At 49.4% G+C, this 121896-nt stretch overlaps 2 protein-coding genes across 3 annotated transcripts; both read left to right on the plus strand.

The window, feature by feature from the left end:
- The first annotated feature begins 1967 nt into the window (after positions 1-1967).
- On the plus strand, positions 1968-31268 carry SLCO4A1 (solute carrier organic anion transporter family member 4A1). Of its 2 annotated transcripts, none has more exons than XM_063350286.1 (12): positions 1968-1998; positions 16170-17149; positions 18217-18307; positions 19204-19325; positions 19644-19755; positions 24309-24463; positions 25148-25343; positions 25934-26099; positions 26735-26907; positions 27285-27349; positions 27880-28028; positions 28802-31268. In XM_063350286.1, the coding sequence occupies exons 2-12, from the start codon at positions 16324-16326 to the stop codon at positions 28949-28951; spliced, it is 2205 nt and encodes a 734-aa protein (XP_063206356.1). In that variant the 5' UTR covers positions 1968-1998; positions 16170-16323; the 3' UTR covers positions 28952-31268. The 2 variants fall into 2 exon arrangements, with proteins under 2 accessions (XP_063206356.1, XP_063206355.1); XM_063350285.1 differs by lacking the exon at positions 1968-1998 and adding an exon at positions 15805-15943.
- A 29304-nt stretch (positions 31269-60572) lies between these two features.
- Positions 60573-121672, plus strand: NTSR1 (neurotensin receptor 1). Its single transcript, XM_063350247.1, has 4 exons — positions 60573-61533; positions 101986-102187; positions 113847-113937; positions 116961-121672. The coding sequence occupies exons 1-4, from the start codon at positions 60883-60885 to the stop codon at positions 117208-117210; spliced, it is 1194 nt and encodes a 397-aa protein (XP_063206317.1). The 5' UTR covers positions 60573-60882; the 3' UTR covers positions 117211-121672.
- The last annotated feature ends 224 nt before the right edge of the window (positions 121673-121896 follow it).

Raw genomic sequence — 121896 nt, forward strand, 5'->3', positions numbered from 1 at the left:
GGGGTTTCCCCGGCTCGGATGCTTTTGATGCACCACTTCGCCTTTGCACATCTGCTGTCCTTTCCACCCTGTTTATTTAAAATATAAACAGTTTGAAACAGAGCCTTACTCACCAGTGCAGCACCGGCCAAAACGGTGTCCTAACTTCAATGCGCAGGAAACGATTCATACGTAATAAACCCACATCAGTGTGTGCCCGTGGAGCAAAAGCTTCCTGGTTTTCCTGACCACAGCATGTCGCAAACAGCAGGCTCCCCCACATGTAATTTTGCTTTAAAAGCTTATTCGACAGCTCCCAATTTAGCCCAGTAGGTGAAAGCAAAACCTGCAAGAAGCCCATCCACCTCCAACGCTGTGGGGCACGGCAAGGATGGGACAAAAAGGCAGCAACTTTCCAGCTCCATCCTGGAGCCGCTGCTTCAGAGGATGAGGAGGAGGAGTGATGTGAGTGGCACATTGCCGCAGCCTGGGATGAGCCTCAGCGAGCTGCAGGGTCTGCTTCTGCCTCGGCTCCTGCCCTGGCTCTCCGTTACCTATGGGTCCCCGTGCTCCGGGAGCAGCCGTGGGAAAGGTGCACCGAGCAGAGACGGGGACCACAGGGCTCGGCGTGGCTGGATGCCACCCCTCTGGCGGTGTCTTTGCCCTCATCACCACCTTGCGCAGCGTTAGCTGGGGTTTTCCATCGCCCAGGTTATCCCGCGCACTCCGGAGCTGATTGCACTTTAAAGAGCTAAACATGGCAGCGCCTGAATTATTTATCCTTGAACATGCAGAAACAGGCCAAATTCCCAAGTGATGTGAAACAGCCCTTGCAAGAACGGCAAAGGGGGCTGCAGAAGCTGCAGGGGGAGGCACAGGAGAGCTGCGTGCTCAGACCCTCGCACGTGTCACATCTGCAGAGGTTCTTCTGCCCCGGTGATCTACACCCCGGAGGACGCGGAGGGCTCGGGGGGGGGTGCTGGTCCAGAGGCTCCCCCATCTAACCACTCAGGGGCCCATACTGTGCCTATAAACCAACCACCGTGACAGCAAGTCCCCAAACAGCAGAGAAAAAGGCCCAAACAAAGGTGTTAATGCAAATCTAAGGGGTTTGGTGTGTCTCCTCCAGCTCCGGAGGCGAGCTGGCCTCCGCGACCGTGAGCCCAGCCGTGCCCAGCCCCATCGCCCCTGGCGCTATATTGCACCAATAAACATAGCGCCGCGATAGCTGTGTTTATGCCCCCGATAAAATAATATTCATGCATTCACTCTCGTACTTTTCCTTCCTCTTACGCGAGGTCAGGTCATTGCAATCGCTGGAGGTAAAGATTAAACTCCCGCCATTGCTCTCTGCCACCACAGCCACGGATGTGGCTCCTTCCAGCGCAGTTTCCCCCTCGCTCCGGTCCGTGGATGTATCCCAGAATTTCTCCCTGAGCATCCCGGGATGCAGGGAGACTGGGATACCCCATGGCCGGGGATGGGATGGTGGTGGGGGGGGGTAGCCCGAGCCCTGCCCGGGGGCTGCGAGGGCCGAGGAGCGCAGTGTGACACGAAATCGGGCATTTTTCATAAAATGCACCTGCCCCTACCCCTGCCCTCTCCTTACCCCGTTTCTTCTCGCTCCCCCATCCTTCTCCCCACCCTCCCCTTGCTGCCCCTCTCCCCCTTTTATTTCCCCCCCCACCTCAACGTGGGACCCTCTCCTTGCCCTTCCCCTCCCCTGCTGCCATCTATCCCTGTCTCCCTGCCCCTCTCCCCCCCCCCGGCCGTCCTCTCCTCCCCGCTCCTGCCCATCCCTCTCCCCCCGCTCCCCATCTCCCTCTCCCCCCGCACCGCCCGCCTTACCCCGCTTTCTCTTTAGCCTCCCTTTCCCCGCCATTGGCCCAGCCGCCGCCGGCAGCCGCCGCCGATTGGCGGAAGCGGCCATCCGTCAGGGCGGGGTGCCCGCCCCCCCCCAGGCGGCGGGGCCCGGGGACGGCGGGGGCGGCGGCGAGAGGGCAGCGGCGGCGGCGGCAGGTACCGGGCCGGGCGGGGGATGCGGGAGGGATGGAGGGGGGATGCCGGAGGGATGCCGGAGGGATGGAGGGGCGCGGGGCGGGCACCGAGGGGCGGGGGCTGCCCGACCGACCGACCTCCCCCCCGCGACACGGCGGGACCCACCGGGCGGTGCCGCACGTGTCTGCGGGAGCGGCGTGCGGGAGCCCCGCGGAGGCGCGGATGGGCGCGGATCCTCCGCCGGGGCTGGAAAGCCCAGAGATGGGGCTGGCGGCGGAGCCTGGCGGGGGTGCGGGTGGGGGGTCGGGGTGAGGGGTTCGGTGCCCGGCGGGAGGCGGCGGTGCAGCCCCCGGTGTGCGGGCTGTTGCGCGGGGCGGGTGGTTTGGCGGCAGCAGCTGCCGGTGCGCCTCGGGGAAAGCCCGTCTGATGGCGGGGGCGGGGGGGGGAAGTCACCGAAATAGCCAAACTCATTGAGATTTTCCGTTTGCAAGCGGCCGCCGGTGATGCTTCAAAGCCGGTGCTGCTACCTTGTAACTGAAATTCGTTAGAACTGACTCACCCTGCTTTGGGTTGGGGGTGTGTGTGTGTGTGGGGGGGGGGGGGTGTGTGTCCCCGCTCTTTCTATGGCGGAAAATAAGAAAAGCTAGTAAGGTGGCATGTCACAATGGTCCTTACAACAAGTAAAAAGTATGTTAATGATAAAATGATCCTTGTTTCAAGCGGGCAGTAACTGAAGTGAGAGGAGGAAGTCCCGGGCACCATGCTGAGCCGAAATCAGAGCACTTTCATCGCCTGACCTATATTACTTTTACTAACCTATTTGTTCAGATGATACGATGATTTAGATGATACAGTCAAAAGCATTATTATAATAAAAACGTATTTTTCAGCTCTGAGAGCTCAAGAGGCTCCAGTGGGCATTAATCCCATGAGTTTGTTGCATTAACGTTTTATTACCATTTTTTAGGCTGTTTGGTTTTACCAGGCAACACGCTACAGACATTAAGTTATCCCAGTCTCGCACCTCCTTTTTTTTTTTTTTTTTCTTTTTTTTTAAATTTCTGGGCTCCTACTTTCTATATTGCCGCTTGGTTGTAAAATCACACGTTAAAACAGCATTTGAGAGGGAAGGAACACGAAGGAGACCTTTAGAGACGCAGGCTTTGAGCTGTTGGAAATGTGAGAAAAAGGATGAAGCGGTGGGTTAGTCAAATAATGAAAAGAAAGAAAAAAAAGTAGCTATTTTTATGCAGAGAGGTCTAGCCTGCAGGCGACAAAAATGATCGGAAAGTGAAGCAGCCAGCCCTCTGCGCTGGGAGGGACAGACCACAGCCACCTGCCCCACCACCGCTCTCACCAGAAGCCCTGTGAGATCCCCACCCCACTGATATTACTTTAATTGGCCCCACACGTGTGGATCCGACCCACCAAGGGACAGTGGCCAAAACATGAAGCGCAACCCCAGGATGACGGATGAGACGGGAAACAGCAATTCCTGCGAGGGTTAGAGATTCCTGGCCAGCGAAACCAGGAACTACCTGAGCAAGTACTTACTAGAAATCTTGATGGAGATCAGAGATTTGCAGGCACGGGGGGGAGATGGGATCAGCCACTAACAAAAGAAATATCCAGCGGCTTAGGGAGATCAGCATCCAGCTGCTCGGTGCCTCACGATTTCCGATTGCAAACTCCTTGAGGCAGCTTTAATCTTTTTTTGGGTCTGTCTTTACAGCGTGGAGCTCGCTGGGGAGGATCCTGCCCTCCGAGTTGGGCCTTTACACCCTGCAGTAGCACAAAAAGTGAATCATGGCTCTGCTTTACACCGCTTGTTTGGCTCAGTCCACCCCCAAAATCATCACTGAGCATTTGTTTTGCTTTCCTTTATTTTAATTGAGTGTACTAAGGCCAGAAACCTGCCTTCGCCCAGGGGCTTGGGCACAACCCACAGGTAAAGGTGCTCATATGCTGGATTGAAGTTGCGGCGCGGGAGGTTTAGGTTAGATATTGGGAAGAATTACTTTACTGAAAGAGTGGTCAGGCACTGAACAGCCTGCCCAGGGAGGGGGTTGAGTCACCATCCCTAGAGGTGTTTAAGAAACGTCTAGATGTGGCACTTCAGGCCATGCTCTAGTGGCAGATTGTAGGGGTTTGGGTTTTTTGTGTGTGTGTATGGTTGGACTCGATGATCTCAAAGGTCCTTTCCAACCGTGAAGATTCTATGATTGCCAAATATTCTGCTTTACCGTTTGGGTTTCTTGTCTTCCTCACCTGGCTCCTTGAGCTGCTGCCTGTAAGTTAATTATTCAGAGCCTGGGACATTCGCGTCTTGCAGAATCCCGTTAATGCAATGGTGAAGGGTGGAAGAGCTTTGCAAGACTCTGCGACCACCTAGCAGAGCTGGCGGCTTGTTGCTGGTGGGTTAGTGGGATGCTGAGTGCGAGTTCAGGGGAAACCTTCCCCCTTGGGGTTTTGTGCTTAATAAACCGAGGTGGCTGCGTTAAACTGGTGCGTGGGAGCTGATAACCGCACTGGGTGTTTCGGATCTGGGCTGCCCTGAAATGCGTTGGTGTTCTGCTCTTCATTTCAATAGCCACCCTGAAGTGCATTGTGCTTCCCTACTACATTTAAAAAACACATTATCTTGGTCTTAGGAGCAGAATTTGGGAGGCAGGACCAGGGGCTTTGCCGGGTTGGTAGCATCACACCTCTCCCGGCACCTGCATTTCGGCAGGTTCCCCGGCGATTCCAGTCCTCTCTGGCTCTGGCATCTCTGGATGCGAGAGCTCCTCCTCTCCTGGAGCCGCTCTCCTTTCCCTTTTCAAAACTGATTTATTGCTAGACCTCCCCGCGATATAATTAGTTTTGTTCCATCTTGGCCCCGAGCGACCTCCCGGCGTACGCGTGGTGATGCTGAACTGGGGGATTTGAGAACAAAGAGTTTCTGCAAACGCTTTCTGGGGAAAAAAAATGCTCAGAGGGAAGTCAAGGACTTCATCTGGTTTATGAATCCCAGACAAGAGCATCCATCCTACTTCGGTAGCTGTGATGAGTGACTGCAGACGAGGACTGAGAGAGGGCCACTAACTTTAATAGATTTTGTGTCAGGCCTCTCGTTAGTACAGTGGAGAGCATGAGATGAGGCAGTGAAGTGTTTAATATTAACAGAGTAATGTTATTCTAACCTCAAATCTCTCTTCAGGCAGAAGTACCCCTAAATCTGGGCTACTGCTATGTTGCTGGCGTAAAAAATATTGTCACGGCACTTCTAGATTGTAAATGGGTTTATGAGCAATGGGAATATGTTAGCGGTGGGAAATACTCTGTTTATTCTTGTTCGCCTCATTCAGCAAAATGCTGAGCCTTTGCAGCAAGTTTTTTTAAATTTCTGGAGCAGCGAAGACACAAGCCCTGTCTCTTCTCCTGTGCTATCCCACTGACATCCGTATAGTTGCACTAAAACTGAATTCGATTGCTATTGTTCATGGATAAAGTATGTTGCTGTATGGCATCAATAACCTTCAGTCCTTTGAATTCTCAGAGCTTGGCTTGGTCGCTTCAAGAAAGAAAATGAAATGCTGACAAGCTTTGTTTAACCGCCGTCCAGTGGTTTGAAGGAGTCAGGGAGTCGTTTTCATGTTGAGAAAGCAAGGCCAAACACTTTTTCCCCCCCCAAAAAAAAATACTTTGACTTTGCAATGTTCTGGCTGAAAAAAAATCCAAGAAAAAGTACTTTTTGGCATTTTTATAGCTATGGTTTCATAACTGTGAATTCAAGTGCTTTGGGTATGCTCTGAGATAGGAGTTTATTTTTCTAGATGGCATTAAGAGATTAAAAAAATACATTTAGATTCTACAGTTCTGATAAATGATACCAACCCATGACACAGAAATAAAAAGTCCCCAAAAGGTCTGCAGGACGCGAGCTCTTTTATTTTTCCTCTTCCTTCATAACCTCTCCTTGGAAAACTGCATCAATTTTTTAGCTTACCCTACTCCAAATAAAACAGAGTCGAAAATTTAATTCAAGATTTCTTTTGCTTTAAAAACCCTTTAGAAACCAGAAGAAACCGGCCCTTGTCCCGGCCAGAGCTGGGAGGGCTTGCGGACACCTTCCCTCCGGGACTGATCCGATCCTGCCCCGCTGCAGCGTGAGCGAGGACGGGGCAGATGCCACGGAGCTTTATGTTAGCATATGAATTCCCCAAAAAAAGGGATTTCCTCACAGTGCTTTCAAAGCAACCTTACGGTCTTCTTTGTATTGCTGGAGCAGAGTCAGGCTCACGGAGGATTTAGGTCCTTCCAGCCAGATGTGGGTCTTGGTTACAACAGAAACAGCCTTTTCTGGAGTCCCCAATAGCCCCCATCAGTCTGTGATCCCTGTGTCGTGTATTTTCCTCTTATTTGGCAGAAAACTTTGAAAAGAGTGTTTTAGGATGCTGAAGAAACTGAATTAAAAGGAGTGGAAAGTAGGTATCCAGCCTGTGGTACGCTGATTATCTGCCTCCAATATTCTTGCTTTAAAATAATTTAAAATTTAAAATATTGCCTTTTTTCAAGGGGCAATGAAAAGTATTCCTTGCCTACCACCACAAACCGGCCAGTTTTTATTCCCTTGAATTACCTTTTACTTTCTGTGAGCAATCTCGGGAACCCCCCTTGGATGCCTGGTGTGGGCGAACACTGCTGACGGGTGAGGAGACAGGGCAGGACCAGCCCCGTCATTTCTTGGGGGGCACTGATCAAAAATCAGTCCTCCATGACCTCGTTCAACCAAGAACCAGATTAACCCGCGGTGCCCGTCTCTCGTAGCCCCTTGGTGGGGGCCGTAGGATGCCGCAGGCCCTTACCAAGGAAAATGATAAAGTTTCCTGAGCCAGAAATGAAAAGCCGGCCGCGCTGCTGCGGGGAAGCAGGGATCCCTTGAAGGCAGATTTCAGATTTCTCGGGAAATCTGTCCTCCAACTGCTGCTGTCTGAGGCTGCCATTCCTCGTGCGAGAGAACAGGGAGGGTACAAAGTGGAAGCCGTATCATCGGCGGCGTGCGTGGATAGCAAACACCCCCCTCCCCGGGTTCCAGCAGATGTTTTGGGTTGACAATGGGAACATTATATGCCTGTTTATTCCTTTATCTCAGGAAGAAACACCATTTGGCAGCAATGTGCTCCCTGGCAGTAAGAACGGGTTACTGACCTGATTGAGGCTCGTCAGACGAAAGAGGTGCCAGCCCGCGAGAGGGGCAGCTTGCGAACCGCGTGGAGAGCGCGCGTGCAGCTCTGCGCCCACCTTTTTATGTACGTTAGGATGTATATACATGTGTATGGGATGGCTGGTTCAGACCAAGATAGGTTTCTTAGAGAGGCCTCTTAATGCAGAATGATATTGCTCAGCATTTTTCCTCCAGCACCTCTCAGAGGAATCAGTGGAGGCTTCCCTCTTCCGACCAGCAGTGATTTTGATCGATTTCGATGCAGCCAGCCATGGGAGAAGCAGGCGGCCAAGGCCAGCGCAGCCAGGGTAGACCTGCCCGCTTGCCACCTGTTCCGCTTTGTGGCCACCCTTGAGATTTTCAGTGCTTTCTACACGAGATGTTTGCTGTAGCCACTGTAGGAACTTGCAGCATGAGGGCTTACTGTTGAAACGTATCTAAGGAAGTGGTTATTTCAGGTTGGCTGCTTCTTCCCGTCCTTGGTGGCCGTGGCCAGCAGCCCTGCATGCTGCCAGCCTGCTGATCTCGGGCTCTGTCCCGCTCCCTATGGGTCGGGGTTCCTACCCTTCATCTCGTAGTTGCTGTTGCTATAGTTTGTGGTTACAGCACTGCTTTGGGACTTCTGAGTCAGAGAATGAAGAGAAGTCACCCCTTTGAAAGTGGTCATCATTTCTTCTCCATTACGCAGCAGGGATATGCCCTCTTCAAAGAAAGCACAAAAATATACTGCAGTGTGTCAAGATCTAGGGTGTTGCATGATCAAATGCAAATTAACTGCGAGCTGACGTTGTGTTTATTCTAAGCGGATGAAATACGATGAAGTATGATGCTTTTGTTTAGCTTTGGAGGGTGGACGGGGAGCACTTGGTGTCAAGTCTGAAGTCCTACAGCTACATGAGCCTGTGCACCGATCTTGTCCAAACCTCCTGGTGCCACATCAGGTTTGTGCTGAAAGGGTTAATTTTGTGCCATCTGGCTTTGTGCTTGATCAAATATTGTTTGTGTTGTGGTAGCCAACATGAAGCCAGAATAAGCTCGGGGTAATATGCTTGGCTAATCCAACAGAAATATGATTAGGTGCCCGTTCCTGCCCCAGATCGTATCTGCAGTAACGGGTGATTTAGTAACACGCAAAACAGTGACTGTGGAGACATGGCTTGAGGGCTGTAGATAACCTGCGAGGATCTCCTTGCGGTGGGCAACAGGGAGACAATAGGAACGTCTAACTCAAATTGGGCACTTAACTTTAAACAAGTAATTAAGAGAGAGAAATCCAGTCTTAATGCAGAACGGCTTCCTAGGGAGTCACCTGAGACGCAGAAATCGGGGTTATTTAAGTTTGCATTTTGCATGCCATAGTGACTTCCTAGGTGCTAATCTGAGGTTAACCAACAGCTGAACAGCTGGAGCTCTGCCGTATTTTGCAAAATGGCCCATTCCAAGCAGCGAGTTCATTTAAGTGCTGTCTGGGAGGCTGCGCCGTTCCCCTGCTTGGCAGGAATCTCAAGACTAATACCTAAGAGGATTAGAGAGCATCGCTGAATGTTAAACAAGATCCAGGCTAAGCGGTGTGCACCAGTGAGCTTGTGCTGCGGGGGCTGTTTGGGGAAGCTATTATTTGCTGATCTGGAAAAAAAGTGGGCTTGTGTGGGAAATACTCTTCCCTCGGCTGAATCCTTCCTGTGCTTTCTGACTCTCTCGTGCTCCCACTTGACGCGGTGTTTCCACCCTCTGCCCACCTCATGGACTCGTGGCTCTTGTGCTCACCGAGGATGACAACTGTTGCAGGGGATGCTGATGATCAGCCAGTTTCCTTTTCTGTGATGCATTTAGCTGTTTGGATGTGCTGCCTTCAGCTCTGTGTCGTCTGCTTTGAGAGAGGAATGGGTGGGCGTCCAGCCCACCGACACCGGGTTGAGCTGGAGAACTTGCCACAGAAAACTCAAGCTAAAGACTGTCATAGAATCATAGAATCACAGAAAGGTTTGGGTGGGAAGGGACCTTGAAGACCACCCAGTGCCACCCCCTGCCCTGGGCAGGGACACCTCCCACCAGCCCAGGTTGCTCCAAGCCCCGTCCAACCTGGCCTTGAACCCCTCCAGGGACGGGGCAGCCACAGCTGCTCTGGGCAACCTGGGCCAGGGGCTCACCACCCTCACAGCAAACAATTTCTTCCTAATATCTAATCTAAATCTGTCTTCTTTCAGTTTAAAACCATTACCCTTCATCCTATGGCTCCCCTCCCTGATCCAGAGTCCCTCCCCATCCTCCTGTAGGCCCCCTTTAGGGTCTGGAAGGGGCTGGAAGGTCTCCCCGAAGCCTTCTCTTCTCCAGGCTGGTAGAGCAATACGACCTCGTGGTATGTGATTTTTCCCAGAAAGTCCATTTACTATGGAGAAGAGGGGTTGGAAGGCAATCTTGTCTCAGGAAAAAGTACTAGATAACTTGGATGTTGACCTCCAACCTGCTTTGTCCACAACATGGAGGCCATGCCCCATGCCAGATCTTCTCTCCCTTTACAGTACTGCGTAACGCTCCAGGATGTCACATAGATTTCTTCCCATGCCGTAGCAGAAATCAGGGATTTAAGATTTGTGTTTCATCTCCAAATTTTGATCTATTTGGTGCATTTGAAAGGAATAAGGCGTTAAGACCCCATGAAGGAATGGTTCTTCAACAGCAAGGGTTCGTGTGAAACCAGCTTCTGACGGCTCCTCGCTCGTGGTCTGCCGTAGCACAGGCATGGAAAAGTAGCACAGTTGTGGAAATGTGCAAATTTCTCTAAATTTTCTGAATGGGTGACAACAGAAAAGGGGGTAGTGGTCCAAGTTAGGGTATAAATAGTTCTGGCTCTAAGCCCGGTTGTGTTTATGCTTTTTCTCTCTTACGATGAAGCCAAAAATAGACTCCCGATACTCTGCAAGAGAAGCGCAGCCTGGTGTAATCCATGGATTGATCGTTCAGTGGGAAAAAAAAAAAAAGCCAGATGAAGGAGATCTCTCGATGAAAAGCCTGTTATCCAGCAGCGCCGTGGGAGAAAAGCCCGTGTAAAGGCTTTGCTGCTCCAGCAATGAGCGTTGCCCTCTGTTTGAGGAGGATGCAGTAATTCTGTACAGTAGCAATACACCACCTACAGCAGAAGGGCCTCGTATTATTTGTGCCAAATCCATCTTTGTGCGGCATGGCTTCCACAAAGTTTCATGGTATCGTTTCCTCTGGTTTGCCCTTGTTGTTTTTACCTTCATACTGATCAAACCAGGAGGATGAGAAAGAATAAGTTCCTGTAAGCCATGGTAGATGTCAGCATATTATATTTATCCTGTACTCAACGTCCTTGCATTGTGTAACACGGGATGTTGCATTTTTGGCATTTTTATTGCTTCTATCTTTAGAAGTAGCAAAGAATCGTGTCTTGCGTTCTTCATTTGGGTTTTGCTCATTTTGTTTCATTTCTTGTATCATACAAGATTTGCCTGAATTTGCATCTTCTGCGTGGAAACAAAGAAGGGGTACCTATAGGAACTTACTGGGAGTCATTGGGAAAAGCTGACTAATGGCTCATGCAGAAACATTATCCTGAATATTAAACGTCCTTAAATGGGTTGTAAGAATCCAAATGCTGGAAAATAATTGCGTGCTGTGGGCAGGGATAGATATTGGGGAAAATGCTGGTGTTGTATCTGCGTTGGATGAGCCATGGAGACACCCAGCTCCGCGGGCAGCAGCGGTGGCTGGAGAGCCCGGGACAGTGGCGGCATGAAAACCTTCTCCTCACTGATCAAAATTACGGGTAGGAAAAAGATATTAAAGCAAGAGTGACCTTAGGGAGAGAGAGTGAGGTATTATAGCATAAAAGAACCTTTTGTCTGGCTAATCTTTGCTATGTCGGAATATAGTGGCCCGGTTAAATCTCCTTTGTGCACTGCAAGTTTTTAAAGATGGTCTAAGGCAGCTGCAGCCGATTGGGTTTGCACAGATAAGCTGGAACAAATAAGTAAGCTCGGAAAATCTGGCTAGCTTTATCTTCAAAGCATTTTCAAGCAGCTAATTGAAAATTATCCAAGCCACCTTCTTGATTTCTTGCATATTATTGCATTAATTTGCCAGCGAATGGAAAAGTGCTTGGAAAACACACAAAGGATTTGTGAGCGCTGAGCTTGACTATTTGGAGTTTATTTAATTATAAATATGTCCTTGCTCCTGTGATAATTTAAAGCCAGTTTCTACCGTTCTCCTCCGTGCTTCAGACTCCGGTGGGACTAATCGTGTGAAAACACGCCTCCCACGTGAGGGTGGGCCAGGGAATTCCTACCGCTTCTCGCTGCCTCCCGCCCTGCGCGTCGGCTTCCTGCAGCTCTGACGGTGAGCACGGGTTTTTGGTCAGCGGCTGCCCTTTAGCCGTGTTTCTCATTCCTGAAACATTTCCATGTGTGCAGGACGATGCTGTTCCCGTAGGAATCGCTTACGAAAGGCTCCAGGCCGGTCCCCGCGCTGCTGCCGGCAATAGCAGCCTCCTCTGTACTGCTGAGCCAAAGAGATGCTTTTTAAAAGGATGCTAAAAAATGCGAGGTTCACACTTGGTGTGAGCTGGGTAAAGTTCCTCAGCTGGCAGGAAAGCAATCCAGTGCTGCGCGGGAACAACCCCATCGTCCCGTGCTTCCTTTTATCTCCCTTTAACCGAAGCAGCGCCCTGAGGACAAGCCCCGCGCGCAGGACCTGGACGTGGAGTTGTCTCACTTCTGGGAGGCTTCCCCGTGCCTAAACCAGCCAGTGGATTACACTTGATCCATATGGTGTTTATCAGCTACGACAGGAGTAATACTCATAATCCTCTGAAGCCCAGCTCTCCGAGGAAAATTCAGTACGTGTTACCAAGAGAAATCAAATGTACAAACCCAGATGGATTTGTCCCTTTCTGGAGTAGCACGAGCTTGGTACTTGGCTGTGGACTTTCCCCAGAGTCCAAGTATCTCTTTAGCAAGGTCCACTCGCATGTGGAGGAGAATAACCGAGACAGCCCGGCACAGCCACCGAGCGTCGCCCGCGGCTGCTCCTCCCAGCTTTACAGCACGTTTTCTGATCATTTTTAATCCCCCGCTCCTGTTCCTCAGCAAATATCTCCGTCTATGCCATAGAACTGAAAAAAAAGATTAAGCCTGCTCATAAACCGTAAACTGTGCTCAGCTATGGAAAGCAGAAGTTATGAATAGATGTTACTTGCCACAATAATACCCTATGAAAGTCAAAAACCATAGCGTGAAAGGGAAGATTAACTATTCCTGGGCGTGCTTCGGCAAATGGCATTATTTTGCATGTCAGTTTTGAGTTAATTTGTAACAATCTAATCGCAGTCCTCGGCAGAGACACAAAATGTTTTTAATTGGTCCTGTGACTTTTTAAGTGATCGCCAAATGAAAAGCTTGCAAGTTTTACTATTGACTTAATGGTAAATATTAGCGGGAGGAGGGAGGTCTTCACAGATTTCATCACGAAGTGCAAATCGTATTCTTTTCATTGCCTTGCTACTGTTGTCGTGTTGACTTGGGGACGTTGGCAGTCTGGAACCAGCTGTACAGCTGAAAAAAATTGAGTTAAAATCTTGCAGCAAAATGAGTAAATCTATAGCTGCAAGATAATAGCATCGGGACTGGTTCAATGTAAGCAAGAAATCACCAGCTGAGTCATTAGAAACAGAGATGAATGGGAAGCCATAAACGGATGGCTCAGATGAATAAGAATGATTAGGAAATGCGTGAAGTTGGTTGGGTTTTTTCCCTAAAGATTATATTTTGTCCTGTAAAGTGGCATATGGCTGCTAGGAAAGCTAATATTCCCAGTGAATGTGTCACTGCCAGTTTATAAATACTCCAAGAGATGAAAAGCAGCTCGGTGGGCAGCACCGGGCGGGAACAGGCTTCTTGCCCGGAGCACCTGGGTACCAGTCGTTAGCCCAGGTCCGTCGGGAGATGGCCAGGACGTGGGCTTTGGGGGCAGAGGCGGCTTCTGGCTGTGGGGAAACATCTGCCGCTTGGAAGAAAGGCCGGTTGCTTTCTTGGAAATGTTTCACCCCGTGTTTACGGTTAAGTAGGACTCAGGGTAACCAAAGTTGAAGGGGAGGATGATGTGGTCACCCGGGTCCAGTGGCCCAGACTCCCGCTGCTTCAAGGAAAAGAGTAGTTTAATGAAAAGCCGTCATCTATTTCCTGACTCATGAAATATCAGAATATCAATATATATTCATGAAGTATGAGAGGACTGCATTCAGTTTTGGGCCCCTCGCTACAAGAGGGACATTGAGGTGTTGGAGCGTGTCCAGAGAAGGGCTACAAAGCTGGTGAGGGGTCTGGAGGACAAACCTTATGAGGAACGACTGAGGGAGCTGGGGTTGTTTAGCCTGGAGAAGAGGAGGCTGAGGGGAGACCTTATCACCCTCTACAACTACCTGCAAGGAGGTTGTAGAGAGATGGGGGCTGACCTCTTCTCCCTGGTGACAAGTGATAGGACGAGGGGAAACGGGTTCAAGTTACGTCAGGGGAGGTTTAGATTAGATATTAGGAAACATTTTTTCACTGAAAGGGTTATTAAACATTGGAATAGGCTGCCCAGGGAGGTGGTGGATTCACCATCCCTGGAGGTGTTTAAAAAAAGGGTAGATGGGGCACTTAGGGACATGGTTTAGAAGTGGCTCTTGTCAGGGTAGGCTAAAGGTTGGACTTGATGATCTTAAAGGTCCCTTCCAACCTCAGCGATTCTATGATTCTATGATTCTATGAGATATCCCAAGTGCTGGTAAAGAGGCAGGAGGAGCGTTTCCTCCGGGGTGAAGGTGTGCCCGTTTGGGAGCGCTTGGATGACGAACAGAGATGGGCTTTTTCTATCTGCTGAAATCAGGGGTTGCAAAACCAGTCCCCAGCCAAGCAACCTCCACCAGCGCAGTCAAATGGAACGGCAGACCTCTGTTTGTTATGGGAGGCGTGCAGCTGAAGTCAGCCGGCTGCCGTGCTCGGGGCACCTGTGGCTTACACTGGGGTAACGTGGCCAGTTCCACCCCTTGGAGCCTGATCCGGTACCTAATAATCGCTTCTGACTTTAATAAAGTTTGAGTGCTAAAGCCCTCTTATTTATTGTTTCCAATATTGCATCCAAAGATAAGAAAACATATTTAGAGCTGTAAGAGGCATCAGAACATTGGAGGGATGAAAAAGTGAAAAAATACAGCCTTGCATCCAAGGCGCTATCTTTTTGTGCCAACACATTACAAGTCTGTCACTGCAGCAAAATCTCAACGCCTGCAGTTCGGTTTTGCATTTACACGTTACACATCAGAGTTACCCTGTGCTGTACTCAGCTGGCTGAAGCAGAAGTCACCCGAGGAGTCTGGCGTGGACCCAGAAAGCAGTGCCCTTCCGGCTGCCAAGCTCAGCCTGCCCTGCGCTATCATCGCATCCCTACTAAAATCCGGACCCGGAAACATTCCGTGCACTCTGCTCCCCCAGACGGGGTAATTAAGATAGAATTATTTGCAAACAAAAGGGGTGGATGTCATTGGTTTAACTTGCCTTAAGGACCAGACCTGTTGCAGCACTACTGGCCTGGATGTTTAAAGTTTGCTTGGGTTTGTGGTCTGTCCTCTGCGCTTCTGCGGGGGGAGCAGGACCTGGATGCTGCTCTGAGCATCCCCGTCTGCCACGTCCTGCTGCCCCAGTGCCTGCGAGAACTGCCGCTACAGGGAACCGCACTGGTGCTCAAGCACACCATTATCTACTAAGCAAATGTCAATAAATTTTTTCCAGCATCACACAGGTGAGCATTAATTTCTTCACCAAAGGCTGCAATATTCCCCGGTTACGACGATCTGAACATGGTTTATTTTATTTGGGAAAAGAAATGCCCATTTTTCCTGTTCCCTGCTGAGGAGGCTGATTGCCATCTCAAGCGGAACTTTTGTATAGGAACCTCTTGAAGCCTTGTCAGTGTTTAAGAGGCGTTTGGACAATGCCCTGAATAACAGGCTTTAACAAAAGCTAAAACCTTTTGGTCCCAAATTGGTCAAGCCAGTTGGACTAGATGGTTTTTGTAGGTCCCTTCCAGCTGAAATTATTCTATTCTATTCTATTCTATTCTATTCTATTCTATTCTATTCTATTCTATTCTATTCTATTCTATTCTATTCTATTCTATTCTATTCTACCCTACCCTACCCTACCCTACCCTACCCTCTACCCTACCCTACCCTCTACCCTACCCTTGTCTAGCATTTTTTGCATATTTAAGACCAGAGTTCAAGGGAGAACCTTACTGTTTTCATCATTTATAGTTCAGCCAAGGCATTTAAGGAAAAATACTCTTGGCTGCTGGCGTGATCAGGTGCTGCGATGCACAGGAACCGGTTGAGAGAAGGCAGTCTGCATGGGTAATCAGGTTAGAGTCAGCTGCCTCTGCCCTCCAGCTCGCTCTGAAATGGCATGTAGTCTAATTAGTTATAGAAAGGATTTTACTGAATAGTTGTAAACAGATCTGAGGGCTTGGAATAAAATCAATTCTGACGGTGGAAACTTTTCCGGATAATTATAAACTGTTATTGGCAGAGTGTGAAAGAGAGACCAAAGGACTCCTAGCAGTGGGAAACCTGTGGCTGTGCGCGCCCTTCTCTGCAGGGGGAAGGAGAAGGACGGAGGTTGTGTGGGTCCGGCGGCTAACCAGGGCCTCTTCGAGAGGAGGGATAAGGGGCTGCAGCTGGTAGGCAGTCTGCCTTTAAAGGTGCTTTTTTTTTAACCCTCTTGAATGTTTTGTTCTTTTTTGTAATGTTTAGTGGTGCCCTGATACCTGAGGCACCCACACACCCTACGGTGGGGGCACACATCCAGTGGAACTGCACAGCAAAATGTTAATAGTTATTTAAAGAAAAAAAAAAGGAATAAACAATATTTGAAGGTTTGGGGCATGGTTTGATATAAAGGCATGTTTAAAAATTCTCTCTTTGCAGATCGCAATGGTCCTGGCTCAGACCTTCGCCATCTCCCTGCTGATGTAAGCGCTTAAAATTGCATCTCCCAGGTAGGCAGGTCCTCGCTGCCCCGCGAAGCCGCCCCGGCCACCAGCCCCACCGCAACCTGCTGCTCGACTCTGCGTTCCCGTTCATGGCAATGCCCCAGAATTCGACCGGAGAAAATGGCTTTTGTTTTGCTCAGACACTTGACTTATCCTGCCCGTCTCTTCCTCCCGGTGAAGCTGGCCGGACCTTCACTGCCCCGAGTGGGCGAGAGCCATCCGGGACCCCGCTGAGCAACGGCACGGCGTCCTCCGGCGTCCCCAGCCCCTCTGACTCCTGCGCCGAGCCCCTCTGCTCCGCCACCCCGCCAGAGGAGGGGACCCAGTTTGGCCAAGGGATTAAATACGTGTCGGCCGAAGGGGAGGAACTGGCGTGCGGCTGGGGGGGGTTCACCCCCGGGTGCTTGCAGCTCTTCAACACGTCCAAGGGCGTCCTGTTCTTCCTCTGCGTGGCCTCCTTCCTGCAAGGCATGACGGTGAACGGCTTCATCAACACGGTCATCACCTCCATCGAGCGGCGCTTCGACCTCCGCAGCTACCAGAGCGGGCTGATCGCCAGCTCCTACGACATCGCGGCCTGCGTCTGCTTGACCTTCGTCAGCTATTTCGGGGGGAACGGCCACAAACCCCGATGGCTGGGTTGGGGCGTGCTGGTCATGGGCTTGGGCTCCCTGCTCTTCGCCTTGCCCCACTTCACCACGGGGCGGTACGAGGCGCGTTCGGCGGCCGAGGTGGGGGTCTGCGGGGGGAACCAGAGCCTGCCCTGCGCCCAGGCTGCCTCCAGCCTCTCCAGCTACAGGTTCGTCTTCATGCTGGGGCAGTTCCTGCACGGGATGGGAGCCACGCCGCTCTACACCCTCGGCGTCACCTATTTAGACGAAAACGTCAAGACTAACTACTCCCCTGTGTACATTGGTGAGTGGAGCCGGAGGGGCAGGTCGGACCCCCGGGCTGGGAGGTGGGAGGGGGAGCCGGTCCGTCTGCCGTGGCACCGAACAGACCGCATCGAGTGGTTTTTCAGGAGAGGTGCCCCCAGTCTTTTGTTCCCAATAACGGGCGAGGTGGTAACCGGAGGGAAGCGGCAGCTGTTGGGGAGGGTTTGATTATTTATAGGCAGGAGCTGGAAGCGCAGCTGGGTATTTCCCCTCTGGCGGCGCTCGCCCTGCAGATCAGGAGGTGCCTCCTGCTCCCGGCACGGGACCAGCTGGGGAGAGCCCTCCAGCTTGCCCCCCACGTGCATGGCATTAGTGTCTCCGGCAAGCGACCACGAAGCCATACCCCATCCGTGCCAGGGGACATCACCCTTTAGTGCCATAGCGTGGGAGGGACGGTCACCGGGCTGCTTGGATACTGCTGGTGCAAAGCACAGCCAAGAGAAGAGGCTGGGCGCGCTCCTCTGCTCAGCAATTGCCAGATCCTTACAGTCCTATCTGGGGAAAACGGGGCTGACCTTTTAGTGGTTTCAAAACGTAGCAGGCTGCCCGTAGCGTTGGATCAGAAGGCTGTGCAGGGAGAGGAGGAGATCACCAGGAGATCACCAGTAAGTTGATGATCTTTCCACGGCAGCAAACCAAAATCAGTGCCGGTGGTGCCGCATTTAGCGCAGGCGTTGCGTGTTGTCAGTGGGGAGACAACGCCGCTGCTCGCCACGCCGGCAGTCGGGATGTGGCACTTACATCCCTGCTAAATAATAAAACAGTAGCTACGTCAATGTGTTTTCCCAGCGGACCAATTTTGTCTGCCCCATGCTACAAAAATTCCCAGGTTGGATGCAGAAGTTTCCCTGGGACACAAGCGGGGGATGAAAACTTGTGGAAACTCCGGCTTTGTTTGTCGGTGGCTGGAGGAGCGGGGTGCGAGGCGGCAGGAGGCTGAGCATCCCTGGTCCGGGAGGGACCTGAGCCGCCACGGTGGGGAGGGGGATGCAGCATCCCTGCCTGAAACGCTGATGTTTCTCTAACGCAGCTCGTTTTCCCTTTCAGCTGTTTTCTACACTGCTGCAATCCTTGGGCCTGCAGCGGGTTATCTGGTAGGAGGAATGTTTCTAAATATTTATACTGAAATTGGCAGAGAGTAAGTCGCTAAAAAATAATCTTGTTCCTTTTCCTTTATGCTATATGTTTCCTTTGGGGTAAAAAAAAACCAACCAAACAAACAAAAAAAACAACGGAGCGATGACCCGGTAGCTGGGTGGAAACGTGCCGGTGGTGTTCAGCGGTGGTTCTGCGGGGGGGGATGAGGCTGGAAGGGCGGTTTGCATTCGTGCTGTTGCTGGAAGAAAATTGCTGACGAACCTGTCAGCTTAAATCCTTCCTCACGCTGCAGCGCCCGCGCTAATGAGGCTACAAGCAGCAGGTGAATTTTTTCAAGGAGTTCCCTGATGAGACAACGCTACCAGCAGCGCTGCTCCTCCTCCCGCTCATCCCGCCAGGATGCTTAGTCCCTCCTCGCTTCTTAGTAGTTGTAATTTATTTTGATCTCTTTACAGGCTCTTTGGCAGATGAATGGGTTAAAAAGGGGGAGCAGGTTTCCAGGGGATGGAATGGGTTATTTCTACCGGTTTTCTTGCAAAGGGTGGCTCTGGGGTGGAATGAAGCGTTGCAGCAACCGCCAAAGGGCAAATGAGATGGGGAGAGGTGAATCACAGAATCATGGAACCTTCCTGGTTGGAAAGGACCTTTGAGATCATCGAGTCCAAGGCAGAGGTTAAAGGAGAATTAAATGCTGTAGTTTCCCAGGCTCGTTAAGTGACGTGCTCTCTGTTAAGGCAGGCAGCGCCGTGGTGTGGCAGGAGGGGTGGGGGATGTGGCATCCCCAGCAGACCGCCAGAGCTCTGTTTCCTTTCCTGATGTCCCCCTTGTGTCCCCCCACACCCTGCCAGCTTCAGCGAGAGGCACGCCGAGCTCTCCCGCTCCGTTTCGAACCGCCGCCTCCCTCCCTTGTGTCCTTTTCGGCTTCGTTTCTTACAGGGTCGACATCGCCCCGGAGAACACGCTGTGGGTGGGGGCATGGTGGATCGGCTTCCTCGGGGCCGGAGCAGCCTCCCTCCTCATCTCCATCCCCATCCTGGGGTACCCCCAGCGCCTCCCAGGTATGCGGCCCCGTGCGAATCCAGGGAATCGGGGCTGGGGCTGCACGGTGCTCGCGCTCGCCTTGGGGCTGGTGTCCCTGTGCACGCGTGTAGCTGGGGACACGGGGGCGGAGGAAGAGCTTCCAGCGTTTAAATTGTAATTCCTTCATGGATTTCACCCCCACGGCTTTCCAGCTGACCGTTTCCCTGCTCCTGCCTTGCACCGTTGGCAGAGGGAGGATGTAGCGTGGCATTTTGCCCCAGCAAATCCACCCCTTCGGTGGCATCCGCATCCCATGTCTCACCTGCTCCTTCTTCCCATTTGCCTCTCGTTTTCAGGGTCCCAGCGGTATATCGTTATGAGGGTGTCAGAGGCTCATCAGCTAAAGGATGGGAGCCACAAAAAAGCGTCGGATCCGGACTTTGGGAAAACAGTTAAAGATCTGCCTCGGTAAGAAAACGGCCCCACGCCTGAGGTTCAGGGAATGAGAGCAATGGGCCCAAAGTGAGCTTGCTCTCTGCGGTGCTTGCCCTCTGTGCCGCTGGCTAAAAGGTTTTGTCCCTCTCCAAACGTGGGGCTGACACTTTCTCGCGGAGGAGGTTGCAAAGCGCCTGGTCCCATCTCGGCAAACGGGCTGAACTAGAACCGGCGCCGGGGACGGCGAGGGAGGGCCAGGGACGAGGCGCTGGTCCTGTCTGCGGTTTTCGGAAGCTCACGTCCGCACGTGAAAAGCCACCTGCAGTCCTGTGCGACACGCGGAGTTTCACCGGGGGTGGCTTGGTGGCAACCCTGAGGTGACAGGAGATGCCCGGGCGTTGCCATCCCATTCCGGCGCCCCGGCGGCGTTATCTCCTGTCTGCTTGTGCCTGGCCTCACCCGGCCCGACTGAGTGTTGTCCGACACCATCTCCCCCCCGTCCCCTCGGGGCTTTTCTTCCTGGCCTCTATTTTTGCTCGTGTCAGATCCCTGTTTTGTGCTTTTCATGAGAAAAGTGAGGAAACAAAACCTCTAAGTCTTACAGCTCCATTCCAAACCTAGGGAACGAGATATCCTGCACTGTAGCTTGCTGTTCCCGTTCTCTTTTATTCTTTTTTCTTTTGCCTTCACATCTTCCAGCCACCTTTTCTGTGTTACTACTTCTTATCTCCCCAGCGAAGCAGTGACGCAGCAGCGCCTTTAGTCCCGGGGCCGCCGCTTGGCTCCGTGCTGCGGGCGAGCAGCTTGCACCGGGGGGGGGTTCGGTAGGAAACGGTTTGAGGGGATGGGAACGAGTGAGCGGCCAAAATTACATACACTTTCTTTAACCTGGAAACATTTGCTCATGGATCTTTGAGATCTCTCACGATTCTTTTGTGTGTGTGTTGAGTCGTGCTTAACTGGAGGGCAGGGGGAGAGGGGCTGCTTTATTTACGGCTTGGGTTGAGCCGGTGTGCGAGCTGTGGACGTTGCAGAGAGATCTGGGTATCGATTCCTTTCGGAGCTTGCAGTCAACAGAAGGATTTTTTTCTTTTTTGTATTTCTCCCCGGGCCGTTCTTAGGGAGGCGTTTGCATCCGTGCGTGACGGGCTGCCCCATGCGGAGGCAAACATTGGGCGTTGCCGAAGCCCGCGGTGCTGCCAGCAATTCCTGCTGGACGCCAGTTGTGGGATTTGCCGGCAGAGGGGGATTGAAGCAGGTGCTCGCCCGGGGGGGGGGGGTTCAGCAGCAGCCGCTCTGTGTTGTGTCAATGCAACCGCTCACATCGGTCTGAAATTCTCGGAGACTTCTCAGGAAGTTTACCAGGGTTTAAGGCAGTTTTATGAAGAATATTACATTGAACAGATTTCAATACTGTTATTAAATGGCATTCTTGACCGGGTGCCATTTTCCGAGGTCAGGGCTTATTCTCCGCACGGAAATTAAATTCAAAACCTGCATTTAAATAACAGTAAGGTTCTGACTAAAACCAACACAAAGAGGGTAGCAGAGAGGGGTGAAGTTCGGTGGTTGATGCTTTTCTTTCTTACCTGGAACAAAGCCCCCACTGTTTCTCGGTGAAGGCTGTCTGACAGCAGGTACGGGGCCAGTCCCCCTCCGGGAGCATCTTCTTTCACCCCTCGTTCCTGAAGAACAAATACCCAAAGGTGGGGCAACTCCTATCAAATAATTCAGGTCAGTCCAGACCTTAGCGTGGTTTCCGTTTGAAAGCAAAAACCCAACAGGCTTTTTGCGTTCCCTGGTTTTGATTAATCAAAGGAAAGTGCCTTCAAGGGTTGCTATTCTGGAGACTTTGCATTAAGGAGGAGATCCCATCTGTGCGTGCAGCTCCTGGGGACACGTGGCCCCGCTGGAGAGCGAGGCCGAAGGATGCTGTGGCTTTTGTTCTAGTGAGGGATCGGGTGCTACACATTTTCTCACAGTACAGACAGCAAGAGTCTCACAAAGACAAGCAGAATTACGGGTGGAATAGAATGCTATTCCACGCTATCAGGTCCTTTCGGAGTCAGCTTAACGAATTACTGTGTTCACGGTGCTGCCTGATAGCAGGAGCTTACAGGAATGCGGCCCATTCGGCTTAATCCTCTGCCCTGAAGAGACTTCTGTCTTAATTCGTGGGTTGAAAAGGCCTGATAAAATAGCATTTTCCTTTCTCTGGTTCCATATGATTGTTCTCAAGAAATAACCCCTGCTGTCAGTGCAGAGGGATTCAAGGGGAAGACACCTAGGGCTGTGCCAGGAGAGGAGGCTTTGTCCTAGCTAGCCGTGGGCCAGAATTTGCGAGGATCACTCGCCGTTCCATCAAGCCCTCATCTTCAACACGAGACGCTATGGTTGATACTTCACTCAGCCCCCTCGGATCAGTTGGCAGAGCGGGGCTTCGGCTTGTCCCACGGCTTTGCTAGAGTGTGTTGCAAGGGGAGGTTGGTTTACGCTCCTGCGGGACGTTCCTGCGGGACGTACCTGCTGCCCTCCGCTCCTTTGGTGATGGCGACGGTAGGTGTCATTTCTGCATGCTGGAAAAGTCCCTGTTCACATGCCCTAAGGTTGCATAAATATCATTATTGACTCATTAGCTTGTGGCCGTACTCTGTTACCCTCTGGGGTGTCCTGGGCATGCGGGTGTTCCTCAGAGGAGCAGGCTCTGACGGCACAGGTGGTCCCAACCTACTCAGCAGGACCATTCCGTGAGGAAAGAGTACCCATATGTGCCCATATCAGTAAAGACGTGCAGGGTCAAGCTTTTAGAGATGGTGGGATTCTTCTCTCGACGGTCCCGAAATCCCTTTGGCTGCAAGAACTGAGGACAGTCAAAACTATTCAAGAGTTAGGTGGTTTCTGGGTGTGATTAAAGTCCTCCTGATAGCAGCGAAAAGCTCTGAGTTGACTTTGGTAAGGTTTTATATGCCGTAGCTCCTCACAACTATATTTTCTGTCTAAAAATAGATTAAATTACCGGAGTAACTCCTTACTCAGCAGCGAAAGGAGTTTCCCACCTGCAAGTCTAACTTGTAACCTTTGGCCAGCAGGCATGAGGTCACACCAGTGCCAGGGAACAACTCCTCTCTTTTCTCTTGAACTGTAAGAAGGTGAAGGCATTGTACAATTTCTACGTCAGCCACGAGGTCCCCGAGAAGTGTTTTCTCACTAAGAGATAAGCTTTGTGCTTCCAAATAAAGCTCAGTCGAAAAGATAATTCCTGGAAAATAATTTACTAAGTTGAACTAATCCCAACAGCTCTACAATGGTTAGTAAAAAGCCCCCTGTAATCGAGGTAGTAAGAATGTGTGGTATTTCTGCCTTTCAGCGTCTTTGTTCTTTTGGGATAATGAGATTCTCCACTTTATGCGGGTAAAGTTGCATAAACGTGCTGCTGAGCCTCAGCACGTCTCTCGCTCGGTTGTACCACAGTAGGTTTTCTCTGATTTCACGTTTCCTCCAAAGCAGCAGGTGGTACGTGACTGCGCCTTTCAATTCGGCGAGCGTCCCGTGGCATCCCTGCCGCTGCCGTCGCTGCGGGAGGTCGGGGTTGTGCCTGTCTCAGAAACGGGGTGATCTCCGGTACTGGTCCGGGCTGGGCCTGGGGAAAGTCACGTTGCAGAATTTCAAGCTCGTTATGAAACACTCCCTGCAAAGCAGTGTCAACCCTCTTAGTCCAATATCCGAGATAGCGAGAGATAATTGAGACCATCCCATGTGCTCCAGGGCATTTCCCTGTCTCCGACATGGAATCGTTGCGGGATCATCTTTCCACATATAAATGACACATGGCAATTTTTCAGGCGTATCTTTGTCTCTCTACTAAATCCCAGTGGGTCAAAAAGAAAATGTATTTGCTCAACTTATTCATTAAGCTTAAAGTAAAACTGTGCTTAGATTGTGGGAGAAAGATTGGTTTGTGTTTTCCAGTGGGATATAAGGTGTCTTGGAGGTGCTTCCTCCATATAGAAAAGCTTGCTTGGTATTTCCCCCGAGCTGCAAAACACCCGTGGTTATCAGCGGTTGTTATTCTCATGAGGCCGTGGGTGCGCGTGAGTAGCATGTGTGCACATGAGGACGTGAGGGTGTAACGCAACTTTGTTCCCTGCTCTTGGCTGTTTGAGTCAGGAGTCCCAAGATAACCGCCATCGGGGACTAAACAAACCTTGCGATGGTTGAGATTTGCTGAGGAGTAGGGTCCTTTCAGTATTGCCCCGTTTAGGAGTGGAAGTTACTCAGCCTGGCCCTGAACGTTGGAAAATTACCACTGAAATCACCCACATCCAAGTCATGGGCACTCTGAGAGTGAATTACATCACGCACGTGCTGATGGTGCCCAGTGCGCGTTTTGAACATGCACATGAGATAAATAGACCCATCTGGTGCCCTCATGAGGCCCACAGAGAAGAGTCCCAGATTATTCCCTCCTGTTTGAGGTGTTTGGTTGATGTCCCTTAGATTCTCTTGGTGGTTGGCTGTAGCCATGGGGCTATGAAAGACGGCCAGGGTAAGCGCTGATTCAATTCCAGTATATTTGTCCCTCCCAGATCAGTACTGCTGCTCCTGAAGAACCCCACCTTCATCTTCCTCTGCTTAGCGGGAGCGACCGAAGCCACCCTCATTGCTGGGATGTCCACGTTTGGACCCAAGTTCCTGGAGTCCCAGTTTAGTTTAAGTGCCTCGGAAGCTGCTACCTTTTTTGGTAAGGAAACCGGGTTTTTGCAATGTTTTCCCATTTGCCTACAAACGCAAGAGCACTGCAGCCCATTTAGAACGGAGACAAACACACTTTGCTGTTCGTTTACAGAGCGGTTATTGTCTTCAGCTGTTAGATAGGATTGTTTCCCATCAGCACATCTGTACCCAGTGCATTTTCAGAGCTGTATCTACTGACATCAGGAAGAAACGTGTCGCTTCTGTAGCCATCTGTTACCCTCTAGAGGAAGGCAAAATAATCGTGGTCTGTTCCTTCTAGCGCATTACTGGGAACATTAATTAAATGTTTCCTCTAACAAGGGATGTCTGAACTGGGGGACATATTTTGTCAGCATCCCACAACTGGGAAGATCCTCGCTTAGACTGAGGAATTGTAGAGCGAGGAAGTGGTGTCCAGCAAGCATCAATACTCATGACGTGCTCCTCAGAGCGTCTGTTGTAAGGTATCTGGGTAGGAAAAGCTGCCTTACCAGGTTCACGCCGTGTCACCCGAGCTGCTATGGAGGCCCACCTACTGCAGCAAAGTCCACTGAACTCCCACCACGAAGCCACGCAGCAACCAAGGGGTTATTCTCATGCAGACACACTGCAGTTCATGTATTCAGCCGGGAAAACTCCTTGCTGACATTTCTAAACTTGCTTGTGGGGTTTTTTTCCCCTCTTTTTTCAGGTTATCTGGTTGTGCCAGCCGGAGGGGGAGGCACATTCCTGGGAGGATTCCTTGTGAATAAATTTAAACTCCGCTGTTCAGGAATCATCAAATTGTGTTTACTTTGCACGGTGTCGAGTCTGCTGGCTATATTCATTTTTTTTATCCACTGCCCTAACATGCCGATGGCAGGAGTAACCCAGATGTACGAGGGAAGGTAATAACAATCATCCCATCTGTCTTGTGCTGCCTGGCCCTGGTCAGAACGGAAGGATAACTCCAAATACACGGTGCTGGGGGTAGTCATGTGTGAATGTGTTGGTGGTGGAAGATGGCGTCCGGTCAGTCTTATGGGCAGATAGTGAGAGTGTGACCCAGAATACAGAAGTCCTAATTTTTGCATCTAATTGGAGTTTATGGAAGAGGCTCCCTCTTTCGTGAGGGAGGGGAGATCAGCAGTGCCAGAGTGTGAGAGACTCCACTCTTCAGTTGCCTTCGCAGAGTCCCGCATCTCTGTGAGATAAACTGGACTAAAAGTGGGAATGTCCTCTCCAAATGGAGGTGTCTCCCTATGAACTGGTCACTTCAACTCCCTTGGTGGCGGTGGGAAAGAGGCAGCTCCAGGGCATGATTCCTGTTCATGGTTAAAATTGGGTGGGATGAAACCCTTCCAGTCCTGGCTTTATGCTACTTCGGGTTCCACCGCACCTCTTAGCGTCCCCCCTTCTCCTTCTCTTGCTCTACCCGTTTCTTCCTGGAAAATGCTGTTCGGTGTCTCCCCGCTGACTGTTCCTGTGTTTCCCTTAGTGCTTTGCCTGGTGGCCACCTAAACCTGACAGCAGCCTGCAACGCCGAGTGCGGCTGCCTGCAGGAGACCTACAGCCCTGTCTGCGGGAGCGATGACGTTATGTATTACTCTCCCTGCCACGCCGGCTGCCAAGGAGTGTCTGAAAACCTCAGGAATGGCAAGAAGGTATGTCTGAAAGCACAGTGTGTTAACAAGGTGGTGGCACATGTTCTTGGGAGCGTTTCGGCTGGTTCTGCAAAAGTCTCCACAGCTTTGAGCTTTGCTGCAAATAAGTGCAAAAGGCAGAGACAGCCCCGAGCAGGTAGAGGATGCTCTCGGACACCATGGGATGAAGGCAGAAGGTACCCTGAGGTCACCCTGCATCGCTTCCCTCAGTGTTCCCAACTTTGGTTTTGCCTCGCTCTGCATCAAACTGCACCAAAATCCTTGGGAAATCACCCAGGCAGGCGAGGAGCTCGGTGGGCACCTAATTCCTGTCCCAATGTTCATTTTGAGTCTTCAGTGCACATGATGCTCCTCCTCATCCTTCCAGCATGTCGCTCATTGGGACGGGCAAAGGCTCGAGAAGGGTAATGGTGACATTCAGCGTTCAAGGGCTGCCTGGCAAAGTTAATTTCTCTTATTTAACAGCCGGTTTTGAGACAGAGGTGTGTCAAGAATGCAGCTTGATTTCTGCTTCGCTCTGCTCCGGGACCGAAACCAGCTGGTTTCTGCCCTCCCTGAATTTCTTTGTCTTTAAAGCCCTGCTTTGACTATCACCATTCTCCCAAGCAAAGCACCCACCAGCCTTTCTTTCCCAGGTCTACCAGGAGTGTAGCTGCATTGAGAAACCCCTCCTGCCCGGCCCTGGCGACGCAGAGGCAGGGAAATGCACCTCCTCTTGTGCGAAAAAGCCCCTTCTCCTGTTCTTCATGTTCGTGGTGATCCTCTTCACCTTCCTGAGCAGTATTCCTGCCCTGACCGCCACTCTGCGGTAAGCACGGGATCGCCTCGTCCTCCGCCAGCGCTGCAAGAAGCCCCAGTATCCACCTCTCTGCTTTATCCTGCTGGGTCAAACCAAGGGGAAGGTGTGATGGAAACCACCTCATGAGGGCAGCCCAGCGATATCAGGACTAATTCCCTTCCCTGTCTGGCTGGGAAAGCAAATTTTGGCATTGGCAGCTCTACCCTCTGACATGGGACGCCCACATGTGTGTCCCAGTTTGCAGCAGCGGTGGGGGGACGTTGCCCTGGGGTGAACCTCCATCTCCAGAGGGGATGGAGGCCCTGGGCATGCTGGACCCAGGCACGTGGTGGGGAGGTGCCGAGCAGCCTGGCAGCGTTTTTCAACAATTCCCTTTTGTTCCCCAGGTGCGTCTCCGACAGGCAAAGGTCATTCGCACTTGGGATCCAGTGGATTGTAGTACGAACACTAGGTACGGTACGGAGTGAGTTTGGGCATGGGTATGGTCCGTTGGCTTTGTGGAGTGTGTGCCAAGCCGTTACCTAAGAATAAAACAGGTTGGGTTGGAAAAGAAAGGGGGTAGGACGCACCGTGATGAAAGGAGGATGTTTTCTCTTGTTTGCTGTCATTTGGAAAAACGTAATTTCCTTTGCATATGGTTTGCAAACTGCACAAAGGGTTCTGTAACGCATCACAGGTGGGGTGGAGGAGCAATGTCCCGGCAATGTGTCCTTATTTTACGAAAAAAAGAAGCAGAGGCGTTGAAGCTTCTGCGTTTGCTTCTTGGCTCTTGTGCAACATGTAGGTCAGGGTGGTCAAAAGACTCGCTGGGCTCTCAAGCCTTGAAACTCAGCGTATTTTGGGTACCTTGTGGCTGTAGATGTTGCAGGCTGAGTTTGCTTAATTACCGTAGCAGCAGAGCCTGATGCTTTTCTGCAAGCACCTTGCAAGGCTGGGGCGTAGGTGCTGCCCAGACTGAAGGTCCACTCTTCCTTCCCGCAGGAGGCATCCCTGGCCCCATCGCCTTCGGGTCCATGATCGATAAATCCTGCCTGCTCTGGCAGGACCAGTGCGGCGAGCAAGGCTCTTGCTACATTTACCAGAACTCGGCCATGAGCCGATACACCCTCGTCGCTGGACTGGTCTACAAGGTGATGCTACGCATTAACTTCACTCTCTGATAAACCCGGCAGGTCTTTAGGAAGACAGCGTTTTGCTCTGGCAGAGAATTTTACAACACGGGCTTGTCCTGATCTGCCACCCCTCCTGCCCGCCCCCCCCCCAGATACGATTTTCACACAAAAAATTGTTCTCAGGGAAGGCAAAATCTCCATTTGCTTCCCGCCAGGTAATGGTGCTCCAGGCACCATCATTCTCTTAAATTCCATTTACATTCTAGACTTACAGCTTCTGTTGCACCATGTGAAATATCTCCTCTTCTCCCAACAGCTACCAAAGCGATTTTTGCTCGAAATGGAGTAAAATATATAACTACAGTGTGCTAGCGAGAGTGAGGGACGGCACTGGGGGCAGGCTGTAAACAACCATTCCCCGATCACTGCTAGAAAATAAGAGAGCTTAGCTCTGTGTTTCTTATTTATTAGCTGAAAACCATCATTTTTACTGCTCCCAAACAAGCACTTGCCCTAGAAAGTGGTGTTCAGCAGTTGCTGTGCTAAAGAGGCTTTCAGAAGCCTTCCAGAAAAAGGCTCTGGTGGTGACAGTCCGTGTGGGGCCGAAGAGCCTTCCGAATTCTCTCTGTCCCATTGCGATGGGGCTGGCTGGATTCGTGTTTTTGCCCACGCTGGTCTGCTGCCCAGGCTGGCCTTCACCTTCATCTGGTCAGCAAATCTCATCCCAAATGAGGACCGGGCGCCTGGTTTTAGTGGGAGCGGAGAGTAACGGGATGTCTTCATGGCTGCAGGTGCTTGGGACAACCTTCTTCATAGTCGCCTGTTTACTCTACAAACCCCCACCGGAAGAGTCGGCTCCGGGCAGCTCGGATGCATCCGAAAATGGCAACTGTGACGCCCAGGAACACAAGCCCTCACTGCCGGCTGAGGAGGATATATAGTGCCGTACGCGTGGAAGTGACTTTCTCAGTGTCAAAAACACGATGAGAAGACGTTCTGCAGTCCCTAGGGGCTTTTAAATTAATAGTAATATTATCACTTTTTTTTTTTTTTTAGTTCAAGAGAAATAATTTAATTAACCACTGGTGTGCTTGCTGTTTTCTTAACAGCAGAAGCACATTTTAAATTGTGCGCTGGTGCCGTATGCAGTTATTTAATTTTATTTAAAGAAAGGGCTACCGTAGCTTTATTCTCTGTCTGTGACAAGCAAGGACCACATTCTCCACTCGTGGAAATAAGCACCGGTAACTCCAATGGAGTGCGTGGGGTTTTAGCCGCCAGAGGATCTGGTCCCTACTATCTCAATTGTAAAGCCAACTGTAGCAAAACTTCTGTCGGACGTGGGAAGCCTGCGGAGAGCCCTGCTGCCCTCCAGCCCGCGTGGCAAAGGGGACAACCAGCCCTTAAACTACTGTATGCAAAGCAGACGGCCCCGCTGTGTCCTCCTCCTTCCCGTGCCACGCAGCATCGCTCCTTTTGTTCAGGAGCGGGTTATCTAATTATGCAAACTCGCATCACCGCGCCACGGGAGATAGGTTTGAGATGAGATTTCGCGAGCAAATTCACCAGTACACTACAGGCAGCCATCCCCGCGAGCTGCCGAGCACTGCGCCTTCACGGCCTCCTTTCGCTGCAGGGTTTACACCGCCGGGACACTTCCTTTTATTTTTTTCTTACGTTGTTTAAAGGTGATGCCTTTTGTGATGTACTGTGCAAAACTTGAACTTATTTCTTGCTGTTTGGTGGATGAGGGGAAGACGCGAGGTACAGATCTATGCAACGCTTCTCTTCAGTGGCTCTGTAAAGGCGGGGGGTTTGGGTGGACAGGAAAAGTCAGAATTAATTTGATTTGTCTCCGGACTGCTAGCTGAAGGGAGAGCTCGCCATAGCGACAGTCTGCCTTGTGGAAAGGGGATGCTGACTTGTAGCTGGCCTGCTTGCAAGGAGAGAGGGCAGCGTTCCCAAAACGACCGATGAATGTGCACTTGTAACATTGACCAGGACCTTCCTGAAGGTGGGGGGGAGTGGATTTTGGGTGGGTGTATGTCTGGCTTCCCTCTCAGCCCAGCCCAGGCGAGGGTAGTGCTCAGTCTGTGTTTGCACAGCCGCCGATCCGGGTACAGCTCCGGGGCAGGGCTTGGCCGGCCCCTGGAGTCCTACACTGTAGAAACCGCGCTCACGGGGACGGGACCTACATTGCTGAGCTGCAAAACTGGTGCTTCTTTTGTGCCAGACGCTACTTAGGATTACTTTGTAGATGTTTTTTGTATATTTGGTGTATTTATGCTTCCATAAGCGGACGCGGGATGGGCATTGTTTCCTTCGTTAGCAAAGGACCAACTCCCAGAGCAGAGGCAAAGCCGTTCGGCGGTGCTGGGAGCGTGGTCGATCTTCAGGTCAATCTTCAGGTTGATGGTGGTCAAGAAAGCAGCTTCTTCCACTCGCAGATCCCCTTCCACCAAAGCCAGGTAGTGACGTTCCCACTTCCAAAGCCCTTGTTTTCCCAGCCACTGTTGAGTGCTGGGAGAGACTCAAGCATCTCCAGTAACTGCTGGAAAAACTAGAAGTGCTGAGGGTGAGATGGAGGATGGCTTTTGGCTGCTTGAACATGGGCAGCTGGTGCAGCTTCGCTTGGGCACAGCACGCAGGGGAGCCCTGTTTTCCCAAGGAGGCAGGATTAGACCCACGGATGCAGGAGTTAACCCCGTCACCACCCAAACCAAAGGTTTCTGCACAACCTCCACCTGGGTTTGGAGCCACCTGCAGACATGAGCCTGTCTCCAAGCCTTGCCCAGCGCTTGCCCTTCCCACCTTACAGACACTTGGGGTGCAAGCAGGGATCTTAGAAGGGGGGAAAATGCATGAATGTATTTTGGGAACATATTTTATGTATGATGTATTTATGAAAGGTAGAAGTTTTTCTTAATATATATATATATATGGATATTGCGATGCAATTCTAGCGTTTATAAAATGAGCTTTATCTGAGTGAGCAAAAGAAAAGTTCATGGATTCTGGGCATTTTTTGTGTTGGTGTGGGGCTCGTAAGTCACGGATTGAAGTAAGCAGCAGCAAGGCATTCCTGTTCCATAAACAGGTTATGTAGGTGTACCGGCAACTTAAAAGATTTGAAAGTATGTTTCTCAGTCCCATATGAAGTATTATATTGCTATAAAAGCTTAGAAATATAATCAGTATTTCACAGGTACTTGTGTGCGTGTTTTTCATCAGTCGTCCCCCTTTCCCAGTGGCTGTCCCTGGCAGCGGTGGGCTGGATCCGTGCCGTGCGTCCTGCAGAGCCTCCTGCTGACAGGGTCAGGGCCACCCTGTGGGGGTCCAGGCTTCGCTGCAGGTCATCGTGGTGTCCTCAAGGGTCTGCGAATCCACCCAAGGTGAGAGTTTGGATTTAGGCTTGTGCTTAAATCATCGTGTTGATAAAGTCCCTCATGGGTACCCGAGCTGCAGGCAGCATTGTCTGACTGGTGGGACAGCAGGTGACATGGAGACCCTGTGGGTTGCTGTCTCCTACTGACTGACCCTCTCCTCCTGAGATAGGGGATAATTGCTTTTGAAGGCAAAATGAGGTTTTTATTTGCTGAGGAAGATGAATGAGGAAGGCAAGGTAGTACCTTCGCTGCCCTCCTTCATCCGCAGACCAACCCCGTTAAAGCCATAGAGCTGCTCCAGGCCTACACTACGTAAATGAGGTCAAAGTCCCGTGTCATCTGTGGTTTGCTTAAGGCGTGATTCCCGCTGTTAAAGAACACAAACAAACAGTGGCTGGTAGTGAGGAAAAGCCACAGGGAAGTGAAACAAATGAGCACCCAGAAGGGAGTCCAAGCAGGAAGAACTGAACGTTATTTACGGTAGACAAAAAACCCAGGCAGTCAATGAGCCGTTTTCAGTGAAGAGTTTGTTTGGAAGCTTCCTGGAGATTTTAAAATTACAGCAAATATAAGCTTTGAATGTGATACGCAGATGATTTTGTAGATAGATCTCTGCTCCACCCAGGCGTGCAGAAGAGCCCCAACGCCTCCCCGTCCCGGCTCCCGGGCTCCCTCCCCTGCAGCCCGGGAGTAAATACTGGTAACCCACTTTTTATACTTGGAATAATATAATTCAGGAAGAAAAAAAAAAGAAAAAAAAAACCCAAACCAAAACAACAACAACAAACCCAACTGTTTGGTGTGTTTTGATTGCATCAAAAGAAGGAAAAAAAAAAATCGTCTTTTTTTCAGGGCAGACCTTTTTCCTGAGCGCAGCCATCGCTGTGGGGCGCGGGTGGGGACGGTGGCCCCGGTGCCACTAGATGGCAATGGAGACGGCGGCGTTGGCGAGCGGGGCCGGGCCCAGCGTCTCCCTGCGCCGGGTGGGAGCGGGGGCTCCGCGCTTTATGGAACGGACGAAAGCGGACCCGTGCGCTGGTTCCCGATTTGCACCAGCAAAATTGCAAATATAATTTTATAATATCCGAATAAGGCCCAAGGGAATCTTTCAGCATCTAGAAACAGAGCTTTCCAGGGAAATCAGATACCATTTGTAATCGGAAAGTGATGCAGCGGGTGAGGGTCCAAGCAGACCAGCTGCACTGTTTTTACAAAAGTTGATAAACTCTTATTTGAAGCCTTCCCTTCCCAAGCAGGGATGGAGAGCTCTGAGCTGTCACTCAAAAGACAGATTCTCTCTATATATTTGCCCTTCTTGATTTTCTTCTTCCCCTAAATGTGATAGTTGCGATCGCTATTAGCCTGAGCCTGTCGCGAGCCTTTCGCTCCGAGCGACGTGAAGATCCAGGGACCAGGGATGGCACCATCCCTGCTCTGCGCTGCCGGCCGGACTCGCCTTTGCATTTAACCCTAGAAGATTATCTACCCGTGTTTGGAGGGTAACCCACACTCAGCCCCCTTTACCTTCCCACGCCGCTGTTGCTGTGTTGTCACTAAGCTGGGGAGGGACGCTGGGTCAGGGAGGGGAGCCATGGGACGAGGGGGAATGGCTTCAAACCGGAAGAGGGGAGATTTAGATGAGAAATCAGGAGGAAATTTTTCACTCTGAGGGTGGTGAGCCCCTGGCCCAGGTTGCCCAGAGAAGCTGGGGCTGCCCCATCCCTGGAGGGGTTCAAGGCCAGGTTGGACGGGGCTTGGAGCAACCTGGGCTGGTGGGAGGTGTCCCTGCCCAGGGCAGGGGGTGGGACTAGAAGGCCTTTAAGGTCCCTTCCAACCCCAACCATTCTATGATTCTATGAAACGTGAGGAGGGTTTGTGGGGTGCAGAGCTGGCTAAGGGGGTACCAGCCCCCCTGGCTCTCGGCCATGCCCTGGGTGTGGGGCTGGAGCTGTGCAGCTCCTTCTCCATCACTGGTAAAGCTTTGGGCGCTGGAGCTGCTGGGTTTTTTGGAGAACATGACTTGCGAAGAGGTGATAGCTGAGCGTGAGGGGGAGCGGGGGCCGTGAGAGGGGAGCAGTGACGCTGCCTCTGCCTTGGCACAGCCTGGCAGGGGGTGTGTGGCAGCACCAGCCCAGTCTGAGCGATGCAAAGGGGGATTCGCGGGGGATTCCCTGGCTGCTTCTCCCCGTAGCAGAATTTCCCCTTGGCTAGCCAAGACCAAGTGACGTTATTCTGTCCACACAGTATTAAACTTCTCGGGTCTGACTCTCCTTTTGCTTAGGACAGAAGTTGAATCGACTGAAGTCGACTAAGCGACACAGGGTGAGGAACAGAAGTGAAAAAATAATTCCACTACAGGACGACGAAATCTTTACATCCCCACGGGAAATCCTTGTTTGTTTTTGTTGCGCAGAAAAGCCTACCTGCCGTTTCCTGCGGATGCAAAGAACACTTTATTGGAGCACAGCAATAACCCCAGGGTGCTCTGGTCCAGCTGAACCCACTGGAACACCCTTTACTGAGCCCAGAGGGCTCTGGATCGGGTTCATGATGAATAACTTCTCTGGCTTGCTTTAAAACCAGAGTGTGATAAAGAAGGGTGGCAGGTTTGAGGAAATGTGTGTGTTTTACCAGCCTGGGCAGACTCAACCCAGCAAAGGCGGTGATGGCCAGGAGGTGTGGGGGTTGGCTGCGGCTCGGCTGGGGAACGCCACGGGATTTCTATCGGACGGTTCGAGGGGATTCGAGGAAGCAGAATGTGCTGGCCTTTTCTGTGGCCAAAATTATTTCCTCTGGAACAGAATAAATGCCAATTTTTTCTTATGTTCCCCGCAAGTTTTCATACTGACCTGCACAAAGCAATTTTAGGAGATGAACATGAGACCATTCTGCTCCTTCGAATGAGGCGCTGCATTTCTTCTCCAGCTGGAGACCCTCCGTCCAATTTCCTCGAGGCGCATAGAAGACTAAATCTCACATTAAATTAGAATTTTCAGTTGTGTTGCATCTTGCCTACTTCATTACCAAGTAACACTGTCACTTAATAGAGGGTCCTGAGAAACCTCCTAAAAAGTATATCCAATGGGATGGGTCCACCAAAAACTCTATTACAGACCTACCTTTCTAGTAGGGGGGAAGCAAAGCTACTATAAAATTAATATGGCAGTAGTTCAGTGAAACACTAATGCACTAGTGACTATAGAAACTGTAGCTCTAGACATGAATGTTCAACATGCTAATGTCCCCTGGCTCAAACGAATAAGACATACGTGATCTCTTACTATTTTAGCTGTCTGGTTTAAAGATACAAAATATGTTCCAAGTGGAGCAACGCTTTGAAAGTTGATGAAATCACAGATAAAACCTTCCACTCAGCAGGGGTAAGAATTAAAAATCATGAGCTATCCGAGCCTTTATGGCGTTACAGATAAAATCTGGCTGGTAGTTGTCACCTAAGCGATATCTATGAAAAATGCTTTTAACAGGAAAAGTAAGCTACCCAACATCCTTGCATGCCTTCATTCCCAAGGATGGATTGGCCGTGGATTTACCCGGGGAGACACAGACATTAATTTTTGTTTTACTCCGGGGTAAAAAAAAGCAATAGGGTTGAGTTCCGTGCACCAAAAAAGGATGGATTTGTGCTGTTACCTTTGATACAGAGCCCCTGGCCCTCTGTTAATAGCAATTAAGTTCCTTCCTTGAGCAGCGAGCCCGCAGCCGCCTCCCCGCCTGCACCGCGGGCTGAGGGCAGCAGCCAACGAGTCCGGCAAACTCTGCCCTTGCATGGAAACGCGGCGAATTATGCTGAAACACTTCGACTCGGAGCAGAAGGTTGTTGGCAGCGCTAATTTTATGCTTTTTCTCCATCAGTCAGGATCATTAGGGGCTGCCCGTCTAACTCTCTTCTTAAAGACTCACTGCACCCCGTGCAGAAATGTGGCTTCTCCTAAAAACAGCCCAAGTTGCTGAAGAAACCCAATCTGGGGCTTTCTGATGTGTGGTTAATCTTTCTTTAATGATACGTTAAAACTTTATTTTCTTCCTTTTTTTTTTTTTTTTAAATTTACACGATAATCTGCAATTCCCAACCAGCAAGCTGGGAAGGCTCTTTGGTTTCGTGCAATCCTTGTAACACTTCGTTTGGATCTGCTCTAAGAATATTCTCTCGCTAAACCCTTGCGGTGGATTTCTTTCGTTTTCTCTCCGTGCTGAGGCGCCGGGCGCTGAGCAGCATGTTACCTGCACCTGCGTATATCAGAGAACCAGGAAGAAAACTGATGAAGAATTGGGAGGGTTTATCGGTGGTTTTCAGGGATGCCACACTTTGTAGGTCAGTATTATTCCGGACTTGTGAGTGTTTCTGGCACCTTATCTGCTTCTTGTCTCGCTCTGAGTCAAATGATGCTCTTCTCTTAGAGATAAGCTTCGTCTAGTTTTTTCATTGCCCTGTTGTTATCGTTATCGCGGAGATCCGGGTAGCTCTGCATGGATGGCTCACGGGAATGCCCCATTGGGTTTGACATTCCGTGTGACTCCTGCGGATGCTGGAGAGGCCGGAGAGCATCTGGTCCTCCCCGAGATCCACCTACACAACGTGCTCCAGCTCTGTGGGTGCTGGGGCTCGGGGGGGTCCCTTCGGCAACCCAGAACAGCCCGGTGAGATGCTAAACCTCTGCTTTCAGCCTCAAAAATTTAAAAGCTGTAGGGAGAATGAGAAATCTTCCCACATCAGTCCCACAGTGCCATCCTGCCCGTCCCCAGGGTGGGCGCGGGGAGGGGTGTGGGTACAGGCACGACCCAGCTGCTCTCAGCCCTGGGGGTGCCTGGGGAAATACCTCCCTCCGGAGCATCCCGGAGCATCCAGATGGGGTAGCTCCTTGGGAGACACAAGCTGGAGAGCTGAAAGGATAAAAAAAAAAAAAAAAAAAACAACCAAAAAAAAAGTGGCTGTACTCATGTTTTGCTAATCTAATTAGGCAAAAGAAACATCATTAATGCTCTGCGTGTCTAATTGATTAACATTCCCACTAAGCACAAGGTTGCTCTCATTAGCGGAGCTTCGGAGCTGCGAATGCCTCTTTGCCTGAAGTCGCAAATACGTTGTGTGTCTAGAAGGCGCATCTCATTTCTGTCTTTGTAAAATGCTTAGCATTTTTATATGATTATTAGCGATGAGGGCAATGGGAGGAGAGAAGAGAAAAACCCGAAGTGCAGAATAAACAGAGAGTCTTGGAAAGTGAGGGTTTGTTATTTTTCCTGCCTCGTTAGCAATAAAAGGGAACAAGATTTAATTTTTTTTCCTATCCTGTAACACTTGCAAATATTTTCCATTCTGCATGGGAAAAAAGTACTAATCTTTGGGGCTTCAGTGAGCCAAAAACCTGTAAACACACAACTCATTTTCATCAAAATGAGGTTTCTAAATTTGCATTTTGCTTTCTCTTTTTTCCAGTTTCATAAATTTCTAAAAGAAAATTTGTTTAGTGCCTAGACCAGGAATTTGCAGCTCCTAGAGGGGTAAGTGTGAGGAGGTTTAAATCTCTTGCTGAAGCCCAAGACACGGGCTCCTGCCCTCCTCCCTGCTGGCAGAGCAGTGGCTATTCCCAGGACACGACTCGGCCAAAGCTCTGAGTCAAAGTGAATTTCTGCCGTAGGATGAGATGACCAGAATTCTAGGAATGCCCTTTTTTTTTTTTTTTTTTTTTGCTGACTATGGAGATGATGATAGGACAGAGATAGAGATGAGATAGGACGAGAGGAAACGGCTTCAAGTTATGTCAGGGGAGTTTTAGATTGGATATTAGGAAATATTTTTTCACTGAAAGGGTTATTAAACGTTGGAATAGGCTGCCCAGGGAGGTGGTGGATTCACCATCCCTGGAGGTGTTTAAAAAAAGGGTAGATGGGGCACTTAGGGACATGGTTTAGAAGTGGCTCTTGTCAGGGTAGGCTAAAGGTTGGACTCGATGATCTTAAAGGTCTTAAAGGCCAGAGCGGTTTCCCAGGCTTCAGCAGCTCCTCTTGGTGTCGGAATATAAATGTCATCAAATTATTCCTTTTACAAGTGACAAAATGCAAATTCTGGTCGCATGTTCCCTTTTTCTCATCCTACCAGCTGGATGAGAGAGGTTATTATAAAAATATTAAGAGCTGCAGACTTTCTTAGGGAACTTGCGTATAAATAAGTTTAATATTAGAAGGGTCTAAACTTGCAGGCAAGCAGCTTGAGAGGGTGTTGTTTTTTCTGCTTGCGTTGCCCTGTTCCCCAGAGCACTGTAGCTGCATCTGCCTGGTCCAGTTTGCCCCAGTAGCAGAAAACAGCCCACAAGCCACACATGGCCCATCTGAGCCCAGGCAGGGCTAACGAAAGCCCAGAGCAGGGCTGGCAACACAAAGCCCTCCGTAACCGTGGCCCGGGCATTGCCTTCCCTGCCCACCCCTGGTCCCGTCCCCGGGAACGGTGACAGATCCCGTGTGACTCTGGGTCACGCAGGGACGGTGACAAACGAGCGGCACAGACTGGGTGAGCTTCAGCTTTCGCTCGCAGCCAGCCCCTCGCCCGGTTGTGGAAAATGGTTTTATTCTTTATTTGCCCATCAAAAAACAATAACTTGCAAAGCAGAGTAATGCAACCGATTCAGTTTTATGCTCACTTCCTACAGGATCGTTGTTGCATTTCGTTTCTGTTTCTTTGACGGGGGGAAAAATAAAGTTACTTCTAAGAAGACTTTTCGAATAGTTGTATTTACAGAATTAGTGTTGCGTTCACGGGCTCTCAGGGGAAGCGGTGGGAAAGGCACCAGGGCTGGGTACGCTGTGATCTGACTCACAGATAAGCTGCTCAATGGATCCACTTCCCGGGCTGCTGCTATTCTAGTTTGCCATTTGTTTATTTTTTTTTTTCCTCCTTTCATTTTGCACATTTCCGCTTCAACGCCCTCCTCCCCAGCATCGCCCCATTTTTCATTTCCACGGGACAGAGAAACCAAAGGCTCAAGGGGTTAAAGAAAGATCCCGCTGCAAACGCTGCCCCGTGCCGGGAGGCAGCTGCGTGATATTGAAGTTTATTCTTTCTTTTCTCTGGCTCCTCGTTCCCAAAGTGATGGAACTCACCGCAGTGAAACCCAGAGCTGGGAAAACAGTTTTCCTACCCGGATGAGGAGTGTAGGCAGTGCATTAGGAGACGGGGACAGACGGGTTTCAAGCAGCAGCTTTGGGAGGTGCTTTATTAACCCTCCTCTTCCGAGCCGCTATTCCTGGGGGTCTCTCCCATCCCTGTCCCCTCCTGTCACCTCTCCACGGCCGCGAGGCTCAGCCTGCGACGGAGCAAACCCCGACGCTGTATTCAAACGGATAAATTCCCTTTATGTCTTTGCAACTCAGCAAAAAGCACCCATCCCAGATCTGGAATCCCAGGGTTTTTTAAAACACATCTTTTTGGGTAGTTTCAGCCTAAAAGAGAACTTCTGTGGATTTGGGGGTTCCCGCCTGCATCTATGCCAGCTTTGGGTTTTAAAGAAACACCATCTTAGCTTATCCCGCCCAGGATCACAGCAAATCCTCTACCTCTTGAGAGCTTTAGTTACCAGCTTTCATGGAATTCTTATACAAATCCCGTCGGTAGATTAAATCTGGGTCTGAGCTGCTTATAACCCCCCCAACACAGGGCCAGCGCCCCTGGTCCCCGCGTGCAGAGCATCCCCCGTGCAGCCCGACGCAGGGACGACCCTCCCTGGTCATCTGCCCATCTGACACCCCAAAGGAGACCACTAGCTCTCACCTTCCCCTTCCCCAAATCCCTGAAAGAAAGAAGACAGACGGGAGGGTTTCGTCGTCCCCTGGATTTGCTCAACACGAGGAGTAATTGCCACGACAACGTGATTTTCCGTGTGCTCTATTAAGCCAGCCTTGGGGGCCACGGTTCCCACGAGGACTTGGGTGTCCCAAAGGGTTTCTGTCACGTCTTCCAGCCCTTCTGGGGATGCCTCACATACCCCTGGGGGGGTGAAAGCAGCACACGGTGTATGTTCAGGCACCTGAATCCTTCCTCAAATGTCAGCCTCCGCCAGAAATTCCACTGTGCAAAAATCCACCTCGCTTTCCCTCTGGCATTAGGTTTTTGCCTTATATTGTGTATTGCGAGAGCCGCGAGCAGGAATAAACATACGTACGACGTACAGAGGAAGAAAGGAACTCTTTAAATGAAAGATCAAGTTATGAATTAAAGATAAAGGAAATGTAATTACTGTAGAAACCAACTGAGAGCATGCAAATGCTGAAGTGGATTAAGGAGGAAGCGCTCCCCTGGCATTGCCACATTTGCTTCCGTAATATCCTGTTGATGGAGATAAATCTAAACACAATACGTAGTTTCAAGGGAGCGACATTTAACCTCCCCCACGCCAGGCGTTTTGATTTAGGCTTCTCTGAATGTGCCAGGTGTAATTAAAACTCCTAAACAGCTGTTAGAAGTGGTGAAAATGAATCCTTCCCTACCTGCAGCCCATCGAAGGGTATAATTAAAAGCAGGCAATTAGGAAGACAGTGGAGGGGGATCACTCATGTTAACCTTTTCTCTCTGCGCTGCTCTGACAACACTAGTTACGGGCTTTCCTCACCTTCCTCTGCTCTGCAGTGTTCCCCGTCTCGCTGCCTGAAGCTGTTTTCCTTTAACACCCACAATGGCACAAAATTCCGTCAGCGCCGGCGGGTGGCTCTGGGTGACGCCTCTGGGGCAGCCCCGTCGAAGCAGAGCCATTGGCAAGAGGAAGAGCCTGAAACTGCATCCTCCTGCTATCCCGCCGGCTAATTAGATGTCAAAAGCCTGGACCACGACATTAAATGGACCCAGACTGGAAGTCACCTTGGAAAAGATGGAAGTGAGATCAAGGCTGAGGTTTGTCGCGGTATAACATGAAGACCGGGTGGATTAAGTTAAAACTGTATCAGACCCAAACGCTGCCAAACCTTGACAGGTCCAGTTCTGAATTCAGATTAGATAATGCAAACATGCGTGCGTTTGCCTAATTTTAGGAGCGTTAGGTCTGACATAAAACACGAGGAGGGGTGGGTCTTACATCTCCGCGGGGTGTGGGTCTCAGTGCTCAGGCCACTTCTGACCACCCCCGATTTACAGCGTCTGCACAAATCTCCTGGGAAATGAAACATTTGCCTTGTCTTTTTAAAAGTTCGCCTGAGAGAGACAGAGTTAACACAAGTCATTCTCCCCCAGGCCAATTGCATGTATTTGGAAAATGGGCTTCATTTCACTGCCTTGGGTTTTTTAAGCACTCCTCCTGCTGAGGAAGATGCCAGAAACCAGAAAACGCACGGTGAAACCAGTAGCTGAGAGAGAAATGCTCTTGTCTCATTCTTACTCATTCATACCCTTAAGTTCCTATTGATTCAGTGCTCATCAGCTGCTTTTCGCCTAATTAATCCCCTTTGGTGAGTAAACCTTCCTCCCGCTGCCTTCCCTACGCGGTCCTCAGAGGTGCTCTGAATTCTAAGTTGTGTTTAGATAACGGTCCACAAAGAGTAAAGAAACAAAGAATAAAATACTTCGGGGATCCCGTAGCTGCAGGGAACGGAGGAGATTCCCCAAAATCCCACCTGTTTCATCCTTCTGGCTGTGACAGCACTTTACCAGTTCTTGGTGGCACTTGTCTCGCTGCCATCGCACCTGATCCTGCAAAGGTTTTCCCGTGTGTTTGCCTGCGGTGTTGTGAGCTTTCGCAGCGGCTAATTTGGGTGATATCATCACTGTAATTAGACAGGGGGAAAAAAAAACAAAACACAGAGAGAAAAGCAAGCCTGGGGTGTGCAGGGAAAATGATGAGGCTTGTTTGTGATTTCTCATTGTTTTCTTGATCCGATCGGTGGTTGCACTAAATAAACACACACGTACATAAACTCGCATAGTCTAGCTTTTCCCGAAGCACACTCTCCACAGACAGGATATAAAAGCCATCATCATTTGATACTATAAGTGGCATAAAACTACTTGACATTTTTCATTGTGAATATCAAGATTGTTTTCTTGCCACTGCAAATCCCCGAGGACACATCGTGCCTGGTTATCTCCATTCAACACATTTTACGGGGGGGCTTGTTATAAGAGAGGCAAGATTGACAAAATCAAAAATTCACTTGAATGTGGAAGGCAAATCTATTTCTTGTTTGGCAGGCGCTGGCGACTAGTACCTAAGCAGCTCTTCATGCGATTCAGAGACACACGCGGCGCTCGGGCTGAGGAAATCACCTCCTTCCAGGCTGGAGGGGAACCAGGCGCTTTGCGTTACCTGGCTGATGGTGGATCATCAGAGCTGAAGTTGCGCAAGAGCTGCTGGAGTGCATTTCAGTCCGGGGAACTCAGAGCTGCCGTTGTGAACCGGCTACACAGTTCGTATCGAAGCGAGTTGACTTAAATACCCCACCCTTGGTGGGCTCAAATACCCCGCTGCCCGGGGTGTAGGGGGAGTGAGATGTGGTGGAGCTCCCACTAGTTCAGCCAGGAAAAGCCAATGTATATTTTTGCACCATTTCTGGGCAGAATCACTGTCTTCTTCCACCACACATGGGAGCTGGGAGAGCTGAAACCTGCTGTAGGACTTAAAATATTTCAAATTATCTCACCCAGTGCTTCATTCTGGTGGAGTCGTGCCTTAAGCATAGAATCATAGAATCATAGAATTGTCAGGGTTGGAAGGGACCTTAAAGATCATCCAGTTCCAACCCCCCTGCCATGGGCAGGGACACCTCCCACTAGATCAGGTTGCTCAGAGCCCCGTCCAGCCTGGCCTTAAAAACTTCCAGGGATGGGGCTTCCACCACCTCTCTGGGCAACCTGTGCCAGTGTCTCACCACCCTCATGGTGAAGAACTTCCTCCTAACATCCAGTAGGAATTGATCCATCTCTAGTTTTAATCCACGCCCTCTAGTCCTACCATTACCCGACAACCTAAAAGCAGAAAAGGCAAAACTAATAAAAGCTGGGTAAGAGGAAATAGGCTGGATGCTTCCAGGGGGGCTGGTGGGCTTTCATCTTCGTATTCTGCCTGGGGACTTCATCGGTCACCTCACCGCCTGAGCTGGCTGCGATGCTCGGCGCTGCGGGAGCCGGGGCGATGGTTGGGGTCCCCTCACCCATCAGCTCAAAGGCAGCGGGACGTCCCCGGCGGGGACAGCTACAGACACTCACCAAGCCACATCCAAACTGATGGAAAATGGGCAGCAGACCTGGCTGACTCCCCTGGGTCCCAGCGCTTTGCACCGAGTGAATCACAGGAACGGAGCGCCCTTCATTAGAAGACCTCATAAGTTATTAATTATTATTTAGACTTAATACCAGACAGCAAAATTTAATCAGCCGGCATTGTGAAATAGCAGTGAGGGAAAACTCCAGCGAGCAGCTACAAATTACCAGAGGCACTATGAAACTGTCCCTGTGGCTTTGACTACTCGCCTTGCCATGTTCGTTAGCAGTCCTGCTCTGCCTGTTTTGTTTCGGCCAAGGGGAGGCTGTAAACACCGCTCCTCCCCACCACCCCCCGTGGCAGCGGGAAGGGCTCCTCGCCGACCTGCTGTGCCTCCGGCCAGGACTTCGTGGCTGAGACCTCCTGGTTGGTGGCACGTAGGGAGGAGAAGAGAAACCGAGACTTTTTGGTGGAGGATGTATGGACCACATTGTGTTCACCCACAAAGCCAGCTTACCTGGTTCTTGGACGTTTAAAAAGAGAGTAACTTTCAACGTCACCTGCCCCAAAACACCATTACATGGATTGTAACGCAAGAAGAATATTCCCAGTGCTTCCTCCTTTTGATCATCCCAGTTCAAACTGGCAGCAGAACGTGACCGCCATGAAGAAGGTGTAGTTTTCCCCTCTTTCCATTTTTATTCTGTTTGTGTTTCTAGTCTGTTAACCTGTTCTCAAGGCTTCGTTGACTTGACAATAACGTTGTTGGATTAAGACCGTCATTCACAGTTCCTCAGTTTTTTTCCTTTTCCTCGTGGCTGCTGTCATGGGTGAATGAGACAGTCCTTTAAAGTGAAATGGGGATTAATTATCACCGGTGCTGAGAGATGCTCAATTTCCCAGCCGTAACTTCACGGCTAATTCGTTTTGTGAGAACAGCAGAAAGGACCACCGCGCTCCTCTCACTTGCGTTTGGAAGGTGACCTTTTAATTAAAGTTAAAGGCACTAAAAGAGGATTACCCCCCCGGAGACACCAGCTCTGAGGAGGGCGCGCAGCAGATGTACAGGCAGGGGGATAAAGAGAAGATCGCCGCTAAGCTGGCGGCAGAGAGCAGGGAGAACCGAGGGCTCTGCAGGGAGGGAGCACCCAACCTGCTCGGCCAGGGGAAGATCTCCAGCCAGACATTGCTTGCTGCAAACCTTACTCGAGCAAAACTAGGAGAAATCATGGGATAAACTCAGCTTCTGGATCTCCCATGGAGCTGATGGGGGCTGCAATAGCTTGGGAAAAGCTTGTCCTCTCCGACGCGTTCAGCCAAAGTGGAGCTCTGAGAGCTGTGCTCGAACTTCCCGTGCTATTCATGCAAATGGAACTCGTCACTGGTGCTGCCCGGACTCATCTGAATCCCCACTGAGAAGGAAAAGGAAAATGTTCTAGTAATTGCTTTTACTGCCTTGTGGCTATTCAGAGCACTCTCTGAGGCAGCACAGGGTGTCTGGCAGCTTTGTGATCCTTTATCTGAGTCCTCTCCGGTTAAAATTGGAGATATTCCTTTCTCATTTGTCTGATCTCCTGGGCAGACTCAAACCCATATACTTTTTAATACCTGTTGGTAATCCTGATAACAAAAGTCACAAGCCCCCCAAAAGTCTGTTATTTTCATTTGTCTTTTTAAAATGGAGGGACACATTAATTACTCCCAGGACTCGGGAGAAGCTTCTTGCACACAGTCGCAATATCCATGTCAAACCACGTTGGATCTCTGCGATATAAGGAAAAGGAGGGTAGTAAATCCCCCAGCGCCTGAAATGCTAATGCATTAGGCTTATTGCCTCCCCCACCCTCACTAACACCATAATCTGGTGGAATTAGGAGAGATGGCCCCAAAACCAGGAGAGTGGAATTTTTCCCTCCAAAGCCATAGGTACCTGTGAACCGCTACTGCACATCTCCACCTTTGCTGAGGATCTTGCGTGAGAACCGCTGCTACCATATCCGAGCAGATGTATAGGAGCAGAGCCATATGTTTTAATGGGTTATGCGTCCCAGGGGGGGCCACTGCAATCCCTGTCCTACAGACAGCAGCCCTTGCGAGGAACAATAACATGGAGGCAAAGCACGTGTCTCGACAGGCGATGATTTCACAGTTGTCAGAACGGAGTGTTTAAGGTCTCTGTGACTGCCTGGAAGAGGTGCCAGGGTTTTCTCACCGGCTTGGCCCCCCTTCCTTTTTCCTTTCAGCACTTGGAGGGGCTCCATCCCGCAGCTTCATCTGCTTGGCTTCATTCAGCGAGAGCTCGGCGCTCGTTCGCAGCCAGCCTTCTGCTCTGCTCGCTGCTAAGTCACACAGCTTCTCTGCCAGCCACCTGCTGCCTTTGATAAAAGAGGAGTAAACTTCGAACTCTTCTCGTTTCGTTTCTAAGGATAAAAATTGGCAACTTTTCTCATGTGTAGAGTCGTGAATACGTAGGAAATTCAGAGACCCCATCAAATGCCTGATCCTAACTTAAACCTGACCCTCAAAGAAAGACATACCTGCTCAGAAATTATTTCTCCTGGGTCTTAACTATTGTGCAGTCCGCGCCCCCTCCTGTGATCTTTACCAAGTCCTTAAGTTCTCACTAAAAGGATTAAATCATACGTGTTAATGCAAGTTGGGTAGGGCACCCTGTACAAAATGGGTGAGAGATTTTGTGACTTTTGAGAATTTGGCCAAGGCCAAGCGGCGGAATAATGAAAAGTCACAAAGTCCATACTGTTTCAAGCAGGAGGTGATGGAAAGCAGGCGTGAGAGGCTCTGCTGGTCGCTGGGCTTGTGTTGCAGCGAGGGAGTGCTGGAGCTCTGCATACCTCGAGGGGCCATCTGCGATGGGACGGTCCTGGGGGGAAAGAAGTGATGGAGAATGGAGCTGAATCACCCCATCCACCAGGACGCAGAGGCAGTCTGTGTGTACCATGGGTTCCTGCATGTTCATGTTTAAATCCCATGCGTCTTGTATTATTCATGGCTTGAAGCTACAGCCATTTGGCTGAAGAAAAGATTGTGGGTGGATCCTGATTTGCTTCACACCCTGCTGATAGTGATGATGCTCCGTTGTCTTCACCTAAGTAAGAGAGATCTGAAAGCGGCCGATGTGTTTTGCACTGGAGCGACAATACGCATATGCTTATGGAGACTGTCAAAGGACACAGAGTGATGGAATTGGGAAATTATAAAGGCACTGGAGAAACATTAGATGATATTATGTCTCCAGGGCCATGGCGCTCTTACAGCACTATCCCAAGCCATGATAGTACTGATTGTGCTTTGTTATTCATTGGCTTTTAGGGAAAATATTATGCTTAAAAACCTGCAGGGCATCTTGAACCACAAGGGCTTGCATTAACATATGGAGGACTTCCAATATTGTCATAGCCTTTCTTCTTCCCCGTTTCAGGAGCTTCTTCAGAGTCTAAGATGGTATTTGTAAGTCTAGTTGGAACCCAGAAACTAATGAACAAAGAAGAAGAAACCAAAAGGAAATTAGCTGTGAACCTCATTACATGCACACACGTACCCAGGCCAGCCCTTTCAGCAAGCTGCGTGGAGAAAGCCGATGTGCACAGATTAATTAGACTTGATCTTCTGGTTGCCAAAGAAATATAAATTTGCCATGCCATAAATTTGCCACTCTTTCTTTCTTTTTTTTCTCTTGTTTTGTATTTCCATTTGCATTTAACAGAGTTTTAAATACTGATTCCAATGTAATGTGCTTCTTAAGTAGCATTAGTGCTGGGTCTAAACCAGACATTATCTGATTAAATCTTGACCCAAATGAGTTTGTCTACTTTCTGTGCTTCTAAATACATATTTACCATATGTTGCCTCATATGCTGCTTTTCTTTTTCACCGATACTTTGGTCCAAATGTTGTAGTAATCATATGTTGCTTTTAGTCATGAGTCAAAGTTTCAAGTTTGTAACCGCTTTTACAAGCCTGAAAATTAAATAGCATCAACATCGCCATCAATCCAGATGTTGTCGCCTCTTCCCATCTCCAGAAAATGTGGACAAAGCTTTGGTGGACACGTGTCTTTCCCTGTGCCGAGTCTTCCAAAGAGCACAGCACCGCGCAGCCGCCCCAGGACCCCTTTCATGCTGCAATGCCACGGATGCCTTAAATTCATCTAATTCTCAAATAAAAACCAGTCTGTGGCTCCAAACAGTGCTTGCTGCCCTGCACCGGGTCTAGCTGAGCCGTTCATCCTTCGCAGAAGGTGAGTGTTCAGGTGGACCAGGTCCCTGAGCTGAGTGATGGAGCCGCCACCACGGCCACCAGACACCCGGCACCACCAGCCGGAGTCACTGAAATCAGGGGACAAACACACCTTTGCTTCCTTGGAGTTATCGCACACACCTGCCCCAGGCTGGGCATGGCGCCTGCTCCTGCCCCGGCTCTCTCCTCCCGCGGTTTCATCTCCTTTCAGCCATGGGGAGGGCAGGGGGAAAGCCCAGCAGCTCCTGGGGGCTGCAGCCCACAGGTCAGGAGGCCCCCACGGGCTCCCAGCACCCTCCAGCTCGGCAGCCGCAGCAGCACAAGCCTTTTAGCAGCTGCCGTGCCTCCAGCCCTCGGTCACACTTGAATTCTCAAATGAATCAGCAGAGAAACATGACGGATTGGAGCAAGGGCTTCGGTTAAACACGAACAGCCTGGCCAGTCCTGGGCTTATCTTCTCCAGCCTCCTGCAAGGAAAACGTGGCTCATCCGCTGGGGAAGGCTGTGTTCTCCCACCGCTGCTTCATCACGGGTTATGCACCCTGCACCTCCCCATGCAGCTTCTCTTCACCGGGCACCAAACTCAGCCTCTGCCTCAGAACCTGGCCGTTGTCCTCCTGCCCGTGTGCAGGAGGCGATGCCCGACAGCAAGGGGCAGCCGAGGTGGCAGTGGGGAGCCGGGAAAGCCTGGCCAGGTGCTGGAACGGGGCTGGAGAGGTCCCAAATGTGAAGCTGCGGTAGCTGCATTTCCACCAGTGCCCACCGATCCCAGCCATCCAGGCTACCGGGCAGATGGGCTGAAGCATCCCAGAGGCTCCATCAGCCCCCCGGAGCTGCAGAAGCAAGAAGACAACCCAGTGCCATTCTCCTGGGTGCTGGGACCGGCCCTGGCTGCGCGTCGGGCCCGGAGCGGGGCAGGAACGGGCACGGGGAGGTGTTTTGCAGGCAGTCGTCGAGCCGCTCCCCTCACTTGCTCAGCCATTCCCTCTGTTCTCCTCTTCAAGGCTGGTTATAAAATCTTCACGTTAGCTTCGAATAAGTGTCAGTCGGCAGACACAGCAGCAAAGCAAGAGATTTTTTGAGCCTGGGGGTATTTTTATTCATTTACGAATGGCAAGCGGAGGGACACCATCTGTTATGCAGATTTATTTTTTTTCCCCTTCCTACCAATTGTTTCTGTGTTTGCAGCACAGACAGTCCCATGAGTCTGTCTTACTATTGTTCATCAATTTTATAAAAAAGCCTTAATAACATCAGAAGGATGGAAGCAGGGGCCTTCACTGCGTTACCTGCGTCTTCCTGAGCAATAAGTCTCGGTGATCTGCGGGTCTGGATGTGGCACGTTTCTTCCCAACTTTGTCGTTATGTACCTGAGATGCACAGAAGGAGAGTTTATTTCGTAGAATCACAGAATGGTTTGGGTTGGAAGGGACCTTAAAGACCACCTAGTTCCAACCCCCCCGCCATTTCAATGGTTCAGATGTTATTGGTGGTGTAATGAGAGTAAATCGACACACAGAGAAGTGGTGATGTTAGAGGTCAAGTTTCCAGGTTAAAGAAAAATACTTTGGGTTTCCAGCTCTGTTTTAATTTACACCAGATCTGCACGTCTGTGGCTGAGGCTGTATCTCCTCATTTTAAGCCGTCTGTGCTCCTACATAAAGATTTTCAGGTTTTTTTTAATTCCCAAAGCAAAGTTTCTGTCCCACAGCCAAATTCTTGTCACAGCCCGCGCATCGGTCAGCTCAAGTCCTTCCTGAGGGTCTGGGGAACCTCTGCTTTGTTCAAATTTCCAGAGCAAACATGAGAAGGTCGTGTGGATCCTTTTTGCAGTCTGCTGCTTAAAAATGTCTTGCTTTTTAGGTTGGGCACAAGGCTTACTAAGATGCACGTGCATACATAACACGCAAACCTGTTCATCCCCTTCAATCAAATTTGGCAGTGCCTACAAAACCTTTGAGCATCTAGAAAATCTAAATCTTTCTTAATGTGCTTAAGTATTCGCCCTGCCGAAGTGAAAGTGAACGTAAATGCAAATTTAATATTTATCCTGGTTTGTTCATGGATTTTGTCTTCAGGATTCTCTGTTCTGTGAGGGTAACATAAATGTAAGTTGATGGTGATAAATATTCACACTTAATTCCTCTCTCCCGGCCCCCTTTATGCTCACACTAGTTGCTTTTGCTTGAGCTTTTCCTTTTTTTCCCCTATTTCCCAGCAAATTGTAGTTACAGGTGAAGTATTTTCTAGTTCAAGCCTATTTCTAGAATTATTCAAGCATTTCATTTAACAGGAAGCCTGTAATTAGAGCAAAGCACTTTGGAAAATTGTAATCCCTGTACCATGAAGCTGCCTTGGAGTTTCTGGGAATGGATGCACGTCCCCTCACCGCAGGCTGAGCTGGGACCCCGGCACGAGACCAGGGGGCTCACAGGCTTCGGCTTCAGCTCCGCGGTTGTGTCGTAGCGGACTCAGCATCGCTTTTGGCTCCTACGAGGATGATCCCAATACACACACCTACGAAAGAGCATCCCCAGGGAGCGGGTTCCTGTCCGAACAGCAGAAGTTGCTGCGTTTAGCTTCAACGTTTAACGTTTAACATCCACTCACCCCACGCTCAGAGCTTATTATAAATGTAGGGATTTATATCTTCTTTCTGCAGAAGAAAATCTTCAGCGGGCAGAGATGGGGAGGGAAAATAAAGGCTACAGCTCCTCTCATGGACCCAAATTCACATGTGCTGGCCAAACCATGTTATGCATAGTATTTACATATAATTTGCATATAATCTAGAATTATATGCCTTATTGCACTGCTGGTGCTGAGCCTGCCTCCGGTAACAGCGGCTCTGAGCAGTGATAGCAGGTTACCTGTGGTTTTACTGCAAGCTGAGCTGCCAGCTCGCTCCTTCCTTTATTCCAAGGCAAGGGCATTTCTTTGCATACGGTCACACAAAATTGACTTCACGTGTGTGCCAGGGTAGAAATTGCACTCCGGAATTGGGGTTGCTCTTGGAGCCACAGGAAAGCCAGGATAAATCACTTCACGCCATTTAAATCATATAGGACCCAAGACGATGACAGCAAACCCAAGGGCTGCAGGAACCCGACCATTTCACGGGAGGTTGTGTTTGAGGTGGTTGCTCAAAGCCAAAACCAAGCGTGAGGATCCGCTGCTATTTTCTAGGTTGGCAAAAAACACATAAACACAAGCTGTAATCATTAGCTGGAGACGGTAAGATACATGTACATTGAGTTAGAGGAAGGGGATGGCTTTCGGCCCTGCTATTTCTCCGCTCATGTTGATTTAGGTGGTAGCATGGGAAGGTTGAAACGCATTGGTGGTGACGTGCGAACACAGCCTGTTAGTTAGCTCCCGGAGTCAGCTGGGAGGTGGCAAAAATCAGAAATTCCTCATTTCTGGAGGAGGTCTGGGCAGTCAGAGGCAGCATGGGGCTCACCTGTGGAGCCCACCCACCGACCCTGGGTACATCAGAGACAAATCACTCAATGAGGCTGTCTCCATCCCCTCTCCACGAACTGGCAATATTTGAACCTAATTTGCCTTGTGATGAGTTTCATGCAATCTCTTTCAGGAACAACAGCAAAACTTGCGATTTCCCGAAGAGAAAATCAAAGATGCTCACAGGGGGTTCCTGTCACTGCTGCGTTTGGGGGCTCTGTCTGCATTATAAGGAGAATGATGATGATTATTGTCGTCATTAGCAGTTCCTCTCCAGCACAATCTAATGAGGATCAATAGCAGTGTTTCTGGACACCTGGTGAGCCCAGTCCAGCCCATCCACTGGGCTGGAAGGACAAGTCGTTGCAGCAGGTCTGGATCTGCTCCTCCCTTCTCCTCCCGGTGAGACGCAGCAGGGGCGAAACACTGCACATGGCTGTGCATTGATTTTGCATTGTTGTGCATTGATTTTGGCAGAGAGAGGAGGACAGGAGTGCTGTATACACCAGATGCTGGAAGGAAGTCCTCATTTTGGGCGAATGCCCTCCTGATCCAGCTGGAGCTGGCTAAGGCAAGGGGGGACACTTCTGCTCAAGTGGAAAACTTCATCTCCATAACCCAGAACCACCAGTTCACATCACCCTGCATGTCCTAGACAGTGGATCTCCAGGAATTTAGGGGCGCATTTCTTTGTTTCCAGCTTTATGAGCTCCGCGGAGCCAGCAGGAACATTCCCCAGGACTCTCTGGTGTGGAAGCAGGTGAAGCCCCATCCGTGAGGATACCCTGGAAGCACCAAGGGCCGGAGGGGACATCTCCATCAGCAACCGCTGCTTGCTATGGAGCTGAGCAGACCATCTCCCTACTAGGCAGGAGAAGAAAAAAAAGACTGTCTCTGTGAAATAGGTGGTCCCCAGAGGAGTTATAATTATAGGCTATCACACGGTGAGGCTGGTGGGAAGGTGGGCAGAGGCTTGTCAGTGAAGAGTGATTCACTGGATAACTGTTTTACAGGAGAACTCGCAGCATTAATCACAACTTCTCAGTTGCTAATGGCTTAAAAAAGTTAAATGAAGAGTGAAAATAGCTTCTTGCCTTCCGAGTCCTCCATGAGCATCACAGTTGCGAGGAAGTTGGCAATTAGGCAAATTAAGAATCTATAGAGGAATCTTCCTTCAACCTCCCCAGTTGACTTTCAGTGCTAGCAGAAACTCAACCTGCCAGTGACTGAACATGAGACTACAGCCCCTCTCCTGGATTAGGAACATCACTGTCTCCTAAATCCTTTCTGATTAAATTCAGAAGCCACAGAACAGGATTAGGATTCATGCCTCAAGTGAAAGTGGCCACTTGGACTCCCCATCTTTGGCTCTTCTTCTTGTACCATTCTTCGCGGTGTGACAAAGCCAAGATAAAGCTGCAGGAGCTAAAGCAGAGTTATGTGCTAAACGTCCTGGATGAGTTCTCATCCTGGGCAGCAGGAGGGAAGGGACCAGCTGTGACAGGACCCCTGCAGCTGTGTTTGTGGAGGGATGATTGGTTGGTGAGGGTGGGATTTGCACACCTGCTCTCTCTATCTGCCGTCCAAAATCTGTTCTGAATCTGAAATATGCAAAATTGTCTCTTAACATAATCCCTTTTAAATCTTGAAGTAAGCATGCATTTGATCAAAATGTTTCTTTTCATACCACTTAGAGCTCAGCCCGAGACATGTCACGCGGCTAACTCAATACCTACAAATGCCCTTTTATTCCAATAAAAGATGAATGGATAAAGAGGTTGCTCATATTGCGACAGGATGTGTATTTTATTTCTCATAAGTCTGCCCTTTTTCAAGCGTATTCTCAAATCTCTTTATATGGCGAACTATCAATTTCTTATTCTACCTGGTCTATTAGGCTCGTAAGCAAATGGGTTCGCATTCTTATCAAGGAAAGCAGACAGCCTGGCAGAGGGCAGGGGCTTATTTCTAAGCTCTTTGGAGGGGCTTCTGGAAAGTGAAGGTCTCCATTAAGGTGTAGATATGAGCAAGTGGGAAGCACTGAGCTTCCTAATGCTTCGGAATGTAAGTCCTCACAAAGATGCCTTTAGGACTCGCTGCTTGCTCAGCTCATTTGCCAGTTGTTCCAGAGGCTCACGAAATGCTGATAGTTCAAGTTGTTTTCTCAGTTGTGATCCACCATTGAAACACCTCAGGGGCCTCTCTTTCTCCAGCGAGACACCCAAATGAGACAAGCTGTTTGGAGACAGCAAATGAAGAACTCCTAAAAATCTTTATTAGTAGCTCCTGACATTTATGGTTAGGTGCCGCACATTATTATACGCCCCAAACACTGGAGAAGCATTTCCAAGCATTTCCAAATTAAACTGTAGAGGTGAAAGAAGGTGTTGTATGGGTACTTCTGCCCTCCAAAATTATAACTTGCGCAAACAAAATGGGCACGGATTCTGCCACTGTGACTTCAGAATGGGTTTTGGATTTTAATTCTTGAATTTCATAGGTTCTGTTTCTCCTCGTTCCTCACCGGCAGAGGAACATTGATCCTTGCACTGAGGTCAAGCCAGTCGTCTTGTCGGCGTAGCTCCAGGAGAGGCAAAGACTGTAAGAGTTTCTCCGCACCATCTCCTTACACAACGTCTGTGCCAAGCTGACCGGCGGCTGCAAAATTTGCTGAAGGATTGGCTGAAGAACCTGAGCAAATTCTGGAGAATCAAATCATTTAGGGAAATCTTTTTGCTAATTGAACTCTGTTCAGCTCTCTGCCAGTTCGTCTCGCAGCTGCTTGTGTGGCAGCTATCATCGTGGTTCCTTCTGCATTTGCCACGTGGTGAAATATGACCTTCTTTGGTGAAATGATCATTACTGAGCAAGAAGGACTCCACCTAATTTTTCTAACCTATTTTGCTTCCCTGTCATCAGTGTGGCCTTGCTGCTGTTTAGCAATTTCTTGTATGAATGCACGCTTCCGCCCAAATCATTTTCTAGACTTTCTCCTCCAGCATTCAGCCCTGGTTCAAGGCTGGGTGGGCAGCTTTTTCTGTTTTGCTGCGAAGTCGTGTACTGCCCTAAAAGAGAAGTGATTTTGGTTTCAATACCCATATACAGGCTTTTCAGTGGTACTAGGCTACGTGAAACCACGGGTTGGATAAGGCTCCTCATGAAGACTCCTTAAATGCTGTAAAATCTAAGCTAGAAGCAAATTATTATTTTAAATGTCCTTTGGTCCAGTAAAGGACTCCTTATTTCAAGCCAAGAGGTGGATTGTCTTCTTCAGAAAGTATTCTAGAAGAGCCTGAGATGAAGCTTGTACCATGGTTTCTTCGCACCATTTGCTACAGGCTTCCACCAGAGAAGCTTCTCCTCATCTCACAGCTACAGCCACGTCCCCTGAGGAGCAAGTGATCAGTTGTAGCAAAGACACTGTGGGACCATCCCTTTGCTTTGCCGTTGGGTTTTGAAAAGATAATTGCAGTTTAGATAGGACAAGCAAAAGGGGGAACTCTCCAGAAGCAAAAAGGAGCACACGCCGCAAGAGCAGACATTGTTTTCTGTAAGAGGCAAAATTCATTTCTCTTTTAACAATGAAACAGTTGGAAATACTTGTCCTTGGAGTGAGAACAGTTTGTGATTTATGAGAAAGTTTAGAAAGATAGTTATTGTCCAGAGAGTTCCCCTTCTCGGTAAACATTTTTCCACAAAATCAACCAAAGATTTATTTCACGCAAGCTGGGCTTTTCTTTCCCCAAAATTTCTTTAGTATCTGCAGTTCCCCAAACAGCTCTGATCAGGCTTACAAAAAAATCTCAGCCGCTGAATGCAACTACAATGCAGCCCCAGTATCACGCCGAAAAGCAGGGAATGAGCTCCCTCTCTAATGCAGGCTGAACTGAATTATCCTCCCTGACCATTTCTTACAGATTTTTTTTTCTTTTTTCATCTCCTGCCTCCTCCGGCTGTTTTCTTACGACTTAATTTAGAGTAGCCCCAGGGCATTGCAGCCTGGGACAGGGGCTGTTCCCCGGGCGTGGGAGCCCTTTCCCTTGGGGTGGCTGCAACAACCACTGAGCCACAACACAAGAAGGAAGAGAAAATCCCCCTCCGGGGACCCTCTGCCCACTCTAAGAGGGTTAAAACTATTTTTGTCATCTCTGGGCCAAGATGCTCCAACTGAGAAAGCATCTGGGTAAGTCTGGCCAAGACGGAGGAAGAAAATTGGCAGCGTTTGAGGTGTGAGGTTGTGTTTTGGGGATGTTAGGCTGGGCCGGCGTGCATGGGGCTGGGAGCCGTGCTGGGGTCTGTGGGACAACCCGGGGAGTGACTTAGGAAAGGAATGGCCCCAGGAGAGTCCATGGAGAAGCATTCCCGCCAGTTCCCTGGCCACAGGGGTGTGAATAAACCCTTCCTCGCAAGCTCACGTTCTCCATCGGAGCAGCAGGTCCTGCAGAAACATTGCAGAGGGAGCAGCAGGACAGAAACGGGACTTTTTCTGTCTGTGCCCAGGCGTCTGCGCAGTGCCTTTGCCTGTACGGGCAGGGATGGAGCTCAGGAGCCTCTGCAGCCTCTCGTTCCTCCTCCTGGTGATGGTCTGGAGGAACCTTCTCACCACTCGCCGAGGCTGCAGACCAGTGTTAGCACCCTCTCCTCGCACAGCCAGAGGGGTGCCAGCGTGGGGTCAGGAGGAGGCAAATCCAGGGTGCTGGGGCTGCGAAAAATGGGAGGATGTGGGCTCTTAAAGGGAAGAATAGCAGGAACGAGCCAGATCGCAGAGTACAAATAATATGTGTTTACAGCAGGTCACAGTGTGCTTTGGAAGACACAAAGTGCCAAGTTTTTAAGTTTGCTGAAGCGGCCCAGAGTGACTGTAAGCCAGTCTAGGGCATCCCAGGAAAATTTCCACTGGGAACCTCTCTGGGGCTGACCCTGCTGCCTCCTGCAGCTCCGCTCTCCCCAGAGTAAGGAAAGGGCTTTCCTGGGTGTAAGGGACCAAGGCAGAGAGGGGTGTCTGGACAAATGTCATGTTGTTGGGTGACATATGCCCAAAGACAAAGCCCTACCAGCCCGTGGTATTTCCAGCATCTGATAAAAAGTCTCACCCTAGGAAAGAGCCAGAAGCACATCCTGTGCTCCACGTGTTTCCTGAAATCCAAGGCATTTAATAAGGACTTGGGAGCATTTCAAAAGTATGGGAAGGCCACTGAGAAAAAAGACAGTAAAGCGTGTTTGGCTGCGGGGCTTTTTACTGTGCTGCGTTTTCATTTGCATTTTAAAATTGCCGGGCACGCTGAAACCTCGAAAAACAACAGGAATTATTTGGGGGCGGGGGGGAAGGGGGGGAGAGGGAGAGAAAAGGGGATTAATCCGTGCCTCCTGAGATTTCCTGAAGAATGTCGGTGGGGCGCAGGGGAGAAGGGCCGGTGCCGAGCCGGGAGCCGGGGCCGGGGCGGGAGGGTGCCCCGGCAGCGCGGGGTGTGCTCCGAGCCGGCACCGCTGCGCGGAGCTCTTGGAAGCGCCGCTGGCAAAAGCCGCTGAGGCTCTGGAGAGCCAGGGCTGCAAAAGCAGATTAAATCCTTCGGGAATCGAGGAAGGGCCCGTCTGCGGGGGCGCTCGGGGGGGTGCGGCAGCGTGGGGCTGCGGGGGAGGCTCCCGGCTGCAGCAAATGCAAGATCTCCCCTTGGACACCCCTGTCCCTTTTCTTTGTGTTTGTTCCTGGAATAAAACGGAGGGTTTCCAAAGGGAAACCCTGTGCACAGTGTGTGAGCACGACAGCCTATGTGTTGAACGCTTATATTGCACATATTGAACACTTACAGGGCACATATGAAGACAAAATGCATTTATCGCCACGAGGAATCTGATTTGGGCTTGTTGCAGTAACAGCTCAGGGGACCCAAAAACTACTTTATCTCTAAACCAAAGCAGCTGCTATCTCCCGTGTGTGTCCAGTTAATCTACCAGCCTCTGTCTGTTTGAGACAAATATGCCAGGCTCTGTCAGCCAGTACATCCGTTAACTTTAACGGAGTTTTGTCAAAGCAAAGGACTGGATTTGACCACGCAGCACACAGAACCTGTGAAAGGTGACCAAATGCCTCATTTCCCAGCTGTCTCCTCTCAGAGACTCATCCTTCTTCAGAGTAACTCCCTTACCGATATCATCATACACATCCTGGTGTGTTCTGCTTTTTGGGTTGCCTTTTTTTATTTATTTATTTTTAAACCCGCCCAGGGACACGGGTGCTGGAGTGTGTGATCATTCCCTGCCTTGGGCATGGTCTGGCCACTTTGCCAGCCCACACGGCAAGTGCTCTGCTGTGAAAACCAGAGGCAAGAAATATCCCGTGCATCAGCTGTTTTGATTTAAAACACTCTCTTGAAATCAGTTCAGCTAAAGGCAGTAAATAACATGCAGCCGTTGGGAATTTTTATTGCTCATCCAAACCAGCAATACTTTATTTTGCAATATGTTGAGTGTAAGAAGGGATGCATCTCCATGCCTGCAAGTAATGATACAGTCAATATTGTCGTCAACAAAGCCGATAAATGTCCCTTTCTCCCTCACTTCCTTGTTTTTCAAGCTCAGCGTCGTTAAAAAAGCCCTGTATACCCCAGGATTTTACTTTTCTAACCCACCTGAGGCACTCCTTACTTTTAGGGAGACCCTGTCTATAGTGAGTCCACTGGGAATTGATTTTAAAGGCTTGAATCAGCCCAGTGTTACCTGACTTGGGAACATCCTCTAACAGGTATTTGGGGCTGGGTGCTCAGACTTCAATGGGATAAAGGCTGATGGTGTCTCTTGGCACCCAGCTCTTGCAGAGCTTTCTCTCTGCTGCTTTCCGTGCCCTTCAGAAAAATCCCACCCGGCGAAATCAGATGGGAACCGGATTAATAGGAAAAATTCCTAGTGGTCCCCAGTTGCGCCTGGAAAAAGCAAAGATGAAAAACACTTGGGTCAACATAGAAGGGGGTGAGGCAACCTGTGGGCCTCGCACCTCGGGCACTGTGGGACCCTCAGCTCAAAGTCCAGGCAGTTTTAATAGAGGAGGTCTTTGGGTGACATTTTCCTGCAAGATTTTAAGTAAATGCCTCGCTGTAACATTTGAGACCAGGCGCCTCTCGGTTTCCATGATTCTTTTCCTTTTTAAGCCACAGACACACACATACAAAATACATTAAAACGAGCCCAGCTTAGCTAAAAGGTCGGCTCGTTCAGAGACAAACAGCAGGGATTTAGGTCGGAGACTTCGGCACGCAAGAAGAGAGCGGTGCATCTCCGGCTCTGCTTTTGCTGGAAGGGGAATATGGATTAAAACCTTGCAGGGAGCAGAAGCGAAGGCGAGAAGAGATACTTTTGTCATTCATTTCATTACCTCACACCAGGAAAGGGAGTTCACACATCCCCCAGGCCACGCGGTAGCAATGGGGAGAGTAAAGGGGTGCTGGGCAGCGAGGCAGGAATGGGGTCCACGTCCTCCTCTGGCAGCGCAGAACCTCCTCCTGCTCCCAGGGTTTGCAGGGGGTGGGCTCTGGGCCAGCAGCGGGTGTCCAGCTCTGTAAAAGAGATGTCGGGACAGAAGGTGGAACCTGCCCGGACAAAAAGCTTTCTAAAAAGAGAGGGGAGAGGTTGACCCCTTCCCATCTGGAGAGAGACGAGACTTTCTTTTATTTTCTCCCTTACAAGAAGTGAGGGGGAATGGGGTCTGCATGGGGAATGGCTCGTCCCGAAAGATGAGCTCTTTGCTCAAACCCAGGTCTATGAGAAAAAGAACAGAGCAGAGCGAGAATGCTCCACGTGCGGCTGAGACAAGCTTGCCAAGGAATTAATGGAATTTATTAAATTAGCTCACAGAAATATGCTGCTGAAGCCTTTAATGATGGGAGCACCCAGCCCATTCGTTGGGCGGCCGGTACCCGCCTAATGCACTGTTATGGAAGGAGAGACTTGGCTGGTACAAGGTGCGCCAGCCTGGTAAAGGTGTGGATTGTAAATCAACAGCCGCATTGATCCCGGGTAGCTGCTATTTCAGGGTGTAAATAGAATTATTTTTTAACTCTGTCTCCTGATATTCCCTGCCAGTACTTGGCGGGGAGGGAAAGCGGAGGAGGCAGCACACGGAGGCCTCGGGAACAGCTGCTGGGACGGAGCAGGGAGGTGCGATACCCTCCCTGTTAGCAGCCGTGCTCGCGCGTCGCCTGTGTGCAGAAACACGCGGCAACAGCAGCCAAAACAGAGCGTTTCTAGAGACAGCTATTGATACAAACGCGCACACCCACACTGCAGAATTAGACCAGCAGATGGGTATCTTGTTTGTGGGATAGCAATTGCTTTCTACAAGGCCAAAATGAAGTTACAGGACCAGGAAGGGACAATAACTCTTCATTATAGACAAGGATCCCAATGGAACTCACTTGCTGCCTCTGTGGGGCAAGTGCTTTAGTCCAGGAGCGTGGGTCTGTGCTTGGACCATGGGGCCATAAGCTCCCCCCAACTTGGGGGCTGCAGAATAGGGACACCAGGCACCCCAGAGAATGCTTCACCCCACCTGCTGCTCTCCTTCAGTAAGTACGACTCACCATTTGTTCCACATTCCACTTCCCTTCTTCAGGATAAATATTCTGGATCCATCCCAAGAACCCGTCCAAGGACCAGGAACCACAGGTGAGACCAGGCTGGGAACATCAACCCTGACCAACTCCTCTCGGCTAATAGAAATTTCCTCACAGAAGCTTTTAAAGGCAAGGAACATTGGTGTTAAGAGATTATTAGTCATTCTTTAAACTAGTGTGGGCTGAGTGCTGGAAAACATTTCTCTCCAAATTTGCATGAATAATATGACTAAATAAATCTGATTTTGGTTAGTCTTCCATGGAGATCCTATTGGATGGATTTAAGAGGAGGAAAGCTTGGGGGAATATTGGCTCTTGGTGAATGGCTTGGTGGAAAGTTCACTGTTTGCACGCAGAGATGATTTGATCAACGTGTTCTTGCATCAAATAGATAAGCAGTTTGCGGGGGCCTCAGCACACACAGAGCCCACTGGCTGTTGGCAACCAGGTAACCAACACCCGCTAATGAATAAATGGGATAAACCACGGCTGTCTTTGGGCAAATCAGTGATTTCCTGAATGAGATTTTCCTAGATCTCCTCTATGCATTTGTAAAGAGGTTTATCATGAAGACAACGGAGTGGACCAACAGCCCGCTGGAGTTTCACAGGGCAGCTCAGCGCCCCGGGGCTGAGAGGGTAACCCCGCCACAGAACGCTCATCCCCGGGGGGCCTTTCATGTGGGCCATCCCCTTGTCACCCTCAGCATCACTGTGCCACCCCCACAGCCCCTGCAACAGGACAGCTGAGAGAGGACCCCAAATCTGAGGCTATGTGCGTAAGAGAAAAGTCACTGGTGGGGACCAAAGCAAAGCAGGTCGCTGCTGTCACTGCTGTGCCATGGTGCCGAGGGGGTCCCAGGCACACCAGGGGGGAGGTAGATGTTTTTAAGTGTTTTTTTTCCCCCTCCTTTAAATGCATTTCTCCTGGCAGCAGCAGGTGGGTGGGTATTTGGGGACCAGCAGGACATACGGACGTCCAAGGGTAATGGAGCATCCCTGGTGCCACTCCTCTCCCCAGGGCAGACCCCCTGCCAGCCCTCTGCGTCTCACTTTGCAAGGGATGGAGACGGGGGTGGGGGGGGGGGAGTCCTAACAGGGAAGCGGGGGGGCTGCAGCCCAGCCGGGGCCGTGCTCCCTCCCTCCACACACCCCCCGGCTCCGCCTTGGGGATCGAGCTGGGGTTGCAACAGCCACCTGGGCGGCGGGGAGTGGGGAGGGGGCCCGAGCCGAGGGGCCGTCCCCGTCCCCCCACCCCGCGGTGCGCAGAGCCGGCGGGGGGTGCGCGGTGGCCGGCGGTGCGGCGTCTGCCGGCGCGGGGGTGCGGGGCGGGTCTGTGTGTGTGTGTGTGCGGGTCTGTGTGTGTGCGGGTCTGTGTGCGAGTGTCTGCGTGCGGGTGCGGCGGTGCGTGCGGGTGCGTGTGTGCAGGTCTCTGTGTGTGTGCGTGTGTGTGTGTGTGTGTGTGTGTGGCGGGGGGTGCGGGTCTGTGTGCGAGTGTCTGTGTGCGAGCGGCTGCGTGTGTGCAGGTCTGTGTGTGTGGGGGGGTGCGGATCGGTGTGCAGGGGGGTGTGTGTGTGTGCGGGTGCGTGTGTGCAGGTCTGTGTGTGTGTGGGGGTGCGGATCGGTGTGCAGGGGGGTGTGTGTTTGTGCGGGTGCGTGTGTGCAGGTCTGTGTGTGTGTGCGGGGGGCTGTGTCTGTGTGCGGAGGGGGGGTGCAGGGAGCCTCCTGCCCCGCCAGGGCACATCTGGGCGCCGGGGAGCTGCAGGGAGGAGAGAGCCGGCGCTGCGGGCTGACAGCCCCGGCTGCTCGTGTGTGTGTGTGTGTGTGTGTGTGCGTGTGTGTGTGTGTCTCGCACACGCTCGGCAGCGGCAGGCGCCTCCTCCCCGCCGCATTAAAACCAGCCAAGTTTCGCGGCCGGCGGCAGCGGCACGTCGGGGCGCGGCGGGGGGTGCTGCGGCCCCGGGATGCACCCCAACGCCACGGCCCCGGCCCTGCCGGGCGGCCCCCTCCACCCCAACGCCTCCAACCGCTCCGACCTGCTCCCCAAAGGGCCCGACGAGGAGGACCTGGACGTCAACACCGACATCTACTCCAAAGTGATGGTGACCGTCATCTACCTGGCTCTTTTCTTGGTGGGCACCGTGGGTAACTCCATCACGGCGTACACGCTGGTGCGCAAGAAGTCGCTGCAGAACCTGCAGAGCACCGTGCACTACCACCTGGCCAGCCTCGCCTTCTCCGACCTCCTCATCTTCCTCCTCTGCATGCCCATCGAGCTCTACAACTTCATCTGGGTCCATCACCCCTGGGCTTTCGGGGGGGCCGTCTGCAAGGGCTACTACTTCCTCCGGGACGCCTGCACCTACGCCACGGCTCTCAACATCGCCAGCCTCAGCGTGGAGCGCTACATGGCCATCTGCCACCCCTTCAAAGCCAAGAGCATCATGTCCCGCAGCCGTACCAAGAAGTTCATCAGCTGCATCTGGATCGCCTCCTTCCTCCTCGCCATCCCCATGATCTTCACCATGGGGGAGATCTACGTCAAGGACCAGGATCCCGACTCCCTCATCTGCACCACCATCGTGGACGCCTCCACCCTGAAGACGGTCATCCAGGTGAGGATCCCGGTGACCGGGACGCCCCGAGCCGCCGGGGCCGGGCAGCCGCCTCCCCCCACCCCGGGCTCGGATGCCCGAACTTTGCGGAGACGGGCGGGGCCGGAGGGGGGGACCGGCTGCGGCAGGGGGGTGTCCCGGGCAGCCCTGACGGGGCGGACGGGCCGGGGTGCGGGCAGGCGGGGTTTGAGGGGGGAGGTCTCGGCTCACGCACCCCCTCCTGCCCCGCAGCGCCGGGCTGAGACCCTGCACCGCGGTTAATCCGGCTCCGGGCCGGTGCAAGCCCCCCCCGCCTCCCCGGAGCTCCCCTCCCGGTGCCCGCAGCCCACGCTGTGGCACCGGGACCCCCGTGTGCCGCAGAGCGGGGCCGGGGATGCTCGGATTCTCCCCAAACGCGGCACTTCATCGCCAGAAACCCCACAAACCTCCACCCTATCTCTGCATCTCTTTCCCTTCTGCCGGAAAGCGGCCAGCAAGATCGCGGGAAATAAAACCTCTCTCCCCCCCTCCTGGGTTGATCCAGAACCCGTTTCCTCTGCGTGGTGACAGGTCCTAATTTCAGAAAGTTTTGGGAACAAGGTGCAGCACAGGCATCCCGAAAAGGAATCGCATCCTCAGAGCCAGAGGCTGGTGTTTTTGCTGGTTTGGGGGGGGAAATGCATAAATGCATAGCTGCTTTAACTAGCAGACCCCTCCTGGCTTCGGAAAGGCTTTGCTGGTCTCCACACACCGCTTCGTCTAGCGCCCATGCGCGGAAAGGGTTTCGGCATCAACACTTGCTGCGCTCCAGTGCTCTGAGGGGTTGAGGCGTTTGTTTACTGGAGCATTAGGCTTGAAAAATGTAAGAGTCATGGAAGGAGAGCCAGAAAGAGCAAGACACCAGTCTCCACAGTCCCTTTGCTGCCAGGCTCGCGTGTGATAGCTTCTCAATCTTTTATTTTGAGCACGCATTTCAGGTGGGTTTAATCAGCGGCCAATTAGAATTTAAAAAGGCATGTGTACTGAAGCCTTTGAGATGTTCCCACAGTTAAAGAGAGGGAAATTAAGTGGAAACAAATCAGAATCGTGTCTTGATACCTAACTTTCATCTTGAGGTGGTGGGGGCTGTATTTCTTCTGTAAGTGCGTGGCAGATTTTGTCAGCGGTAGCCCACTGTACTTAACCCCGATTCTCTACTCTCTGAGGAGACGTGAGCCATCTGATTTGAGAACAATGTGGCTGAAATGCATTATTTCCAGTCATCTTCCTTTTAGGATTAAACTGATGCTCAGTGTTACCATGATAGGGCTAAAAAGAGAGGATTATTTCTTAGCTATGTCTTGGGAGATTACAGTTTAAACACTCTCAACCTATTTTACGGTCTTGCTATTATTCAGGCTATACTTTATCCCGTTAGCCAAGGAAGAAGTAGGCAGGCGTGAATGCACAGTACGTGAAGTCCACCTGCGGGCTCTTCCTCATGTATTTTTTTTTTTATTATTATTTCACTTGTGAATTAATTTAAAAGTAAAAAAGAAAGAGGCAGTTGCTGGGGGGGGGGGGAAAAGCCAAACCCCTACCATACTGTTCCTTCTCAGGGGATGGGGCTACAAAAGTAGATTTTCTAGGAGGGGAAGGTGTTTTTAATGGCTTGGCTGCGTTGCTCCGAGCCCAGGGAAGCAGCGCACAACGTGATGCAGGGCCCTGGACCCGGGAAGGCTCCGGAGTGAATAAGCAAAGCAGCTGCAAGTCAGGTTTGAAGTGCGTTAATGGAAAGCATCGCACAGCGTGTGAGCGGGCATTCTCACGTCGTAAGCTGCGCGGGGGTTTAAAGAAAAAAGACAAATAATGGAAGACCTGTGAAAGAAAGGGCAATGGTAATGTGGGAGAGTGACGCGCGGAGGTCTGGCTGGTTGGAAATCTGGAGCCCTCGTCTGCCGCAGCGGATTCGAGCGGCTTTAGAGCAGGTCTTTGCATCTCTTTGCCTTCATTTTCTGTCTTTAAATTAATCAGAGCGATGATGCACTTGCTGGAGCTGGCAAATCACTTGTAATAAATCACTGAACATATTTCACTCCTCTTCCTGTTTGGCAAACTGTCTAAAGCAAACCGGGGTTTTTTTTGGAAGCCATTAGTTCTCCAAGAGGTTTTATTTGTTGACTGATTGAAAGCCAGTCCCAGAACTGAGCAATTGTAACCATTTATAGACGCCGAGCCCAGCGTGAGCTACGGTTCTGCTGGGACCGTTGCGGGAGAACGCTCTTCCCTGGGCTGGCACAAGCTTCCCGGGATGAATATTTGAGTGTATTAATTTAGCATCTCTCTTTTTGCAGAAGTCCCTCGCTATTTGCTTTGAATATTTAAGTTTTAGTGGGCATTTCCGAGTGAAACTAGGCTGTGTGTGAACAGTCAGGTTTCCTTAGGGAAAAAAAAAAAGTATTCAAACAACACTCGGCGTATTCGCTTCTTGCTCATATTACTTACCTTGGGCCACTTCAGCTCCACAACAACTGTAAGAAGTAATTACTGATATTCTTCTAGTAATTACAGATTGCTCAGCGTGGCACATACTGATAAGCGGGAAGAGCAGTAAGGGAGACGCTCTGCAGGGTGTCCCCAGGTGCCACCGCCATCAGCGCGGCCGGGCACTGCGCGTCTCACCTCCTGCCGTCCAGGCCTGGGCTCTGTGTGGCCGCTGATACTTAATTCTTTAGAACAGTGCAATTTCCCAGCTTTATCACTATCCTCGCGGCTGCTTAAATCCACCTGTGACTCTGGTTTATTACATATTCTTCCTCGCCTGTTGCCTCTGTCAGTCAGGGACGTCTGCTTTGAATATTGGCATCAGCGTGGGATCTGGTAGCAGGAGTAAGACCGTTATAGCCACGTTATTTAGGTCTAGTTAACACTTTAACTGGCAGACATCCTCTAAAACACCCTGCAGCCAATTTTATGGGTTTTTTTCACATATATGAAACATCTCTTAAAGCCATCCCCACATGAGTAAATTCACGTTTTCGTGCCACTTCAGCTGGAGGAGGCTTTAAAAGCTGCTCGTCGTGGCAGCAGCAGAAAAGAGAGCTCCGAGGCGGAATGAGATGTTTCCCCTGTTCACTTGCAGGTCGGTACCTGTGGCTTTGGTGCCTTCACAGCCTTGGTGCCGGCTCTGGGACCAGCTTCCCCGGTCAGGAGCCCCTGAGTGTCCCGTCCCACCTGCGTGCCGCTAGCATCATATACTCTCAGCCCTGATTTTCACAAAGCTCTGGATTTTAATGGCCAGATGCCTGTGCAAAGTGATTTTCCTTTATTGCTTCTTACTTTCTTCCCTTCGTACCTCTTTTCTGGAGAGGTTCCTTAGCGGACTTGGGGAAAGAGGGGAAGTTGAAAGAAATACCTACAATCCTGGTGCACCGTCAGTCCCAGCACACAGAGTCAGGCAACTCCTCAACCTAAAATCCCAGGATTTTAACTGAGCCTGGATGGGGCACACATGCGAGGGGAGCCTGGGTGGGGGTATCTCTCTGGCACCCCGTAAATCATGGGAAAGGAGTGTGTTTTCCCGCTGGCGTGGCACAGTCTGCGCTTGGAGGGCTCTGCCGCAAAATGTCCCCAAAGTTACGGCAAGTGCCTGGGTAGACAGAGTCTGACACATGCTAATGTTTTGTTTGCACGGACAGCTGGTGTGAACCCGTTTATTAAAACACATGGCAGCAGGCCCTGCGCCTCCATAAACTGCCACAGCTCCATCAGCTCCCAGTTGCTCATTTGGCAGAGCAACTCCTTGGGAAGCACACTGGGAAGTTCTCTGGACCTCTGGGTTTGCGTGGCAGCAGTTTGGCCGCAGGTCTGCCCTGCACCAGCCCACCCTCGCGCGGCTGCAGCTCGCCTCTCCCTCCACGTCCCTTCTTTAGTGTGTTTTATCAAGGCCGCCCATAGTTCAGATGATTCGTAAATAACTCTGCGCATGAAACAACGGCTCGCCCACGGAGGTCCTCTGCTTTATTTCTTCTGACATTTCTTCTTGCGATGCCTTCAGAGGAGCGTGCCAAAGAGCCGGGGATGGGAAGGAAGGACCAGGACTTGGAGCTGGGAGACGCAAGGTACAGCCTGGCCTCTCAGCATCCATTACCACGCTCCCTTCCACACACTCTTCCGAGGACATCTGTTCAATTCCCATTTGGCTGAGAGGCCCATAAAGTCCTTCATTCCATGCACGATGTTGCAAACACTCCCTTACACTTTCCTCCGGTGAGGAGCACTTCGGTGGGGTGGTGCGAGGAGCTTTTTCTGCGATGACACGTGGTTGGTGCTGTGGATGGCAGGGCTTTGCCCATCAGCAGGTCCGCAGTGCCATGTTAAACGTCACAAGCATCTCTCCGTAGTACGTGAAAATAGCAACCCATAAAACCAAACGGCTGAATTGTCTCCAGGTTTGCTGGCAAATCGTACCCAGGATTAGTCAGTGGCTTTGGTTCAGGAATCAGGCATTTATAGTGATGTTGACCGGAGGAATTGAAGTTGGTTTCTTTTCCTTAGGTCACAGCCAAATTCCTACTATGGCTTTTCATAACAGCACTGTTTTAAATCGCTGCCTACAGCGATAATCCCACCCATTGGGCCTGGCTGAGAAAACTATTTTGGCTACGCACGCAGGATCTCTGCCCACCGGAGAAGCCCGCGCCTGGGTGCCGCTAACCCCTCCGGCAGCACAGCAAATCCGCACCTTTGTGGCAGGGCTGTGTCCCACGGAAGGCGTCCCACCAGGTCACAGTGCTGCCAGCCCCTGGCAGCCCCCAGGTAGACAAGAAAATGAAGACGTTGGTGTTTAAATGTGTCTGGATCCGTCCCCGCAGGGATGGGGAGAGACACCCGCCCCGGTGGGGATGCCCATCTGTGGCGGCGGGAGCATCCCTAAAAAGCTGGTTTTTTTCCACGGACTACGCAGGGAACCCAGGGCTTTAATTCAGCGTACGCACAACGGCAGCCCCGCCTGCCCAACCCCAGCCCGTTTACACCGCGGTCCATCTTGCAGCTTGATTTAAATTAAATAAGCTCTTGTGTTCATTGCTTTATATAACCACTTGGCCTGCTGTGTTTTGCCAGTTCTTACATAATTTCTTCTTCTTCCCCCCCCCCAATTGATTTTAATTCACTTGATTTCTTTTTCCCTCCCCCTTCCCGAGATGTCAGCTGCAGAATGAGGAAATGTGGCCCATCAATTTAGCTCTTATGTTTTCCTCTTAGCGGTTTGTAAAGGCAGAAGAGACAAAGGTAATCTCTACCCAGAGGAAAAAAAAAAGGCAAAAAAAACCGAACCACAAAAACCCAAAACCCGCAGCTGCCTTTAATCTTCTTCCAGATCCTTTAAAACAGCTATTTAATTGTCTTCTCCCTACCTCCCCCGTCCTTCCCCTCAAAGGCTTTTGCTATCGTCTCTGTGCAGCATCTGCTTGAGACTCGCAGATGGCACTTTCGCTTCCTGATGTTTAGAAACGCTTCTGTGTCCTGCCCGAGGCACGCGTGATGGGCAGCGTCCCACCGCGGGACGCCCGGGGGCCTGGCACGGAGCGGGCTTTGGGCTTCCACGGTGGCACCGTCGCGTTTTCCTTACTGTGAAGCTACCCCTCGCCAAGGGACATGGGCTGGGGGGTGAGCAAAGGTTTCTGGAGAGGCTGGGGAGCGTGGTGGGGTCTGGGGCTGACAAGGTGGGGAAGTCTGAGGGTTGTGGCCATCTCGCCCTAATAGCGTTAGATGCCAGAAGTCCCGGTGCTGGCATCCCCCCTTTCCCTCGCGTTCGGCAGATGAGGCTGGGTTGTTACATCCCCAGTCTGTCTGGTTGCTCTCCAGTACAAACCACTGGCACTGCGTGAACCTGGAGATGCTTCCGAAGCCCATCCTCCCTGTATCTCCATTCCCCACGTCCCTCTCACAGGTGTCAGCACCTTCAGTCTGGCACGGGACAGAAAAGCAGATTATAAATTCTGAGCTTTCCCTGCCTTTTCCCTACTTCTGTGCACACACGAACACCCTGAAGTTGCTCGTCTGGTGTGACCACCTGAGACCAGCCCGGTCCCAGCTGCTGGCCCCCATCACCCCCTGTAAGGACACGTCTGAGCAGGAGACTTGGCCAAGCCAGCCTCCTGGATTCGTGAAGCGCTGCCTTTCTCCAAGTGATAAAATATGCTGCCTTTATTGTGGAATTTGAATTGATATTTTTAAAAGTCCCTTACAAAATGGCAAGTGTCCTGGCTAGTCCCAGACCTCTTTGAAATGCACGTGGCATCACAATTAATGCTGGTCTGGTACGGTGATAGCTGGTGCCCCGGCAGCTCCCCTCCCCACGAGCCGGGCTGGGCATCGCTCCCACCTCGCTTCCCGGGCTGCGGATGGCACCGAGCGCCGGGGCTGCTCTTGGGCAGTGAATGAAGAGCGAGTCCCACAGGGCTGCAGCTGGGAGGTCGGCAGGACGGGCCGTGGAGGGCGAGGGACAGAACAACCGCGCTTGCACGAGCCCTGCCGTGGAAAGGGACCCGAGCGAGACACGGGGCCACACGCTGCTCCACCGCCTGGCTGCGGGCACCGAGCCCCCGTGCCGTCCCCTGCCCAGGCTGGGCTGAATAGCTCCATTCTGTAATTTTGTGTGAAGGTGTGATCCCTTGGAAAGCTTTAGGGTTTTTTTTCCCTTAAATGAAACTCTCGGGGGAGAGGGGCAACGAACTCGTCATGCTCTGGTAACATCAGCCCCCACGTTTTGCCTCCCATGGATGCCGTTTCTTCTATCCAATTTCAAAACATCTTAGGTGTGGGATTAAAAAAAAACCCAAAAAGCTGATGATAAATCAGTTGAGCTGATGAGTTATTCGGGAAACAAGTGCTGGTTTAGAAGAAGTGGTGGTGATGGCGTACTAACCCTGACAGGGCAGCAGAAATTTCTGAGCTGCCGGTTCATTCCCGGTGTTTTCCTGCATGCAAAGTATCGGCCGTTAAGTTTTCCATGGATGGGAGGGAAATAGCAGTGAGACCATTTTATATCCCCGTACCCTGGGGCAGCGGCTTCCTGGTGCATCTGTGCATGGAGATCCATCCTCCTCCTCCCTCCCCGGGGTACCAGAAGCCTGTCACCACCCCAGCTGCTGCCGGGAGGGAGGATGCTGTGGGACAGGGCTGTACCTCGCCGGGGGGGCACGGAGATGAGAGAAGATGCGTCTGACGGGCTGGAGGAGCTGGACACCCGCAGGTGGTTGGAGCTTGTGAGATTTGCTTCTCGTCTCCTGTGGCTTTTTCACTTCTATAATTCTCAGCGCGGAGGGTGCACTGCCGGGCACGGCTTCATGGTGGCTTTTTTTCTCTCACGGAAAAAAAAAAGTAACAGTATGAGCAAGGTCTTTTTAACTGAACTTTTTTTTCCGAGAGAGAAAGTTCAATGAGGTTTCTTTGAAGCTTTTAGGTTCTCGGGGACTAGAGACAATTGTCAGTTGAAGACAGAAATCAAAGAGATGAGATTTTCCTAGTGTAAATGAAAGAAGAAAAAAAAAAAAAAAGGAAAAAATATAAACTTTCACAAAGTCTTCACTATTTGAAAGGGGTGAAAACACACCTCTCTTATGCACAGTGCTCATGAAAAATCTGGGAGTCCCGCTAAACTGTAAAGCCACACACAAAGCGAAAAGCATATTCAGTATCAGTAAATCAGAGAGGCAGCGGAGTGACAGGGGAGCTGGAGGACGTGCCCGGGGTTTGGTGGCATTGCTCCTGGCCCCCCGCAGGTCCTCCCTGCCCGCCGGCTCCCGCCGTGACTTACACCCAGCCTGCGGATCGACGTCTCCCCCGATGCTGAACCCTCCGCCATGAATCTCCCTTTATAAAACCTTCCAGGTGTCTCTTTGCCAAGCGAATTCCTAAATATATAAAAAAAAGAACACTCAGCCTGGACAGGACTGTGTATATAGCCTGATTTCAGCACTTTCCCTTCTCTTTGAATATACCTGCTGGTACTTTCCTGCCAATTATTACTCCCTCTAGGTAATAAAGAATAAGTTTAGGGCCACTGCTGTTACAGACAACTTGCACTCCTGAGGCGGGTGGTTTACCTTGCTTCAAGAGATTAGTTCCTCCTCCAGAGGAAACGAAGATTAGCAAACACTCCCTTCGCATGTGTTTTGCCCATCAAGGGACTCCTGGGATCCTGGAAGCTGTCTGAGGACCTGCATTTCAGGCACTCGGGGTGGATCTGGTTTAATCTTTCCATGCCTTCCCACTTGCTGAATGACCCCAGGAGAGATCACACTACTGTGCGACGCTTCGGATGTGCCAGCAAGCCCTGCCTCCCGCCACCACCAGCTGCGTTTGGAACGCTCAGATGGTAAAATATCACAAGTTGTCCAGGTTCTGTTTCTTTGGGGCCAGTGAAAACCTGCTGTCCCTTCGCCTGGAGCACTTGCCTGACCTTTGGAGCCTGCAGGATGGTTTCCATTGCAAGAGAAAGGGCTAACACAAGGGTGTCTTCTCTGGTAGACCCTGGCTCACAGAGCCAGCGCACGCACCTCTGTTTTCCAAGCAGGTAGTGGGACTCCAGGAGAAAGTTACATCCCTTTTACCCAGCTTTCTGCCATGCAGTGGATGTGCTGGTTGTCTTCTCTTCCAGGGCAGCTCAGCCCTGCTGGTGGGTCCTCTCCTGCCCTCACAGGCTCCTGACCAACATTCACCTTGCCTCTGCTGCTCAAGGCTTTGCGTGGTGTTCAGAGCAGCAGAAGGAGCAATCTCATCCCCTGACCATCTCATTTTCTTCCTCCTTTAAGCTTTAAGAAAGGGATCTACCAATTCATCAGCTTCACCCGGACCAGCAGAGCAAAGTCCGGCTGTGTATCAGCTACGAATGCTTTGAGGCAGGGTGGCATTTAGCTCAGCAGACCCCTATTTTTGATCAGGACTCCAAGCAGCTAATTAATACAGTCATTGCAATGGCACATCTTATTAACTGTAATTAAGGACAGTGCAGGTCTGCAGTGCTGAAACAAATAAATGTGGTCTCAGTACTTGGTAGGATTGTCATTTCACCTTGTCTCCTCAGAGAACTTGTTGAATAAGTCCATAACTATTTGAGTATATTCAACAGCAAATTAACCTGCTTTTCCTTGCTATTCTGTGATTTTTTAAAAACCATCTTATAAAAATGCAACTCACAGCCACTGGGAAAGTTTAGCTCACTGCTCGCATCACTCTATTGATTCCTTCTGCAAAGAACTTACATTTTATCCCCACGGGGACAATTTATACGTTTTAATATACTAATTTCATTCAAAAGAGAAACTCAGAGGATTGAGTTTCCCTCCCCAAAGCCCACGTTTCGCTTTTTAAATCACTGTCAGTCATGGGCTTATGACACTGTCGTACTTACTTGTTCCTTAACTGCACGTGTGCGAAGTGTGATAAAGCACTGCGGGAGGGAGGGGAAATATAGGTTCAGGCTAATAAATAGGTATTTTGCCTGAAGATAGCGTGATGGAGTGGTGTGTATGCCCCAAACACTTAACACACTGCAGTCACTGACCCAAGGGACAAACTCTGCCCTGAGCTTGGTCACCTTCACATCGCTTTGGTGCTTCCCAGCCAGGGCAGGAGAGCTCAGGGTTGGAAAATCCATCAAAAGGGTAAAAAAAGGTATGCAGGAATATGGTGGGGAAGCATATCACAGTGCAGCAGCCCAGCGGAGCAGGGCACACGTCCAGGCTGGCAGCCCTGGTCCAGCCCAGAGACCGAGCTGTGCCGGGAAACAAATCCTGTAATACCCGCGGCTCCGAGAGCAGAGAGGAGCTGCAGCAGGGAAAGACACTGGGAAAAAGCAGCAGTGGAGACAGTAACCAATAAGTTCACTGCCCCCTGGGGACGTGCTTTCTTGTCTCCCCCGAAAGCCCAGTTGAATTCCCTTTGCCCCGTCCCCAGCCGTACAGAGGCGGTACAGGCACAGCCTCCTGCCTGCGGGGTCGTCGGGAAGGGAATCCACAAGTAGAGCCCGGGGAGGGGGAGAGGAAAGCAAAGGGATGGGGGGTTGTGTTTTTGTAGCAGGTTGGCCAAGAATAAGGCCCTGGAAGCTGCGCAGGGGTTTAGAGATGGGTTAGTGGGCAGGGACGCGCCAGGAGGGCACAGAAGCGTGGTGTGACGGTGCATTGATGGTGTGCCTTCCTACAAACGTCTGCGGTCTAACGCCCTGGGGCGGAGGAGGAGGTGGCAGAAGCCGAGCCCCCGTGTCCCCCTGCTTGTGTCCTCCTGCTCCTCGGAGCCCAGCCACAGGCGAGGTATCCCGGGGAGAGAGCGAGAAGCTCGGCCCCAGAGCTCTTCCCCAAAGGGCTCGTGCGGGAGGACTCACCGTCCCTCCACCGCAACACCCTGTGGCTGCTCCAGGGATTTTAACTGTCATAACCAAAAGCTTCAGCTCTTCGGCTTCCATGCAGCTGAACCCCTCTATCACTTCAGACACTCCGAAGAAGCAGTTTTCTTCAGTTATTTGCGTAAAATACGTGATGAATTAATCTCAGTTTAACACAAACTTTTTTTTTCCTTACTGCCAGAAGAGCAAGGCCGACTCTGTTGCTATAAATAAGATGTTTATATATCGGATGAAAAGAACAATGCACTTGAGGTATTTTGCTGAATATCAGCTCCAGCAAACCTGTACTCGTTTCTGCCCAAGTGTCCCCAGGACAGCCAGCACTGCTGGAGTTGGGGCCGACGCCACAAACCCACTGAGGGGTTTAATTGCTCCACAAAACGAGTTTCTCAGGGCACCAGGGATGGAACTTGCCACCGCCATTCCCTCCAGCAAGTCAGGCAGCCGACCAAATCTGTGCCCTCCGCTGCGAACCACTCTCACGCTTGAGCCTGCAGTCAACAGTGCGACAGTGTTTGACTTAAGTGTAACCTTTAATTTATTTATAACTGCACATCCAGCACTCGGTATCATATTTAATGCAAATAACATTCAAGTGAAATCCCCACTGAGAGGCACATTATGAAGATTAACAGCCTGGCTTTTCCATTGCTCCGGTTTATGCGGTGCTGATTTGTGCTTGGTGCTTTATAGGCAAGTGTTACGAATATTTAAATCAAAAAATCTATATCTAAGGCTGCCATATTGCGAAAATCAGTGCCTGAAAGCCTGCTTGTGGCTCTACAGCCAAAGGAAAGGGCTGGAGGCGTAAAAAAATCTGGGAAATGCTGACATCCAGGTAGGCAAGAGCCTCAAAAGGTAATCGCTGGTCATGCCATAGGCCATCTGTGAGGGTTTGTTTCTTTTAATTATATAGTCCTCTTTCCTTTTAAACAAGCTGTCGGGAAAATTAATCTCACTAAGTTTAAGATGACAGTGAACGTATTCTCATGCCGTGCAATTATTTGGAGCTGGTTTATTCCTTTTTGTCTTCGCGTGATGAATTTGTCAGGTGCAATGCCGTGGGCCCCGCACCTCATTATGGACTTTATTAATAGGTTTGGGTCTGATCTTCTGTCTGGGTCCTTCTCCATCCTTCCCGCCCTCTGGAAAACGGAATGCCCTGCCCAGGTCACTGCCCGAGTTCAATTTTCATGGAGGAGAAGGTGCAGTTCTTCTCTAGGGGGTTCCCCACTGCGTGAGGGGAAGGCTGGGGGCAAAGGAGGGGCTGGAGGCAAGAGGGGTGTTTTGGGTCACAGGCGTTAATAGGGCTTTAGGACAGAGTGGCCGAGCTGCGTCAGAGGGAGCTACTCCGCTCCTATGTAGGAAGGAACAGGCATCTGTTTCACTGGTGACATTAATGCTGGGGGCTCTCTCAGGGAGGAGAAGGAAGATGAAGCACGGCAGGAGCTATTTATTTCGAGAATGAGATGCCAGGTGCATCCAGTATAGGGCAACAAAGACGATTGAGGGATTGGAGCATCTCCCTTATGAGGAAAGGCTGAGAGAGCTGGGACTCTCTAGCCTGGAGAAGAGAAGGTTGAGGGGAGACCTTATTAACGTTTACAAGTATCTAAAGGGTGGGTTGAAGGAGGATGGAGCCAGACTCTTTTCAGTGGTTCCCAGTAACAGGACGAGGGGTAACGGGCACAAGCTGGAACATAGGAAGCTCCGATCAAATATGAGAAAAAAACTTCTTTAGGGTGAGGGTGACAGAGCCCCGGAACAGGCTGCCCAGGGAGGGTGTGGAGTCCCCTTCTCTGGAGACTTTCAAGCCCCGCCTGGATGCAGCCCTGAGTGATGTGCTCTGGGCAATCCTGCTCTAGCAGGGGAGTTGGACTAGATGATCTCTAGAGGTCCCTTCCAACTCTGAAATTCCATGATTCCGTGATTACTGCTCGCCAGCTCCATCTCTTCCATCAAATTAGGTCTCCCACCCCTGTCACTCCCCGCCTGAGCTCCTCCAAAAAGGGCCAGAGAGACGTGGTCTGCAGGGAATGGCGGCGGCGCAGGGAGACGATGCAGAAGGTCTTCCACTTTCATGGATGCCTCTCTTTTCCCTCTTCCCACCTGCCCGTTTATCAAAGGAGATGTTTCAGGAAAGACTACCACATATATAGTGATGTTACAGCCAGAAATACAGCTGGCTGGTGTCTTCATTCCTTTGAAAAGAGTGTGTTTGGGAAAGGGAAAATTGCAGGGCATACTCCAGGGGCTTTCTCATATCGTGTGGTGCTGTGCTAAATTCCATCCCTTATTATTGCCCGGGCAAAAGTTGCTTTTAAGGTCCCTCGGGGGCTGCCCCCCTCATTGGGAGGTTGTGTCTCCTTGCTCTTGCACAAAGCAAGTTCAAATAGTGTTTCGGTTTTCTGCTCTGAAGGTTGCTGGTTTCTTCCCCGTGAAATAATGAAAAACTTCGCTAAGTTTTAGGGAGAAACATAATTTACTCAGTTTCAATTAAAACAAAAAAACCCAAAGCGATAAAAAACCCACTGGCAGCCTGCAAAAAGTAGAAGCAAAGAGACAAGGGCAGAAACAGGGCAAGAAATGACAGTTTTATGAACCTCCTGCTGGGTAGTGATAGAAGAGGCCTTTGTGCCTGCAAAACAAAACTGCTTTTCTGCTAAAGCAACTATTGACTCAGACCCTCCAACTGCAGCTGTGGCTTTGCACAGGAGCCGCCCGCCAGCGAACAGACCGACTTCCTCGCATCTGCTGGCCCCCGCTCAGCTGGTGCCCCCCGCACAAAAAAAAATAAAAAAATTAAAAAAAATCAGGTGATTTTTCAGGGGAAGGAGCTGGTTTGGGTGGTTTGCATGACTTTTCTCCTGTTTCCCAGTTTTACGGGGCTGTGGGTGCACCGTGGGTGAGTCCTTCCTGAGCAACCCCCAGGAGGGCAGAGGGTTTTTAAGGCCACGGGTTTCCATACGGCTGTAGGGGTTATTTTGTCTTGCGCCCGGTGGGTACTGCTGATACAAAACTGAAGCCCGGTTGAAAAATCTTATGGTTGGACTCGATGACCTGCAAGGTCCCTTCCAACCTAGGCGATTCTATGATTCGATGATCTTTTGGGCGTTAATTCCTTTTCAGCAGTGGGCTTGCGTTCCTCTCTGGGAGGGCGGTCCACACCCCAGTGCCATACACTACAGGAAGACAATATTTAGCAGATTCCCCTCTATTTCTGTCCTACAAATCTTGTTTGCTAAACCTGCTTGCGCCGCGTGGACACATTGCATCGACCAACTGGCTACTCCTCTTCGGAGCCGGCGTCCCCCGAGGAGCGGTGCTGCTCTTCTGCCAAGAGCCAGCTCGTGTCTGGGGCCTTTCAGGTCAGTGTCTCGGCGGCGGGCAACCACTCAGGTGGAGAATGGGTCCTTCTGCCTGGCTGCCTCCACTTATAAACAGGCACCGGTCCCCAACGCAGGGTTGGTGTTGCAGCGGGGGGAAGCTGGTTTCCATCCTCGGAGCTGGGTGAGCCCAGCGCTCCCAGCGCCAACCCTGTATCAGCCTGCCGAGCTGCTTTTATGGTGCACGTGTGTTAGACCAGCATATCTATTGGCATAAATCACGGTGAATCGACGGGGAGATTCCTGGGAATCCCCCAGGAACGGGGTTGGCAATCAAAGACCTCTCCAGTGGTGGCGGGGGGCAGTGCCCGGTGTCCCGGGAGGCTGATGGGGAGAAAATCCCCCACCCTTTCTGCGAATGAACCTGATGAAAATTATTACCAGCAAACACCAAGGAAGAAGCCATGAAAAATGAAAAATGACTTTCCAGGCTGGGACAGTGGTTGTTTTGACAGAGTTTTCATACCTTCGTTCGATATTCCATTGAAGCTTTGCTGGAGATAAGTGATCTCATAGAAAACAGGGCTTTTGTGTCCAGTCACAAAGAAAGAATTGCAAAGACTGCTGAGGAAAGCAGAGTTATTATCCAGGGAGACAAGAAATTTAGCTGAAAATAAGCGTGGCTTTTTCATTTCCCATTCTAGCTGCAACTCGTCAGAAATCTGGCTCCGGCCAAGGTGATTGGGCTGGACACGGGGCAAAAATCAGCGATGAAATGTGCATTGGTCACCCCTAAGAAACCAGCTTGTTCCAAGACTTACTCGCAAAAGGCTTCCAGCTTCTCCTCCTGCTCACAATGTAGCATTCAACAAAAACGGGATGGTTTTGAGGAGCACATGTTGAAAGCAGTAACGTAGATGCGCCCTGCCAGCCGCTCCCAGCTGCTGGGTGAAGTTCTGGGTTTTCATTGTTTTAAGGTGGATGAGACGAGCTTGCCTGGAGCACCAGCATCAATCCCATCGCAAAAACGGCCTGGTTAAATAAACAGAGATTTCCCTGTTATTAGTGCTGTTTAGATAACTTTGAAATGCTTATTATTCAAAGTAAATGGATCGCATAGCCTTTTTCCCTATTTTTGGCTCGAGGAAGAGTCAGTGAATTTCCTTTTGCAGAGCAGAACATTTGTGCTTTTTACCGTGATTCAGGGAGCGGTTTTGTACTCTGAAGCCGGTGAGCGCGTGATTCACGGTGACGTATTTTTGTGCTGGCAACGGGCCTCGTCTCGAAAGCCTCGATGCTCTGGGCTGGGCCTCTCCAAAATTTGGGCTTGTGGCTGCCTGGGCAAACCGGCCACGAAGGGCTTGATCCCTGGATGACACCAGAGTGCAAGTTAATGTCAGAGCTGACTAGAGCAGTCTTTCCTTACCTTTTTTAGTTAGACTACATCCTTGTATTTGTGAAAACTTTCATGGGTCACGTCACTTCCAGTTTTTCCCTTCTTTTTCTCATTTTTTTTTCCAGCTTCATACATGCAGTAACTTGTTTGCGTAGCCCTGGGCAGTGATGAGGGCGACTGTCTCCGAGCCGTGGGTCCCCACTGCTGCTCTCTCTCCTCCTCCCCATTCCCTGGCCAGGGACACGAGCCACATTGGCAAAGTGACCCGGCTCCTCTTCTCATCACCGTTGGCTCCGTGTCAGGCCGCGTCCCTGCAGATTGGCATCACGGTTTACGTCCTGTAACGCTTTGGGGGCATCCTCTGGTTTGGAGCTGTGGGGCTTTTTTTTTTTTTTTTTTTTCTTCTTTTTTAATGCAAGACGGGTGATGTGTCAGGTAGGGTCAGGGTGTGGGCTGGGCCCGCTCCCCGGAAGGCTGCACTGGAAGGAAAGTCATTTCCCATCCCAGTTGTTCCTGGTTTCTGTCACTCTAGGTGAGAAGAAACAGAGATGTGTTGTGGAAACTGTGCTGTTTAACTCTCCTTTCAGTGCGTTATCTATCAAAGTAATTACACGTGGCTCGGGAACCTGAGACTGCTGCAACAATATCATTCTCCTGTACCTTCTCTATTTCCATCTAATTAAAACGTTATTGTTTCATTCACGTTAGTTTGCATTTTAAAGAAGGAGATAGGGGCAGAGTGTCTGATTGGTAACTTATTCTCTGCGTGGGTAAAGATAAGCATTAATCACCCTGTCATACTCATGCTTTCTCTTTCCTTATGCATCTCAGACATCAAATTGCAAATAAAGGGGAGAGCGAGCCTGGGTCTCGATGACACTGGGTATGTGTCCTGCGTTGGGTCTCAGGGAGGGCCGGGAACGTGGCCGCTGGGGCAGTCGCTGGCTGCACGTGAGCTTCATTTTAAGGAACGAGGGAATTTTCATCCCAAAGTGAAGCTCTGCTTTGTAATTTGATGTGCTTCCATCTCCCGTTCCCTTTAATTTTCGTGACATGTTGTATCACTGCCGTGCACCTGCCTCTTTGGTGTGTCAAGGCAGGGGCGGGAGACTGGGCACGTATGCAAACATCCCTATTGGAAACATAACCTGACATAATCTCCATAAACACTGTCCCTTTCTCCCCTCCTGTGCCACGATTTGCTGCCGACAGGGCAGCAGCGCACATCCGCACCACCCTTGGGAGGCTCGGCAGCCTTCCCCGCTCCCTGGAGGCAAAGCACATCAGCCGCGGTGCAGGCGATGGATGGAGATCTGGGCACGTTAAAGGGGAGCAGAGGGGCCGCGCTCAACGCGGCTGGGTTTTGGGGTGGGGAGCTGGAATCTGAACATTTAAAATCTCCCCTGCGCCAGGTGTTTCTGTAGCCCTGAAGCACGTGTGCTTTTGTAGGGTATTTTTAGCAAACTTAAGTTTACCGAAGGTCGCAGAGAAGTAGAGCATCAGCATCTGGAAGAGCTGTCATCCCACTTCCAGTCTAGCAGGAGTAACACATTGACTTATTTATGAGAGCAGTCAGCTCCCTTCTCTCTGTGTGTAACAATCTGCTTTACTTCTCCCAGCACAGAGAAATAATTTTATTGTCAACATTTCTGTGCCCTTAATAAAATCTTAAAGCAAGTTAAGCAAGATTTGAGGGAAATGGAAATGTCCCCGGATTTTTTATTTTTTTTTTTCATTCTTTCCAAAATATCCCGCTCTTTCACTGTCTAAACCAACGAACAGCAATCACTGCTCTGGCCCAAAGGAGAGGGAGGAAATTATTTTTCAAGGCGTGAAGACTGCTGAATAAACCCTCGTCCCCAGCAATTCCCAGTGGCTGTGCAAGCCTTTGGGTGTTAATTCCACACTCACGTTTGCAGATTTTTTCCTGTTTTGGATCTAGCTCCATCTTCCTCCTCGGGAGAGGGACTGTCAGGAGGGCCAGCAACACCAGCAATTCCCAGTTAGCTTTCCTTCCACCTCTCCTGAGCTGCACCAACAGCAAACTTCAAGCAATTCATTAAATCTTGCAAGACAACATCCATACACTTTGCATCTAGTAGGAGAAGCTTAATTTGTTAGCTGGAAGATGCCCGTGTCAAGAATGACGAATCTCAGGCCAGATGATACCTGGAAAATGAAGATATTTGATGGTCCCTGCGGGGAAAGATCCATCAAAATGGCAAGAGTCATTTTATGTTGGGAGCTACAGGGGCTGCCCATCCAGCTGCAGCACAGACCAGTCCCGACAGCTGGTTTGAGCCTGGTTGGGTGTAGGTGTCTCGCTCTCACCCACTCATTTCTCATGTCCACCAAATCAGATGAAATTCCCCAATAAATTATAATGTAGAAAAGGTTTTGTAATGATCTGTAAAATGTTAATACACCACTGGGAAATGCTAAAGTAACATGATATGAGATCGTTTAAAGTAACACATAGCTGACGTGGCGGCATAATGATCCTTAGTTTTATTCTGTATAAACTACGAGGCTTAATACAGTCCAGGATCCCTCTCCAAGACAGACTGTTTCCTCCTCCTTTGTTTCAGTCCAGAGGAACTTTCTTCCTTTCTTGATCTTCCGTATGATGTTAGGAGCCTGGTGAGATGTTGGATAAGCTCTAGATGTTGGCTCTAGGTGGTTCTAGAATGAGATCAGAGTAGATGGAAGACTCTCGATGGCACGTTGCATAGAAAGAAGGCACGAGAAGCTGGAGGGGAGTGAATGTATGGGCCCGTGAAGACCTGCAACATCCACCCGTAAAGTCCAATGAAGTTCTGAAGTCTGATGGTGGGGTTTCTGCCTGACGTGGGCACTGTGTTTGTGTTTATGGGGATGCCAGCCTGATTTCATTGATTAGATTTTGATGGTACCTCAAACAACTCTTGCCATGAGTATGAATGGTCCAGAGCTGATTAGTCAGGGTAATGTAGTTAGGACTGTCAACATCAAAACGGGTTTGGCTGAAAGCCTGGAGACGCTGAGATACGATGTCCTTGTGCTTCATTGATATAATTATTTTCATGAAAAATGCCAGTTCTTATTAAACAATTGCCTGTCATAATTGTCTCTAAAGCTGTCATTACCAAGGAGTCAGCTGTCACTTGTGTAGATGTGCTCCTGGAGATGTTTCTCTCCAATTCTAATGAAATTGCCCAGCAGAGCATTGCTACAGACACAGAGATAGCCCTGGGGCACAGAGGAGGGTGATACGTCTCTGCCCTGGCTCTCCCCAGACGCTGGTGTGGTCTCTGCGGGATGCTGCGGCAGAAGAAGCTGATCCTCCCTGCTGTTTTTATCGATTCTTTAGTGCTTGTCACAGGAAAACTGAGGTGGAAGATTGTGGAGATACATCTGCCCGTGGCAAGAGCTGCATTCCTGCTTCCAGTGCTCATGGGCTGGAGACACTCTTTCTTCTTCATCCTCTCTTTTCACTGGAGACGTTCCTCCTGCGCTTGGGAGAACACCGGGGCTTGCGTTTTCGTAGTGAAATAATTAATTTTCAAAGAAAAAAGTATGATGGGGTCAAAACAAGAGGAATGAATTAAGAAATTTACCAGGGATGAGGTAAACAAAGCAACTAATTTGGGGCTGACCTACAGCACTTTGTTTGCAAATGAAACGTAGTCTGAGCTGAGGTAAATCACCGTGCTTCACTTTTGGCTTATAAACCATCTTTTTCTTCCTTCTTTTTTAGCTTAGGACAATTCTGAAATAAAACAGAAGTTCCGCATGGTTTTTTTATTTAATAGTTAGAAATGAAATGTGTTGGTGTTTCCAAAGAGAAGACGAGTGTTTATTTGAAAACACTGAAATAGTTCAACATTTCCTGCCCCCCCCCCTTTTTTTTTGTTGATACTGTTTATTGAATTTAACAGGAACCCTCAAGTAGCTTTTGATTTCCTTCCAAAAATTCATTTTTCATCAAACCCACCATTCTCAGAAGAAGATTAGCTGTCTATAACTGCTGTGGACTTAAGCAGGGGCAGGATCCTGTACCTCCGGGCTTGTACCTCCCCGTCCTTTCGTGTCATCCCTTTGCGTTGGTCACAACCTGGGTGGCTTGTGTGAACCAGGGACCTCCAGAAGCAAGAGCAGAGCGTGATACCACCTGCATTAGCGGCTTCATCGTGTAGCAGGGGGCCTTTTGCAGCAAGGCAGCTCCTCCCAGGTAACAACACAGGTAGCGCAGCCCTCAAGGGGCACGAGATTTGCTCTTTCACTTCGCCATGGCAATTAGGACTATTTCATTTATTAGAAACTCCTTACAGGACAAAGACATTTTTTCGGTTGTTTTTATAACTTGTGTTCCTGCATCTCCTCAGTCCCTGTACTTTTCATTACCTTACGTGTGGGTGTAATATATCCTTAAATGCACAAAGCTTTCAGGTTCTCCTAACACATCTTTCAGGTTCTATTTTTCCTACAGCTTTCACCGTCTCTGTGTGATGAGCCAAAACATGCCTGATTTAGCTTTATCAACGCTGACCCAGGTTCCACTTCTTTTAAGCATTTTAATTAATGCACAATAAATAAGTAAACATAGACATGAATTGTCCCCTAAAAGTTAGGCGCAGGCTTCTTGGCATTCTTTCTAGATTCATTTTGTTTAAAATATCTGTCTTTCAGTGTGTCTTTTTTTTTCAGTCTGCTCATGTTCCTTCACTGCTAAAGATCAAATGTTTTTCCGCGCCTGTGGCAGGTATGTGCCAGGGAGATGCTGGAGGAAGAGTATTTAACAAGGTCTCTAATAGGCTCTAAATACAATAATCCAAACAGCACTCAAACGGCTGGTGCCTCTCCCTCTTTGTGTTTGGTTCAGGCTCGTAATTTTTGTTCTCAGCTTGTGAGACTGACTGTATCATTAAAGATCAGACAAATCCCCTTTTTTCATCTACATGATCCCGGCGTTACCAGCGGCTGTGCAGCAGAGCAGAACTTCTGAATGCCTTTTCGACAAGCCCCAGACAGGTCCTCGCCCGTGAAGCGTTTTGACGCACTCGAATTAGGTTTGAACTCGACCTTTAGAATTAAAGCCGGTGCTGGTATCACATGCGTTTATACAAAAAGCCGTTTCTCCGAGCAAAAGGAGAAAAGATCAGGGAAGGTGGTTTCACCATTACCCTGGAAGAAGCTTTTGCGGAGCCGCCGACCTCGGCTGCTTGTGGCAACTGCAGCCGCGGGGACCTGGGTGCTCTGCCCAGGGTTTGGGGTGAGGGAGGGGAGACCTGCGCGTCTCAGCTCCCTCCTGTGAGCCGCGAACCTGACAAAGCGGTCAAAGTTGGCATAACCCTGTCGTGGTGGCTATGCTTTTCCAAATTAAGTAGTGCAGGAAATGGAACGGTTGTTGATTGTAAACAACAGCCCAGCAGGGAGTTGAGTCTTGAGAATGTTTAATTTCTGTCTTAAACAAAATCAAGTGATGCCTCCCTGAGCTGGTAATTCAACACAAGCTAAATGGAGGGAATGACTCACGTTGGTGCTTCCCATTCCCCCCAGCTTTACCTGCAGTGCTGTTCCTTTACCAGCTCCATTTAACTGCAGCAGACACGAAGGAAGCGTTTACATCGTTGCTTACACCTATTTTTGAAGCCATTTAAGAGAGGAGAGAAAAACAAAAGGAAAACGTGCTACCGTGCTTCTTGCTTTGCCCACGATGCCGCCCTTGCTGAGCTCCACTCACCCAAGACATCATGACCCATCGCTTCTCGAGAGAGATCAGAGTTCGGTGTAAAACAAGCCCTCGCTTTCCTTCTTGCACACCCTGCTTTGTTATCTCTCCTCCTCCTCCAGCACTTTCAGTGCCAGTGGAATAATTGAGGACATGGATGTTTTAATTTCCAAGACTTGGTTTCAGGGTTAGCAACATACGGCGATTAAAAGAGTCACTTCTCCAAGGTACCGCAAATTCCTTTAACCAACCATGAACATCATTAGCGGGCCAAATTCTCTCCGCATTGCTGAAGTGGCATGCTTTTTTTCATGAAATCTAAATTTTGCTTTATTCATTTATAATATCCATGCACTCAGTCTGCCAGCCTGGCATTTCAGCTCCCCTGTGGATGTTTTTATTGCCTTTAGTCAAAGCAATATTACACGGGAGTTAGATTGAGGTATGGAAAGTCAGACTTCCCGGGGTCACTTGAAAGCTTCGTTTAAAAATAAACCTTGCTAGGAAACAGAAAGTAATTGTGAAAATGCTTGTGAAGAAGAGGTTTAGATCATGTCTAGTTTTTTTCTGCCTCCGTTTATTTACCTGAAAAACAGGAATAATAAAAATTTTCTTGTACCGAGAAGGGAATGGACAGTTTTGCTTAATGTCTTTGTCTATAAAATGCTGAATAAATTCAATGTATTTCTACCGTTTCAGCGCGATGTATGCTGTCCTCTCTCCCTGAAAAGTCATTGCAGTACCTGAATACTGAGCGCTAATGAGAATTCTCTGCACTTAAAAGGCTGAAATTAAAATATCGCAATTACTGAAGTATCTTCCATTAGGTGGAATTATTTATGAGAACTTGTCACTTAAAAGACTCTCAGTTTTTACTGAATCAGAAATCAAGACGTTTCAGGCTGTTGTCATATTTTTTTTTCTGCCAGAGTGACACAGGAGCGTCTCTTCCTACATTGCAATGAGCAATCTGGGAGAACAGAGTCCGAGATTTCTTACGTGTCTTCTCTAACCATTGTGACTCAAGTGGAGTCTCAAAATAATTCAGAGCTGAAGAGCTTCCTCTTCACCAATTTTGATGCTCATCCTTCTCATGACTGGTCCTCCATGGAAAGTGGGTCTGGAAGGATTATCAATTTGTTGTCCTGGCATTCAATTTAGTCCTAGGTGTTGACCATAGAGAACATCACCCCACCAGAATATTACATTTTTAAGTCTTTTTGGCAGAGTAGGGGCTTATGCTTAAAATACATTCCTTGGTTTAAGGGTAGGAGGGGTCACTGTGAATCTTGGGGTTTTATTAGCCTTTTGAAAATAGAAATGTTTTGAGAAGTGAATAGTAATACAGCTGGTTTTGCATCCATGCCTTATTGCTGAAGGGAGAAAAAAAGCTGGAGAAATTAATTGCATTTGAAAGGTGTCCAATGTAAAAAAAATGAAGAAGTCATCAGTCACTGAAATGAGGAGACCGTTCCACTGGAAAGCCGGTTTGCCCTTTATTGAGACTGACGTGGGCAGGTACTTGCCTGGCAGGATCCATCGGCTTCGGGCGGCGAGGCTCTGAGCAGAGCCAGCCCTCTGCTCGGTATATGGGCTGGTCCTGTCCCTCTTCCCACCCCACATCCACCCGCATTCTCAGGAGATCCTGGAGGAAAAATGGAGTATCTTTAAAACATTTTGAGATGGAAATCGGCCGCCGGGGAGACCCACGCCAGCAAGGGCTGGAGCATCTCACCTCTCCTCCTTCCCACCTGGGCTTCTGCCAGCAGCCAAACCTCTGTGCAGGGAGGATGGATGGGGTTTGGCACATCACCCCTGGGAGGCTGCCAGGCCCCCCGTGAACCAACACGGCTTTCCCCTTGGTCACGGAAATGGTGCCAGAGAGACTGAGTGAATGGGGTGGCTGGAGAAGAGCGGCAAGAGCACACCTCGCTGTGACTGCCGGGGGGTAGGGGGCTCCTTCCTTACCCCCCAGCCTGAACGGTTTAACTGGGGTATCTGTGAGCAACACACTTTGGCTGACAGATTGTCACCCCGAGCACAAGCTTGGGGCGGGGAAGGGTCGGTACATACAAGTGAGCTCACAGGCTCACCAAAAAACACCACCAAAACTGGAAAAAAACCAAACAAAACCAAACAAAAAGGAGAGCTCAAAAAAAAAACCAAACCAACCCAACTCCAAACATGATTGGAAAATCCTTGGAAGAACCATTGCATTTTGTTGGAGAGAGGTCAAGAAAAAAAAATGGAGGGGATGAAGGGGTGGAGTAAAAAAAAAACTAAAAAATCAAGAGGCCTTTCTTTCCTTATGTGGCGACAAGCAAGTGCGAGAAAGCGTTCGTTGGGGTTTTGTTCAGTTTTTGGTCTTTTGCACATCTGCGTCTGGCCAAGACAAGGGGCTTTGAGGTTTTTCTGCAGCACGTGAGCATCTGCGGGCTCTGTCCTCTTGTAGTAGCTTTTCTTCATCTCACTGATCTCTCCATGCACAGGCTAAAAGCCAGAAAGTACCAAAAAGGCATTTTTTCACAAATCCCCGGGCATCTTTTTCCAGCAGGCATCTCGCCCGTGCCCAGCTGGGGTTTGTGTGCAGAGGGACGGCAGTCGGGGCACGTCAAGCATCTCCTGTTTGTGTAACTGCGGAAGCCTAAATGCTCTGCCCGCCCCAGGGGAGAGACCAGGCACGGCGATGCCCGGAGATCTGCTCTCCCGGTTTGCGCTGACCGTGCCTCGTTTCATGCAGTAACAGACATGACATACGCAAAAACAACGGCAGCGCTCTCCAGTAACTTCTACGTAAAAGTAGCTTTTCGCAAATAGAAGTAAAGAAAACGGTCAAAGGATGATGTCACCCTCGCATTTTTTGGTGTATGGGATGTTCAACAGCAGCGTCAAACGGGAACGTAATGTGTCGGTTGAGTGTTGGGGTAGCAAAGCCAGAGGCTCCCAGGGCTCCATAGAAAAGGTGCTTCATTTCTCTGCGCCTGTTCTGAAGCCAGCTTTCAGTAGTGAATTAAAAATTAAAAAAATTAAAGACTAAATACTCAATTCTTGGCCATGAATATTTATGACAATATTGGACTTGCAAATCTAAGGTAATTTAAATGTCAAAACTGGTGTAAAGTCTTTCCTTTAGAGGATAAGTCAGAGAAAATTAATCTTGATTACAAGTCATAACATTGGGAAATTAGCATCTTAGGGCATCAGTGATAAACACTTCTGTACTATCCCCTTTTTAAGCCATGTATTTTACAAGATGAGAATTAATTTTAATAAAAAAATGGCCCCTTAATTAACCAGTTAGGTAATTAACAGGGAAATCCTGGTTGCATTCGTGACACTGTGATTATTTCATCTTGCTAAATCACCTCCTCTTCTGCAAGGACTCTGCCTCCATAACTGTTTGGAGAGGAATGGTTTCCATCTGAGACTGACTCTTGTGTCCGGGAAGCCTGCCTTAGGCATCAAAGCAGTGATTTTTGCACTGAAATTCTCGTGCTTGAGAAGGAAATTATTTTAGTTAACGCATGGCAAAGGCCAGCGTAAGCAAGTGCCGGCAACATCAGCTGCAACTTCTCTGTGAGCAGAGGATGATGTTGCCAGCAACCACACTCAGATCCTTGAGCAGGACCAAGAGTTGCTGGGTATCTGCAGAGATTTAGCTCCCGATGCTTGCATTGCAGAAGCCAGGACACTGGAAGCCGATTTCTGCTCCAGCTTCTAGGTCAATGTTTTCAGCCGTTCTTCCACAGACCCTTGTGGTTTTGAGAAAGGTAAATCTGAAAAACAACCATACTGTTAACAGGCTGCAGATTGCTATACAGGAGTGTGAACTGCCATGAAGAAATAGCTAGAGATTTTTCTAAACCTGCAATCAGAATCTTAATTTAAGGAACAGCAATTTATATCTTTGCAGGCAGCCCTGGCTCCATATGGTATCCAAGGAGTTAATTAACCCAGCACCTCAGACTTGCTTCATCCATCGGAGTTTTAGCCAATCTCAAGTGCTGGCTACAGCCAGATGCTTTGGGGAAAGGTCCAAAGAAATTTATAACAGAAAAGAAACCAACTCACAGGCAAAGCATCTTCCTCGTGCCAGTCTTCTGGTTGCTGCATTATGCCTTAAAACCATGTGGGTTGCAAAAAGACTGTACTCAGTAATGGCTCCTCAGCAGCGACACCAGAAACAAATCTGACGCTTGGCCTATCAGTCTCATTTGCAGTCTTATCCCATAGCGTTTGGCCCCACATGTTCATTTTGCACTTTACTTTCAAAAAAAAAGAAAATCCGTTTTGAGAAACGGAAATGCAGTCAAGACTTGTCTTTGCTATGGTTTGCAGTAGAGACCCATAACCTTCTTGATATGTTTTACCTTGGGATCATTTTCTAAAAGACTGTGCAGGTTTGGGGTTACAGTGGCCCTCCAGCTGTCCAATTAGGCTTTGGACCTGCAGCTCATTGGGACCTGACCTGTTCAGTGTGATGGGTTTTAATTAGCCAACAGAGACGTTGTCACCAGGAAAGGGCAGCTCTCATACCGTCTTTCCTCTCTAGCTACGCCAGATTTAGGATTTCTCTCTCTGCTACCACCTTTCCTTGCTCACCACTTGAGCCGACACACACTTCCATACTCTCCCTCCCGTATGTGCATTTACCTGCTCGTTTACCTTCATGGTTTTGTGAGGCGGCAGGTCAGCGCTCTGAAACCTGTAGCTCCTCTGTGCTCCTTGGAGAGGCCAGGTCTCTCTGCAGACCCTCTGTTTGTCTCATCTCCCTGGCAAAATGACTTTTCTCCAAAAACATGCTCCCCCCCTACACCTCCTCAGGTTGACACCTGTAATTCTACAGTAAGAGCAGCAGAGTGCATAGTATTACTGTAAAAATAATAAATAGGCCCTTTTAAGTAGTCTGGAAGTCTGTGCATGAGTAACCACCCCGGTTTCTCTTAGGGAGCTCATGGTTTCCCATGCAATAATGTTTGGAGACCCAAGGTGATGTCTCCACAGCATCCCGGAGCACCCATCACAGCACGGGTAGACCCATCTCAGCCAGCTTTAATAGCCCTACTTGTGAAAGCTGGTGTTGGCTGTGGATGGAGATGTCCAGGATGACCGTGTCCACCTGGGAACCTCTTGCAGCAGATGTTGTTTTCCCGAGAGCCCCACTGTTGCAGCGCTGAGCCAGCCAAGCCAACGCTCACCGTTGTCTCTCATGCCCCACTACAGCTCCAGTTCCCGGCTGGTTCGACCCTTGCATCCACCTGGCACGGAGAGCAGCCTATCTCAAAGCTCTAGGCATGGAAATTGCTCACTCAAAAGTAAATGCACAATCGCACCCAGCTCTCGAGCTTCCTTTGAAAAAAAAATAGCTCCGAGCATCTCCAGCTATCATGCTTTCATTTTTATCCCTTTCTGCATTTATCCGAGCCATTTGTATTTCATCCTTACAACAGAGAAAAGAAAAAAAAAAAGTGATAGACATATCGACTGAGCGTGAATGGGCTTTTTTTTCCACCCTCTGGACACATTTCTTCCCTTTCCTCCTCCAGCACTTCACATCCTCAGCTCTCCGTCTCTCTCTTGCTGTAAATATCCTTAGCAATGCATGGGCTCAGCAAATGTACTGGGGAACACACGGAGCTGCGGAGAAACAACAGCCACAGTCAGGTTGCGCAGGCTGGGCTGAGAAAGCACCGAAAAATTATGCAGATTATTAAAGGGCCTTTCCAAAATGAGAAGCTGTGGAGGATGGAGGCTGGTTTGCACGCGGCGACGATGTCCTTTGCCGCTGATGCTGGGGCAGGAGGAGGAGCAAGCAGCAGCCACCGTCCTGGGTAGGAGCTCTGGGAGGCGAAGGGGACACGGCTTCCTTCTGACCTCCCAGCTCTCCCCCAGGAACCGCCCCTGGGTTTGAAGACGGTGACTACGATGTGACTACGATTCAATAACCCTAGAGGAAAAGGACCTTATTTCAGCTGCTCCCAAAGTCGGCAGGGACAGACCTGAAAAACCGGACTGTAACATAACAATATAACGACATGTCTGGCAATTAAAGCTGCCCAACAAAGGCAGACGTACCAACGCGCTCCCATTCACGCCAGGAGCGCGGGAGGCCCAAGTCGCTCCCAATCGACACTGTATTCCTATTTTTGTCCCGCTGGCATTCAGATTATGAATCAGGGGATGAAATGTAATTAATGGAGGACACGCAGCTAGCGTGTGATAAAGGGAGAAAGACAAATCTGGTTTTGTGTTAGATTTATGCCTTGCCCACAGCAAGAGTGAAAAAAAAACCAAAAGGATTTGGCCAGCATAAAAGAGGTGCTCTGTGAAAATACAAATGCGCTTTCCTCCTTCGAAAATAGAAGACTGCAGGGAAGTGACTGAAATTTTCTCGGGTTTAGTAAGATCATAAAGAACCCGAGACCTTCACGAAGAGTCCCATGATGATAAATCAGTGAAACAAGTCCATAAACAAAAATGTGCTTCTTGGTTTGCCTTGGTCTCACCGCTGAAGCGCAGCAGAGGGAGATAATTTTAGTCTTCCTCAAGACACTCCCTGGTCGAGACTTCTCCTTGGTAGCTCATCCAGTCACCCTGATGAAGAGATGCGTAGCCGGGTCTCTCAGAGCAGCAGGAGGGGGGTGCAGGGGAGCGGAGCGCACGCTCAGCCCTACTTGACCTTGCTTGTTGTCAAGAGGTCAGCTCCATTTCCGAAGCAGGAGAACATCTTGAAGGAGAGATGGAGATCTCTCCAGCCCACTTCAAAGCCTGATGAGAAGAGGGACAGGTACCACCTCCTGGGAAGGACCGTCATGGAAATAGGGACTTCAAGAGGGTCTTTCAGCATTAACTCACTCGAGAGAAAGCTAAAACCTCACACCGCTAAATGTCCGAGGTTTTTGTGTCGATCAGATGTTAGACCGGGATGGGTGCTGGTGGCCGCCCCTGGCCATGAGGCACTGCTCTAGGCTCCAATGGATTTGGGGAAACTGGAAAAAAAAATAAAGACAAAAGATCCGCACTGCCACAGCTTAATAATGCAACTCGGGGAGGAAGTGTAGCGTTTTCTCTGTCAATTGAGGAGTGTTCCAAACTTCAGCTTTAAAGTTCAGACCCCCAGAGAGATTGTTAGATTTTAATTGCTACCTTAATCAACATTTATTAGTGCTAACCAAAGCTCCTCATGGATTTAAAATTCAGCCCGTTTGTCAACTACTAATTATTTTAAGCAGACAAGCTGTTATTTTACCAGCTATATTAATGTGACTTTTCAGCATATGTGAAATATTACAAATAGCTTCAGAAAATTTGATCCTGAAACATAATTTGGCAGATAAATCATTCTTTGCCGTGATCTCACTTGTCTCTCGGACACCTGTAGCACCTCTTACCCTGATCCACCTCCACCTCTCCACCTGGAGAACGTGCAAAACCGGGTCCAGGACCAATGTGGTTTTCAGTAGGAGAATGATTTGTTCTTTCCCTTTGTTGGTTTGTTGTTTTTTTTTCTAAATTAACTCTCCTCTAAATACTTCTGTAGTGTGAGTGCTGCGTGCATCAGGCTGAAAGCTTCGGTGGCTGGCTTGGTTTATAGCGAAGTCTCTAAAATGTTCAGCATCGTCCTGGGGGTTGGAGCTGATTTATTAATTAGCCTGCGCTCTCGCTCTAATGAGTGTGTGCTTGCCTGTCATCCAGCTGCTGGCTGCATCCCGCTTTGTCCCCCACGGAGGGCAGGAGAGGGGGGTCAGGGCTGCCCTGCACACCCAGGCTCTGGCCCCGGCGTGGGACCCCCTGCCCGACCCAGAGGGGACCCCGTCACCCGGCTCCTCGCGGCTGCGGAGCTGCCACGAGCCGAGCATAAAGCTGAATTTTAACAGTCGCTGTGTGAGCAGAGCAGACCCACATCTTTCTCTGTCATGAGCTGTCTACCAAGGGAGTGTGGGAAGAAAGAAAGCAAACACCGCTGGATTTAACTCTTTACTGCTCTTCGCAGTTAGAAATCTTTGCTTATTAGACTTCCATGCTTACACCTTTTGCTTTATTTTACTCACAAAACACCGAGTAGAAATCCCCAGGCTGGCCTGCTCCCTGCAAGTGACTTCATGCCCACGTAGGCACAAGCCGTCCGTTTTGATTATCAGGCCTGAAATGACTCAATATTCCCAGAACAAGAAAAGTTGGGGGAATAATTGACTGTCTCCGTGGTTTGATTCTTTTTTTGAGATGCTCTGTGAGAGAACATCCATGCAGAATGGAATCACAGAATCACAGAATCACAGAATGGTTCGGGCTGGAAGGGACCTTAAAGATCATCTAGTCCACCCCCTGCCCTGGGCAGGGACACCTCCCACCAGCCCAGGAATAGTCTCAGTCGTATGAGGAGAGGCTGAGGGAGCTGGGCATGTTTAGCTTGGAGAAGAGGAGGCTGAGGGGAGACCTCATCGCCCTCTACAACTCCCTGAAAGGAGGGTGTAGAGTGGTGGGTGTTGGCCTCTTCTCCCAGGGGAATAATGACAGGACCAGAGGAAATGGTCTGAACTTGCGGCGGGGGAGGTTTAGGTTAGATATTAGGAAGAATGACTTTACTGAAAGAGTGGTCAGGCACTGAACAGCCTGCCCAGGGAGGGGGTTTAGTCACCATCCCTAGAGGTGTTTAAGAAACGTCTAGATTTGGCACTTCAGGCCATGCACTAGTGGTAGAGATTGTAGGTTGGTTGTGTTTGTTTGGGGTTTTTGGTTGGTTTTTTTTTGTTTTTTTGTTTTGGTTTGGGTTTGGGGTTTTTTTTGGTATGTGTATGGTTGGACTCGATGATCTCAAAGGTCCCTTCCAACCCTGAAGACTCTATGATTCTATGACAACAACTACCCCAAGCATGAACTGACGAAGTATGGAATAACAAGCAGATGTTAGAGACGCGAGGATCCGGGTATCGGCTCGCGAAATCAGCTGCTGTGATGTGTTTGCACATGGGGATACAGCCCTAAGACACACGTGTAGTCTTGCCCTCTCGTTAAGGCTGCGGTGGCTGCCACCCCTCACCCGTCCCAGGCTGCAAAACCCACCCATCAGGAGCATCAATGTGCTGAGCGCTTGCAGTTGTGGCTAACGGGATAGGAAAGAGGATGATTTTCTTGGTTTTAACAAGGACAGCATTAGCTACCCCCAACAGACAGCATCGGCCCGCACCAGGGGAAGCACCAAGCCATGGAGGCACTTTCTTTGGATGAACATCCACCACGTGAGCCCCCACGGCTTGTGCAGTGCCCTGTGGAAAAGGAGATAGACACAAAATAACTGCGAAATCTGGATTAGGATTACTCAGATGTCAGGAGCTTTAGGCACTGTATGAGCATTTATTAAATTATTTAGAGGGCTGACAAGCAGCAGAACTGGAGAAAAATGAAATATTTTGTGATAGGCGATGGGCAATATCCCTTTGGCAAAAACAAGTAGGAACCAAAATACCAGCAGATAGCGAGAAATGAAATCCAACTGCACTGGTAAATTATTTAAAGCATATTTCCAACCTGTCATTTGAAGCTGAAATATTATTTCCCCTTCAGTAGAATATAGCTGCTGGGGAGGGTGAGGGGGAAATGGTAACAAAGACCTGCCTGTTCAAAAGGGAAAATCAGGAATATTATTCAGTGAGTTTTTGTTCAGCCAAAAATATTGCCCTAAATAGCGTTATGGATAACTAGGTCTGAGGAACAAAGCTCAGGCCAGTCAACTGACAGCACATAAATTGACTTTATTCTTTTTTGCAAGCAAAATTGGGTAAATTTAATTAATTTACCTTGTAGTTCAATGTACCCAGTCTCAGGAAATTAAGGAGGAGGATTTCCTAAAGGAGGAAGGAGGGAAGAGTTGAAGCTTTCAGGTTAATGATGACATGATGGAGGACCATCACTGTTGCTCTGTCACTTCTTCCTCCCTCCCTCACCAGGTATGGGGACTCAACAGCCATCCTGGGCCAGAACCCTTCCATTTAACCTTCCAGATATCCCTCTTAAATCAGTGGGAGGAGGCCTAGATTAACTGAAGTGAGATGTACAAGTCCCCCAAACCCATCTTCACCATCTTCATGAAGCGTAATCCTAGTGAGGATTTGGGGTTTTCTTGTTTGGGGTTGGGATTTTTATTTTTTTTACATTTTGTTTTACATTTTTCTAAATAAACATTCTTTTATCCTTTAGTTTTATCGAGTGATAAAGCTGGATATCCATGATGTACAACAAGGCATTCTGCAACACACAGTGGCAAGCCTTAAAACCTTCCTATTTGCCCATTCTCCAGTCCATTATTTCCAGGATTTCCTGAATTTCACAGCTTTTCTCTCTCTTTGGGAGCTGGAACCAGAAGAACCATTCAGGTTTGAGACCGGTGTCCCAAAGACCAGGAGAGGAGGATGTTTTCTCTTATGAATAGTTATAATGAAGGTGGTTTTCTGGCATTTAGCAAGGTAATGAAGAGCTCTGGGATCCCCAGGGAGTTTGATACTTAGGTATTACCCTTGTGTACAATTAGGAATGATAAGCTTTATATCAAACGCTTATATATGAATCATACCTTTTTGCTATTACTTATGAGAAATCTGGAAATACTTTAGGGCAGAGGATTGTAACTATGCATAGAAATGAGGTTAAATGATCTCTTCGGGTACCCAGTCGGGCTCAGGAATGCCACCATCACTCAGTGCTCTGACATCTTTGCCAACCCATCAAGAGCAAGAGACCCATTTAAGTTGTTCTGCATCAGATATTGTTTTTTATGAACAAATGATTTCTCCATGGAGGGAGATTTATGAATGGGAAAGCTGGTGGAATGTTTTTGCCATAGAGATATGATGGATTTTTTTTGTCAGTATGCAATTTATTTCCATCTGTTCTGTATCTGATTAACTCCTGCAGAGTATGTGATTAACTTAACTTCTCAAGATCATTAGCGGCTCTGCATATCCATTATAGTTCATCAGTGTGGGACCGCACACAGGATTGAAAATGCTGCACGTTGGTTATTCTTAATATCTTAATCCCTGCTGACTGGTCAGTCTCTCGTGATGGCCATGGATCTAAAGAGAGAAAGCATGTTACCAGGAGAACATCGCAACTCTGGAGCAAACACAAAACACTAATGAAAACGGATTTTAAGCAGATCCTCCTCCTAATCGCAATGCTAGAGCTAAATTAAGCCCTTTGGAAGGGTTCGTGTCTGGTGCCAGCCAGTTGGAGACAACACGGGAGGCAGCCAGCCAGCACGGAGAGAGGAGGACCGTTAGCCTGCCAGTGGTTCCTGTGCATCACCATGTTGTACCAAACGAGTCCTGTTTTGCAGTAGGTTGCAGGTACTTGCACCTTGCAGATCCCAAAGCACAGCGCAGACTGCAAGCAGTGCGTGTTGTCACCGTAAGCCTTGTAGCAACACGCATTTTCTTCTGATATAAATGTCTACCGAATACAAAACCTGAAATGTCTTAATAGAAGCAAGCAGCCAGGGCTCACGCACAGGTCTTTTGCGTTGTCCTCTGAGTTGTCTTTCGATGGGTTTTCCTGTAGTGAGTAAGGATAAATGTAAACGGATGTGTCAGCAGCAGAGACTCACATGTCCTTGCTATGCAATTAATTATCAGTCTTATTAACTCTAATGGGGGCAGGGCAGTAGCATGATGGGGACAGGACCTGGTCCGGTGTCTTGGGACCATCCATCAGATCCATCTGATAGTTTATCTTCAGACCTATGTGCTCTCTTTCTTCACCTGAGCAACAGCACTGCAGTCCCCTATTCCCAGACCCCGTCCAAAACACGTAGAAAATTCCTGTCGGGCTCTAAAATACAGGGTTTGGCCAATTCAAGCTCCTGTGGGTGATGCCGCTGTCACAGCTGAGTTATTGAATCAGAGGTGGATTGGGCAAGATGCGCCTGCGTTTGAGGCTCTTCTTTTTTTCTTTTTCCCCAAATGACACACCTTTGATGTCCCGCTCCTCTCTGTGTTTAGGTGGGGCTCACACCTGCGTCACTGCCCCGACTCCCAGAGGTTTAGCTGCTTGTGACTGCCGTCCGTCGTCCCCTGTGTCCTAGCTTCAAGGTTTGCTTCTGTAATTCGTAGCTGATCGTAACATTTTGACATCAGATACCTGTGCCTGTGAGCGATGTTCCACATCACCGTAACCTTTATGTGAAATGTCTGGGTTTGATATTTAACGCTTTTGAGAAGGCCTGGCTGGGGCAGGGGCAAGGTGCTCCTCAATCTCTCCTCTGCACTTCCTGCTCCCGGGGACGGACAGGGGAGCTCCTGGGGAGGAGGTGAGAGCAATTCACGCCACCACCCTCGGTTACCTTGGAGAAGATGTATGGCATCCATACTCACCTATAGCTGGGTAGAAGAGGTACAGGGTTTATGGTATGATAACAACCAGAGGCTTTTGTGGCCATTTCTCAGAATGTTTTACAAAGAAAATAGTAGTTGGATTTTGGTATCTTGTCTTTGGCCATTCAAGTTAATGATGGGATATAATGTCCCATCCCCTGGATCTCTATCAGATATTCACATGTTGTTCCTGGTGACAAGGCAAGAGGAGGGACATTTCTCCCAAGGCAGCGTGGTTTGTGTCGCGCTGTCGGGCGGTTGCGAGGGGACCTGGCAGGGATGCAGGATCCGACCATACGCGCGTGCAGCCACCAAGCGAGCCTGCACAGGGCGCCCAGCGCTACCCGTCCGGGTCACCGGACAGCCTCTGCCCGAGGGTGACGGCCACGTCACACCGCGTCGTGCTGTCAGGGCTGCTTGGGACAGCAGCCACAGAAATAAAACGTGACAGGCAAACCTGCCGGAGTTAAAACCGGCAATGTGTAAAGACCGAGCTCCTGCTCAAGTACGCTGTTAGAGCTCCAGCTCGACGCACAGGCTTCAGCGCCTGGCCCTATTCCTACTTATCCAGGATTTGTGCTCCCACACCAGGTTGCCCTTACCCGAGATAAGGCCTGGCACCCCTATCCTGCAGTACAGGTGCCCCGTAGTGCTGGATACCCACTCCAGCATTTCACATTCCTCAGTTTATTCTCTCACTTACATACTCTTTTTAAGCCTCCTCCTTGAATCTGCAAATTTAGATATTTACTAAATAAATGATCAGAGAGGGGAAAGATTAGACAGATTTTCTTCTAAAATCTAATTCTAATACACTCTGAAATTAATAAAATTCCTCAAAAATTTCCACAAGAGCTGAATTTCCTTCCTAGGCTGCAGTTTTTTGGCTTCCACATTCCTCCCCGTACCAGGTACTGGCTACAAAAGCCGTTGTTGTTTTCTTCCATCGCTCACAAACGCAGACCTCTCCTGCCCTGTTGCATCTCAGGAATGGCATTCAGCGGATAACCGCGAGATACTTGGCATGGAAATTTGGAAAGCTATGCAAAGATGGGGTTTAATTAGATGGTAAATTTTTTTTTACGGGGGAAAAAAACCTTTGGATTTTTCGTCAGATGCATCCTGTGAACATCAAACACGAGTGCCATTGCCAAATGCTCCTTTTGGCATGCCAACGCCATGTGCCTTTCCCCTTGCTGCTTTGTCTTCCACAGGTTGCCGTGTCCAGGAATGCGGCACTGTGCATATTAAAGGCTGAAATTATCCACCGGGTGGTTAAAAAAAAGCTAATTCCGGCCACTGAGTGAGATAACTGGTAATTTTGTAAAGTACATTTAGTCAAATAAGATTTTTTGGCAGCCGAATGTTGATGTAGCAGAATGTGCTTTTCTGATTGACATATGCTAACAATACTGCCTCCACAGTCAGGGGGAGGATAATTTACTTTTCATTTCCATTGGAAATGAGGTGAAGCAGAATGTGGTAGATTGTTAAATCCCAGCTATGTGGTTTAATTGATTTGCTCAAAGCCACGAATCAAACGATACCCTGCATCCCCGGTCCTCTCCATCGTCGCTTCCAGGGAACCAGCAGAGACAAATCTCCTCCTGAGATAGTTTACAGCCCCTTTTGGGTTTCTCAGCCATCTCCCCAGGCATGCCCTCAAGGGGTGGCTGGACCGGAGGAGGGTCTCTGCGGTGAGAAATCCTCCCCAGCAGCAAACGGGGAGGCTGACAGCCGTTTCATAGCATCTCCCAGCCGGCAGGCAGGCGTGCCGCGGGGAAATGAAGTATGAGAGAAGCTTAGTCACTCCAGGTGAGGATTTACCAGCTCACCATCATCCACATTTCTCCTCTCCATTTTAATTGTCCTTCTCACACCCCCAAAGCAGAAGTGGGGAGAATGGCTCTGAGCATCCCAGCCCACTGCTGGAAGGGGCCGTGACTCCAGAGACATGGCACTGACAGAGACCAAGAACTTGGCTCTGCTGTCACCTCATTTATCAGGCAACGAAGGGACATCTCTGGTCTCTGCCACAAAACCGATGTCATAACCCAGAGCTAAAACTGTCCCTAAATCTCAGCTGCCCCCCACCTCCGCCCCGGGGGTCTTGCTCCTGCTGGCGGGGGATCCCGGCTGCTGCTGCGCGGGATGCACCACGCCGTGCTGCCGCGGCCACCGGCTCCTCACCCGCCGTTGGCTTCATGGGACTTTATTTACTTACTTAGAAAAAAGGCTGGCTTGTGGGAAAACACAAGGCAGAAATTCAAAAAGCTTGTACAATGTCAGTAAAGAAACGCTTTCTCATCAAAACTCTGTCAATGAAAGTATTACGAATAGTTCTGGTTCTCGGCTTTTTTTATGATAAATAACTTTCAGTGGAGGTGTTTAACTTGCTGCTGTATCTCCAGGAAGAGCCTTTAGCCTGTTTTTTTACTTTTAACCACTGAGGTGCTCCAAGACCTTGTAAAGCATCTACAAGCACTTATTAGCAGGCCCCTCCAAAGCCACACGCTGACGGACTGTGGGAGCAGTCAGCTGTAGGTGGCTCAGGTAATTGGTTTTACTGGGAGCGAAGGTGACCTGTAAATGCCTGTAACATGTAATATTCCCCCTCCTCCCCTTCAGATACATGCAAGACAAAAGTCTGGGCTTGTAGGAGGGACGGAAAAATCATCTTCTTCCAAAGTGGCCTCTGAGTCCCTGTTCCTCCAGAAGTCACTTTAGAGGACAAAAGAATAAACCTTTGCAAAACTTCTGATTTACGGGACTCGTTTAAGCCCTCTGGGGAGTCCCTCCACAAAGTTACATGCTCATCTTCTCCATCACCATTGCGAGCGAGCTGATGTCTGCTTTTAGTGGTAACCCGGGGAAACCACAGCAGCCAAATAATTTGCCGTACGACTTGGCAAAAGGAAATCACGTCAGCATGGAGCTCAGCAGAGCCGGGGGAGCAGTTTTCCATACAAAAGATTCAGGAAGAGTCACAAACCCAAGAACAGGCTTCTGCTTTTGTGCCACTTGATTTTTCTGGTCCCTTCCCCTGTGTCTCTCCCACACTCCTGTTTGGAAGGAAGAAGAAAACTCACGTCATGCTGAATTCTCCAGTGTCACGCAAAGACTGATTTTTGTTGAGCTGACCGAGAGAGGCTGATAACTGCATTTTTTGCCTTCCAGAAGTGTGACTTAATTTCCGTAAATTTCCACTTGTCTTCTCATGAGCTTATGAAGCCTCACCCCCAGATTTGCTCTGTCTCTGTGTCCAGCAAAACCCTGCGTAATTCTAATGCTTCGTGTTTCAGCTGGAATTAAAATCACCTTTGGCAACAGAGGGCTAAGAAAATCATAGAGAATCGGAGAATCATAGAACGGTTTAGATTGGAAAGGACCTTGAAGATCATCCAGTTCCAGCCCCCCTGCCCTGGGCAGGGACACCTCCCACCAGCCCAGGTTGCTCCAAGCCCCGTCCAACCTGGCCTTGAACCCCTCCAGGGATGGGGCAGCCACAGCTTCTCTGGGCAACCTGGGCCAGGGGCTCACCACCCTCACAGCAAACAATTTCTGCCTCATATTTCATCTAAATCTCCCCTCTTTCAGTTTAAAACCTTTACCCCTCGTCCTGTCACTACATGCCCTTGTAAAAAGTCCCTCCCCAGCTTCCCTGGAGCCCCTTTAGGGACTGGAAGGGGCTCTAAGGTCTCCCCGGAGCCTTCTCTTCTCCAGGCTGGACCCCCCCAGCTCTCCCAGCCTGTCCCCACAGCAGAGGGGCTCCAGCCCTCCCAGCATCTCCGTGGCCTCCTCTGGCCCCGCTCCGACAGCTCCATGTCCTTCTTGTGCTGAGGACTCCAGAGCTGGACGCAGTACCCGGAAAGCTGGGATGAAAAGCGCGTCATTGTTAGAGAGTCAGGAAGGCTCGGCACCCGGGCAGGGCAGGACCCCCGCAGCCACCAAGATGGGGCTGGGAAGGTCAGCGTCACTGCCGTGGGGGACGTGCAGGTGTTCCACCTCTGGGGACAGTCTGAGTCAGAGCGGGTGTCACCGCCATGCCTTCGCATCCCCCGAGCGATCAGGTGTCTCAGGCGTGCCTTCCTGGGGACAGGGGCTCAGCAGGGACTGCTGCTGGGAGCTCACCCTCATCCACATCGTCACTGTCCCGACAAGACAGACGATGAGTGATTCGGGTCTCCGGGTGTCACTGCTCAGGCGGTGCTGGAAGGGAAGGGTGCTCTTCTCTACGAGACAAAACACGATTTGGTCCCGAGGACTAATCCCATCCCACGAATGCTGCGCCAGCCTGGTGTCTGAATGGCTTTCAGGGCTGCGCTGATTACAGGAGCGACAGCAGCACAGAAGTGGGTTAGTGTTTCATTCACTCCTGCCAGTGGCAAACATTGTAGTATTGCATTTTCTTTTTTTTTTTTTTTTTTTTTTTTTTTTAACTGAGGATTTAGCACACGGTCACAGGGCTTGTGGTGTTGGTTTTTTTACGCTAGAAAGCAGGCAGTGCTAAGCCTTTCCATGCACAGCTTTGTGCTTCTGCACTGCGCTCATGCTGCCCGTCACGGCGCTGAGCAGAAACCTCGGATCTGGTGGATTTGCACTGATGCAAACACATCCGTTTTAATGGCGAGGAGAATCAGACTGAACCACACTTGGTGACAGCAGAGACACGGCCGGACCATTCTGCCTGTGCATCCAAACAAGCCTGAATACAGAATTCACTTAGAGCCGGCGTCACATAAGCTGTCCTTTCCATGGTAAGCCAACATAAAGCCTGAGACTTTCAGGTCAAAAATGAACCTGGACACGGTCTAGATCCTCCTTCCTGGAGCAAGAGTGATCTGTAAAGATATATTAGGACTCAAAGCCTCCCATGAGTGTTCACCGATGGCCATAGCCACTTTAGTCCCACTGATGTTAGGAGTTTCAGTGCTGTAAAAAATCCCATTAAACACCTCTACGAGTTGCCCTCCCCCTGAAGACCTTTGAATGTGTAGCCCTGGGATCTTCCTGGAGCAGGTGGGAAACGTTCCACTGGCTTTGAAGAGGCGTTGGAGGCACCAGCTCCAGCAGCGTGCAGAGTCACCTGGGAATGAAGTGTCACAGCACTGACACGCACAGTGCGCCAGGGTCCGGACTGGCGCAACCCAGCACGCAGCTCGCCACAAAAAAAACCCCACTGAATGCAGAGGGTTTGCAGGAGGGGAAACCGCTTTTCTAGCCGTTACTGTCCTCGGGAGTTTGTGTTTGCAAATAATTCTTTCCAGAAATGAAACCCTTCCGCCTCAGGGAAAATATTGATTATTTTTTTTTACCTGTATGAGAGTTTTGGTAGAAATCAAGACACGGAAAAAATTCTTCAAATATAGCCTTTCATAGAAAGCATGCAGTTTTCACACTTTTACCATAACAATTCACAAAAGGGAAAGTCAGTGCTATTCTAGACAATTTCCCAAGGTCTTTAAAGACTTCACAATACAATTATGGAATGAATCAAGCCTTTGAAGAAAGCTCAGAAAAGACTTTTTGAGTTCCGCGTAATACTATTAGGCAAGACTATTTTATAGCTGGGGCAAAGTTATATGTAGGAACTTTCTCAGTCCGCAGAGGAGCTCTATGGTTATCACCCAGCAGAAACGAGTGATGATGTTCTCCCCATGTGGGTTGCGAGAGACGAAACCCAGCTGGTCCTTCTGCGAAACGCATTGAGCTCTGGAGCTCAAAGCTGTATGGAGACTCCATCCATCTGAAGAAAACTTTGGCAACAGCAACACCGCCTGTCTCCACCAAAAGAGGAGTTGCATCTTTCCCAAATTTAGGAACAAAGAAACTTGAGTGCTTCTGATTGCCAGTGCACCTGCTCCCCATATGCTTATGTTCTTTCTTTTATGGATGCCCTGTAGCATCCTGGGGGTGTGGTTGGATTCTTCCTCCAGCTTTGCGTTCATCTCCGGCACCTTTTGAACCCCTCCAGAGCAAAGAGCCCACACATCTGCGCTGGGCACTGGGTGTACGGCAAATGCTTGTGTGCTGCGGTGGTGGTGCTGTGGGCGGGCGGAGAAGAGACATCTCCACCCGAGCAGATGGAGCACCCCTTTGTAGATGAGGCTTTCTGGGTTTTTCGGGCTGCAGAGGGACGTGGCGTTGGCTTGGAGAGCAGGATTGCTCCTGTGTTTTAGAGCACCGACGTGCAAGATACGCGGCTCTCTGGGGAAGAAGTTAGCGCGCCTTGTAACCCTGCCAGGGGGCAAAGTGCCCTACTGGTTTTAGTAGTTTTATCTTCTTGTCATTTTATCACTTTTTATAAAATTGCTTCCGCAGCGATTTGCAGCACACAGCTTAATTCTTGTTAATATTTTGACGTTTTCAAGAATTGAGGGGGTTTTGTTTTGTCCCGCTCTCATCTCAGTGATGCGCTGAGCCCCGTCCTGAGCCGGGGAGCGGAGAGGAGGAGCCCCATGGGCCCCCGGCCCCTCCATGCAGCGGGGGGTGAGCAGGGCACCCCACCATCCCACCATGCCATAGGCAAACCCTGCGCCTCCCCGGGCTGCCGTTCCCTAAGCTCAGCTCCAGCCGGGTTCCTCGACAGCCCACAAGGCCCTCACAAAGCCTTCCTGCTTTTATTTGACACGAACAGTGACTTCCACTTGATTCAATCGCTGCTTAATTTGATCCTCCATTTAATTTTATCAAAACTGTAGTAATCAAATAATTTGTACTAAAAACATTACAACTTCCGCTTGTTTATTCCGATCAATTTTAATCCCTTAGGGCACAAAGTTTATTGGATAATTTAATTATGAGATAACAAAATGCTGTCATTAAATGTACAAGGAAAGGACAGAACACAAAAAAAGAAAGTTAAAAAGATCTCAAGGAGCGCTCATAATAAAAAAAAAAATATTCAACATACCGTTATTTAGAAGTCATGCTACGCACAATGAAAGCTAAGCGGCATCCTGCTGTTCACAAGATGAAAAGATCAATGGCGTGTTTCGGTCGAGACATTTCTGGCAATGAACTGCAGTGGGAAGGGGAAAACAACATAATTGGATGCGAATGAATTTGCCTGTTTTGAGTGTTGACCCACGTGAATGAATGGATGTCAGTGGCGGTTGAGTTTTCCCTCTGTGCAATAAGCCTTCAAAAGCCAAAAGCAGCACAGTAAGAGGAGGGAAGAGATTTCCACTGCAGGCTGTTTCTCTGTCGCTGTGAGAAATAAAACACAATCTCCTGCCTCACCGATCCTTCTCATCCCTTGACCGCGCCACATCTTTTCCCCACAGGTCAACACTTTCGTCTCCTTCGTGTTCCCCATGGTCGTCATTTCTGTGCTCAACACCATCATCGCCAACCAGCTCATGGTCATGTTCAAACAGGCGGCCCAGGAGAACCAGGTCTGCACCATCGGCGGGCAGCAGACGATGCTCAGCATGTCCATGGAGCCCAGCCGCGTCCAAGCCTTGAAGCATGGCGTGAGGGTCCTACGTAAGTATTCGCATATTTTGGCACGGAACTGGATAGAGGTGTCTAAGTAAATACGATTTGAAGTGTAATAGGTTGAAATTGGTAAATGCTTTCACCCCAAACCTATTTTAAATGAAAATTTGCTCTTTTTGGAAATCCAAATTGCCTCCAAATGCTTTGACATTTGCCAAAATTGTCCAATTCTTGCCTCAAAGCCCCAGACTTTGGAAAATAGCCAAGAACCAAGAGTTCTCTAGGGAGTTTTACCATCCATTTTCCACTATTTTCTTTTTCTCCCAGAGACATTTTTCTGAGTCCTAATCTTACTTTAAAGGATTAAAAAAAAAAAACCATACAGAGAAAGGAATCTAAAGAGATATTTGAGTATTATTTAATTGTGCTCAGCGGGGGAGAAGCTGATAAATGAAAAATTCAAATTTAAGCAAAAAAATATATTTCAAGTTCTGCGAAATAGAAACAACTTGATAATATCAAGCTTTCCTGTTTCTATTTCTGGCCAGCTCCAGCCTGAGCACCTCTCTTTCGGCGGGTGCTGGTTTTAGGCTCTGATTGTGACCCGGGGACTGATGTAGTTTTAAACCCCAACTTGTTTTGTGGGACTGGGTTTGAGCAGATCAGCTGGGGTGGGCACAGCACAGGGTACGCAGCCCCACTGGCATTGCCCATGGTAAATTAGATCTGCAAATTCCTCTCAGCTGTTAGAAGCAGAGACGTTGGAAACCCGGTGCTGGTGGTTTTCATTCCCCTCCTCCCAAGGGAAAAGCAGGAGCTGCGCTGAAGGTGTCTTTTGCTTCATTAGAGGTGTGTGGAAAATCATTTTCCCCCTGAAGATACACACACGGGAGAAAAGAGTTTCTCGCAATCAATCACAGCTTTAATTCAGATTTCAATTTTCCTCTCTCTGTTAGAAAAAAAAAAAATGGCCCAATGACTCAGATTAAAAAAATATATATTTTTGATCAAATCAGACTCTTCCTAGTATTTCTCCTCTTCAAAACTCTGATGAGAGCAACACTGATTCGATAGCAAAACATTGCTCGTGTAATCCCTTACACCTGATTTTTTATAACCCAGAAATAACTCCACTGCGCACTTGCAAACCTGAGGCCAGACAGTGGCAGGGGCGATCGCGGTGTTGTCTGAGGTGACAGAATTCCCCCGTTCCTGTCCTGCACGTGACGCCTGCCCAGGCCAAGCGTTGGGCTCTGGGTTAAGGTGACTCTGATCTATTTCCTTCCCTGGGGGCCAGATCTCTCGCTGTGAACTCAGCAGAGTTCCCAAGGGACCCGTGTGCAGCTTTCTGTGAGTTGCACTTCACCTTCTCCCACCAGATATTGCACCCAATATTTTACAGACTCTGACCCAGCTGATCACCATATATTTAAAAAAGACATTTTTTTTGCCCCAAGCCAAATTAGTATGCAGTACAATTTTATTTTATTTTTTAAGGCTGCTGTTTATATGATTTAACTAAATTTTGCGGCCCTTTGGGGGCCGGCAAATACCGTCATCCATATTTCACGTGCAATAAAGGGTTCCCGTTGGCACACGCGACGTCTCAAACAGCACCGACAGCTGTGAGCAGAAGTGCCCGTTTCTGAACTGCTCGGGCGGGCGTTCATAACTTCATGGAGAAACTAGACAGAACTCTGATCTCCATGGATGAAGACAGAAAGAGATTCAATTTTTTTTTTTTTATTCTTCCAAACGACCACATTTAGGGTAATCACACATCGTCCTTTTCTTTTGCCTTTGCTTGGTGCTATGTAAAGCTAAAGAATAGACCTGCTCACACACAGAGACTCTGAAAAAGCAAAACTAGCCCAGCATTTTAACGATTAAGTCAACGGCAACTTAAACCTTGCATATATCGCTTTATTCCCTTTCTTTTTCTGCAAAACTTTGGTTCAGACAAAGGTTAAATAAAATATCCTGCACCCAGGAAACTCAGCTGTACAGCAAAATTCTGGATGGCTTAATTAAATAAGCTGAGGAAAAGAACAAAGAATCTGGTGGCTTAAACTGACAAATGGTAAAGCAAAAGCTGGTCAAAAATAGCACCCAAAAAAATCTAATAAAGTGTGCCGGTGTGGTGATAAAGTGTGAGAGTCCTCGTGCACATTAGATGGGGAGGGGTCGACAGCAGAAAGCTTTCATGGCAAAGCTCTTGGTAACTCAAGCGCTTTGGCCAAGGCCACATTTTCAACAAGGAAAGAAATCCCTCGAGAAGGCACCAAGAACCTCCAGGAGCTTTTCCCAGCGGTTTTTCACGCGGGATGCTTCCTACGCAGCGCGCTGTGGCCGTGCCGTAGGTGACCCACCGAGTGCACCCCATCTCCGAACACCGCGCTGGGAAATGCCCCTGAGGAAAAGGAGAGAAAAACCCAGAAGGCATTAAATTCCCCGTAATTATCTTGTTGGGCTGTGGTTATTTACTCTCCCTGTGTCCCGGTTAACTGTCACCCACCCAGGGATAAGACAGGAGCCCCACTTCGGCTCCAAGCCTGCCAGGACGGGGCCGTGCAAGCCCCTGGGCTCCCTGCTATCTTTTTCTGTTTCTTATCGCTTCTGCCTTCTGCCATTAAGTGAGAAGCTGCCTTTTCTCGCTTGCGCTACAACATCTCACACCTCCCTCTCTCCTTTTAGCATTGTACACTCCTTTAACATCACAAGGAGAGAGCTCTTCATGAATAATAGCAGAGAGACCTAAATCTGCACCCGCCGCTCCGTGGGCATTGCTGGGAGGTGGTGGAAGAGCATCCCTCACCAACAGGTCCACGTTTCCTCCGAGGCACTGAAAAACAGCCCTTTTCTCTCCGAACAATAAGCTTAATTTTTATCTTCTTCTTCTCCAGGCAAATTTTTGCTTTTGTTATGTACTTCAAAAGCTGAGAAAAGTTAGCAAAAGCAAGAGGCTGGAGGCTGAAATGGTGCAGAAGCGGGTCAGACACGGCCCCCGGGTACCACGTGCATCTCCCCACTGTCACCCCCCGCAGGACCGAGCTCCTGCCCTGCCGGGGAAGGCAATGAGAGAGCGGCCGCTTGCTCCTTGTCTGGGCTGAGGACGATCCAGCAAATGAAAAACCCACCATCAGTTTTGTCTGTGAGTCACCATGGCAGGCAGAAAAGGCTTTTTTTGTGGAGCAAGTGTGAGTGAAATCCTGCTTCATTTCATTTTTCAGATGATTAGTGGAGGGGCTTGATTCACATTTACTTTTGTCACCTGTTCCTCTCAACTTTTTTTTTTTTCCTTAATAAACTGGGCCTCTGAGCTGCCTGAAAAGCAGGAAAAAAAAAACAAGGATGCGCATGATTTATCCTGGGATCCACGGCAGCCAAAACCATGTGCACAGTCTCGGCTGGTTTATGGAAGAGGATGGGAAAAGTGAAAGGACGTTTGTCTACACTAATAAAACTGTTGGCACAAAATCAGAGCTTCATGGGGGTCAAAGTATTTTCCATTTCCAAAAGAGAACTTTGGCCTGAAGTACAAGAGAGCTTGATTTTGTTTTAAGGGTGAAGTGTCTCAGAACCTGTAAAACTAGTGCTCAGAAAAGAGTTTTTTGCGGTTCCTGGTGTGCAGAGCTGTTGGATGAGACCAGAGCAGCAAACACCTTTCTTCCTTCCTCCAGATCTACTGAGATTATGTATTTCTTTACACTGAAATAGGAGCTAAAAGTGGTCGGGCTAAGAGCTTCATTCAGAACATCCACAACACCGTTTTCCTCCTCTTTGCCAGCATTTATGTGGTTTCTTGGCTCTGTCTGACTTTGGTCATGTACAAAATAATTAGGGAGATCAGGATCAAGGGACGTGTCAGCCCTGCTGCCTGGGAGCCAGCTCGTTAATTCATTAAGCGTGTGATTTCTGATTCTAATTCCCTCCCTGCTGTCGGTGTTCACCAGGTGTGAGGATCCGGATTCCGAGAGCTCAAGGCGCTGGCAGCTTCCCAGCTCTTTTGCGAGGATCACAGGGCAATGTCTGCACCACTGCTGCCGCTCAAAGTACCTCCCTCCTCCATCCATCCCATATTCCTGCCATTTCTCCGGTTATAAACCACCGCCAATTTACTGTTATTATTCCTTGGCTGTATTTAGTGCTGGGAAGCTGAGTCTCTTGGGCGCTATGTGATGCTTCATGGAAGGGTGAAGCTTCTCTGATGGCATCGCCTGATACGTCAACCATCCAATCGCATCCTAAAAAAATCTGAAACACACACATGCACACACGCACCCTCCAGGATAAGCCTCCAGCGGGTAAAACATCGCATACGCTGCCCAGACCGTGGCAGACTGTATCCAGACAGAGAGGCAATATAAATCTTCCCCGTCTCAGTCCCACATTTCCAAACACCTGCTCAAAAATCGGGGCTTGGTTCAAGCCGAAAGCACTATGGCCAACATATCTTCTTGAAAGGGGACGGTTTTGTGATGTGGGCTAATTGTCCCCATCAGTACACCGGCCTGCAGCCCGTTCTCCTCCCAGTGGCCTCCAGCACCTCCCCGACCGCCTGTCGGGTGGTTCCCGCTGTGGATGGAAGGAAGGAGTTGTTGAACGGCGTAGCTGAGCTCTGATAACCGTGTTGAGACGAGTTGATGGCCATCGGGGGAGGCTTTGCGCATCCCTGGGTGGACATTGGCTAAGCCTATTAAGATGCGATCAGCTCCAGGTAGCGTTTGCTCCGTTACAGAAGCCGCTTAGCGAAAGCAATTATAAAGCACTTGGAGAGGTTTAACCAATTAAAAGAATATCCTTCAGTCTCCCACAGCGGGCTGGGTGATGCCTCCGTAAGGTGGTTTTTAGGACATGAAGTCAAACCACCTTTCTTTCTGAGCGTCTAAGAATTTTAAAATGATGATTTTGAGGTCTCCGCATTTCTTTGGTACTCAACAAATGCCAAGTATTAATGAACTATCCATGCAGCCTACATCAATTTCTGCATTAATAAGTTCCCTTCGGAACAAATGTTTTGAAGAGTTCATCCATTTCTCTGCAGTGATGTTCCAAATCGGAGCCGTTTGAGGAGGAGAATATTGCTGTGAGATTTAGTGTAACAACCCCGTTAACAAGAATAACAAATAGCAAATACTTTGCCGCCACAAAACACAAAAGAGCACCAGTCTGAAAATCTCCTCCTTAAACAGCTGTATTTTTAAATTCCTGTATTCTAAGGAAATCAGATTTGTCCATGAATCATTTCTTTTGCAAGAAAGGAGCTAAATTCGTGGCAGTTTGTATCCATAATACGAAGTCTGGGCAACTCCAAGTGGAGTTCAGCCAAACCCCTGTGACATTACGCGTGAGTAGAAGCCGAGTTTAACAGCTGAAGTGTCACACTGAAATTCGGGAGGATAAATTAGCTATACAACAGTTGTATATATTTCCCGGAGACGTTTGTACGCGCGGGTTTACTTTACAGCCTGCCAAGACACACGAAGAGAGCGGTGTCGGAGCGCTCTATAAACACCCGCCGAGGGGCCGAGGGGGACCATGGCCGCACCTCTCGGGACAGGGAGATGCTTTTCTCTCCTCTCCCAAGACGTGTCCCTTGGCTGGCGCCGGGCGTTTCGACCGGGATTCAGGCTCTCGTGGCTGCACCTCTGATGACAACGCGAGGGCCGGTCACGCCCCACAAGCAGATTTTCCAGGTGTTAAACCCTGGCCACATGAGTGTTTAAAAAGCTAACTGATGTGTTTTTAAACATAAAGGCTGGCCAGGGTCTTAGTCACCGCAGAAGCATGCGGTAAATACAGCCCAGGGTCCCTCTGCAGCAGAAACCGTTCGGGGAGGAACAAAGGACACGTGAAACTCAGAACTGGAGAGGAAAGAAGAAAGGAGCCGCAGAGGATGCCCGGGGTATACCCCATCTGACCGAATAAAAAGAGCCTTGAACCCGGTGAGGAGCACACGGGAGCCCTTTTCTGTCCTTCAAAGCTTAAATTTTCTTTCTCCTTCCTTCTCCAAACACCCGGACATCCCTTGGGGGAAATGGCACAAATGAAGCTGAAATGTAATCGAGCAACTTCTTTCTCTTCCCAAAAATTAATAATCTTGGAAGGAAACTGGAGAAGACACCCCCATTTGCACTCTGTCGTCAGGGACGCGCTGCTTGGACCCTGTTCGTGGAATAGCTTTTATCCTTCATTTTCTGCCCTGTTCCTTATGGATGAAACCGGTGCCAGTGGACGATTTAATCACCAGCATGAGCAGGGGCAGGAATTCTCATCCATTTTCAAATCTGTCAGCTGAAGCCATTGAAAATCAGGACTGGAAAATATAATCTGAGCAAAAGACATCGGGTTTGCATGCCAATTTTTTTTCTATTCACTTTGCTGTCTCGCTGCCATTAACAAAGAAGTATTTAGGGGAACATGGCTCCTTTCAAGGAAGATAGCATCTTCTACCCCTTAATCCAAAAAAGAGACTGCAGCAGGAAAAAAAGAAGGAAAATGGTACAGAAAGATAAAAAGCAGATTGCTGGCTGCTGGGAATGGAAATTGAGGAGTCAAATCTAATGTTTACACAGCTCAGTAGCACGTGCGAGAGCGCAGGGGAATTGTATCCAGCAAATGCTGTGTGTTTTCAGTGGTGTCTGAAGGAGCTGGGGGCTCTCCAGGCCCATTGCTATTCCCAGTTTCTCCTTCTTCGCTCTCAGACTGGTGGCCCCAGTCTCTGCTGGTTGTTATCGACTTTTATGGAAATCCTTTCTTCTGCAGCCTTGTGACCCAAATACCAACATAAGCAGTTATAATTTTACTAGGCTCATACCCACCCTTGCAGCTCCCGTAATCCCTAGTTTGGGGCTCGCTGGTATAAATATTGCCTACGACCTGTCAGGTGGTGCATCGTGTTAATATAAACAGCTCCTCGAGGTTTAACTAGGCAGAGCCAGCTACAGCTACACTTGGCCCAGCTCTTTCCGTCTCTCACATCAAACCGCACGGTGACACTTGCTCCCCTTTGTGAGACTCTCTTGTAATGGCATCAACTAAATAAGTGTATAAAACCCAGGAGCTTTGAATACACACGGTCTGTTTCTCCAGAAATCAGCATTAATGCAAATCCCTGACATGAGCCCCATAACAGTGTCAGATGTGTTATTCTGCCCCATCCCTGGAGGGGTTCAAGGCCAGGTTGGACGGGGCTTGGAGCAACCTGGGCTGGTGGGAGGTGTCCCTGCCCAGGGCAGGGGATGGAACTAGATGATCTTTAAGATCCCTTCCAAACCCAACCATTCTATGAATGTATGGAGCGTGCATTCCTTGGGCAGTGTTGGAGACACACGGCGCTGATGAGCTGAAATGCAGGAAAAGGCTGAGAGCTGATGTTCAGATGGGTCGGTACTTACCCAAAGAGCTCCTGCCTTTGCTTAGAAATCATAGCATGCTGTTCCCCAGCTGTATGCGTTTCAGCTCCCCTTGAAATGCAGAGAAAAAGAAAGAAATTGGCCAAAATGATCTGAGCAAAACTATCAAGGAAGGATGGTTCTGAGCTTCTCTGGAGGTCTAAGCAACAGCCAAGGTGGTTAAAAGAGGGAGCAGCATCTCTTCTCTCCCTCTCCTGGAGTGAAAGGAGGAGAGGATGGAGGGATGCCCTCACCGAGGGCTACTCCAGAGCCACAGGGCTGTGACTCAGCACAGTTCCAGAGAGGACAGAAGAGTTGAATTGAGGGGGAAAACACCAGCCAAGTGCTTTGCACTGCAGCAGATCCCTGGGGTCCCGCGTGAGTCGGCAGTGGTGGCACGTTACCCATCGCCATCCCGGTGCTCCAAGTCACGCTGAGCCTCAGATGGTCCCAAATAGGGATGGGGGGCTGAAAACCCCTCCCAAGCATGGCTCCCGTGCTCAGTCAATCCACCCACCGAGCAGCCGCCGTGGTCTTTTTACACACATGGATCTGTTGCTCCGTGCTCACGCTAACCCAACATGAGCTTTTCGAGACGTTGGCCCTGGAGAAGGGCTGTCTCCCAGCCTCAGCCACAGGATACGCACAAGGTAAAATAAAATACACAGTGCAATCTAATATAATTTAACTTCCAGGATTGCTTCCACATCCAGTTTAGTTTGAAAATCAAGACTGGCACAGTTTAAATCTTCTTTTGCACAATGAAAAAGCTGTCATTCAAAATTCATGTTTCCCTCTGCAGGATTTCCCGTGCGATAAACAAACAAGGGCTCGTCCTGCACCGCTCCTCCTTCCTCTCTCCCCTTCTCCCTTGGGATGCGCTTCAAACAGGCAGAGAATACAGCCATTGTATAGAAATACAAATAGAAAGGCACAGGATGGAATAATTCAGGTTTTAATACACATTTAAATTTGGAGTTTGATTTAGAAGGGAAAAGAAGATGCAGCCCGGTGGAAGGACCATTCCCCAGCACACGAGGGTCGGGGTCCCCTCTCCGCTCCCCAGCCCTGGGCTGCTCCGCAGGTTTGATGCCTTATTTGCTCAAATGGGGGAAATATGAGAATTTTGTGGAGCGGCCCTGCTGCTATTAAAACTGCCTTGAATTAATTAGAAGTGAGGGATGGGTCTGGTTTGTTTATAGTTCAAAAAATAGAGGCGGGAAATCTCCAACCTCACAAACACCATCCTGGACAGTCGCCCCCATCACACGTTGGGTCGAATCCTTCCTCTGCGGTGCTCAGCTCCAGCAGGCCGACCTTGACCCACCAAAGAAACCCCTGCGTCAAGCCTTTGATAATGGAGAACACCTCCTAGGAGCTGATAAAAATTGTAAAAACTCATTGCAGCAGCCACTTTTCCCAGCATTTGTTTGACAGCTCATCCCTTTTGATAAGCATGTGCTCGGGGAGGCACAAGACAGCAGCTAACGGCACCGGGTGTCTTGGCAAAAAGGACGCTTTTTGTTCTGTATTAGGCGAAAGTTAACACGTTCCCGCGGTTCATATTCATCCCTGGGGAGGGGACCCAACAGGGCAGGATGCCCACCCTAAATCTGCTTGATCCCTTGCATGATAAAGTTGAAACATACGGATTAAGGGTGACAAATGCAGGTCAGGGTCTCCTAATCTGCGTGGCAGAGGCTGGTGGCATAGACCCGCACAGCGTGGTACCCAGCTGGGACTTCCAAATCAGACCGTCAGTGTCTCCAGTGCACTCAGCTATGTGTTTAATAGAGTTTTAATTGCAGAGTGATTGCATGTGATATGGCAGAATTACCACAGATTACTTAATTGACTGTTCGTTTGCTGAAGTCAAGCAGATTCTTCTCTCAATATGTGTTTTTGCTGCTCTAGATCCCTGCCTCCGTGGTATTTGGCATGGCATTGTCTGAGCAACAGAAGCAGAGATCCTTTACAGGGAGAAAACCACTTCCATTTAACGTGTTGGTAAATTTAACAGGCAGATGTGCGGGACTCCTGCAATTGGCTGTAGAAAGAATCCCGATCCTGCTGTTCTTAAAGAGCGGCATGCAGGGTAACAGCTGGGAAGTGCCAGTGCACGGACCGTTTCCGCAAAAATTATGATGTGCACAAATGAAGTTGTGTTGGGAGCCATTTGAGAAGCTGCTTTCACAGCCTGAAAATCCAGCAAATCCTGTACAGGCACTGGGAAAGCAGATGGAGTGGAGCTGTGATCTTGGCCCGTTCCCTCTGGCCCGATGCTGATGGATGGAGGGGGAGAGGCTGGAGAGCATCGCTTCTCCTCCGGCCCCTGGGAGGGATCTCCTGGGGAGCCGCGGGTGGAGGGCTCCATGCCGGGCAAACCAAAGGTCCATCTGACAGACAAATTCATTTCTGGAGGTGGCCAAAAGCAGGTGCCCAGGAATGTGAACGAGCAAGGCAGGCATCCAGCGCTCCCGCCGAGCTTCCCGGTGGACCTCCCCACTTCTCCTGTGCCACGTGTCATTCAGGGGCTGTCCCCACCGACGTCCCAGCAAAGCTCCTCGGGGCAGGATCAGACACAGGTCAAACTCATTCACTTGATGGCGCCTGAAGAGCTGCAGGCCGTCGAGTGATGTATTACCTCTGCAATTACAATGGCCATATAGCAGCCAAAAATATTCAGATTGAAATAATGAATTCGCTTGTCCAAGCGAATAAAAACAGAGCCTCCAGCCTTCTTTCCAAAACACGTCCCTTCAGTTGCCTAAAACTTTATTGAATAAATGGCTTTTGCAGCATTCCTGGAAGACGCTCTCATACACCGTGCAGGCTGATGCAAAAAGAATATAACCGTCTCCCTCGTTAGTTATGTGTTTAATAAGAGAGATCGCACATGGAGTTGAAGTAAGGCAGTATGGAGCTGGACACCAGGAATTATTTAATTTCTGTACAAATCAGGCAGTGACGCTGCTAGTGATGACACCCACAAAAATAGGGCACACTTCACTCGCCACTCGGCTGCTGAAGCCTCCTCCGTGCCTCTTGGCTGAGTAACGGTGATGGGGAGATGCCACCACAGCCAGACTTGCTCCTGCTGGACCGCGTTTTTCAAGGGAAACACATCTCCTGCACATCTCCTCCATGAGCTACGGCATAGTCCCCATGGGATGACAGCATCTGGGTTTGGGTCATATCCACATAAATATTCCCAGGCCCAAGGCAGAAGGAAAAGCAGCCTTTGCCTCCACGTGCCGAATCCGCATTGCACTGGCCGCGCGTGGCTCCGTAAGAGAGCTTTGCTGCTTCCGAGCCCTTTGCAGGTCACATAAAGGACAAGAGTGATGCGGCCCTTATTCTCTGTAGAGCGAATTTGGGATAAAAAATTAACATAATTATTTTATTTAGCCTTGATTTTCTTTTTGTCTTTTATTGTGTTATGTTTTAACTGAGATTTCTTTATTTCCTGCTAGGATTCTGCCAGAATCCCATCATTTCATACAGAGGTTGAAATGCATATCACAAAAGGAAACAAATCTTTCCCTCGATTGCCTGATATATCTACTTTTTAATCAAGATTGACAAAAGTACTCTACCAGCAGCATTTTTATCCTTCAGAGTTGTTGCATTTTATTTTCCATTGTTTGACGTCCCTGGGCTAGAATCTGGAAAGGAAAAAAAAAAACATATCGTCTTTCTCTCCTTACCCTTTAATTAGTCGTTTTTGTTATGGCAATGTCCGGACCCAAACCTCCTGTAATCACTGTCTCAGGTATTGCACAAGCGCCGAACCAAAGGCCAAGCCTGGCTCCTGGGGCTGTTTAATGACCCCAGCTCCGTGGGGACTGCGGCCAGTGGCTCCGCGTAACAAACTAATGGGATTAGCGTGTTCCTGGCTCCCTGTCTACCTGGATGAAAAACACACGCTGACCGTCTCTGCCAGTGCTTCGGACAAAACACCCGGTGCCACAAGGGCATGAAACACAAGGACAGATGCCAATACAGTTTTATTTAAGCCAGCGTCTGAACGAGGCACCAGCGCTCCTTCATCCGTGTCGTACCGTCTCTTGTTCGTAGTCTCCCTGCCCCCCTGCTTATTGCTATTTTCCATTACTTCTGTTATGCTTGTTTTTACCGACATTTGCAGGCTGGTAGTCCCTCAGGGTTATTAATTTTGCACAACGGCAATAAAAGAACAAAGTGGGGCGTTCGGAAAAGAGTTTGTAGCCATAAACACCGCACAGACAGGTGCCTTTTTCACCCCCGATGAAGGATTGCTCACGAAAATAACGGGCTTTTTTCATGCCTTGCAGGTGCTGTGGTGATTGCCTTCGTGGTCTGCTGGCTCCCTTATCACATTCGGCGTCTCATGTTCTGCTACGTCCCCTCCAGTCACTGGACAGAGTGAGTCACGAGGCGGGGGACGAGGTCCCCCCCTGCCAGGACGGGGCTGTCAGGGCACCCACTGGGGGATGGAGGTGGGGATCTGGGCAGGGATCTGGGAGCAAAGGTGTTCTCCACGCGAGGGGTTAAAGCCTCAGCCTCCTAATTGTTGTTTTGATCTTTTCTTTTGGATTTGTTACCGTGTTTGCCAGACAAATTAAGAATCCTAGTTGTATCATCTCGTTATGGTTTGAGGAACCCACAACAACTTATTGGCGTTTAGACAATTACTCTGTCGCCTGATGACCACTCCCAGCACAGGAAGGGGAATCAGGAAAAAACAAGGAAACCCAGGGGTTGAAATATAAATAGATTTAGTAGATTAAGACTAAGTAATTAATATTAATAGTACTAAAGAATGAGTATGTAAGATATACAAGGACTATCCCCAGCCCATTCCCCAGCAGAAGCCGTGCGCTCCCCGCAGGGACAGCCAACGTGGGACCCTGCAAGCGCTGCGGCTGCGGGAGGGAGGGAAGGGCTCAGGGCTCCGGCACCGGGGCGAGGAGCGCTCTGGACCGCAGCCGTCATAGGGTAGGGAGAAATCCTCATCAAACCTTCTAATTTACATTGAATGTGACGTTCACGGTATGAAACAATCCTGTTGGCATTTTGGGTCAAGTGCCCGGGTCTCGCTCCTCCTCATCCCCACACCCGGTGAGCTCCAACACCGAGACCTTGAAACCCGCATCCCATAGCTGGCCATAAAGTAAATATTTTCACAAATTCAGACACTAGAGTCTTCTAAAAATGCACTTTTCCCTAGCATTAGAAGAGACCTTATTGAAAAGCGAAAGTACTGAAAGGGGAATGAATCCTGTGTCGCCCAAACTCCCGAGGACACACCGAACTCCCCCAGATGTGGGTGGAGGCAGCATTAGCTTGAGCCGAGACGCAGCAGCGTGGCCTTCCGTCTCCTGTGGCTGCCACCACAGCCTCCCCCCCGTTAACAGCGGCGATGGATATTCGCCCCTGACGGTCCTTGATGAAATGGCGTTGGGACAGGGGGGTTTGATACATCCGAAGTGGATTGCTGTCTCCGTGGCGGAGATATCGATCACCGGCCCAAAGACGGAGCAGCTCCCGTCAACACACAATTTAGCTCCCCGATGGCACGTTTCCTTAGTGACAGCAGAGATTACACAGGTGGGGAAATAGCTGTGCTGCCTACTGAGTCTGGGGCAGGTTATTTACTGGGGTTTGCAGGGAGTGGATCAACATTAAATACCAGCAGTTGCCGCTGATGAGAAAAACGTCCAGATTCTCAGAGAATGCAGGGATAATTGCGCGCCGACGCTGAACGCACGTGCGCCGTTCACAGATGTGCAAGGGCACACAAAATGCTCCGTGCAGCCTTTCTGCCGCGTCGGGCCAGGTTGCTCTGCAGAGCAGCCACAGAACTCATTGTTCATTTTAAACAGGAGGCAATTAAGCATTAATGCTGTCTGGGGATATACACCCAGGTAGCCTGAGACGCCGGGAGATGTTCTCAGTGAAAAACACGTCTTTCCTCCCCATGGTGTTCCATCCCTCTTCTCTCTGGGACCGGCTGTTTTTCCTGCAATGAACAGGAAAAGAAAAAATCTACAGTACCAGAGCAACTATGAGACATTAAAATTTCATAACCTCCAAGCACAAAAAGAAATAGTAATTTACAATATAGCAGTCTACTGAATGGAATTGTACATCCATCCGTAGTAAAACCCAAAACCTCTCTTCAATGGGGAAAACAGAGCTCTAGGCGCACGCTGGGACAAACTGTTGTTTGCTTTCCTGTATGAAAAGCACTTAAAGCAGCAATCATTTATGTAACGACTGCGTTTGCTTTGAGCAAGAGGGGTAGAGAAGTCTGTCTGCAGTTAGTGTGAATTTATGCATGGTGGTTGCATTCGCATTTAATTTATTTTTTTCTTCTTTTAAAAGCCATGAGCGATTTTAGGAAAACACTGAGTTCACAGGCATATTGTGAATGGTGAGCTATCAGTATGGTAGCTAATCAAGAGCTCGCAGCACCTTGACGTGTTCATTTATAAATGCATGTGCCTGCCCCTGAAGAAGAGAAATTTTTGCTATATTAATTCCTCACAACTCTATAGAGAAACTCTCTTTGTAAGAGCTGGATGGGCCATGGGGTACTTGGCAGTGCGGAGGGGCTGTGGAGGGATTGGTGATGTACTCCAGCACACGTCTATTCATCTTCTGCTAGACAGTGCTCAGACTAACGAAAAGGTCTGCAATTTCCACTGAGATAAATAATCCTGGGGAACATCTTCCTGAAAATGAGACCCGTGTTGTTTATAAACCCTTTATCAGCTCGGAGCTGTTGATCTCCGTTGTCCCAAGGAAAGATACTTCCATAAGAAAAAAAAAAATGAAAAAAATTAATAAGAATTTTCAACAAATTCTAGTTGAAAACATCACATTGTGATGGTCGGGATATGTTTCGAATGCATGCTATCACCAACTTGCCGCAGAATAGCGAGTGCTATCCCAGATTACAGACAAATCCCAAGGCAGGGACCCACCAAATGAGCTGATGCAGCTCTCGCTGCCGGGGGGAGGAGGGACCTGCATCTGTTACCGGATCTTGGCTCTTCTGCAGGCTTTGTAGACCAGAACTGCAGCCAGAAAAGTCAAGCTAATGTATATGCATGACACGGAAACAAATTTCCATCTGGCTTCTCATTTTCAAGCATGTCTATTTTCAAAAGATAAAATGAACGTACGAGGTAAATATCACATCCAGACCCAGGGCATAAATAAGTTTTTAACTGTTAGTGATTGGGGTAGACCTTTGTAGAGACACTTGACCTGCTCTTGGCCAGTCCCAGTTGAAAACAGAGATGTTTTCTGGTGGCTCACGCACCATTGGTCAGCTCATGTCCCGAGAAAGGTTAGCTCATGTTTTTCTCACCCTTGTGGCTTTGAATTATTTCAGCTCTCCACACTCTATTTAGATTTTTATCTTTCATCTGTCCTTGCAGTTTCCTTTTCAACTTCTACCACTACTTCTACATGCTGACAAACGTCCTCTTCTACGTCAGTTCGGCAATCAACCCCATCCTCTACAACCTGGTGTCTGCAAACTTCCGACAGATCTTCCTCTCCACACTCACACTCCTGTGCCTGCCATGGAGGAAGAAGAAGAAGCGACTGGCCTTCACCAGGAAATCCAACAGCATCTCCAGCAACCACACATTTTCCAGCCAGGTCACAAGGGAAACTACATACTGAAGCCAAAGGAGGAAGGGAAGCGCGTTTCATGGTGGAGTCAAAACTTGAGAGAGGCCTCTGTGACTTTCGTGCATGGTCTCCAAACTCACGTAACACAAGTGTGTTTAGCAAAGTCATTTTTGTTGGAAAAATAGGCTTTGTGTTGCCAGTAACTTTGAGGTTATTTTAAAGCATTGGCCTTGCCTCTTGTGAGTAATGTCTACACGTTTTGTAACTTCAGTCTGGCATAAATCCAGCTGCGGTGTTAACTGGGAAGCCAAAATATGTTAAACTTAGGCAAAACCATACTGCATTTCATCCTTTTCTCAGTGCAGAGATGCCATGTTCCCATCCAGGGGTTCGAGATCACGTCTCTTGGTGGCACCGAGCAGAGAGTCTGATGGGGAGAAAGCAGTTTTGAACAGAAAGGGCTGTTTTCTGTTTTTGGAGAATGGACATGCTCATCTATGGGATGTTCAATGAGTGAAAACTCAGGGAGCCAGATGGTTGTTTTAGAAATATGTCTAAATCATGATTAATGTGACCTAGGTGCTCAAGAGAGCCACTCTGGCTCCTTGAAATTAAATAACAACAGATGATGCCTTACCTAGATAGGGGTGGCTGTGGCCTGGGAAATGGGAGTCATCTTTTACCTTAGGGCATGTCTAGTGCCTGGCACAGCGAAGCCCCTCTCTCGCTGGTATTGGTACTGCAACACCAATACATTATAAAGTCTCTAGCAAAGAATGCAGAAACTGTGCCCAGCTGGAGCGCTGAAAATGAACAGAAACGGAAAATCTTACTGTTGCCGTACAGCCAAATGCTATTTTTTACCAGGGAGAACAGTTAGCTGCCCTGCATTGAGGTGAGAAAACTCCAGGCTGATGAGGGCTCCGGGCTGCTGAGATAAGAGCAACCTGCCCCAATTCTGTGGGACCTTCAGATTTTTCCCATTCTTATTCCCGTTTTACTTGTTTCCTCACCATTTTCACAAGGCTGATGTCTCAGAGGTTATATAAGTTGCAGGCAGCAGGGCCTCTTGTTTTACCTTTTGTTTTATTTCTTTTTGCTACCAGACCTGTTGTCACACTGAGCTGCACACACAAATCTTCAGATAGTGTGGATGAAGAACACAAGAAGGTTTAAACTGGGGAGCCTTAGCTCTTAAACACCTCTTTTAAGGAGGCAGAGGAACAGAAACAAGACCTGAAAATTCTCTTTGAAATTTCTCAGCTGGCCAGGACAGGTAGCGTGAACTTTTCTCCCATATAGTTCCACCTCTTACAGCCCGCTATACGATGCAGCAAATTGCTCTAGAGCCTTTAGCGCCAGAAATCACAGGCTTCTGGGACAAGCTAAAGGGCTTTCCCTGCTGTCACATCACCAGGTGGTGACCTGCATGGAGCTGGAACCAACCAATCATCCTGTGCAACCTCTGCTGTGGTTTTGCTGGTGGTGACCTTGCGTCCCCTTTCCCACCACGCTTGACTGGGAGAGCAGGGCTTGCCTCTTTATGATGACAAACTAGAAGAGTCACTTGGCTCAATTCAGCTTTCTGGGCTTTGCCTGTACCCTCTCACTCTTCAGCTGATGAGCACACTTGGTACGTAACAGAAGTCTTGATGCTGGAGATGTGGATCTGGCCCCAGTCAACCCTCACACAATGATGGAGACCCGTTACTGACCCACTGGGTACCGCTGACTTCTGCTAGAGGTGTGGTATCCCATGGGTTAGGCCCTGTGGGGCTCAGGGTGTAGAGAAAACACTTGTGGGGCGTTTGCTGTGAGTTTTGAGTGTTAGCTATCTACTTCCAAGGCACTTATAACCTGGCAGTTGTACAGAGCTAGGTACCATGCTAGAGCGGGCTACCATCAGCCATGACCTCCAACCGCATCTACCAGGGATGGGAGATTATTTTAATGCCTAGTACAGAACCACTCCAAAAGAAAGGGCTCAAAATATTAGTGGGGGCTTTAGCTTCTTCTGATTCCGCCAAACTGCAAGCTCTGTCCTGTCATGCCTTCTTTTAATTTCTTGCCCTGGTTGTATCAAACAGAGGGCAGAGATTGTATTTGACAAAGCGCTTTTGTCGCTCATGCACAGTTGACTCCTCTTTGGCAAGAAAAACAGGTAATGGCACACACACCAACAAAAAAAATATCAAAAAGGAGACTGGTCTCTTTGGAAGGAAATCTGTGAGGAAGCAGCGATTGTTATCTATGTGCATGTTAGAAATGGCTTGGGCAGGTTGGAAGAAGAAGGTCTAGAAGACTTGTACATACTGCCCTGTTGAAAAGTCCAGGTATGATGAGCAGAGGAAGAGGAGTCTTAATGTCACACACTTAACATTGGCCTTCCAGGCAAGGGACTCTCAACGTTTCTGGAGAGGACCCAAATTTTTTAACTTCGCCTCTAAATCGAGTTAACAGCTGGGAGGCAGTTCCTGAAACCTCCCACGGAAGCTGTAACTGTGCGTTGCTTTGACTTTCGGTAGGATTCAACATCCTGCGTGTCTCAGTTGCTTTGGAAATGTTAAACATTATTAATATACTTGTTCAACACCAACCTGCTGAAATGTGCTTGATTATCTTAGAAAACACTGTACAAAAACTGTTGTTTCACGTAAAATGCTTGGCTTAGATTTTCCTTACTGAGATACACTGGCAGCTTGCAGAATATTTGATCGCAGCTCAGAGAAAGCGGTCGGTTTGGTTTTGATTTGACATGAAAATGGGAACAAGCTGGAGTAAAAATGAACTTATCATAAGCTCTTTCTGCAATGTTTATTGGGTCGAGTCCTGAAGAGCTGACTACGTGGGGGGATTTATCCAAGCGGTTCGCTGGCTTCTACACCTCCGTCCCTGCAGTTTCGCGCAGGAGCAGACCTGAGTCTATGGCCTTAATCTGAGATTGCAGCTCAAAGCTACCTCTTCCACGGGCCAAATCTGACTACGTTGAGCTGAAAAGTGTAGGTCACAGCTGATTTCATCCTCTTTCCCCTCCTCGCGTAGTTTTGCTATATTTGACCCAGAAATTTAGTTCCCTTGAGCACAAAGAATTGCGGATAACTCACTGCAAGACCCCATGGTTTTGCAAAGGAAAGCATGATCCCGTAGAGAAGAAAAAGGTACAAACTGCCCAGTCTATACCAGAAAAATGGTTCTTTCCATGCCTTTTAATGACTACTAACCCAACAAGGTTTAGCTTTAAACCTAATCAAGGGAAAGTGGCTTCTGCCATTAGAAAAAACGCGTACTCCCATCCTTTGTATTCCCGTCTTGTCTGAACTCCCCGCTGGGGCAGAGAGGTGAGCGTTGGTGCGGCACGATGTTAATCTATGCAAATTTCCAGTAAGTGTTCTGAACTGTTTTGTTTTAACTAAAAAAAAAATCTGTTGAACCCACGGAGGTGAAGTGCTGCCGGAAGGATCCTGGGAAGTTCCCATCCGAAGAGAGTCTATCTAGTGACCTCTTCAAATATCATTTTGAGGTTTCGTTTCTCTTCAAAGCGTTCTCGTCAGGGCCGTCCATTTGGCAGCGCGTGCAATCAGATTTACACGGTCTATTTGGAAATTTCCCCCCAGACAGGACTTCCTCACTTTTCTCTTTTTTTGCAAAGCGCGCGAGACCTCGCTTCAAAAACTGAATGGCGGAGTGGTGTGAGGAGGGTCAGCGGGACACGTGCCGTACGCGTGACGATAGCAGGACCTTTTGCATTTATAGCATCGAACGTTTAGCGAAAGGCAGCTCCCAGGTGCGCTGTTGCTGCCGGCAGCTCCTGCTGCAGGTTTGAGCCCATCCTCTGCGTGGCTCCGTCAGTACCTGCCCTCGGGGAGGGCACGAGAGCCCTGGACCTTTCCCGTGCAACGCCGCGAGTCTCAGTCCGGTACCTACCTGGTGGTGACGTTTGGTGGCTGCTTTAAACAACGCTGTATCTGCTTGAGCTCCGTCCGGTTGTTGACATTACAGCTCAACGAGTCCTTCTGCTCTCAGTCTGGATTCGTTTCGTAGGAAAACAGAAATCGCTAACCCAAAATTTCATGATGCTGTGTCCTGGCTGTGTGATCAAGAGCCCTTCCCCAGCCGTGCCACCTGATAGTCCCGCACATATTGTATTTATGGCAGATATTTTTTTAAAGCGCACCTTTTTTTTTTTTTTTTTTTCCTCGGAAATACAAAACGTTGATGTGCTTTATTTTCTGTGGCCTGTTGCGCAATGGGGAAAAAAAAAATGAATGTTAAAAATGTGTCAGCGTCTCCTTTGTAATATTTTCTGTGACAAAGGGAAGGAAGAGGGTGTGAAATCCTTTTGTGTAGCAATGGGAAACTCTCTTTCAATGTAACGTGCTATTATTGATACTGTATTTACTGAACAAACTGTCATGAAATGGTTACTTCCCATTATAGCCTTTGTACTGTATGGTATTTTATTTTATTTTATTTTGACATTTATGGATCCTAAGAAATAAATATCCGAATTTAAGGCTTGGGCTGGTTATGCTTGAAATGGCAGCACAGGCTCTCTGGTTGTGGTCTGAACTGGTGAAATCCCATTGACCCCCTGAAAGGGGGTTGTAGCAGGGCGGGGGCTGGTCTCCTCTCCCAAGGAACAAGCAACAGTTTTCACAAATTCAGACACTAGAGCCCTCTAAAAACGCAGTTTTCCCTAGAATTGGAAGAGACCTTACTGAAAAGAAAATCACTGGA

Source organism: Chroicocephalus ridibundus, chromosome 12, assembly GCF_963924245.1.
Source record: "Chroicocephalus ridibundus chromosome 12, bChrRid1.1, whole genome shotgun sequence".
NCBI lineage: Eukaryota > Metazoa > Chordata > Aves > Charadriiformes > Laridae > Chroicocephalus > Chroicocephalus ridibundus.

What these genes read in the sequence shown, in the direction of transcription:
- NTSR1 (XM_063350247.1), top strand. Translation starts at nt 60,883, where the DNA reads ATGCACCCCAACGCCACGGCCCCGGCCCTGCCGGGCGGCCCCCTCCAC. An exon ending in CCCTGAAGACGGTCATCCAG is followed by an intron (nt 61,534 to 101,985) that starts GTGAGGATCCCG and finishes TTTTCCCCACAG; the next exon opens with GTCAACACTTTCGTCTCCTT. An exon ending in CCCTCCAGTCACTGGACAGA is followed by an intron (nt 113,938 to 116,960) that starts GTGAGTCACGAG and finishes CTGTCCTTGCAG; the next exon opens with TTTCCTTTTCAACTTCTACC.
- SLCO4A1 (XM_063350286.1), top strand. Translation starts at nt 16,324, where the DNA reads ATGGCAATGCCCCAGAATTCGACCGGAGAAAATGGCTTTTGTTTTGCT. An exon ending in GGAAGCTGCTACCTTTTTTG is followed by an intron (nt 24,464 to 25,147) that starts GTAAGGAAACCG and finishes CTCTTTTTTCAG; the next exon opens with GTTATCTGGTTGTGCCAGCC. An exon ending in GATTGTAGTACGAACACTAG is followed by an intron (nt 27,350 to 27,879) that starts GTACGGTACGGA and finishes TCCTTCCCGCAG; the next exon opens with GAGGCATCCCTGGCCCCATC.